General features: G+C 42.9%; 2 protein-coding genes across 4 annotated transcripts; one reads left to right on the top strand and one right to left on the bottom strand.

Annotated features, from left to right (window-relative positions):
• Window positions 1–18,370: 18,370 nt before the first annotated feature.
• LATS2 (large tumor suppressor kinase 2) lies at window positions 18,371–91,324 on the bottom strand. 3 transcript variants are annotated; one of them, XM_036106626.2, is made up of 8 exons: window positions 91,191–91,324; window positions 78,267–78,818; window positions 31,466–31,598; window positions 28,670–30,081; window positions 26,698–27,280; window positions 25,451–25,633; window positions 23,592–23,698; window positions 18,371–20,732 (listed from the first exon to the last, which is right to left on the bottom strand). In XM_036106626.2, exons 2-8 carry the CDS (start codon window positions 78,606–78,608, stop codon window positions 20,238–20,240), a joined length of 3,255 nt encoding a protein of 1,084 aa, XP_035962519.1. In that variant the 5' UTR covers window positions 78,609–78,818; window positions 91,191–91,324; the 3' UTR covers window positions 18,371–20,237. The 3 variants fall into 3 exon arrangements, with proteins under 3 accessions (XP_035962519.1, XP_077926712.1, XP_077926713.1); XM_078070586.1 differs by lacking the exon at window positions 91,191–91,324 and having other exon boundaries at window positions 78,226–78,394; XM_078070587.1 differs by lacking the exons at window positions 31,466–31,598; window positions 91,191–91,324 and having other exon boundaries at window positions 78,267–78,394.
• LOC144381536 (uncharacterized) lies at window positions 85,631–96,896 on the top strand. The gene is made up of 5 exons (XM_078070018.1): window positions 85,631–85,770; window positions 89,365–89,422; window positions 90,362–91,734; window positions 95,869–95,964; window positions 96,373–96,896. Exons 1-4 carry the CDS (start codon window positions 85,631–85,633, stop codon window positions 95,921–95,923), a joined length of 1,626 nt encoding a protein of 541 aa, XP_077926144.1. The 3' UTR covers window positions 95,924–95,964; window positions 96,373–96,896.
• The last annotated feature ends 42,832 nt before the right edge of the window (window positions 96,897–139,728 follow it).

Raw genomic sequence — 139,728 nt, 5'->3', positions numbered from 1 at the left:
CCCAGTTGTAAGATATATAAGTCTTAGGGATATAATGTATAGCATGGTGATTATAGTTAATACTATATCGCATATTTGAAAGTTATTAAGACAATAGATCTTAAAAGTTCTCATCATAAGGAAAAAAGTTTGTAACTATGTGTGGTGATGGATATTAACTAAGCTTATTGTGATAATCATTTCCCAATATATACATATATCAAATCATTATGTTGTATATCTAAAATGAATACAATATATAAATGCCAGTTATATATATGCATATATGTCAATTATATCTCAAAAAACATCAATGGCTTTCTTATATACCAGAAATGAACAAGCATAATTTGAAACTTGTAATTTGAACTTAAAAACATATGGCCATTTACAATAGAAGTACAAAACTATGAAATACTTAAGTATAAATCTAACAAAACATATACAAGATCTACAGAGGAAAACTACAAAACTCTGATGAAAAGTAACAAAGAAGTTAATACAGGGAAAGATATTCCATATTCATGAATAGGACAATGTAGTCAAGGTGTCAGTTCTTCCCAACTTAATCTATAGATACTACACAATCCAAATCAAAATCCCAGCAAGTCATTTTATAGATATCAATAAGTTGATTCTAAAGTTTATATGGAGAGGCAAAAGACCCAGAGGAGCCAGCTCAATACTGAAGGGGAAGAACAAAGTCGGAGGACTGACACTACCTGGTTTCAAGACTTACTATAAAGCTACAGTAATCAAAGCAGTATGATACTGGCACAAGAATGGACAAGTAGATCAATGTAACAAGATAGAGACTTCGGAAATAAATCCACATAAATATCGCCCACCAACTGATACTTGACAAAGATGAATGGAGCAAAGATAGTCTTTTCAACAAATGGTGCTGGAACAATTGGACATCCTCATACCAAAAAAAAATCTAGACACCTTACACTCTTCACAAAAAAATATTTTGCAAAAAAATCATGAACCTAAATATAAAACATGAAATTAGGGAAGTCCTAGACTTCCCTAGACAAGAGAAAACCTAGATGAACTTGGGTATGACAATGACATTTTATTTACTTTTTAAAAACATTTTCTTGGAAATTTTCATTATTATAGCTTAAATTTCTTTTTAAAAAATAACTTTCCAGGGGCACCTGGATGGCTCAGGTGATTAAGCGTCTGACTCTTGATCTCAGCTCAGGGCTTGATCTCAGGGTCGTGAGTTCAAGCCCTGCGTTGGGCTCCACCCTGGGCGTGGAGCCTCCTTTAAAAAATAACAACAACAACAACAACAAAATAACTTTACGTAAGTTAAAATTCTCATTTTCACAAATACTAGCACGAAATGAAATAGTAACAGCAGAACATAAACCATGATTAATGAGGAAGTTGAATGTTTTATTATTAAACTATCTTCCTACAAGGCTGTTGCTTCATTGTATAAAAACAGCACCAGTAAAGGGCAGTATATTGCAAAATTAAAGACAGTATTACTCTTTATCTGACACTGTACAACTCACAAGCCTTTCTTCACTGCCAGGATTTCCAATGGGAAGATCATTTGTGCATTTCCACCCCAATCCAGGGCTAGATGTAAGCAAGTTACAATATTCCCTATGGCTTAGGATCACAATGTTATTCTTGAATTATGTCATTTTTATAACTAGTTTTTAACCACAGATAATTTCAGGATTCTGAATATTATAGCTGGAGCCTAGCCTAAAAATCATAGGGTGTTGCAAAAAAGATGCATATCGAGTTTATCGGCAATCATTAGAAAGTTAAGGGGTGTTTTCTTCCATTAGCATTGTCGTAAGTAGTTTCTTTTTCCACTGGTATTGTTAAATGTTGGTATTTTAAATCCTCTATGCGCCACTAATTTAAGACAACTATACTAGATTAAGTTGCTTCGTACTAGTTTATTTAGGGGTTCCATTTTCACTCCTAATAGATTTTATGTATTTTTCATATGCTTTTTCACTCATTAATTCACCCAGTTCCGAAGGATTACTGAGTGTTATCTCGATCAGCCAACCATTTTCATAACAAGATTTGTTGACAAGTCCTGGATTTTCTGCAAGAGCTTTATTAATTTCAGTTACTTCTGACAGAGGAGAATAGAGTTCACTAACAGCTTCTACACTTTCCAAAGCACCAAACTAATCTTGTTTGTTCAATTTTGTCCCAACTTCAGGCAGACTACAGTAAACAACATCTCCCAAAGCTTCCTGTGCAAAGTTGCTGATTCCCACTGGTCCAATAGCATTTTCTGTTGTTACCCAATCATGTTTGTCTGTGAATTTAGGCAGGGAGAGCAGAGTGGAGCCTGTGCACGGCTTCCCGATGGTGCCAGAGCCTCAGTGCCTGGGGCACAGCCCCCATGCTCCACTGCACTGCTCCTAGCAGCATGGGCCCATGTTTGCAGAGGTGTGGGGGTCACCGTCTGGCAATGACATTTTAGATAGAACACTGAAGGCATGATACATGAAAGAAAGAATTGGTTAGCTGAACTTTGTTAAAATTAAAAATTTCTTCACTGTGAAAGACAATGAGATTCTCTCAAGAGAATGAGACAATAAACCACAGACAGGGAGAAATTATTCGCAAAAGACACATCTGATAAAGGGCTGTTATTCAGAATATACAAAGAACTCTTAAATTTCAACAATAATAAAACAAGCAATCTGATTGAAAAACAGGCAAACGATCTGAAAAGAAGATATACAGATGGCCAGTAGGCATAGGGAAAGAGGCTCAACATTATATGTCATCAGCGAATTGCTAATTAAAACAACAGTGAGACACCATACAACACACCTATTAGAATGGCCAAAATCCCAAACACTTACAACAGCAAATGCTGGTGGGAATGTGGAGCAACAGGAATCCGTTCATTGCTGGTGGGAATGCAAAATGGTACAGCCACTTTGGAAAACAATTTGGTGGTTTCTTACAAAACTAAACATACTCCCACCATAAGATTCAGCAATTGTGCTCCTTGGAATTTACCCAGCATTGAAAAGTACAGCAGTCCACCCTCATCTGTGGTTTCAGCTATCCACCATCAACCATGGTCTTGAAGCAGATGATCCTCTTTCTGACATATTGTCAGAAGGTCAGCGGTAGCCTAACTCGATATCAGAATGCCTGCGTCATTCACCTCACTTTGTCTCATTACATAGGCATTTTATCATCTCACACCATCACAAGGAGGGTGAATATGGTACACAAAGATATTTTGAGAAAGAGACCATATTCACATAACTTTTATTACAGGGTATTGTTATAATTGTTGTATTTTATTATTAGTTATTATTGTTAATTTCTTACAATGCCACATTGATAAATTAAAAATGATCATAGGTATGGATGTACAGGAAAGAACATAGTGTATCTAGGACTCAGTACACTACTGTGGTTTCAGTCATCCACTGGGGATCTTGGAGCACGTTCCCCATGGATAAGGGAAGACTACTCTATGTCCACACAAGAATCTGCACATGGGTGTTTAAAAGTTTTATTCATAATTGCCCACACTTGGAGGCAACCCAAAATGTCCTTCAGTAGGTGAATAGATAAACTATGGTACATTCAGACGATGGAATATTATTCAGCGCCAAAAAGGAATGAGCCATGAAAAGCCCTGGAGGAAACTTAAATGCATACTGGTAAGGGAAAGAAGCTAATCTTGAAAGACTGCATAGTGTATGATTCCAACTACATGACATTCTGGAAAAGACAAAACTGTGGAGACAGTAAAAAAAAAAAAAATCAGTGGTTGCCAGAGGTTGTGGGGAGGGAGGATGAATCGGTGAGGTGAAGGATTCTTAGGGCATGAAACTACTCTATATACTACAATAGTGGATACTTGTCATAATACCTTTGTCAAAACCCATAGAATGTACAACACCAAGTCGAATCTTAATGTAAACTATGGACTTTGAATGATACTGATGTGTCAGTGTGGATTCATCGATTGTAACAAATGGACTCTGGTGGCGGATGTTGATAATGTGGGAGGCTATACATGTGTAGAGGAGGGGTATATGGGAAACCTCTGTACTTTCCATTCCATTTTGCTGTGAACCTAAAGCTGCTCTAAAAAATAAACCTATTAATTAAAAAAATCTCTTTCCTGTCATTTTAGCGGTGTTGGGGGAGAGAGAAAATGTAGATACATCCAGACATCTTAGATGTCTAAATCAATATAATACATTGAAATAGAGAAGTGTGTTGAAGCCTATGGTTGGTGAAGAACACTAAGAAGAAGCTGGTTTCTTTTGGTCCTGAGGAAATAATTAGTGCTCTTGGTGCAAACTGAAAGCAAAGGAATAGGTACTGAGTAAAAAGGGTCAAATGGTTTATTTACGAAGCATAAATATCCTGGCAGTGCCAGATGCTGAGTAATGGGGAACCATTTTTAGGTAGACTTCAAGCAGTAAGTAGGCTTTCTCATACTGCAAAAGAGTCCTGACCCAGGAGGGAGAACATGGCCAATGTATAAGCAACAGAGGCAGAGATCTCAAGGTAGAGAAAGAAAGAGGCACACGTTATGAGCCCATCTCTGCTGGGTCCCAAGTCCACAGAATGCCTGCATTTGGGTGTATAACCGCCAGCCGGAAGTGCAGCCTTCCTGCAAATACAGAAAGACTTCAGAGTCAGAAATAAAATACCCCCCACCCCCCAAGTGGAGCTCCTAGTCGGCTGCCAGTGCTTGATACTTTAAACGAGAATGGCTAGCAAAAGGATAGATGCATAGTTCAATTAAATATAACGGAGAGTCCAGAAATAAATCTTTAAATTTATGGTCAGTTAATTTTTGGCAAGACACAATCCAATGGGAAAAGAATAGTTAGTCTTTTCAACAAATTGTCCATATTCACAAGCACACTAATGAAATCATACCCCTTCATCTTGCCACACACAAAGATAAACTAAAAATAAATTATAGAGCTAAGTGTGAGGGCTAAATTTAAAATTTTTTAAAGAAAATATAGGAGTAAATTTTCATGACTTTGGGTCAGGCAAAGCCTTCTTAGATATGACACCAAAAGGAAAAACAACAAAATGATAAATAAATTGGACTTCATCAAAGTTAAAACATGTAGGGGCATCAAAGAATACCTTTAAAAAAGTGAAAAGACGACACACTCCCAAGAATGGAAGATATTTGCAAACCATATTTTTGATAAGGCACTTGTATCTAGAATATATAAACAACTCTTACAACTCAATAATAAAAAAATAAATAATCCAATTTTAACATGGGCAAAATATTTGAAGAGACATTTCTCCAAAGAAGATATAAAGATGGCCAATAACCACATGAAAAGAGGCTAACATTATTAGTTCTTAGGGAAATGTAAATTAAAACCACAATGATACCACTTCACACCTACTAGGATGGTTATAATAAAAAAGATGGATAGTAACAAGCATTGATGAGGATGTAGAGAAATTGGGGCCCTCATATATTGTTGGTGGGAATGCAAAAATGATGCAGTTGCTTTGGAAAACAGTCTGGCAGTTCCTCCAGAGGTTAAATATAGAGTTATCATTTGAACCAGCAAGTCCACTACTGGGCATATACCCAAGAGAAATGAAATCATGCGTCCAAACAAAAACTTGTTCATGAATGCTTATAGCAGTATTATTCATAATAGCCCCAAAGTAGAAATAACGCAAATGTTCATCAACTGATGGATAAACAGGATAAGTAAAATGGGGTAAATCTACACAAAATTACTTGACAATAAAAAGGAATGATATACTGACACATGCTACAACATGGATGAACCTTTAAAACATTATGCTAAGTAAAAGAAGCCAATCACCAAAAGCTGTATATTGTATGACTATATGAAATGTCCAGAAGAGGCAAACCCATAGAGATAAGAACGAGATTAGTGATTGCCTCAGGTGGGCAACTGGGAGGGGATTAAAAAAATGGAAGTGATCACCAAAGGGAACAGAGTTTGTCTTGGGGTGAAAATTAAAATGTTCTAAAATTGTGGTGATGTTTGGGGGTACGTGGGTGGCTCAGTCGGTTAAGTGTCTGTCTTCAGCTCAGGTCATGATCCCGGGGTCCTGGGATCAAGCCCCAAATCGGGCTCCCTGCTCAGTGGGGAGTCTGCTTCTCCCTCTCCCCCTGCTCGTGCTCTCTCTCTCTCTCTTGCTCATTCTTTATCAAATAAATAAATAAAATCTTTAAAAAAATAATATCCTAAAAACTGTTTAATTTTACACTTTAAATGGGTGAATTTTATGAATTTGTGTGAATTATGTTTCATTAAATCTACTTTATTTTTTTTTTAAATTTTTTATTGTTATGTTAATCCCCATACATTACATCATTAGTTTTAGATATAGTGTTCCATGATTCATTGTTTGTGCACAACACCCAGTGCTCCATGCAGAACGTGCCCTCCTCAATACCCATCACCAGGCTAACCCATCCTCCCACCCCCCTCCCCTCTAGAACCCTCAGTTTGTTTTTCAGAGTCCATCGTCTCTCATGGTTCTTCTCCCCCTCCGATTTCCCCCCCTTCATTCTTCCCCTCCTGCTACATTCTTCTTCTTCTTTTTTTCTTTCTTAACATATATTGCATTATTTGTTTCAGAGGTACAGATCTGAGATTCAACAGTCTTGCACAATTCACAGCGCTTACCAGAACACATACCCTCCCCAGTGTCCATCACCCAGTCACCCCATCCCTCCCACCCCACCCCCCACTCCAGCATCCCTCCGTTTGTTTCCTGAGATTAAGAATTCCTCATATCAGTGAGGTCATATGATACATGTCTTTCTCTGTTTGACTTATTTCGCTCAGCATAATACCCTCCAGTTCCATCCATGTCGTTGCAAATGGCAAGATCTCATTCCTTTTGATGGCTGCATAATATTCCATTGTATATATATACCACCTCTTCTTTATCCATTCATCTGTTGATGGACATCTTGGCTCTTTCCACAGTTTGGCTATTGTGGACATTGCTGCTATAAACATCGGGGTGCACGTACCCTTTCGGGTCCCTACTTTTGTATCTTTGGGGTAAATACCCAGGAGTGCAATTGCTGGATCATATGGTAGCTCTATTTTCAACTTTTTGAGGAACCTCCATACTGTTTTCCAGAGTGGCTGCACCAGCTTGCATTCCCACCAACAGTGTAGGAGGGTTCCCCTTTCTCCACATCCCCGCCAACATCTGTCATTTCCTGACTTGTTAATTTTAGCCATTCTGACTGGTGTGAGGTGGTATCTCATTGAGGTTTTGATTTGGATTTCCCTGGTGCCCAGCGATATTGAACACTTTTTCATGTGTCTGTTGGCCGTTTGGATGTCTTCTTTGGAAAAATGTCTGTTCATGTCTTCTGCCCATTTCTTGATTGGATTCTTTGTTCTTTTGGTGTTGAGTTTGATGAGTTCTTTATAGATTTTGGATACTAGCCCTTTATCTGATATGTCATTTGCAAATATATTCTCCCATTCTGTCAGTTGTCTTTTGGTTTTGTTGACTGTTTCCTTTGCTTTGCAAAAGCTTTTTATCTTGATGAAGTCCCAATAGTTCATTTTTGCCCTTGCTTCCCTTGCCTTTGGCGATGTTTCTAGGAAGAAGTTGCTGCGGCTGAGGTCGAAGAGGTTGCTGCCTGTGTTCTCCTCTAGGATGTTGATGGACTCCTGTCTCACATTGAGGTCTTTCAACCATTTGGAGTCTATTTTTGTGTGTGGTGTAAGGAAATGGTCCAGTTTCATTCTTCTGCATGTGGCTGTCCAATTTTCCCAACACCATTTGTTGAAGAGACTGTCTTTTTTCCATTGGACATTCTTTCCTGCTTTGTCAAAGATTAGTTGACCATAGAGTTGAGGGTCCATTTCTGGGCTCTCTATTCTGTTCCATTGATCTATGTGTCTGTTTTTGTGCCAGTACCATACTGTCTTGATGATGACAGCTTTGTAGTAGAGCTGGAAGTCCGGAATTGTGATGCCGCCAGCTTTGCTTTTCTTTTTCAACATTCCTCTGGCTACGCGGGGTCTTTTCTGGTTCCATACAAATTTTAGGATTATTTGTTCCATTTCTTTGAAGAAAGTGGATGGTATTTTGATGGGGATTGCATTGAATGTGTAGATTGCTCTAGGTAGGATTGACATCTTCACAATATTTGTTCTTCCAATCCATGAGCATGGAACGTTTTTCCATTTCTTTGTGTCTTCCTCAATTTCTTTCATGAGTATTTTATAGTTTTCTGAGTACAGATCCTTTGCCTCTTTGGTTAGATTTATTCCTAGGTATCTTATGGTTTTGGGTGCAGTTGTAAATGGGATCGACTCCTTAATTTCTCTTTCTTCTGACTTGTTGTTGGTGTATAGGAATGCCACTGACTTCTGTGCATTGATTTTATATCCTGCCACTTTACTGAATTCCTGTATGAGTTCTAGCAGTTTTGGGGTGGAGTCTTTGGGATTTTCCACATAAAGTATCATATCATCTGCAAAGAGTGAGAGTTTGACTTCTTCTTTGCCAATTTGGATGCCTTTGATTTCTTTTTTGTTGTCTGATTGCTGTGGCTAGGACTTCCAATACTATGTTGAATAGCAGTGGTGATAGTGGACATCCCTGCCGCGTTCCTGACCTTAGGGGGAAAGCTCTCAGTTTTTCCCCATTGAGAATGATATTCGCTGTAGGTTTTTCATAGATGGCTTTTATGATATTGAGGTATGTACCCTCTATCCCTATACTCTGAAGAGTTTTGATCAAGAAAGGATGCTGTACTTTGTCAAATGCTTTTTCTGCATCTATTGAGAGGATCATATGATTCTTGTTCTTTCTTTTGTTAATGTATTGTATCACGTTGATTGATTTGCGGATGTTGAACCAACCTTGCAGCCCAGGGATAAATCCGACTTGGTCGTGGTGAATAATCCTTTTAATGTACTGTTGGATCCTATTGGCTAGTATTTTGGTGAGAATTTTTGCATCCATGTTCATCAGGGATATTGGTCTGTAATTCTCCTTTTTGATGGGGTCTTTGTCTGGTTTTGGGATCAAGGTAATGCTGGCCTCATAAAATGAGTTTGGAAGTTTTCCTTCCATTTCTATTTTTTGGAACAGTTTCAGAAGGATAGGTATTAATTCTTCTTGAAATGTTTGGTAGAATTCCCCTGGGAAGCCATCTGGCCCTGGGCTTTTGTGTTTTGGGAGATTTTTGATGACTGCTTCTATTTCCTTAGTGGTTATAGGTCTGTTCAGGTTTTCTATTTCTTCCTGGTTCAGTTTCATTAAATCTACTTTAAAAAAAGATTTTACTTTTAAGTAATCTCTATATCCAACTTGGGGTTTGAACTCACAGCCCTGTGATCAAGAGTCTCATGCTCCACCAACTGAGGAAGCCAGGCGCCCCTAAAGCTACTTAAAAAAAAAAAAAAAAGATGGTCAAATTTGAGGAAAGCTTCCAACATGAAAGAGAAAGAAGAAAAAAAGAAACAAGTAGCAAGAGTGATAGCAAAATGCACCCAGAGACAATTTGGAAAAAAAACAGAATAACCTCAAAATAATAAGACGGCTAATAAACACAAATACTGAAGACAAAACAAGAAGAGATTGGTTACAGAATAAGAATGGGCTCTTGGGAATTAAAGATATTGCTTGGGGAGCCTCCCTCTCCCTCCTCCTGCTGGTCCCCCTGCTTATGCTCTCTCTCTCTCTCTCTGACAAATACATAAATAATATCTTAAAAAAAAAAGATACTGCTTGCTAGCCCCCTAAGAGTCAATGAAATCTTCCAGAAAGTGGAATAAAAAAGACATGGATCATAGTATATAACTTAAGAATATAAACTTAAGAAAATTGGAGGAGCAATTGAGGAGATCCAACATATAGGAGTTACAGAACAGAGAGAATAAAAGGTCAAAGTAATGCAAGAAAATTTCCCAGAACTGAAGGCCACAAGCCTCTAGGTTGAAAGCTACAATGTGTTCAGGATAATACATGAAAAACAATGTATATCAAGGAACATAATCATGAAATGTAGAACACTGGGCATGTAGAGATGATCCTAAATGCTTAGAGAGAAAGAAAAAAAAAAAGGCCACTCATACAGGACTGAGAATGGGAACAGCGTTAGACTTCTGACAGTAATACTAGAAGCAGGGAAACAAAGGACTAATGTCTTCCAAATGCATGTGAATTCTCATCCTAGAATTTTATGCCTACCCATATTTTCAATCAAGTAGAAAAGGGACATTTTCAGACAAACAAGGACTCCAAATTGTTTCTAGGTACAAATCAAGAAAAAGGAAGATACAGCTTTCGGCAAAAATGGGATCCAACACAGGAAAGTGACAGAGAATTCCCATGATGAGCTGTTTGTCAGGTTTGGAGGGCGGCCAGTCCAGACTGGGAGGAGGTGGACAAAGCATTTTTGCTCCTGGAAAACAGTCTGGCATTTGACAGATCCACTGCAGCAATTGGAAGGGAAGGAGGGAAGGACGGGAAGAAGGAAGGGAACGAGGGAGGGAGGAGGAAAGGATGGATGGACAGACAAAAACACCTGTAGGCTCAAAGAAAACAATGCAGGGCGCCTGGGTGGCTCAGTTGGTTAAGCAACTGCCTTCGGCTCAGGTCATGATCCTTGAGTCCCGGGATCGAGTCCCACATCAGGCTCCCTGCTCAGCGAGGAGCCTGCTTCTCCCTCTGACCCTCCCCACTCTCATGTACTCTCTCTCATTCTCGCTCTCTCAAATAAATAAATAAATCTTTAAAAAAAAAAAAAAAAAAAGAAAACAATGCAAATGAAAAAGTGAGGCAGTTAGTAAGTCTAAGAGGAAAAAAATTATATAAAAAGAGAAACATAATCACAATATAGTATTTGGCTCAAAGAGTACTTAGCATAGTCTCAGTAATATTTATAGTGACAATTGATTTAACAAGAAATTGTGGTAGAACTCTATTTGGAAACAGAGGTCGGGAAGGGGACTGTAAGAGAATGACCATAATATGCTATTGATACAAAATATTTGAAATAAGTAAGTCAAGAAATATCATTAGAAGCTTATTACTAACGATGGAAATACTAGAAGAAATAATGTAGAAAGACATGAAAGTTGGTTGTGTTTGGGGAGCAGGAAATGGCAAGAGATGGACAGAGACTTCTTTTTTTGGTAATATAACTTTCAAAACTATATACATTTATAATGTTTATAAAATTTAAAATTAGCTTTAAATAACAAAGAAAAGACTTTACCAATCATGTAAACCAGTGGTCTTAAAACTTGTTTTGGTTAGAATGCTTTTTTGGGAAATCTTATGCAAAACGAAAGCACAGCTAGCATGTGAGAGAAGCAGAGGGCAGGGCCCTCTTACCCTAGCAGCCTCTGAGACAACTCTCAGAAGTCACTAATTCTTAAGAGTAACTTAAAAGCCAGACTCTCTCTGACCCGTGTAACTAACAAATCTGACAGAAGTTCTAACTTACCCTAAGTTATACAAAGCTGGGCTTAGAATCAAGGCCCCGGATTCCCTGCTCAGGACTCTTTCTCTTATAAGGTCCTGCTTCAAGAATTTAAAAACATAAGGGACAGAGGCATTACCGGAGGCCGGTTCATTTTTATGGGCAGGGAAAATGTGGACACCTTTGTTCATATTGGTGTAGGAGTTAGAGGCCAGTGGAAAGGAATAAATGAGAGTTGAAGCTTTCACAGGAGGTAAGAGGTAATAGGGTCAAAGGAGAAAGAGGGGAAGTTAAGAGGTTGGCATTATTATGCTAAGAGTGGCAACCAGGTATTATCTCAATGCCTAGTTTGATCAATCGATAAGACCTACTCCAAACACAGTTGGATTCTAAAGCCAAGTTTGGGTTCAGCTGGAAGGTGTTTGTTGATTGACTGGCGACGTCTGGCAAGACAGGTGAGAGGTTGCTGTGGTAGACACACTGCATGTCTTCTATTCTTATCTTACTGCTATAAGCTTTTGGAAACATTAGTTCTTTTGGAGACATTAGTCACCAGCCTAAAGAAAAGGAAACTGGTGATTTTAGGAAATACCATGTAGTCAGAGCAGTGAAGCAGGAATAGTCAATGATGCTGCTAGACCAAAGGCAGTTTTGGAGGAACTGTAGATCTTCAGTTGACTCTGCTTCTTGAAGAATAGTGTGGTCTCTCCATTGCCCAAGCATAAATGATGTATAAGAGATGAGGGCTAGCTTATACTTATCTTAAAATTCAGCAAGGGGGGGCCTGGGTGGCTCAGTCAGGCTCAGGTCTTGATCTCAGGGTCATGAGATCGAGCCCCACATCAGGCTCTGCGCTCAGTGTGGAGTCTGCTTGAGATTCTCTCCTTCTCCTTCTCCCTCTCCCCTTCCCCCTGCTTGCACTCTCTCTGTCTCTAAAATAAATAAATAAAATCTTAAAAAAAATTCAGCAAGATGTTTGTCAGTGCAAGAATTACTGCAAAACTAGAGAACTATTCTCTCAGATCTGAGCTATCCAGTGTGGTAGCCATTAATCATGTGTAGCTACTGAGCACGTGAAATGAGGCTGGTGTGACTGAGGACTTGAATTTTGAGTTTTAATTAGTTAGCACTGAAACTGAAATTGAAATCCTCTTCCACTTTCAGATGGAGTAGACGTACTTTTCCCTATTCTTCCCATTAAGTACAACCAAAACTCTTAGACATTATATATAAAACAAAAAGCACTGAAAGGTGGAGAGGAGGAAGCAGAGCAGCTAGGGACATCAGTACCCAAGGAATGACATAGTAGTGAGTTCTCTGGGTTTTCTTTCTGCCTCCGTGTTCCAGACTTGGAGCTAGAAGCCATCAGCCTGGAAATGCCAACAAGCACAGACAAAAAGAGTCCCAACAAAAGCCTGCTCTCTCTAGCTAGAGGAGGAAGAAAGGGGTAGCAAGACAGCTTTTAGACCATAACTGCTCTACTCTAGCCAATTGCCACAGAGAAAACTGTGGCACCACACATTCATCCTAAAATGCCATGCCAGCAAAGGCCAAGTGGGAGCCTAGAATTCTACCCTTGCAGGGCTGAAAGGAGGTTTTTCAACATTTCTGCTGGGGTGATTTTAGAGAACTCCAAGTAGGAAGCTGGGATTTTCATCCCGATTGGCTGGCGATGCCTTTCCCAACTTGGCAGTCTAAGTGGAAAATATGGGGAACCTGGACTTCGGTATCCGATACCTGACAGTAATGAGGCATCCCTCTCTCCCCGTCACTTGGGTGGTGTCAGAGGAGGCCTCGTGCAGAGTCAGGACTGCTCAGTGGTAATGAGGCCACCCCCACATGATGTCAGTTGACACAACTTGGACAGCAGGTACTTCATCCCTGCTCAGCAGTACTAAGGAAACGTCCCTGTCCCTGTGTATCAAAAGAGGCTGAGTGGGGACTTCTACCTGCACCAGGCAATAATGAGGCAGTATGTCCCTCTTCCCTTGCTGGAGCAATGCCAATGTCAGCCAGCTAAAACAGAAGATCCAAAGTCTCAGAAGCAATGCAAAATGTCCAAGTTTCAACTGAGGATCACACCAAGAATCAGGAAGATCTTTAAAAGAAATCAATAGACAACAAAATGCTGAGATATTAGACTTACCTAAGATTTTAAACCATAATAAATGCTTCAAAGAGCAACTGTGCTCTTGAAAAAATGAAGATAGAAAGCTTCAGCAAAGAAGTGGAAGATATAAAAAAGAATCAAATGGAATTTTGTGAACCCCAAAATACAATAACCGAAATACAAAGCTCCATGGGTGGGCTCAAGAGCAGAAGAGAGGGGACAGGGGAAGGAATCTGTGAACTAAAAGAACAATAGAAATTACCCATCCTGAGCAGCACAGAGAAAACGGGTGGAAGTGGTGGGTAGGAGATGAGCAGAGCCTCAGGGATAACAAAAGATGTAATACTTGCATCTTTGGAGTACTGGACAGAGAGGAGAAACAGGGCAGGGATGAAAAAGCACTCAGTGAAAAATAATGGCTGAAAACTTCTCAAATTTGGCAAGAGAAGTGAACGTACATAGTCAAGAATCTGAGTGAACCACAAACAGGGTAAACCTAAAGAAATCCAAGCCAGCATACAGCATAATTAAACTTCTGAAAAGCAATCAAAGAAAACATCTTAAAAGCCGCCAGAGAAAGACAACACCTTGTCTCTAGAGGAAAAATAATTAGAATGACAACAGATTCTCATCAGAGACCATGGAGGCTGGATGGAAGTGGCATAATATTTCTCAAGTGCTGAAAGTATCAATCTAGAATCCTACACCCAAATAGGATTATCCCCCAAACAAATATACCTAAAATATCTTTCAGGGGAAAGGAACACATTCTCAGATGAAGGAAACCTAAGAGAATTTGTCACCAATTGACCTTTCCTAAAAGAATGGATAAAGGGCATCTTTTTTCTTTTTCTTGGGGGGGATTTTTTTTTTTATTAACATATAATGTATTATTTGTTTCAGGGGTACAGGTCTGTGATTCATCAGTCTTACACAATTCACAGCACTCACCATAGCACATCCCTCCCCAATGTCCATCAACCAGCCACCCCATTCCTCCCACCCCCCACCACTCCAGCAACCCTCAGTTTGTTTCCTGAGATTAAGAGTCTCTTATGGTTTGTCTCCCTCTCTGGTTTCATCTTGTTTCATTTTTCCCTCCCTTCCCCTATGATCCTCTGTCTTGTTTCTCAAATTCCACATATTAGTGAGATCATATAACGGTCTTTCTGTGATTGACTTATTTCGCTTAGCGTAATACCCTCTAGTTCCATCCATGTCATTGCAAATGGCAAGATTTGGGGTTTTTTTTGATGGCTGCATAATATTCCATTGTATATATATACACCACATCTTCTTTACCCATTCATCTGTCGATGGACATCTTGGCTCTTTCCATAGTTTGGTTATTGTGGACATTGCTGCTATAAACATCGGGGTGCACATACCCCTTTGGATCCCTACATTTGTATCTTTGGGGTAAATACCCAGGAGTGCAATTGCTGGGTCGTATGGTAGCTCTATTTTCAACTTTTTGAGGAACCTCCATACTGTTTTCCAGAGTGGCTGCACCAGCTTGCATTCCCACCAACAGTGTAGGGGGTTCCCCTTTCTCCACATCCCCGCCAACACCTGTCATTTCCTGACTTGTTAAGTTTAGCCATTCTGACTGGTGTGAGGTGGTATCTCATTGAGGTTTTGATTTGGATTTCCCTGATGCTGAGTGATGTTGAGCACTTTTTCATGTGTCTGTTGGCCATTTGGATGCCTTCTTTGCAGAAATGTCTGCTCATGTCTTCCGCCCATTTCTTGACTGGATTATTTGTTCATTTGCTTTATTCTTTCCATTCTTGTTTCATTTGTTCTTTGGGTGTTGAGTTTAATAAGTTTAAAGGGCATTTTCTAAAAAGATAGGAAAAGATAAAAATCCTAAGAATATCAGGAAGAAAGAATATGGTGAGCAAAACTATCAGTAAATACAGTAGGCTCTCCTTTTCCTCTTGAGTTTTCTAAAGTAATAATGGGAACAAAAATTAGAACACTGTCTGATGTGAGTTGCAAAAGAAAAACAAAAGCTGCCATTCAAGCTAGTTTTCTCCCTTTAACAGTGGGCCATATGTATTTCATCCCAGTGTTCAATAACAATAAAATGTTTCTTCCTTTCTACGATGAATAAGCACATTTTGTCCACTAAGTTTAAGTTTCCACTTTTGGAAATGGAAAATTCTCTTACTAAGGAAAAGTTCTTTACTGATGGAAAAGAATATAATTACTGGTTAATAATACCAGCATAGTACTACTTACAAATATGCACTTTAATAGCAAAGATCTTTTATTATGCTGAATTTTGCCAGGGGAAATAAAATATTAGCTAAGTACTGGGCTTTAAAGTTCATAAGTAGAATCTGGAGGAAGTATTACGAGTTTTTAAACTCCATTTAAAAAATTTGCAACTGAGGGCGCCTGGGTGGCTCAGTCGGTTAAGTGTCTGCCTTCGGCTCAGGTCATGATCCCGGGGTCCTGGGATCGAGCCCCACATCCGGCTCCCTGCTCAGCGGGGAGTCTGCTGCTCCCACTCCCTATGCCCCTCCTCCCTGCCTGTGCTCTCTCTCAAATAAATAAAAATCTTAAAAATTTTTTTTGCAACTGAATAATGGGTCAGAGCATAGGAGGTTCAGAGGAAGCCAGCCATGCTGGCTACTGTTTTTCTCTTTGAGATTTGCATTTAGATTTATCAAGGGACACATAACATGCCAAGTGCGAAGAAGGAAACTTCGAAGGAATGTAGTAAGCATTTGTTTCCTCAACGCACTCCAATCACACCTAGCAATGACCACAGATATGTTGAAGTTAGGCCTGGCTGTGTCCTTGCAACGTTCTGAGCAGAGTATTCACCTCCTATGGAATCTGTCAAAACACTGAAGTGTCTGTTCTCAGTAATCTGTTGTCTGGCCATCGGCCCAGTTAAACAATTCACTTTAGCTGAGCAGGAAGAGAAGTCCAAGAGTAGGAAGTGAATGGAAATCTTTCAGGATTCTCTTAGATACGAACACTCAAATGATGCATAAAATTAGAACCATTACTTTTTAAGGATATGCACATGAATATGAAGCATACACAAAGACGCTCAACCTCTTTCAAAATGAGAGGAATGTCAAAGTACATCAAGATACACACACATGTATTCTAACTTAGTCGATGGACAAAGATCAAAAAGGTTGACAATATACTGCGCAGTTGGCAAAGCAGTAAGTAAATACTCCCATATATTTCTTTGGGGGGTATATATTGGCATAATACCTGTTTTCAGGTCTAAGGTTTGTTTTTACCCTACTTATAAGCTAAGAAGTTAGCCTGTTACTCTATCATGAATCCTCAAATAAGACGAGGGACTCCAGGATCAGGCACGCAGGACTTTATTACTCACAGTACATTAAGCAGCATGAGCATCAGTGTGTTTGCACGAATCTCCTCGCCCCCAAGTCCCACAGGGGAAGCACAGGAGACCCAGAGGGATTCTGCTGAGGTACACTGAGCCTGAGGAATCTACCCCTTTTATAGCAAGCAATAAGCAAGCTTGCTTTTTTTGTCTGGGAGGGAGACATTACTTCACCCCTCAAGGTTGCTCACTGCAAACCCAATCCTGAGAAATAGTCCATGTGAAAAATGGTCAGGGCCTTTGACAGCCACAGAAGAGTTTCTCCCAAGATCTCTGCAGGGCAATTTGGCAATAAAAATTGCAAATACACTTAACTTTTGACCTAGCAATTCCACCTCCAGGAATCTATCCTATATATGCACTTGCACATGCACAGAATGATGACTATAGAGGTTATTTATTCCAGCATTATTTATAATAGAAAAAGATCAGAAACCAAAATGTCCAGTGATATGGGACTTGGCCTGATTATAATACACCTTCGTGATGAAATACCACATAGTATAATAAAGCATGACGAGTGCTTAGATTGCCAAGTGAAGAAAACAGATGCAGAAAGTATTCATAACGTTCTCCCATTTGTGTAAAAGAGGTAAAATGTGCACGTGTATGCATTTTCTTGTGCTGTGTATGCATAAAGTTTCATTTCTCTAAGGACACACAAGAAACTGTGAATAGTGAATTGAATGGCTAGGAAAAGGAGTAGGAGACATTCTATTGTATATCCTTTTACGTGTTTTGATTTTTAAACCATGTGATTTTAACTACTCAAAAGATGAACCAAAAGAAAACAAAGTATTTTCTGGAAATTCCACCAACCATTTTATTTTTATTTATTTATTTTAAAAGATTTTATTTAAAATAAAAGTGAGAGAGAGAGAGAGCATGAGCGGGGTGAGTGGCAGAGGGAGAGGAAGCAAACTCCCCGCTGAGCAGGAAGCCTGATGAGGGGCTCGATCGTGGGACTCCAGGATCATGAGCTGAGCCGAAGGCAGATGCTCAACTGACTGAGCCACCCGGGCGCCCCACATGCGTTAACGCCCCAGAGGTCAGGGTGTTACAGTGGTCCTCTCAGTTTAAGCATCTCACACGGGGGGAATCAGCTCCTGATCAGGATTTATTTTATCACCTACCATACGTATTTGATATCCCACACCTGACGATCGTAGTGAGGTGTATTTTGTCACCGGCTTATGGAAGAGAAGCTAGGTCACAGAACCACACCCTGCCCTGGACTTTCTGTGTATAACTTGAAAACCCATTTTTCCCACACCTGACCCTTTGTCCCTGAGCCAGAACCCTGTCTGGGGAGGCTTCTCTCCCTTCCCTCTCGTGATAGTGCCTTCCATCAGCAGGTGGCAGTCCTGGCTGCATTCGGATCCCTGAGAAACACACTGATACAAGCAGGAAATTACAAATTCCAGGACGACATGACACCAAGGGATTTGGATTCAAACTTTTAATAATAAATTGTGCCAGTAGAAGCTTTTCAAAGGCAATGATATATCAATAAATAATAGTTAAATCGAGTTCCTGAGAAAGAACCTACCACATGAAAGTATGTCAGAGCGCTGTAAATAACGGGGCGTTACTATAAAATAGCAGAAATACTGACAGTCACGATACAAGCACAGCAGACTTCAGAATTTGCCATTCATACAAATGTAAACCAGTACACAAGGAATTGTTTTTTTTTGTTTTTTGTTTTTTTTCTTAGTTTAGACATTGATAAACTTCTAAGTGTTGTTGCCTAGATATATACTAAATAATGGATACATTATGCTAAAAAATTCAAGGAAAAATATGTGGAATAATATAATGAAAAATATGACGCGTCAGATTTTTAAAAAGCAAAAAAGAATTTAACTTTTTACTCAGATATAAATCACTTTAAATAGGAATCATACTAATTTGAAATAAGGAATATTTTGTGTGTTTATCTATGTAGTTATATATACATCTACACCTCTAAGAAACTACGTATGGCTTAATTATTTTTTTATTCCAATGTCACTTTGAATAATCCTTGCTGTTTTACAAAGATTAGAAAAGTGTGTTTTTAAAACCAAGTTAAGACTGATACTTCACAGCACACCAAAAAAAAAAAAAAAGAACAGGAGAGCATTAGATTTCATCATGGGAAGAACACCTCCGCTGTCTGCGCGGACAGCAGGAACGGCGTCGGGCAGACTGCCCGGTGGTGCGGACGCTGGGTTCCACATATCAGCTAGGCCAGCGACAGGGTACCGACGAGCGGGATGGACTGAGTTCCACGAGCAACTTAAATTTTTTGGCATAGCTAAATTAATCCCTTTTGATGTATACGAGTTTAGTATATGACAAATGTTTAAGTTTACCCCCCAAAGAATCCAATCATACCCAAGACACACACACAAAAATCACTTCTCAGTTACACATCTGCATTTCTTTAACAAAACACTAAGGGATACAATCATAGCGAAGAAGTCACCCACACGATACGTTATCAGCAAACTGTCTAGAACATCTCATTTAAAGATACTCAGTAAAAACATATTCACAGAACCTGCTGTGAATGGCAAGATATGGTAATTTTATAATAGAAAAACCCTGCTCATGCAGTACTCTACACACCAGACATCTGAAATCACACCCACATAATCACCTTGCTCACACTTTCTAGTATACTATCATATGCAAAAAGCAAAAAAAAAAAAAAAAGCAGCTTTTAACATTATATCACAATTTTGAAATGTGGGAAAAAATATAAAACAAAAACCATTGTGTGAATAAAATGGTATCAGTAATAACAGAACAGTGTTATCTTTTTTTTTTTTTTTACACATTATTGCACAGAGATTTCTTATCACATGTTCTTCAGTTTTTATGTCTTTTCCTAAACGTGAATAAGTGCTATGGATAAAATACAAATGTAGAAAATAACAGCAGCATGATTTGTCAAAGTTAATCCCTATAATTTAGTAAGAAAAATGGCTATAAACAAAATAAGTGCTCTTTCTAAACTGTACTAAATTTTTAAAAATATGGTCTTAATGCAGTGAAGGTCCTCAAAAGCCAATTCCAATTCAAAGCAATGTTGACACCTGCCCCCCACTCCCATCAACCAGAATCTGCTAGACTTGAGTCCTTTTTTAAAAAGCTTGTTTGTTTGTTTTGGGGGTTTTTGGTGAAGACCAGAAGTTCAAGTGAAGTAACCAACGGACTAACTTGAACAAAGCTGACCTCGACTCTCCATCAGGCCTGTTAGGAAACCGGCTCTGGGCCCCCTGGACCTCTGAAGAAGCAGAGTGTCGGGGATGGCGAGTCACTGTCTACACGTACACTGGCTGGCAACCTTCAGTCTGATCCACCATATCAGAGTTTTCCAAATCAGAGTCCTCAGCCTGTGAAGCATCTGCTCCTGAAGGCTTTGGGCACCTAAAGGGATAGCCATTGTCATCAAAGAACCTTCGGAAAGTGAATTCATAAAATGCGTGCTCAGGGTGTTTGTTATTTGGAGAGGTGAGTGTGTCCCAGGCCTTAGTGCTGTCTTCACTAGCATCGTTCCAAGGGCTTTCTTCATCTACGGGGTCAAAATTTGAGGTGTCCATGGGGTGGCTGATCTTGGGGATGTAGGGGGCCGGCTGCTTCCGGATGTCACTCGAGAAGTCAATGGCCCCAAAGAACGGATGGGCCTTCAGGTCGTCGGCCCCATTCCTCCCCAGCCGGTGGTCGGCAGCGCAGCACAGCTTGGTGATGAGGTCCCGGGCCTCGGGGCTCAGCTTGACCTGGGCTGGAATGTGGAGCGTGTTCTCCCAGTTTATCACCTGAAGAGACAACAGAACCAAAGTTTTCCTTTCTTTTCACATTTTAAGGCCCATTTAGGGCAGTTCTGAGATAGTGTGTGATGACGTGGCTTTTAAATAATTTTTTTTTTTTTTTTTTTATTTATTCATGAGAGTCAGAGAGAGAGAGAGAGAGAGAGAGGCAGAGGCAGAGGGAGAAGCAGGCTCCCTGCCTAGCAGGGAGCCCGATGCGGGACTCGATCCCGGGACCCCGGGATCATGACCTGAGCCGAAGGCAGACGCTTAACCATCTGAGCCACCCAGGCGCCCGGCTTTTAAATAATTTTACTTCCACGACGGGAGAACAGTTAGACTAGATCTAGGAGCAGCAGTTGCAGAGCTGAGCAGCCATCAAAGGCCGGCGCGGTTTAGTAGGGGGCTCACAGCCTGAGGCAGGGGGTAATGAAGCCAAACAGACCAAAAGAGACTATCAGAAATACAGTTTAGCAAAAGAATTGTGTGATTTCCATAAAAATGAAATGGCCGCTCATCTGTGAGTCATTTCTTTAGCTTATGGCAACAGATTTCTATTGAACCATCATGGTTCTCATTCAGTACTTATTATGGCCAAGAGATGGTCAACTGGGGTTTTGTTTAAAAAAAAAAAAAAAGACAACCTCACAGAGAAGAATAAAGGTGATGGACCCTATGGCCTCGGCCTATGTTCGTGACGGTCAACTGCACAGACCAGCCATCGGGATATTCAGTAAATACATTTGTCACGAAAAGCAACTACTATGAAGAGAAAACCTAAGGGACTCTCTATTATTTATACTTAGAATAAAGCAAGGCCAAACTATCAGGCTACAGGCTGGGGTGACAGGGCATTGGTAAGGCATGCAGGCAGGTGGGCATATGGGTGGGAGGGCTGGTTTGAACTTGAGTAGTTGTTTTAGTAAAGCTAAAACTGTAAAAGTCACAGAAGAAAACAAAGGGAAAAATCTTCATGACATTGGATTCGAAAATGATTTCTTGGATACCAAAAGCACAGGCAACACAACAAAAAATATATATAATGGGCTTCATCAAAATTTAAAACTTTTGTGCACCAAAGGACACTATTAACAGAATGGAAAGGTAACCCCCAGAATGGAAGAATATATTTGCAAAACATGTATCGGATCAGAGATTAACATCCAGAATACATTCTACAATTCAACAACAAAAACAACCTGATTAAAAAAGGGCTAAAGACTGGAACAGGCATTCTCCAAAGATGTACAAATGCCCAATAAGCACACGAAGAGAGGCTCAATCACTATCATCAGGAAATACAAATCAAAACCACAATGAGATACCACCTCACACCCACTAGGATGACTTCTATTAAAATAACAACAAGTAAAATAAGTGTTGATGAGCATGTGAAGAAACTGGACCCCTCGTGCATGGATGATGGGAATGAAAAATCATGCAGCCACTGGGGCCAACAGTTTGGTGGTTCCTCAAAAAGTTAAACATAGAATGACCATATGATCTGGCCATCCCACTTCTGGGTATATAACCTCAAAAATGAAAGCAGGAACTCAAACAGATACTTGTATACGTACTCATGTTCACTCCAAAAGGTAGAAAAAGCCCAAGTGACCATCACCAGATGATGGATAAATAAATGTGCTGTACACATACACTGGAATATTCTTCAGCCTTAAAAAGGAAGGACATTCTGACAGGTGCTACAGCATGGATGGACCTCAAAGACATTATGCTAAGTCAAATAAGCCAGTCATGAAAGGACAAATATGGTATTACACTTTCATGAGGGCTCTAGACTAGGCAACTTCACAGAGAAAGTCGGAGAGAGGTTACAGAGTCTGGTGGAGGGAGGAATGGGGAGTTATTGCTTAATGGGTACAGTTTCTGTTTGGGATGATAAAAATATCTGAAAATAGGTAATGGTTACAGTTGTACAACACTGTGAATGCACTCAATGCCACTGAACTGTAAACTTAAAAATGGTTAAAATGGTAAATTTTATCACAATAAAAACATTGGGTTATTATCATGCAGGCAAATTAGAGAATGGTTCAGCAATTCAATTAGGATACAGATAATGTCAAATTCCATTTTTACTGTTACCAGAGTGAATGAAAACTAAGCCTTCATTTAGAGTTTTTCTAAATAAGGGATTATTAATTTAGGGTCTAACATGGACTCTGGGACATATGAGTACTTCATAGAATTGTTAGTAAACACCTATGTTGGTGGTTAAGTGCACTGTTCAAAGAAGTTCCAAAGATTTCATCAGATTCTCTATTCAGTCCTTCTTAAGTAATCAAATCATTTATTTCAGAGAATAATGGCTATCATTCTCTCATTCTAAAACTAATTATTTAGCATTAAATGATTGAGAGTAATTATTTATTTCCAATTGATATTAGAAATATGTACAACTAGCCCGACCACAGAGCTGATAATCTGCAAACAGTAATGTAGATAGTGTATAATGTAGTATAACATCCAAAGAAATAACTGATTTCTTTAGGTCTAGTTCATAAAGTTCTCGGTGTTTTTTGCAAGGTAGGCATGTGGCAGCAGAGACCAGATGTACAGCGCCCCTTTACTGCTTCTCACCGCTCATGGTTCAAGATGGCGGATGGCCAATGGTTCAAGTAAAACTTCAGATATACATATACATCAAAACACAGGTCTAACTTTGTGGGTTTACTTATTAAAATAAAACTTTTTCTATAGGTCATAATAATAATACTTTAAAAATATACAACTGACACTCCGACGCTACTCAGAATGAAAGATCAAATGCCGACCAGAGATTCATGGGTTCATCAGACAACCACGTGTGTTTGCAGCAAGCAGATGCATGGGCTAGTTAATTCCTACCTTCAGCTGGGTTTCTGTGGGAGTAGGGGCCAAAAAGGGTGGCTGCCCCACCAGCATCTCGAAGAGAATCACGCCAACACTCCACCAGTCACAGAGCTGAGTGTATCCTGAAAGACAAAGTCTCACTCAGTTCCAACACAGGCATGTATTCTTCTCAGAGAAGAATTTTATGAAATCCTCAAATGCTAACTGACTGTTAAGGGGGAAAGCATGTTCAAGCAGCATACATGTTACGTAAAAGAAAACCAACCTACATAAAATGCACCTCCTTGCGCGTGTGGCTCAGTATAGAAGGCTGCGTGGGGCACCTGCCAGGCCGGCGCCAGTCGTCGTGTATTCTCTTATTTTCTACATTAGTCTGTGACAAACACAGGATGCTTTTGTAGTAAGACTTTCTAACTTTAAAAGCCTATTGTTACTCTTAGTAACGCTACTAACCAGGATTTTAAGTTCTTAAAGAACACACAAAGACATTGATTAAAATAGGACTAACTGGAAAACAGAAAGCGCTACACCTGTCAGCGAGGACTTCCTGGGGAGACCTGCCGAGTCAGTTTTGGAAGAAGTTGAGGAATATGGAGAAGAGGAGGGGAAAGGGGGCCCTTTGGCAAAGGAAACAACTGTCTAATAAGACACAGTGTGACGTGCTCATGGAGCTCCCAAGACGCAGGAGCTGAAGCAGGGCACCGTGTGGCTTGGTCAGACAGGGCCAGCCTCACCGAGGCGGTGGGACAGGTCCATTTTTCTTCTATTTTCTCCCACTTTTCCTTCAGAGCTCTGCAGCCCAGTCCCAGCCATGCTCCAGTCTTGATGTCACCTGATGCCTGCTAAGCATGAACTGGGCCTTAAGACCCGCCAGCAGTATCTGCTCTCTCTGTTCTCCCCTCACCCCACCTCCTCCCAAGCTGGCCTGGCACTGGAGGCCGAAGGGTAACTCCAACCCCTCGTTCTGGGACTGTGGCACATGTCAGGGTGCTGGAGACACCTCCCACCTCCCACTGGGAGAGGAAGGAGAGAATGACACCTTTCCAGGGCAGCGAGGCCGATATTCGAAACCACCTCTCAAGGTAGTTACTGTTAGGCCTGTGGCTCTGAGCGGTTAAGTGATTTGCCTTGGATTTCCACAGCTAACAAAGGAAAGTGACTTGATCAGACTTGAAAGACTTGAAACAGCATATGTGAAAAGACAGACCACCAATCTCTGGATTTACTGCACTGTTGCTATGAGCCCCACACTCACTGTAAGGTTTCTCTTGTAGTCAAATGCGTATTTGAGAGAACATCCGCACAGACCAATTTTACTGAACACTTTTAATTTTATGCATACCACTGTCCCCACATCTCACCTTCCAGCACTTCTGGACTAACAGGGGAGAACGGGAGGGAAATAATATTTGTATTCTGTCATACTTCCTAACCAGCTGGATATGCTGCAAGCAGCTAGGAGCCTGAACATGTATGGCTTAGGCAGACTGACGAGTGTCCCTGTGCCCTCAGAGTTGTTTCTGTCAAAACCAGTTGTGGCGAGATTCTCTTGGGTTCTACACAGAAAGCTCACACCCTATGCCCAATCTAGCCCAGCCAAAGGAGGAGCTAGTGAGACAGGTCTAATGGTGTGTGTGTGTCCTCTTTCACCCCAGAAGCAAGGGCAGCTGCAAAACAGATGAGAGATATGCTGGAGGCTTGTTTGTTAGGGAAATAATTTCCTCTCGGGCTTCCACGAGTACAAAAATACAATGAGAACATTCAGAGTCTTGGAAAGCTGGAGCTGGAGAGACTCTGAGGGGTCATCTGGCCCCAAAGGTTTGAAGTCAAGATGGCCGCCAGCTGCGCAGCTGGCTGTGGCCGGAAGCACGCACCTTTTCGGAGGAGCACTTCCGGCGCGATGTAATTTGGGGTCCCAACCAGGGAGTGTGCCAGACACCTCTGGTGCTGCTTCCTGGCTCTCTGCTCCAGGGTCTTCAGCCTGTCTCCACATCGACAATTAGACACGTCGTCCCACAGGTCGCTGGGCTCCATGCTGTCCTGTCTGATGTGGCTCCCTTTCACCCAGGAATCAGGGGCAGGGAAAGAAGAGAATAAAAACAAAGTGTATTTCCACTATTCAACGATGCAACAAATCCACAACTTCAAAGGGGAAAGTAATTCAGTTCAGCTCCTGACATGTTATGAGAAAGAATCCTTCCCAACTGCTCTGTAGGGGTGGCCCATGATTCCTGGGTCTGAGACTCAAGTCATGAGGTAACACAAACACTAAGAATGATGGATAAAGCAATGACAGGAGCTGGGAGCGGTGTGGGGTGACAGTGTGATGCACAGGGAAAAAAGCTCAGGTAACTGTGGGGGTATCAGGCATAGCACTCTGGCCAAAGTCTACTACCTGTTTGACAAGACATGTTTCAAGATCAACATGGAAAAGCATGAGAGGATTTAAAAAATATAAACAAAAGTGACTCTAATGCCAGAAAATGGGAATGGATTAAATGATTTAGGGTTAGTTTTGAGTTAAAAAATAGAAGCATGAGGCTCAGTCAATAGAACGTGCAACTTTTGATCTCGGGGTTGTGAGTTCAAGCCCCACAATGGGTGTAGAGATCACTTAAAAAAAAAAAAAATCTTAAAAAAAAAAAAAGAAGCCTGAGCCATGGTATTAAAATAACAATGTCAAGAAACTGAGTCACAAGTAACATAATGGCCAGCAAAACTATAGACGATGGAGTTAACCTGTACCTGTACTTACAGATACCTATAGATTCACATTAGCTAGAAGAGAGGACACTTGGGAGGTTGTGAGACTTATTTTTTAAGGCTCATTTTATAAGGGCAGAGTGATGGTTCCCAACCAAAGTCCCATGACACCCCATAGCCTATTGTCCTAAAAATACTATAGTAAAACTTGAATCCATTAATTTAAAAAAAAAACCTTTTTTTTTTTCACACATCATAGTACTGTTTCAGGGAGAAAAGGATGTCATGCCAAATTATAAAATAATGGAAAACAGATAATTTCAAAATGATCCAGAGCCACCTGGATGGGAAGGAGCTGCCTTAGATGGTTCAGCTCTGTCTAGATGTAGAAGGTGGCCATGGCATGTCTATACAATACCTTTCTGGTAGTATTTGGAATTGTGAGTCCACCTGAACCCAGTGCAGAGGCCAAAGTCTGTCAGTTTGATGTGACCATCAAGATCTATCAAAATGTTGTCTGGCTTGATGTCTCGGTGGATGAAGCCCATCTTGTGGACACTCTCAATGGCCAGAGTCAACTCTGCGATGTAGAACCGGGCCAGGTGCTCAGGGAAGACCTCCATCCGGATCAGCAGGCTCATCATGTCGCCCCCTGGGATGTAGTCCATCACAAAGTACAGGCTGTCCTTGTCTTGGAAGGAGTAGTAGAGTTTGACCACCCACTCGTTGTCCGCCTCGGCCAGGATGTCCCTTTCGGCCTTGACGTGGGCCACCTGATTTCGGTTCAGGACATCCTTCTTCCTCAGGGTCTTCATGGCATATAGGGCATGAGTGTCCACCTTACAAGCAAGGCACACTTCTCCAAAGGCACCAATCCCCAGGGTTTTGATTTTCACAAACATGGACTTGTCCATTTTGGCCCTCTTCAGCCTGTTGTAATTAGATTCCTTCTGGTAGAGGATCTTCCTCATCTGTTCCTGCTCAGCTTCACAGAGTCCAGCCTGTGGAGAAGGAAAACAAGGAAGTCACGTTAGAGGAGCCCGTGGTAGGAAATAGGTGGGGCGGGAGACGTAAGGGTCCTAACTTAATTTATAGAAATAAGAACACTGAATGGGTCCAGTATACTATAAGCAATACAACAACTGGTTTTGTTCTTTATATGTTTATGTAGACACAAATCTGGAATCTAAAGGGAAGGCAAAACAGGTGACTTTAGGCTCTAAAGGGAACCTCTATAAATAAAAATCTGTAAAAAAAAAAAAAAGGGGGGGGGAACCACAAAGTTCCTAGAACTCTAAGAACAATCTAATAATTTAATAGCTCAGGGAAAATGGGAACAAAGAAAAGTCAATGAAAATGGGAGAGCACAGATTTGGTTTTTAGAATTTGAAATGACTGGCTTTGTGTGATTTAAATTTACTGTAACATTTTATTTTATTTTATTTTTTATTTTTTTATTTTTTTAAAGATTTTATTTATTTATTTGAGAGAGAGAATGAGAGAGAGAGCACATGAGAGGGGGGAGGGTCAGAGGGAGAAGCAGACTCCCTGCTGAGCAGGGAGCCCGATGTGGGACTCGATCCCAGGACTCCAGGATCATGACCTGAGCCGAAGGCAGTCGCTTAACCAACTGAGCCACCCAGGCGCCCCTACTGTAACATTTTAATTTAAATCATTTCATGAATTACCTTCTCTAGCAGATTAGTATCAACTAATGTACATTTAAAATATTATTTGCTGGGGCGCCTAGGTGGCTCAGTTGGTTAAGTATCTGCCTTCAGCTCAGGTCATGATCCCAGGGTCCTGGGATTGAGCCCCGCATCAGGCTTCTTGCTCGGAGGGGAGGCTGCTTGTCCCTCTCCCTCTAGCTTCTGCCCCTCCCACTGCTTGTGCTTGTTCTGTCTCTCTTGCAAATAAATAAATAAGATCTTTAAAAAATATGTATATATTATTTGCTAATTATAAACTTAAAGGATAAACAGATCATTCCCAGATATATTTTTCTTTATAAATACCACAATTTCAATTTATAAAACCTCAAACTTTGTTTCTACTCTTTCAAAATGTTTAAACACCAGTCAGTAAAACTTGAAAAATTTTGTTAACAAATAAGGACACACCATAAAAATCGATCTGGTAATCTGACTGTTGGCTGCATCCTGCTCTGTGCTCACTGCTCCCCTCAGAGTCAGGGAGAAGGGGCAAGGGAGCCTGAAACATCTGTCACTTCTCCAAGGTGTTTGCCCTATAACCGCACCATCGTCCTGTGAGACGAATCATTTGTAATAAAGGTGCATAAAGCAGAAACAAAAAAGGAATTCTGCCGTAATTCCCACTACCAATTTAGGAAAGAGCCAGGGCCAAATGATAAGAATATAATGAGAAATTACTTTTGCCATTTCCTGTTCCAGCTGCAACCTCCGGTTGACCTTCTGCTGGTAGGTTTTTATGACGTTTTCCACATGCTGCTCCATGAAGAACTTAAAAGCATACGGCGAGTAGCTCTTGATGCGAGATTCCCTCTTCTCTTCATCTCTGCTGTTTTTCCGAACAGGAACAGGAGAGGTCTGAATCTGCTTTTTATCCTTCCCCACTTTCTCCCCTTTGGCATTTTTGTGGCTCTTGTCATTCCTCTCGGCAGGCTCGGCAGCCTGGCCGCCTCGGAGGCTCTGCTCCATGCCCACACACAGGCTGTCCACGTCGTACTGCTCTGACTTACTCCGGAGCAACAAGTGCTTGGGGTACGGTGGGGGCGGGCACCTCAGGTCTGGGCTGCCATAGTCCACATCCAGCGGGTACGCACTGGCGCCCCCCAGGGGCAGAGGGTGCTCGTCCTTGGAGTCCAGACTCTCCACCCCGGGGGTGGGCGCTGGCACCCAGGCCGGGTGGGAGGGCCCCACAGCCGTCTGCGGCTCGGGCCGCATCACTCTCACGCTCTTCACTGGGTGCAGGATGTGGGCGGCCGTCACAGCCGTGATGGTGTTGGGGGAGGGCATGGAAGGCTCCGTCTTGCTGGGCACTCCTGCCCGGATGGGCACGGCCACTGGCTGCTGGTGGTTGTTGAAGGAGTTGGTTCTGCTGGGGACGGGGCCTTCGGGCAGGAACGCCACGTGCTGGCGGGGTGGTGCCTCCAGGCCCGGCTTCTGAAGAGAGTCACGGCGGGACAGGGTAGAGGACTGCCACTGCTGGACAGGAGGGCTGCTCAGGTCATACAGGTCCACATTGAGGCTGTTTCTGGAGGGTGTGATCAGACTCTGCGGGGGGCTGTCGCTCGTGAACACCTGGCCCCGGGAGCCCATCATGTGCATCTGGTGGGCCTGTTTGTGGTGTGGGTGGGGCACATACAGCCCTGTCGCCGCTCCCGTGGGCGGAAACGCGTGGCCGGCCCCCGGCTGCACGGCTGGGCCCTTGGCAGCAAGGTTTGCATATGCTCCTGCCTCCTTGTTTTGGAAGGAGGGGCTGCGCTGGATGCCATAGCCCAGTGGCTCCCCAGGCACCAGCAGGTGTGGCCTGTAGTGGGAGCCTTGCAGTGGGAGGGCTTGGCCCCCAGGGCCGCCCACCGGGAAGTTCAACCCTGCGGCCTCCATGTTTGCAGCATAGCCTTTGGGCTGGTGCTGATGGCTGCCAGGCACGCCGTGAGTGCCTCCGGCGAAAAGAAAGTCCATGTACTGACGAGGCACCTCCTCCAGCGTGTTGCTGCCCTCGTAGGCGGCTCCACTCATCTGATGGTAGGGGGGGAAAGGGTCGCCCGTTCCTTCAAAGCTTGGCCTCCGTGGCACAGGGGCTGGTGCGATGCCCTTTCCTGCAGAGGAAAGAACGAGGACGCGGCATTAGAGGGGAACCTGCTCAGTTGGCTCTGGCCCCTCTCGCTGGCGGTGTCCTCGGGGCTGACACTGCTGCACAGGCTCTTCAATGACCCAAGGCCCTGTGGAAGGCCCTCTGACACGGGTGACCTTCTGGGTCAAAGGCTCTGCCCCACCCGAGGCCCCTCACAGGGATACCCGGCACAGCCAAGAACCTCTACAGACATCATCCAGTGCAGAAGCACAGCCAAACAAGGACTGTTTTCCTGGGCTAAGAAGATGCATCAGCGAGTACACGTCAAAGGCAAACATAGAAGGAAGTCCTTACAGACACGGGCCTGCGTTTCCCTGTGGAGCTGTGCTCCAGGACAGACCCTGGGACTCTACGCATCTGGACATGGAGAGCCAGCAGGCAGTCATTTAAGGATCTTCCATCAACAAGAAAACAAGAGCCTGTGTCTTCTTAACAACAAAGATACAACTTCTCACTCAATAGGTGAAGTGGGTTTTACAAAGATCTTTCACAAAATAAGGAAAGCTCTTTTTGCTAAAATACCTGAAGTCTCTTATCATGCCCAGGGACCTCAGGTAGCAAACACTGTCCCATCTGCTCCATCCTCAGAGAGAAACATTCAATAGCCAGCGAGGCAGAGCATGTGGTGCTGGTGCCTCTGGCCCTTCCCAGGGGACACCGAGGGGCTGTCCTAGCGCCAGTGCCATGGCCTCCAGCCCGGAGAGGTGCCTGTCAGCCTGCTCTGCGGCAACAGTGTGAGAAAATGTGCGTTTTAAAGTCAATGAAAGGGGCGCCTGGGTGGCTCAGTCGTTAAGCATCTGCCTTCGGCTCAAGTCATGATCCCAGGGTCCTGGGATCAAGTCCCATGTTGGGCTCCCTGCTCCTCGGGAGGCCTGCTTCTCCCTCTCCCACTCCCCCTGCTTGTGTTCCTGCTCTCCCTATCTCTCTGTCAAATAAATAAATAAAATCTTTAAAAAAAAAAAAAGTCAATGAAATAAACCTCCCTTTTCAAAGACTCCCTCACAGGCCCAAGAGAGTAAAAAGAACATTTTAGATCTCACTCTGCTGGGTTGCCTAACTTTAATATCCAGTGAATTCTTCAATCTTCATAGAACAAAACATGTATATAACTGCCACCCCCTGGAAAGTACCACAGGTTATTTCAGGACCCAGGTAAGTCCCGTGATCTGCCACCTGCCGCCTCCCCTCACAGGGCCCAAATGCAGAGCAGGGCAGGCCCACCTCACTGGTAAGAGCAGTGAGGCAAACGGCCAAGAGGTAACGTGCTGACTGGGGCCACACTGGACCTCCCTTGCTGCAAATGGAGTTGTGTTTGTCGACCACCCACAGTGCTGCAGGTCTGAGCTCACCTGGCGAGGTCTGCTTAATGACTCGCACAATCTGTTCGTTCCTCGGGTCCAGGTAGCCCATCTTGCTGATGTACTCCAGAGCGGCTTCGATACTCCGGCTGCCGGTCTGCTTCAGAGCCCTGCCTGCCATCTCCTGGGAGGAAAGTACACGGATGCTTCAGTGGGCGGTATCAATGCCTGTCATCCTAAAACAAAGCCACACTTGCGTTCCCGCCCTGCTCAGGACCGTGTGACATCCGCCCCTCTGTGCCTGCTGGGGTCCTGCAACAAGTGCTGCAGACGAGTCTCAGAATGAGCAGAGCTGGCCCCATGTCCTCAGGTGCCTCACGACAAAAGCCTCACACACACTAGACCGTAGGCTATTTAGGGTATGTCACAAACACACTGGAATTCTGATGGTGGACCTGAAAGAATCTTAAGTTGTGCTTCTCTGTAGAAGACTTCTGTGATTGTACTGATAGATTCTGCTTTGTGGGTAAACCTAAAACTAGAACAGCTTAATGTGAAGAATGGTTGAAGTCAGAGACCTTAGCTTTAACCCCAGCTGACCCCTAGGCTAATTGGGAGAAGGAGAAGGTGTGGCCTGCCCACCCCGGGCCCCGCCGGAGGGAAGGGTTGCCAGAGTCATTTATAAAGAGCTTGCTGAATGCCCTGTGCTGGCTATGGTAGCTGGGAACTTGCACTTGGGCTCCTGATCTAGTGGGAGAAAGAGAAGCCAGGTCCCAAAGGAGCCCCTGGAGCAGTGCCCAGCACAGGACAAGCCCCCTAAAATGGCCGCTGGGATGAACAAGAGACAGAAGCTGGGGACCACCATGGGAGACACAGTGGACAAGGGTCAGCGATGAGGGACGAGAGTCAGAGGAGACGGATTCCCCCTGCTGAGGGAGGGGGCACCAGGCACCGTTGGTGGAAGAGATGGAGGCACGGCTGGCTGCCCAAGGACGGACAGAATTTGGGTAGATGGAGAGCCCAGGAGAGAAAAGGCATTCTTGGCAGGGGGAACAGTCAGAGCAGAGGCCAGGGGTGCAGAGAATGGGCGGAGTGGCAGGCAGCCAGCAGGGGCACGAGAGACAGCAGAGACAGAGCCACAGGCTGGGGCCAGACACTGCCTGGTTCTGGAGGCTTTCCAACAGGGCACATGGGGCAGTGAGAAGACCAGTTTGGGGCAGAGAGACGGTAAGCAGAGCTGGAGGCAGTCTCAGGCCGGGGAGATCAAACAGGCCAGAGCAGACGGCAGACCGGAAGGGCCAAGGTGCCTGTTGGTTGGCTCAGCAGAGCTGTGGGCAAACGGGAAGGATGGCAGAGGCCGGCCTCCTGGAGACAAGGACAGAACAGGCAGAGGCAGCAAATGGGGACTCTGTGGAAGGGGACACTGAGCACTGTGAGGGGGAGAGGGGCAGGCAAGCGGGGAGGAAGCGACAAAATGCAGAAGGGGTGGTGGCAGGAGCCGAGAGGGGGGCCGAGGGCATAAGGGGTAGGAAAGCATGGCAACGGAAATCCTGTGGCTCAGACAGGAGAGAACAGGGGTGAGGGTGCAGGAAGACCCCAGGATGATGAGAAGGAATCTCGGGGCTGTTCTGGGCAGAAAGACAGTGGCTGTGCTAGCCAAGGGGCCACTCTGGAAAATCCGTACTCGTCCCAGACACTGAGAAGGCACCGAGCTCCCTGGCTTCCCCAACCAAGCGCTTTTCCAGACTAACTCAGAACTGACTGCTGTGCTGCCGCCGGCCCTGCGACAGGGCATCACACACCCATGATCTTCATGAGACAAATCTGTCCGTCCATATGTCTGTCTCCTCCTCTGGGACTGGGAGAACCTGATGGGGCCTGAATTCCACGTCACTTGTGGCTGTATCACCCACCTAACGTAGCAACTGGAACAACTTCAGTGCTTAATATCCCTCTGATTATATAATGCTAAAATCCAGTTTTCCATTCCTGGCCGTATCCCCGCCTTATGGCAGGACAAAGCACACTGGCTGCAACCCGTGCCTATATTCTTGGTGATGCCAGGAGACATGGCAAGACAGTGCGGGGAGGGCAGGGGGTAGGGACCAATGGCCCGAGCTGGGGGGGTGGGGACGTGCTGGGTGCAGGAGGCTGCGTGGGGGCAGGAGGCAGCTTAGCAGGCAGACAGAGAATGGCGGTAAGAACAGAGCTGTGTTTTGAAAGCAGAGCTTGGACGGACAGAAAGGGCAAGTGCATCAAATCCGGTGGGGCCACTGAGAGAGAGGTGCAGAAGTGAACACGGCGATGCCTCACCTGCAGACGGGAGGTAATCCTTCAAGCTCCCTACTTCACGGCTATGTTATGCGATGAGGTCATGTCTGCAGAGAACTCTCAACAGCTCAGAGAAAAACACGGTATAAGGCCGCATCTTATCAGGATCACCCTGGAGCAAAATATGTGCCCGTGGGAGCTGACCCTAACCACAGCAGTCTGCTCTGTCTGAAACGTGACCACCAGCTCCTGTCTCCTCCAGGGGGGACTGCCAGGCATGCTCACTCCTTCAGCACCTGCCGAACAGCAGCAAAGTGCTGACTCGCGGACCAAGTCGAAACAAATACATTCTCAAACTCTCCCTGTTTACTGGCACCCACGACTTCAAGATTTATACGTTTACTGTGCTTTGAATCTAGGAACTTAACCAAGAAAAATCAACAGGAGACCACAAATAATGACTGTGTTCACAGTGATGCTTCAAATCATAAAACCTAACCAATGCTAACGAGGCAACTTGTTTATTAAAAACCGTCAAATAATCCAGGCCTTGGGATGCCTGGGTGGCTCAGTCGTTAAGCGTCTGCCTTCGGCTCAGGTCATGATCCCAGGGTCCTGGGATCGAGCCCCGCATGGGGTTCCCTGCTCGGCAGGAAGCCTGCTTCTCCCTCTCCTGCTCCCCCCTGCTTGTGTTCCCTCTCTGGCTGTCTCTTTCTCTGTCAAATAAATAAATTCTTTAAAAAAAAAAAATCCAGATCAGTCAAGTCTTGCCCTTGTTTGTTCCTCACCCTCATTTGGCAAATCAGTAGTTTCTACACATTAACCCTCGGAAGATGCTACTATACACACACGTGTAGCTAGGTTTTCCAGCTGAAGGAAATCCAGGATCATTTCTAAATCCACCGGGAATAAGCACCCTGCCTCTCATCCAGCCTCACCATCTGCTGTGGACTGTGAACAGACCCAAGCAGACGTCAATCCCCCAGCACAACCTGCTTCCTGCACAGTTGCTCGTGCGACCTCTCTGAAGCTCCACACGACTCCGGCTGTCAGACACCAAGCCGGCAGCTTGGAGTGTCACCACGGGAAGTGGCTCAGAACCTGCCTGGGGAGAGGTGCAGAGAGAGGAAGGACGGCAGCCGCTGCCTCCAGCATCCCCACAAGGTGTCCAGGCGCTGGGCTTGGCTGCCTGGTAGGAGAAGGCATGGGCCTCTCCCCGAAGGTCAGACGCCCCTCCTGGCGCTGGTCAGGGGTGATGGTGGGGCCAAGGGTGCCATTACACACAGTATTTCTAATGTACCCAAGAATGCCCAAATTCTGCCCCAGAGCTTAGGCACTTTTCCTGGATGGTATGTGCTCAGATGCTGGCATATTTATGTGTATCCTGCACGGGCTAGTACACACCAGCCCCCCATGCCCCTTTCTCCGGGAGCACACACCCATGTCCCGTCTGCCTCTGGACTGTCTCTTCCTCTTACCCATCCCTGTGCCACCCCTGCACCGCCCCCCCCTCACATATGCTCCTCTGTACCTTGTACTCCTATTACTGATCTGTCCCAGGGCATTTAAAGTCTCCCCTACTAGTCTAGGCGCCCAATAAGCACAGGGGCAATATCTCGCTAATTTTGATTTCCTTAGTACCTTCAGTAATAAATATCTTTGGAATCAAACTAAAAAGGCCTATAATAGAGAAAAGGAAAACAAAGCAAAAACTGAGGGAGAAAAGGGGTGACCTAATAAGGCCAAAGTTAAAGTGACGTGCCCCCCCCCCCCCCCCACACACAAGGACCACCTCATTCACAGGAGCTGTGAAAACAAAGGGATCCTCTTCCAACCATTACTAGGACCTGACTGACATGTCACTTCTTCCCACATAGCTTTTTTTCCGTGAATACCTTCCATGGAAATGCTCTGTGGGAAGCCTTGCCCTCCAAGGCAGATCTGGGAGGAATCTGGGCTCTAAGAGCCCCTTGGCTGGTGGGCCACCTGTCCCTCCCACCCTCCTTTGTTGCACGACAGGGCTTGCATGGAGTTCAAGGGAAACAATGAGGGGATGAACCATGCCCTGGGCGGGCAGAGGTGCCCCCACCCAGGAGCAGCTGCAACGGCCGCTTGAGTGAACAGGGGCCCCCAGTGCCCAGACCAGTCAGGGCAGCCAGACCTCAGCAACCACCCCCGGACCCCAACTGGGTCTGTCTGTCCCACGGCCCCTTCCACCCCACTCCCTGTCTATCTGTCTCGTCTCAAATCTCCATTTCACAAAACTGCTTACCAATTTCCAATGGACTAATGACTGATCAGCCCTTTATCAAATTCATAATGAAAATTACTGGGAGAAAAAAAAAACACCCCAAGATGCAACTAACAACAGCTAAAAGTACCTATCACAGGGATTTGCACTTGACAGAAGGGTGACTTTCTACCCGAAATTCGAACCTGAGAGGCTCAGAGTTGTGGACATGGCAAAACAGTGGCGGCTCACAGCTCACAGCGTGGAAGCAAAAATGAGCAGGAGCTGATATGATCGAAAGCTAATCGTGAATCCAATCTTCTTCACTGTAAAATTTCAATGGAAACTACTTGGTTTTGACGAAAATAAAAGTAAAAACGGAAACTACCATAAATTATCTAAATTTCTTATGAAACCGAACATGGGAACTGACAAATAATGACCTTAAGCCAGTCCCAGAAAGTCACTGAAGCTTCATTTCCCACACTCTCCCCAACTTGTAGGGACTTGTCCCGCCACCTGGGGCCCAGAGGAGCCCAGACTCCTGTCTGCTAGGCTCTCCACAGACCCCACACGGTACACCACATGGCGCAGCTGGCTCAGCTCCAAGGTACTTCATTTCCCTCCTACTAGGGAAGGCTGGAGGGTGACAGAGACCAAATGGACGACTATGACCCGGAAAAGAGATCCTACCAAAGGCCCTGGAAACACTTCAGGGTTCATCCCACAGCCTCCCAGTCAGCAGCAAGGAGCAAAAGCTCATGGGCAATTGGGTGGCACCTCTCCTGGACAAGCTGCCAGGGGGATGACAGACAGAAGCCACATCCCTGCGCTCGCTAGTGACCGCCATGGGCCGCACACCACATGCCCAGCACGAGCAGAGTGCGGCAAGGGTGCCCACAGCCACGTCAGGACATGGGAGGATGGGAAGGGGGCTGGTGCCCTCTGGCTGAGCGAAAAGCCCGTGCACAGGCAAAAAGACAAGTGCAGTCAGGGGGATGGCAAGAGGCCAGCGCCAGGAGATGGAAGGGGATGAAGCTAAAGCCCGGCATCGGGCCCTAGAGCCAAGCTGAGGAGTTGGGTCACTCATCTTCCTTTCTCAAGCACGCACCATCATTTAAAAGTCCTGATCTAGAAGTGGGCATGGCCAATCCAAGCATAAAACCTGCTCCAGAACAGGCAGCAGGATGGCAGAGCAGTACAGAGCCTCGACGTGGAGCATGGAGCCAGGCGGCCTGGCTTCACACCTGCCCCGTCACGTAGCTGTGTACCCTAAGCCAATTATTTACCTACTTTGAGCATTTGTTTCCCTCCCTGTGAAATAAGGCTAAGAGGGCCGCTCCACAGACGAAAAGAGATGATGACATATTTCAAAACAGCACCATGTAAGGGTCTGCTCTCACAGTTCACAGAGGTATTTTAAGTGTCTCTGGTGACAAACGTAGATTATATTTGTAGATTTGATACAGATTCAGTATTTAGTCTTTCTAATACTTTTTGCTTTATTTTTCTTACCATAATTAGAAAGAGAACGGTCATGAGTTCCTTTTACCAAGTCTCAACAGACACCTCCAAGCTCTTCCGGTTCACCCAGGGCTGCCCCATAAATATGACTCCCTTCCGTGGGTGCTAGGACGGCCGTGCCCTAAAGCAAGCACGTGGCCCCAGCTGAAGGGGAAGGACAGTCAGGTATCCGCTCCAGTGTCTGACACTAGAAAGAGCTGGGTGAGTGGCGGAATGACTGAATGGGACTCTGCCGGGAGATCCACAAAGGAGGAGAGGGCTGCCTGCCCAGCAAGCGAGGCGGGGAGGCGGCCAGGAGGTGCTCTGGGCAGGCTGCCTCCCGCTGGGTGGGAAGATGGAGATAAAGCACAAACAAGGGCTGTACCCAACCACGGGCTGAAGGGAACGTAAAGCACAAACGCTGACCACAAAAATCAAACTATTTCCCCGAGTTTTACTCTAGTACCTAATTTGCATACCTGGGAGAGCCTCCTCTTTAGAAGTTGACAAAATCTTAAAGCTGTCCGACCATGTGTCTCTTCTATTGTTTACCATTTACTAATTATTAGCAGTCTAAAACCAAGCAATACAGCGGGTTAACAAGACTTTGTTAACTTTATGCCACCTATCAACATGCACCAAGAAAATACTACACACAACTCATTCTCCTAAAGCCCTCCAGAAAGCTTCAGTTAGGATTGCTTAGCATCTCATACCAAAGTTTTGCTTCTCCACTGGGGACTCAGACACCACGTCTATAAGCCAGCCTTCTCTTCCAGACAGCCCTCCGTGCTGGGGTTGAAGCCACTGTACGAGGCATGCTAGATTTGGTACAAGCTGCCTCCAGGGTTCAAACTCACTTCCTTGGTGATTGCTCCGTGCCACCTAGTGCAATGACTCGCCCTGTGCAAACCCGACCTCCGTCTTCCAGTCCTCCCACTCAGTAAACAACATGCCATTCTCCCAGCCTTGGAAGCATCTTGACTTTGAGATTTCCTTCACATCCCACATCCGATCTAAAAGCATTTTTTCCTCAGCTTTACCTAGACTACAGTGGTAGAAGATTCTGGATGCTCTGAAGGCAAGAGCATTCCACCTTAGGTATCTCTCCCAAGAGATTTCTCCTTTTACATTTTATCAATAAACTGTTGAGAACTTAAAACTGGTTCTAGCCAAAATAAATTCTGGAAAATGGGATTTCCCCCTATCTCGTCTGATATGAAAGGGCCTGCAGTGAAGCAGTTTAACAAAATGGCCAACTGGGTGACGTGTGGGGCATGTAGCCAAACTGCCCTCCCGCTGCCCTGGCAGAATCTTGGGCTGCTCCACACCCCAATTCCAGAGTGTCCTCTGGGACCAGCCAAGCCTCCACTGCAGGTCCATTCCACCTAACATTCCCTCCGCCTAGTCCAGATTCTGCCCCTCAGTGAGCCTCCTACCCAGCAGCCCTGTCCAGCGACCAGCTCTTCAGCTGCTGCAGGGCCCCCAAAGCCCTGCCCTGCCAGCCCTGCCAGCCCTGCCGCCGACACACGGCAGAAAGCCCACCGAACAGCATGAGGAGGACCAGCAATCAGTTGTGCTGCTCCTCGGCCCCAGGTGCGTGGGCTCTCGCTGCCAACTCTGCCCCAGCCTGGGGAAAAGGCCGTGGTCTGGCCAGGGATGTGCCCCACCTGCCTTTACTCTCCTGACCTGGTCACCCTCAAACGGGTGCATTTTCTCCACCACTCACAGGTCCTACAGGGCAGAGCTGTAGCAAACCTAGTCATGCGCCTACGATTTCTGACTCATAACTCACAGGAAGACAAAAGCTGGGTTCACACACTCTGCACAGCTCGATTACTTTATGGGCATCGATGCAGGACTGAGAGTAATTGAAATTCAGTGAAGAGTTATTATGTATGAAGGAAGGAATTTCCTACGGAGGTCCTTCCCCCAACCCCTTCCTGGTAAGGAAGCATTTTTCAAATGTTAGCAAAGCCATATCGCAACATTTTAATGTTCCAATTATGAATTTTGGCTAAAAAACTAGAAATGTAGAACTCAGGCCTTGTTGGGCCTATGTGGGCCTGTGTCTCTGTCCTCAGTACACACACTACCAATTTAAGTTCAAAGTGAAAATGGAGGAGAAGAGTCTCTGGCCATCCCTTGCTGAAGACCCCATCTCTGGCCAAGATCCCCTGGCCACTTGAGCACTGCTGTCCTGGGACTCAAATACTCCCCTTTCCCCCCCAGATCAACGGGCACTTCCTCAGCCTGTCAAGGAAAAGGAAGACAGCACAGCCAGCTTTGAAACTGGGCGGTAGTCCTCTTCTTCACCTCAAAAAGGAATCTGATCCAGAAGCACTTTGATTTCCTGAGCATGGAGGAGAGAAATGAGCAGTGGGGTATGTGTGAAGGGCGGTTGCAGTGAGCGGCAGCCCCGAGAGGAAAGGTGCCCGGGTGCCCATGAGGCTCCGGCCGCTCCCCGGAGCGCAGGAGGCCTCGCCGCGAAGCGCACATACTGTCACAGCGCTGCTTCTGCACTGCGCTCCCTCAACCAAATGCTTCCAGGAGTTCTTTGGGAAACCAAGTGGAACACAGTGTTTCAGTGCATCCGGCCGCCAGTTTGTCAAGCCTTAGTCAGAAACACAGGCCTCGGGCGGAATGGATGTGAATCACCAGCCAGCCCGGCAGACCCGGCCTCCTACCGTTCTTTGCGCGGCACGTAGTTCCCAAAGAGAATGAAGAGCACTCTACGTGGGCTTGTAAGAGCTTCCTCGTGTGCGTGCTCCAACGATGGCTGGACAAACAGAAGCAGCTCTGACTTTTAAATGTGTGTACAAGAAAAGAAAATTAATTACTACTGCACATTAGAGGCTCATAGAAACTTCAACCCCTCGTGGTGGCCTCTTAAAGGTTTGCGGGACGAAGCCACTGCACCTACGCCTTATTTACACAGCAAGCGGCTCAGCACTTTTGAGGGAAAAAAAAAATTTCTCTCTCTTTTTTTTTAAGATTATATTTATTTATGTGACAGAGAGAGACATAGTGAGAAAGGGAACACAAGCAGGGGGAGTGGGAGAGGGAGAAGCAGGCTTCCCGCGGAGCAGGGAGCCTGACGCGGGGCTCGATCCCAGGACCCTGGGATCATGACCTGAGCCGAAGGCAGACGCTTAATGACTGAGCCACCCAGGCGCCCCAGAAAAAAAAAAAAAAAAAAATTCTTAAAGTAACCTGTAGGTAAGGGAATGAAGAATAAATCTGGCCTAAAATTAAACATGAAAGATTTTCAACCTTGCCAATAATCAAAGAAACACTAATAAAATAGTACTTTATAATTACTATTAGCACTGGAATAAACCACTATAAAGATAAATGGGTTGGTGAAATTCTTCAACAGTCCCAGATTTTTGGTGGCAATATAAACCATCATACTCCTTTAAGATGAATGTTTGTTATTAAGTATCAGTAGTTATAAAATTTGCTTGTACCCTGATTAAATAATTTTACTTCTTGAATTTTATTCTCAGGCTATTTTTCTTTTTTTAAGTAATCTCCACCATCAACGTGGGGCTTGAACTCATGGCCCCAAGAGATCAAGAGTCTCATGCTCTACTGACTGAGCCAGCCAGGTGTCCCTTTCAGGCTAATTTAAAATAATATTTTAAAAATATTTTAAAAATCAATTTGTACCAAGAAGTATCAGAATAAGATATAATAAATCAGCCCTTTAAATAGAAGGGGGTGGGACGGGAGCTGGAAGGAGCTTAAATACCCAATGATAGAATGATTATGTTAATTATAGTTAATGTATTGCCCAGAACATACTAATACAGCCATAAAAATACTTTCTATGGCCACAATCCTTTTACTTGCCAAATATTTACTGAGCACCTCCTACCGTTCTCAATACTGAATATGCAGGGCGCCTGGGTGGCTCAGTTGTTGAGCGTCTGCCTTCGGCTCAGGTCATGATCCCAGGGTTCTGGGATTGAGCCCCGCATCCAGCTCCCTGCTCCATGGGAAGCCTGCTTCTCCCTCTCCCACTCCCCCTGCTTGTGTTCCCTCTCTCGCTATATCTCTGTCAAATAAATAAATAAAATCTTTTAAAAAAAAATACTGAATATGCAGCAGTGAACAAAACATGCAACTTTCAAAAGTGTAAACAACATGCAAAAATGCTTATGTACAAAATGTTATGTGTCTTAGTATCTTAACTATGTATAAATTAATTTTTTGTCTGTGAACAAGGGCTTAATTAGAACATGAGAAAAAGAGTCTGACTTAATTTTATGTTGAAATACCCATGATTTCTTTTTGTTAAAGACAGTAACAAAGTAAGAGTATTTATTGATGCACACGCCATATTCCATTAGAATAAAACTACCTGTATTATCTAGCTACATCATTGTGGGCAGATGACAAAAATTCTTCAGATTACTGTTGAGTCCAATGAGAGAGAAGGATTTCACAAGGTAATCCCTCTAAAATACCATGATATTGAGGGATATTTGCTAAAATGCTAAAGATTTTTACTTTTGCTACTGTCGAGGTAGGTGAAGAGAGGTATGCACACTCCATGGAAACTTAATATAGCAAAATTCCCTCTTAGCTTTTATACATACGTATGGTTTCAGGGGTCCCCGATCCTCTCTTTCTATTCGTGTGTGCCTGTGTCTAAAAATGAGCACCAACAACTCCTCCGTCCCCGTACACACAGGCTGCGGCCCCCGGAGGAAGGTGGAGGCTATTGCTCCTCCCCTTCAGTCACAGTCGGCCGGGGACCGGCTCCAGTGGTATGAACCACAAGTGGAACTATGCCAGTTGTGCGCCTTGCCTCGCCTTCAAGAGACCTGGCTGCTTCCATCCTTACTCTCTGGCTCTCTGTGTGGCTAGAGAGAGACCCAGCCAGCCTCAGCAGCTCCAGCCCACCCCGCTGCAGTTCCGGCATGTGGGTGATGCCATCTTGGATGCTCAACCCCGAGCTGAGCTCCCAGTGGAATGAACCACAAGGAACCCCAGCAGACGCCACATGGAGCAGAAGAACTGTCCAGGAGAGTCCAGCCAACCCAGATGATCCTCATAAATAATAAAATTATTGTTATTTTTCAGCCACCAAAAGTTCTGGGATGGTTTGTTACACAACAGGTAATTGACAATTATAACAGTGTATAATCTGAAAAAGTATGTTCACCTATTTATTTTATCTTAAACTTTGTATTTAGTTATCATAATTTGGCTGCATATTCAGCAGTAAGTACTACCTTTTTATGTGGTCTTACAACTCTGTAGGTCCTCAAATAAATATCTGGTTGGGTTAATATTTGGCTACAAAATTATTATTATATCTCTAAATGTTTTTGTTCTCTTAAAGGAGTACCAAATTCTTGGCTATGACTTGTTACAATAACTTAGGTCCAATCTCTTTTTGAGAAAAATAAACTATTTTTTTCAGTAATGAAAGTAATAGAAAAATAAATATACAAAACCATTTTAAAGTGCTTCAGGAAAGAATGGGTGAATCTTTTTTTTTTTTCCTTAAGGGAGAACTCCTGGGTCCCAACCATATGTGTGCATAGGCATGCACTTGTGTGTGCACACAGTCCACAGTCTGGGCTTAGGAAACCAGCACTGCACTGGGCTTCCCAGTCCCAGCCTCCAACCTGCAGGCACCCCTGTGCTCTGGCAGGAAGCCCTTTGGCTCCAGCAGCACCAGGGAACAATCCAGCAGCATCCTGATCCAAGGAGTGAGAGCCAAAGCCCAACAGAGATTGAGCAAGAGCTTCACAAGGCAGAATCTGCTCTGGCCCCTTCCAGAGCACCTCCCCCACCCAACAAGACATCCCTGTTTTTAAGAAGGACAGCAGGTACTCTAAAATTTGGCTGGTACAATTCAGCAAAAAAAAAATAAGCATACACACCAAAGCACAGGGGAGTTATCATGTGCCTCACTTTTACCAAGTCTCTAAAACAACCTCTACTGCTGTAGGAAACAATGAAGGAAATCCAGATCATCACTTCCAGTGTTCTGAGTGCTTAGGGAAGCAGGAAGCCTTTGGCAGACAGCACCGAAATGGTGCAATCCACAGGAAGCAATGATGCTGGCCCCACCGAAGACAGAATTCTAGGGAAACTTCTGGTAACCATCAGCCAGAGGGTTTGACTTCTCAAGGTCCATGTTTTCCCAGCACAAAAGAAAACCTATCACTAAGAGCACACACTTTTTTAAAGAATGAGCTGAAGGATGCCAGGTGGAGGGCAGGGCTGAGTGCAGGTAGAAGATAGATCAACAAACTTTCTGGTAGAGAGGACAAGATCATATACAGAGAAAACTTAGAAAGAACATAACCTGACCTTGACAGTGGATAATTGAACAGATGCTAAGAGACCCAAAGCCAGCTTTCTCGGCTCCCTCTGTTGGGGAGAGCTCAGGCTGGCCAGGATGGCACCAACCTCAGGCTTTCTCCTGTGGCTTTCTCTTCCTTTCAAGATAGGTTCAGAGGTCAGGACAAGAGTCCAGAAGGAAGGGCTTGCCAAAGCTTGGGAGTTCATCTGCAAACTCAACTCTGAACTTGTACTGTTGTCTGACAGGGACAGAGGTAAGATAAATACTAAAGATAAGGTAAGACAAAAGGCCACCTGCCATTTGTCTTCAGCTGCCTAGAAGAGCATTACCCAATGGTAAGAATTATGACAGGAGGTAATTTTGAGTTTTAATTCACACTATTTTCTTTCTTTTTTAAAGATTTTATTTATTTGACAGAGAGAGACACAGCGAGAGAGGGAACACAAGCACGGGAAGTGGGAGAGGGAGAAGCAGGCTTCCTGCGGAGCAGGGAGCCCGATGCGGGGCTTGATCCCAGGACTCTGGGATCATGACCTGAGCCGAAGGCAGACGCTTAACGACTGAGCCACCCAGGCACCCCTTAATTCACACTCTTGATGGGAATTCTACCTTTAGAGGAAAAAGGTCTCCATAAAGGAAAAGATTCAATGTCTGCCTCAACCCATGATGCCTGAGAAGGAGAAATCATAGCAAGACAGATGATGGGGCCAGTGGTCTGTGAGCAAGGCATAGAGATGTCACTAGTGAGCAAAAGAAAACTGTGCCCGAGATGTGCATGTTTTTTTTTTCTTTTTAAGATTTTATTTATTTATTTGACAGAGAGAGAGAGATAGCGAGAGAGGGAACACAAGCAGGAGGAGTGAAAGAGGGAGAAGCAGGCTTCCTGCTGAGCAGGGAGCCCGACGGGGGCTCGATCCCAGGACCCTTGGACCATGACCTGAGCCGAAGGCAAGCGCTTAACGACTGAGCCACCCAGGCGCCCTATTGTGCGTGTTTTTATCAAAGATACCGGTACCCATCCCTGGTCTCCAACACCCACCCCATCCTTGAAAAGGCCAAGTGGATGACCGGTTCAACTCTACAAAAAACCGTCTGGCACCAAAGCTTATGTGCTGTGATGGGACTGAGTTTATGAAAGACCAGCCTGTGCCAGGACAGGGCATCAAGCTGGCCAAAAGATAAACCAGAGTCCTCGAAGCTGAAGCATGAACAGCTTAAACATGATTCTGGACAAACAGATTTCTCTGACTGGGCTCCAAGCCAATGCTGGCTCTTGAAATTAAGTCCACCAAATATATGTGGGAAGACTGGCTGCTCTTCACTTCCAGACAAATGCTGCCTGTCAAGGTCTGCCCTTGTCTATGACCCGCTTACCTGAACACAGCACATGGGCCTGCTTCAGGAGCCCATGCTTTTGTCATAGAACTTGAAGCTTGTTTTCTTTGCTTTTTAAATGAGTAACTGTTTTTGTTTTACTGTGTCTTCTGGGCCCTCTGTGCTGCCTCTGTCTCACTTTGTTGGGGATGGTCAGCCCATATGCATCAAGGGGAGGGGGCGTTTGGATGCAGTGTACACAGAGCCCTCTTCCCTGGGGTTATTTTTTTTAATGTTATCAAGTAAATGGGAATATCTAGAAAGCTATAGGCTCATCAAAGAAGACAGCAATCTGCTACTTCTACAAGTACTCTTGAAAGATATCATGTAATATACTAATTACAGTATAATTTATTAAAACATATAAATATCTTAGTTATGAAACATGGTAGTGAAAACTGAAACTCCCTAGTTAAGTTTTTATGTATTTTTCAGAAACAATTACAGTATAACTTTGAAATAGATACATATCGGAGAGTTAACTTTTAATTCACATCTCCAAGGACTTGGAAGCTCTGTAACAATTTTCATTTTCCAACAATGCTTTATTTTTATTTATTTTTATTTTTATTTTAAGTAGACTTCACAACCAATGTGGGGCTTGAACTCACGACCCTGAGATTAAGAACTGCATGCTCTACTGACTGAGCCAGCCAGGCGCTCCTCCATTAGTGCTTTAAAATCCACTCATTTTGTTTCAAACTTGGCTGTGACTACCAGTTATAATTTTTCTTAATTCTATGTTGCTGACAGTGAAATCTCAGGACAAGCATTGCCAAATAGTGGTATAAATTTTATGTTAAAAAATATATATATCTGTTTGGCAAGAATGTGGAGGAAAGGGAACCCTCATGCACTGTTGGTGGGAATGTAAATTGATATAGCCACTGTGGAAAACAGTATGGACCTTCCTCAAAAAATTAAAAATAAGAATACCATATGACCCAGCAATTCCACTTCTGGGTATTTATCCAAAGGAAATAAAAATACTAACTCAAAAAGATGTTTGTCCAGCATTATTTACAGTAGCCAAGACATGGAAGCAATCTCACTTACATGTAGAATCTTAGAAAAAAACAAAACGAAATAAAACCCCCAAAAGCAAGCTCATAAGTACAGAAAACTGATTGGCAGTTGTCAGAGGTGAAGGGTAGGGAGTGGGCAAAGTGGGTAAAGGGGTCAAAAGGTACAAACTTCCAGTTATAAAATAAATAAGTCCTGGGCATGTAATGCATAGCATGGTGACTGCAGTTAATAATACTGTATTGCATATTTGAAAGCTGGTAGAGGGTAGATCCTAAAAGTTCTCATCAAGAAAAAAATTTTGTAACTATGTATGGTGATAGACGTTAACTAGATTTATTATTTTTTTTATAAAGATTTTATCCATTCATTTGAGAGACAGAGAGAGCACACAAGCAGGGGGAGAGGCAAAGGGAGAGGGAGAAGCAGGGTCCCCACAGAGCCAGCCGGGAGCCTGATGTGGGGCTTGATCCCAGGACCTGGAGATTATGACCTGAGCCGAAGGCAGACGCCTAACCATCTGAGTCACCCAGGCGCCCCAGATATTAACTAGATTTAATGTGACAATCATTTTGCAATATTGAATCATTATGTTATATACCCTAAATTAATACGTTATATGTCAATCATACCTCAATTTTTTAAAAAATCTGTGTACAACATTTTAATATATTTTTTAAAGATTTTATTTATTTATTTATTTGAGAGAGAGAGAGAGCGCGCGCACCTGCATGGGTGTGTAGGGGGGAGGACGGGCAGAGGGAGAGGGAGAAGCAGACTCCCTGCTGAGCAGGGAGCCCGATGTGGCACTCGATCCCAGGACCCTGAGATCATGACCCAAGGTGGACACTTAGCGGACTGAACCGCCCAGGGGCCCCAATATTTTAATATTTTTAGTATTAAATAGAATGCTACATTTAAATTCTTCTTTGTTTTAAAGATTGTATTCATTTATTTGACAGAGAACTAGAGAGCACAAGCAGGGGAAGTGGTAGGCAGAGAGAGAAGCAGGGAGCCTGATGTGGGACTCGATGCCAGGACCCCGGGATCATGACCTGAGCCAAAGGCAGATGCTCAACCGACTGAGCCACCCAGGTACCCTGCATTTAAATTCTTGTTGTGCCCAACAGGGCAAGGATAGCTTTTGCCAAGTTCAGATGACAAACACGTTTCTCAGTCCCCAGTTTTTCCCAGGAAGGAAGAATTCATCTATGACATTTCTTAGAGCACCAAGGAGTGAACCCAGGCCTCTGGAGAGCCATCGCTGCGGGCTGCGGTGCCACGAAGCTCTCTCCTACTCAGGGGACAAGGCGCAGGCCAGGCCCAGCACAGCAGTCCGGGGCAGCCACGGCCAGAGGACACAGAGGAGCGGGTGTGGGCGCAGATGGGTGTGCGAGAGAGGGAGAGAGGGACTAATTGGTTGTGGTAGAAAAAGGGGGCCAAAACCGATGTAATTCTACATTTGGGGGAAGACTTAAAAAAGTGTCTTCCTCTAAAATTACAAAAAGGATCAAGAACACATGGCTCCAGCGCTCTCCATGCCAGTAACTGTCACCAACAACTCTCAGTGCCTTCAATCCTGCCAGGCTAATTGTCTCACAAAACTTCGTAACTGGAGAAGAGCAATCCTATTAGTGAGGAGACACAACTAACTATGCAGTGAAGGAACAACCCCAGACACGAACACAACGTCAGCTCCGTGCGGCAGGATCAGGGGTGAATTTTATATTCTTCACACACTCCCTACACTTTCCAAATCTGCTATAATAAGTTTGTATTGTTTCTGTATTCGGAAAATAAAGTCTTTATAGAAATGCATCACCACCACCCTCTTATACATACACATGAACACCCCACTCTGGTAATGCCTGAATGCAGGTGCCCCTTCTCTCCTCCTGGCCTTCCTGACCCAGCTGGAATCCCCTCCCCCAAGACCCACCCACACACCGCCGCCCTCCTTGACCTCTGTCCCCTCCCCTAAGCTGTACCCCGGCACGTGGGCTGCACTCGCAATGGTTTGCCACTCTGAAACACAACACAGAAATCTGTCACATGGCATCATGTCCTAGGACCTTTGCTCACGCTGCTTCCAACGCTGGAATGTCAGGCCCACTCCCAGCTCCTGCTTGACAAATACCTACACACTTCTGCAGACTCAGCTCGAGCCCTCATCTCTACCACGACACCCACCCTGATGCCCCTCTCTTCACCCTCCAACAACCACCCAGGAGAACTGACTTCTCAGTCTTCTTGTATCACAGTGCCTGGTACACACTACCATGGAACTGGTATCACTGAGTTTTACTTACTGTTTTATATACTGCCTGCTCCTACTGGACTGTGGCCACATTTACTGAAAGCCCACTACTCAGTCATTTATTCAAGAAATATATCTACTGAGGGCCCACCATGTACCAGGCACCATTCTAGGCCCTGGGGAGACAGAGATAAACAAAACTGAGGGAAATCACAAATTACAAGTGCTACGTGGAAAAACGTCAAATAAGGGTGATAGGGAGTGTGTGTGTCAGGGATACGGGGTTGCTATTTTCTAAAGGGTGGTGTTTGAAGGCCTTTCTATTATGGGAATATGTGAACAAAGATCTGAAGGAAGGGCGGGAGTGAAGCCGAAGGTTTCTGCAGGAAGTGGGAACAGCGACTACAAAGGCCCTGAGGCAGGTAAGAGCATGTTCAAGAAAGATCAGGCTCAGTGTGGCTGGAACGGAGCAGGCAGACCAGGACGGCGGAGACTCGCAGGCTGCGATGCTACTTGGACTACGGCCGCAGGAAACAGTACATTTTACACGAAAACTCCGTATGCACATGCCTAACCGAGCCAACTGATTCAACACCAGCTGTAACCATAAAAATCCTAGGAGAGTTCAGGCAGTAATGTCTTCCATCCCTCCTCTACTCCCTGGCTTTGAAACGCTGGACATGATCCTGCAGATTCATTTCAGGATGAAAACGGGCGACAAACCACTGGGTGGGAACTCAGCGCATAGGCCATGATAAGGACTCTGGCTTTCACCCTGAGTGAGACCAGGAGCCACACAAGAGCCCAAGATCTGCCTTCTGCTTTAAAAGGATTGCTCAGGCTACTGTGTGAGAATGTACTGTAACGGTGTGAGGGGAGGTCAGGTAGCACGACAGACCTGCCTGACTCCACAAGCTCTGTGGCGGGCCACGGTGGGCGGGGGCTCTCCTGGGACTCCTGCCGGGCTCTCAGCTCCAGCAGGGCCTCTGCACCAGCTCCTGCCGCTCCAGACCACAGCTCTTGCGGGGGAGGGGTGTATCTCCTCAATGTGGGGCAGCCTCATGGGTACCGTTGGGAGAAAGACTCAAGACTGAGACAGAAATGCGCCAGGAACTGTGCACATGGTCTCCAATCCTCAGAAGAACTCCAAAATGCCAGTATTCATGTTTTATGAAAATCAGGAGATTGAGGCTCGGAATGAGTAATCATATTGCGAGTTCATGCCATCGGTGGTTCAAACCCAAACAGTCAAAAGAAGTCCAATGTCATTAGTAATCCGAGAACTGCATTTTCTTTTTTAGAGAGAGAGCGAGCGAGCATACCAGTGGGGGTGGGGGGAGAGGGAGAGAGAATCTCAAGCAGATCACGTGCCCAGCACAGAGCCCAATGCGGGGCTCGATCTCACAACCCTGAGATCATGACCTGAGCCAAAATCAAGAGTCAGACACTTAACCGACTGAGCCACCCACGTGCCCCCAGAACTGCATTTTTAATTTAAGTTCAATTTAGTTAACATAGTGTATTATTAGTGTCAGGGGTAGAATTTAGTGTTTCTTCAGTTGCCTATAACACCCAGTGCTCATCACATCACGTGCCCTCCTTAATACCCATCACCTGGTTACCCCATCCTCCTACCCCCTTCCCCTCCAGCATGAGTTGTTTGTGGGGAGGCAGCCCTCAGTTTGTTCCCTACAATTAAAGAGTCTCTTATGGTTTGCCTCCCTCCAGAACTGCATTTTTAAAAACTATTTCACACCTCTTAGGTTGACATATTTAAAAGGTCTGACACCACCAGTTACTGGCAAGGACAGGGAGACCAGCCCTGATAAACCAAGGAAAGGAGTGTGAAATAGTATAACCACAGAGGAGAATACTTTGACAATATCTAGGAAAGTTCAAGATGCTCAAATCCCATGACCCTGAAATCCTACTTCTAGGTATACAGTCTAGGGAAATCTCCATGTTCACAAGAGGACATACAGAAGAATGCTCGCTGCACTTCTTTGGTAAAAGAAAACTGGAAACACTCTGAATGTCTATCAACAGGATAATGGATAGATAGGTGATGATATAATTACACAATGCAATACAACTGAACAATTAAAATGAATTAGAGCCTCTTCTATCAACAAGGATAAATCTCAAAAACATGTTGCATGAAAAAGTAAGTTGCAAAATCATACTGTACAGAGTTTTTTTTAATTTGTAAAACAGTACTGTACATTGGTTATCGTATGCATGGGAATGAGAAGATGAATTCAGGATAACAGTGGCTGGGGAGGGAAGGGAGAGATCAAGGCTGGAAGAGCCCAGAGAAGCCCCACTACATACATAATACAGTGTTTCTGTAAAAGTCTCTGAAACAGCACCACAATTCCTGACTTCAAGTTATATTAAAGCTGTAGTCATTAAAACAGTATGGTGCATAGGCACAAAAATAGACACATAGATCAATGGAACAGAATAGAGAACTCAAAAATAAACCCACAATTATATGATCAATTAACCTTCCACAACGCAGGAAGAACTATACAATGGGAAAAACTCTCTTCACCAAAGGTGTTGGGAAAACTGGACAGCTACATGCAAAAGAATGAAACTGGACCACTTTCTGTAAGAAATACACAAAAATAAATTCAAAATGGATTAAAGACCTAAAAACCATAAAAATCCTAGGAGAGTTCAGGCAGTAATGTCTCTGACATCAACCATAGCAACATTTTTCTAGATACGTCTCCTAAGGCAAGGGAAACAACAACAAAACTAAAAGGCAAACTACTGAATGGGAGAAGATATTTACAAGTGGCATATCTGATAAACAGTTAGTGTCCAAAATATATAAAGTACTTACAAAACTCAACACTGAAAAAACAAATAATCCAATTAGAAAATAGGCAGAAGGTATAAACAGACATTTCTCCACAGAAGACATACAAATAGCCAACAGACACATGAAAAGATGCTCATCATCACTTACCATCAGGAAATGCCAATCAAAACTATAATGAGCTACCACCTCACACCTGTCAGCGTGGCTAAAATCAACAACACAAGAAACAGCAGGTGTTGGCAAAGACGTGGAGAAAAAGGAACCCTCGTGCACTGTTGGTGGGAATGCAGATTGCTATAGCTTCTGTGGAAAACAGTATGGAGGTTCCTCAAAAACATTAAAAGTAGAACTACCCTGTGATCCAGTAACCGCACTACTGGGTATTTACCCAAAGAATATTAAAAAACTAACTCAAAGGGATACATGCACCCCTATGGTTTGTTTTTTAAGATTTTATTTATTTATTTGACAGAGAGAGAGACAGCGAGAGAGGGAACACAAGCAGGGGGAGCGGGAGAGGGAGAAGCAGGCTTCCTGCGGAGCAGGGAGCCCGATGCGGGGCTCGATCCCAGGACCCTGGGATCATGACCTGAGCCGAAGGCAGACGCTCAATGGACTGAGCCACCCAGGTGCCCCCATGCACCCCTATGTTTATAGCAGCATTATTTACAATAGCCAAATTATGGAAGCAGCCCAAGTGTCCATCAATGGATAAATGGATAAAGAAGAGGTGGTGTGTGTGTGTGTGTATATATATATACACATACATACATATATATACATACATACACACACAATGGAATATTATTAAACTATAAAAAAATGAAATTTGCCATTTGCAACGACATGGACAGAGCTAGAGGGTATTATGCTAATCGAAATCAGTCAAAGAAAGACAAACACCATATGATTTCACTCATATGTGGAATTTAAGAAACAAAACAAAGAAGCAAAGGGAAAACAGAGAGAGACAAATCAAGAAACAGACTCTTAATTATAGAGAACAGAATGATGGTCACCAGAGAGAGAGGTGGGTGAAATAGGTGATGGGGATTAAGAAGGGCATGTTCATGATGTGCACCAGGTGTTGTATGGAAGTGATGAATTGTATATTGTACACCTGAAACTAATAACACACTGTATGTTAACTAAATGGAATTAAAATAAAAACTTAAAAAAAGTCTCTGAAACAAATGTGGGGAAATGTTCTCTTATTCTCCTTTTATAAATGTTTGAAAGATTACATCATCATCAATCATCACCGAAATACTCAACAATAAAACCAAGACCCAGCTTCTCTTTGTCCCACGGCCTTACTTCACAATCCTGCCTCCTTATCCTGTATGCTCTCAGGGCCAAAAACTGAGTCATATTCATGTTTGTATCCATTGTGCTCAGCAAACAGGGACTGCTCAATGTTTGGTTAAGTAATGAACAAATGAGTAAGTGTGCAAAAGCACAGCTCTTTCATGCCTTGGTTTCCCTACCACCTTGCAAACTCTTGGGAGGCAGGAACAAGCACCATCTCACATCTGATTCAGTGCCCCGGAAACCTTTTCACAGTGTCAAATAACCCGTTCTTCCTTTGCTCCTGTCTCCTCACCCTCTCCTCTCAGGCAACTATCTGAAAATCCCTCTGGCAAATTGGTTCAAATTTGCTGTTGACAACTGGCCCAGCAAACCATGTGTAAGAATGAAATCGTTGATTAAAAGTATATCCACCTGAGTGTTGCTTACAGGGTGAAATATTACAAATGAATGGAGTGTCCCCAAATAAATTAATGTCTATCATCCATTTAGTGAAATACAACACTGTTTTTTTTAAAGTGCTAGAGAGTAAAATTTTATGACATAGGAAAATGTTTATAATACACTGTTAAGTAAAAACAAACAAACAACAAAAAATGGATAACAAAAATATATATATAGGACTTCAGCTTCTAATTGATGCATTAGCCACCACTCTCGTTACTCTGCTTAGTTTTCCATCATACTCTTAAGTGACAATCACAGTGAAGAAGAAGGGATTTCAGTTCAGAACCCAATGGAGGGGCAGCCATGGACTCCACATACACCCAAGTGCATGATGTGAGCTCACAGGGCAGGGAAGGGCGGAAAAGAGGGTGCTCCACGCAGTGCACCCGAGTCCTTGGGTCCCCACTCTGTGCAGGAGACCCTGGACCAGAAGCACCCAAATCAGAGACTACAGCACAGCAAGGGGCAGATAGGAAGCACCAGAATAAAGCGGGGAGACTGAGCCAGACATGCTGAATTGACTGCGGCCCATCGTCCTCCCCCGTCCTTAAGAACAGACCTCCCAGAGCCACTGGCCATCTCGCCACTTGAGGGTCTCCCCTGGAAAAACCCAAGGGCTCCTGAGACAAGCCTCCAGAAACAGACATTTGTGGGACTGGCTCTCCGCCTGACCACCCTATAGTGAAGCCCCCATCAATAGGCCCCACCTCAGCATTTTAGTGCATCGCTCCCAAATCACTAGATACTTGAGAACGTCTCCCAAAAGTCAACACCAATCAAACAGTACCTACAACATGACCCTGTTCTTGTAAAATTTTTAAAAATCAGAGCATATACCAACATTAATGGTTAATGGTGGCTACCTCGTAGTGGTGGCAGCATGATTTTCCAGAAATGCATGCCAAATACCTTATTAACAGCCCCCATGACCCTTCCTACTTCCTCTCACTTCTTCTTTGGCTACTCTTCTGAAATATCTGTCTTCCTTCAAAGACTGAAACTGACTTCTAAAGATGGTGCACATGTGTCAACTTCTGGTTGAAAGAATCTGCACAACCTCCCCACATCCTTTCCACCCCTCCATGGGTCTCAGACACTCACCAAATGTGCACTCTGACCCTGCTGCAAGCCACGAGGCTGTAGGTAATGCTTCTCGTCTCAGGGAGGATGGTGCTTTTAACTGGTCACTGTACCCACAAGTGGCAGAGAGCCGATAAACAAAAAGTCAGAAAATGCACAACTCCTCAAGTGCATTAACATTTTCTCTGAGAAACGGCTATCCTGCATGGCAAGTGTCTCTATGTGAAAGACGATTAAACTATTCTGAGTACATGCTACTGCTAGGAGGCTCTGCCCGAGGCTAGACATTTCAAAATCTGGTGTGCTTCTTTCTGGACTGGACAATCTGGGGGCAAAATACCAGCTGGCTAGTGTAGAGTTAACAGCCTTCCAAAAATGATAGATTGTTGCCTTTATTAACATTTGCCAAAAGCTTCAGCACTTCCACTAGGAAATTTTCTAATTAAATTTTCTTTCTTTTCCTTCTTCCTCCCTTCCCTCCTTTCTTTTTTAAAGATTTTATTTTTAAGTAATCGGCACATCCAAGGTGGGGCTCAAACTCACAACGCTGAAATTTTAAGAGTTGCATGCTGTACCGACTGAGCCAGCCTGGCACCCCTCTAGTCAAATTTTCTACCTACCAGCGTTCCCCCCTTTCAATGCCTAGGAAACGCCATTTATGCCACCGGGCACAGCCCACAACTGTAAGATGTTGGTAGATTTTTGAAGGGAGTGGGCAGCATGAGAGGACAGTGCTAGCAAAGAGCACGTGCCGTGCCAGGCCCTTTACTTAAATCATTTCGTATCCATCCCACAACCACCCTGGGAAAAAGAGCATTACCAGCCATGCTTCCAAGATGGAAAAACTGCGACAGGAACAGATTAGCAATCTACCCAAAGTGACAAAGATAACACAGATGGAGTGGTGTTAAGGAGAGGAGAAGCTTGTTTCTATTACAAAGCAACTATTTAAGGTATAGAGATTTTGTTCATGTCAATGTCTTCATGATCTCGGCTAGAATATTTCATTCATTCAAACCGTTATTAAATCACCAAACCAGTAAGGGGCCCGGTTCTAGGTATTGGGGATGCAGCAGTGACAGAGCAAAGGCCTCTGCTCATGGGAGTTCCTATACCTAAAAATTCTCATTGCTTGCTCATTTAGGCCAGGTCAGCCAACCAGCTGTAGCGACAGGTAAAGGGGGGCTTTCAGGGGTTATGAGTAACTACTCACTAGAGTTAGGGAAGCTTGAGGTTAGTCCCAGTAGGACCAGCTGTCCTGGCTTGATGCCTGAGTAATCCGCTCATCCTCAGGATGTGAGCAATGTGCTTGAGCCAAGACTTAATATCATACTTTATAAAAGCAAAAATCAGTGTGTTAACTCCAAAATGCATGGGAAGAGTCGAATTTTCTGTAGACAAGACCTAAAACAGGCAGGAAAGGTAAAGATAAGGTTGTTTGAAAAGCTACACTCAAAAAGACCATAAATGATATAAAGTCCTGACCTTTGTTTCAAGGCCCTGTAACAGAGTTCCATTTTAATGGTTCACCTTTCACATTGATATTGGCGTGCTCTCTTTTTATTCTCTGAAATGTCCTTTTCCTTGTCCTCCCATTAAATTTGTATAGCTCATTTAAAAATGAAATAAGGAAGCAGATTTAAAAGGCTAAATAATTTAGGGGGAAAAACAGATAAAAGGGAATTATTCTAAAAAACAAGAACAGGACAATATGAGGTCTGTGACACCAGTCCCCACTCCCTGGATGGGAAGGCATGGCGCTAGGGAATCCAGCAGCTTCCCTTCTTACTAGTTCTCTCAAAGATGAGAGCAAACCACAGAGGACAATTAGCAATTCAACCATCTATCCTCTCAGGTCAAATGATCATCTGAAACAAATTCCAAAATTGAGACACACCAGCCAAAGAAAGTAATAACGCAGTCAGGTTAAACAAACCAAAAAAGCCAATTTGCCCTGCTGTATGGTTTGGCTTAACTCAATACTGAAGTATGAATAAAGCATAACCTTTGCTAAGGCACTGCTATGAAGGAAGTATTTTTGGATGAAAAGTATATGCTTGATGTGTATTAGAAAATTATATGCCAGGAGGGTTCTACAATCACTTTCAGATAGCACAGAAATGCCGAGGCGGTGCGTTGAAGCAGCGCCCCTCGCGACAACGCATGCCTCAGCCACCAAGTCAGAAAGGCACTGACCATCAGCCCATCCACGAACACAAGTTCTGCTGATTTCACTGAACTGGACAAATCTGTTTCTGCGGCCAGCATGGCTGCTATCAGCCTTGAAGTCCAATTTGAGCAACAAAAATAAACATCAAAGGGCCAAGGGAAGAATGAATATGATACTTAAAAAAAAAAAAAGTTCAGAGCCTCAACCACATGAACACTCCTTTCTCAGAAATTCACAAATAACACCTAACGTTCTTTATCCAGCTGGGAAATCTAAGCTATTCTAAGATCTTGTCTGTTGTAGGACAATTTAGTTTGGAAAAAAGGTATTGAAAATGTATTTGTTGGCTGGCTGTAAACTCAGGTCTATTATGTTCACTATAGTACCCTTGGGGTCCTAACACAGTGCCTGGCACACAGTAGGCATGCCACAATGTGTGCCGAGTCAGCGATACTAGGAATTTCTTTTGAGTTTCCAATGCATGGTGTTCTAAGTAAAACTGTATAACCCTCTTGGTCCAGTAACATTTAGATTACTGTGAAAGGACCTATACCACACTTGGGCAAGAACGGCTTAGTAACACATTTCTTTACTCTTCTTCCATGATCAACTCCCTCACTCCGAGGAGTTCAGACTCAGCTGCTGGCAGGAAAAGTCCAGATCAGCCATAGAAATAAAGGGACAGCCAGCTAGAGGACCAACAGGGCAGGCAAGAAGCTGCTGCTTGTGTTGGGCGGGGTTTCACTTTGTGCTGGTTTGTTGTAATGATCAGGATCCTCGCCCTGGAAGAAGCCCCGTGTTTCAGACACAGCGAGGACCAGGACTCTGGCAGAGATGAAATATGTCACTCTCTAGTGCACAATTTCCACACTTAATTAAAGACATCTAACAGTACTGCACGGTAATCCATACTATACACATTAACTCAACTAAAATCCAAATAAAACTTACTCTTAAATTTCTGTAAGAAGAAGACAAGCAAAATATCTTTGGCTTCATTAATGCCCAACTTTAAAAATTCTCCTAGGTAGGTGTTATAAACAGAATTCAGGGGATTGTCAAGAATTAGTTTTCAGAATGCCGGCTGGCTCAGTCGGTAGAGCATGCAACTCTTAACCTCAGGGTTGTTGGTTCAAGCCCCATGTTGGGTGTCGAGATTAGCTATAAATAATAACTTTTTTTGTTTTTGTTTTTTAAAGATTATGTATTTATTTATTTTTGAGGGCGGGGAGGGAGAAAGAGAGAGAGCATGAGCAGGGGGAGGAGCCGAGGGAGAAGCAGACTTCCCGCCTAGCAGAGAGCTCCATGCAGGACCGGATCCCAGGACCCTGGGATCATGACCCGAGCCAAAGGCAGACGCTTAACCAACTGAGCCACCCAGGTGCCCCCTAAAAATAAAATCTTTTAAAAAAAAATCAATTTTCTATAATCAGCAGTTTCCCTTTATATACCAGTTCATTCCTTTAAAAATGCCCAGGAAAAAAGATACCTTTCTTCACATTTCACCCTTATCCTACAATCAGGAAATATCAGAACTCTGCCATAAATACTAAGATACTAAGTGCAACCTCTCTTGTGACCTTGAGTAAAAACAAGTGTTTCTCCACACCAACATCAAGTGACTGGTTTGTGTATTTCACAGTTGAGAAATTAGCCAGATAGCGTCTTGCTTATAAAACCCTACAGAAAACCTGAAGTAACCCTCTACCATGGGCAGGGTCCAAGACTGCCTACATTGTTTCCTGTTAAATCCAACTCCTTGAAATGAGGGACACCAGGACAAAGGACAACACCATGCCCAACCCTTGGCCATACACGTGTTCTCAGACAGAAGACTAATTAGGGCACCAAATTACTCATGAGAAAAAACACATCCCACAGAATATGGCAAAACTGGAAACAAATTCATCCTCATTGTTAGTGCTTCTTTCTCTCTCAGACTTCTAAGGAATCCCAAGCATCGTGGTAGGAGGTGACAAACCATTAGAAAAACCCTCAGCAGAGTGCCTGGCACCTGAACAGCAGCTAGCTGATGAAGTGAGGCACTGAGTCTGTCCCCCATCAGTCTCCCATGCAGTAAAAATTACCGTTCTACGGAGCCCCATGTTATTGTCGCTTTGTTTATACTGTGACTCACAATTTCATAAGAGCAACTTACCCTTATTTACATGTGATGTGATTCTCTGCGTTGTTATTCACAGACCACAAAGTGCTTGTTTGATCCATTCAAGGATCTCACCTTGCAGTATGAAAGACACTTGACTAAAAATGCTGGGGCGCTGTCAGCAACCACCCACCTCCCACCGAAAGGATCATTCATTTCTTCATATTAGTAACGTGAGACTTTTGAAAATGCCATCCCTTCAATTAGGTGCCACGATCCTTTTTACGTCATCTCAATTCCCAGCTGCCCCGTGGAAGTGGAAGTTGTCAGCTGGTCCGCTCCTACTCTTCAGGGTCAGTTTCATTTCCGCAGAGAGCGTCCGCTAGTTGGTTAGCGGCTCTGCAGCCTCACAGGTCCCAAAGGTCTGTAAAACCTAAGACATCTCCTCAGGCATGTGTCAGATACTTAGAATTCAATGAGAGAGTAAAGATTTATTTGAGAAATACTGTTTATGGAGATAAACGAAGGCAAGTTTCTTCCTGATTTGGAACAGGTGGCCCTATCTAGAGCACTTGGTAAGGGTGGGGTCTGCAATGAGGCTGAAGGGACTTACTTCTAGGAGGGGATACGGTGCTGACACAGAAAACCCAAACTGTGTCACAGGATCCCCGACGCTGGGCCCCGGTCACGCCCACACCCAGCACACTCCTGTGTACCGGCCTCTGACAGGGCTCAGGGGCGCCTTCCACAGCACCCCCGAAACCAGCTATGTCACAAAGCAGCAAGAGATGAAAGCTCCTCTCAACCTTCTGAGTTCCACAAACTGAAATAACAAAAATCCGTACTTTCGCCCCCAAGTGAGAAGAGCTAATTTCGTTTGTGATGCTAAAGTGACTGGGGTAAAGGGTAGTGAGCCCAAGGGGAAACTGGAAGATAACAGCTGAGAAGACTAGCCCAGTGGGTTCTCACACTTGCTGAGCTTTTTATTTATTTATTTATTTTTAAAGATTTTATTTATTTATTTGACAGAGAGACAGCCAGAGAGAGAACACAAGCAGGGTAAGTGGGAGAGAGAGAAGCAGGCTTCCGGCTGAGCAGAGAGCCCGATGCAGGGCTCGATCCCAGGACCCTGGGATCATGACCTGAGCCAAAGGGAGACGCTTAACGACTGAGCCACCCAGGCGCCCCCTAAGTTGGTTGAACTTTTAGTGAGGACAGTTATAAGCAAGCGGTCTGGGCAGAGCATGTCCAAAGCAACAGCACTGCAGGGAGCTGCCCCAGGCAATGGCGTGACTGAAGATGTCCTTGCCGCCGCCACCACTGACTAGCACCGTCCACGCGGTCACTTCCAATTTTCTCACAGCCACATTTAAAACAGATAAAAGTGGAACTGATGTTCACATATGTTCTTTAACACAATAAATCTTTTCAGCATGTAACCAATATTAAAAAGATGGAGATATTTCACATTCTCTTTTTCGCATGAGGTCTTCCAAATCGGGTGTCTACTATAGACGCACATATCTCAACTCTGATAAGCCACATCTCTGGGGCTCCACAGCCATGAGTGACAAGATATACACAGCAGTAAAACCACCATCACAACAAAGATACAGATATCTTCATCACTCCTCAAATTTTCTGAGTGCTCCTTTCTGGTACTCCCTCCTTCCACCCCCACCCTAGTTAACCACTGATCTACCTTCTGTCACTACAAATTAGTTTATATTCTCTAAAATATTATAAAAAGAAAATCCTATATGATCCTACTTTGTGTTTAGCATCTTTCATGCAGTATGATTTTGTCCATGCTGTTGTTTCCATAAGTGGTCCCACAGGTTTCTTTTAATTGAATAGTATTCCATTGTACGGACATGCCAGGATTTATTTATCCATTCACCTGCTGATGGACATTTGGGCTGTTTATAGTCTTTGGCTATTGCAAATAAACCTGCTATGAACCTTTATGCACAAGTCTTTTTGTAGACACAGGTTTTCATTTCTCTTCAAGAAATAATTATGAGAGGAATGACCGAGATGTATGGCTGGTATATGTTTAAGAAACTTTTTTACATTTCCACCAGAAGTATAAAAAAATCCTAGTTGCTATACATTCTCACCAACACTTGGTGTTATCAGACTTTAAAATTTTATCCTTTCTAATATAGTGGTATCTCATTGTGGTTTTTCACTTGCATTTCCCTGATGTCTAATAATGTTGAGTATTTTTACATGGGCTTATTAGCCATTCTTGTATATTCTTTTGTGAAGTGTCTGCTCAAATCTTTGCCCTTTTAAAAAAAAAATCTTTTTAAAGTTGAGACAGAGAGAGAGAGATGGAGAAAGAGAGCACAGAGGGAGAGGGAGAAGCAGACACCCCGCTGAGCAGAGAGCCCAGTGTGGGGCCTGATCCCAGGACCCTGAGATCATGACCTGAGCCAAAAGCAGACGCTTAACCGACTGACTCACCCAGGTACCCCTGATCTTTGCCCATTTTTAAAGGCCTGTCATTTTATTACTGAATTGTAAGGATTCTTTATATATTCCAGAGATAAGTCTGTTGCCCAATGTATGTCTTTGGAATATTTTTTATCACATGGATTGATTTTTTGTTGTTTTAATTATGTCTTTTAAAGAGCAAAGATTTTTAATTTCAGAAAAGTCGTATTTATTCAAATATTATTATTAAAGTCAAATTTTTCTTTTATGATCCATGATTTTTATATTAGATCTAAGAAATCGCTGCCTTTTTCAGATTGCAAAGATCTTCTCCTACATTCTCTTTTAAAAGTTTTTATAGTCTGTATTTAGGTCTATAATCCGTTTTGATTTAATTATTGTGAATGGTGTAAGAGTGCTGATTTTTGTCCATTTGGATATTCATTTATCCCAGGACCATTTCCTGAAAACACAAAAAACCCCTTTCCTTCCTTCCCTCTGTATCCTTGTTGAAAATGAGTTGACTAAATAAATGCTCATTTCTGGACTCTGAATTCTTTATTTTTTTTAAATAAGATTTCATTTATTTATTTGACAGAGTGAGAGAGAGAGAGAGAAGGAGCACAAGTAGGCAGAGCAGTAGGCAAAAGAAGAGGGAGAAGCACGCTCGCCACTGAGCAGGGAGCCCAATGTAGGGCTTGATCCCAGGACCCTGGGATCATGACCCAAGATGAAGGCAGACGCTTAGCCGACTGAGCCACCCAGGCACCCCTTGGCTCTGAATTCTGTTTCACTCATCTGTGTATCTATCCTCATGAGAGTACCACACTGTCTTGATTATTGTATAGCTCCAGAATCTATTATAAAGTTTTAACTAGTATGAGTCTTGAAATTACATAGTTTAAGTATTCTACCTATGTTTTTTTTAATATAGCCTTTGCTATTCCAGGTCCTTTGCAGAACATATGGATTTAGACTCAGTTTGTCAAAAAGGCCTGCTGTGGCTTTCTCAGAATTGTGATGAATCTACAGATAAGTTTGGGGAGAACTGCCATATTAACAATATTAAGTCTTCCAATCCATGAACATGGTATATGACTCCATTTATTTTGATCTTCTTTAACTCATTCAGTACTGTTGTGTGTTTTACAGGTCTTGAACATATTCATATTTTGTTAAATTTATCCCTAAGTATTTCATATTTCTAAACGCTACTATAAATGAAATCACTTTATTTTTTAAGTAGGCTCCATGCCCAGCGTGCAGCCCAACATGAGGGTTTAAATTCACAACCCTGAGATTAAGGCCTGAGCTGAGATCAAGAGTTGGACACTTAACTGACTGAGCCACCCAGGTGCCCCATGAAATCACATTTTAAATTTCAATTTCCCAGTGTTAATTGCTAGAATACAGAAAACTATTGATTTTTGCATATTGATCTTGTCTCCTGTGACCATGCTAAATTATTATGTAGGAAATTATTAGTTCTGGTAGCTTTTTAATAGATTCCTTAGGATTTCCTACAAAAGAATCGTGTCAAATGTAAATAAAGACAGTTTTACTTATTTTCCAATCTGTGTACTTTTATTTCTTTTACCCTCCTTAAGGCACTGCCCAGGACCTCCACAGAAGATGAAAAGTGGATATCCATGCTTTATTACCGATCTTCGAGGCAATGTATTCAGCGTTTCACCATTAAATGTGATGCTAGCTATAGATTTTACATAGGTGTCCTTCAGCAATTTGAGTTCTCTTTTATACCCAGTTTTGTTATGAATGGCTGTTGGATTTTGAAAAGTGCTTTTTTTGTATCTATGGAGATGGCTTTACTCATGGCCTTACTCTTCGTTTTGTTGACATGGTGAATTAACATTAATTTTCTTTTTTTTTTTTAACTTTTTTTTTTTTTTTAAAGATTTTATTTATTTATTTGAGAGAGAGAGAATGAGAGACAGAGAGCAGGAGAGGGAGGAGGGTCAGAGGGAGAAGCAGACTCCCTGCCGAGCAGGGAGCCTGATGCAGGACTCGATCCTGGGACTCCAGGATCATGACCTGAGCCGAAGGCAGTCGCTTAACCAACTGAGCCACCCAGGCGCCCGAATTACATTAATTTTCTAATGTTAAACCAAAAACCAACCCTGCATGTCTGGGATAAATCTCATTTGGTCCTAATATATTTTCACTGAATGGCATTTGCTAATACTTTGGTTAGGATGTTTGCCTTTATATAGCATTTACAAAAGATACTGGAATATTGGTCAGTTTTCTTATAATGGCTTTCTCAAGTCTTAATATCAGAGCAACACTGGTCTCATGAAATTACCTGCGAATTACTACCTACTCCTTTATTTTGTGAAAGAGTTTGGCTAGCATTACTATTACTTCTTCCTTAACTGTTTAATAGAATGCACCAGTGAAGCATGTGAGCCTATAGCTTTCTTTGTAGGAAGGATTTTTATTATGAACTGAATAGATATTGAGCTATTCAGATTTTTCTATTTCTTAGTGTTAATTTTGGTAGTTTTTTGTCTTCCAACAAATTTATCTATCCATTTCATCTAAGTCACATTTATTGGATCATAAATTTATTGTTTATATATTCCCTTACAATCTTTTTAATGTCTTAGGACCCATAGTAGTATCCATTCATTCCTGAAATTGGTCATTTGTTTCCTCTGTGCTTTTTTCTTTCTTTTTAAAGATTTTAGTTATTTATTTGAGAGAGCGAGCATGTGTGCAAGCACATGAGTGGGGGGAAGGGGGAGCAGAAGGAGAAGGATAAGCAGACTCCGTGCTGAGTACAGAGCCTGACATGGGGCTTGATCCCACAACCCTAAGATCATGGTCTGAGCCAAAATCAAGAGTCGGATGCTCAACCGACTGGGCCACATAGGTGCCCCCTTTTTCTTTCTTATTTACTTTTTTGGGTAAGTTTGGCTAGAAGTTTATCAATCTTACTGATCTTTTCGAAGAACCAGGTTTTGGCTTCATTGACTTTCTCTATTGTTTGTTCTTACAGTTTGTTCTCTTTATTGTTTCCTTTCTTTGACTTACCTTGGGTTTAATTTATTGTTCTTTTTTCTAGCTTCCCAAAGGAGAGGCTTAGATGATTAATTTTAGACTTCTTTTCTAAATATACACTTAAAACTATGAATTTCCCTCTAAGTACTGCTTTAGCAAAATCTCACAAATTTTTATTATTCAGAACCAGTATTTTATAATTTCCTTTGTGATTTCTTTTCTGAGTCATGACTTGTTTAGAAGTGAGTTGTTTAACATCTACATATTTGGGGCTTTCAAAGATTTTAACTTTTTTCTAATTTAATTTCATTGTGGTCAGAGAACATATTCTGTAAGATTTCAATCTTTGAGAAGCTATTGAGACCTCTGTCTTAACAAATGGTCTATCTCCGTGAACATTCTATGTAAACTAGAAAAGAACGTATATTCTACATGTATTGAGTGTGATGTTTATAGATGTCAATTAGTTAAAGTGGGTAATAATGCTGTTCAATTCTCCTATATTCTTCCTGATTTATTTTTGTCTACCTATCCCATCAATTATTGAGAGGTGGGTTAAAATCTCCACATAATGATCATGGATTTGCAGATTTCTCCTTTAGTTCTTGCTCCATCTACTTCACTTCATATAATTTGAAGCTTGTGTTTAAATGCATACTCACTACCACATCTTCCTGATATATAGGCCCTTTATTATAAAGTGGTCCTCTTTGTCTCAAGTAATACTCATCCTGAAGGGTACTATCTGATATTAATATTGCCACTGCATCTATTTTATGTTTATACCTTGCATGGCTTATCTTTTCCCAGACTTTTGTTTGCAGTCTATTTGTGTCCTTGTATTTAAGAAGTGTGTCTTATAGACAGGATATAGTTGAATCTTGCTTTTTTTATTCAGTATGACAACCTCTGCCTTTTGAGTGAAGTGCTTAATCCCTTTAAGTGAATGTAATTATTAATATGGTTTTATTTAAGCCTGCCATTCCTAATTATCTCGTCTGTTTGTTCCTTTGTCCCTGCTTCCTGGCCTCCTTTCATGTTAATCAAAGTTTTCTTTGTATTCCATTTTATTTATTTTTTTAAAAGATTTTATTTATTTATTTGAGAGGGAGAGAGAACAAGCGAGAGCACAAGAGCAGGGCGGGGGAGAAGCAGACTCCCCGATGAGCAGGGAGCCCAATGCGGGGCTCCATGTGGGGCTCGATCCCAGGACTGGGACCATGACCTGAGCCGAAGGCAGCCGCCCAACCGACTGAGCCACCCAGGCACCCCTGTATTCCATTTTAATTCCTTAATTGGCTCTCTAGCTTTAGCTCTTTGAATTCTATTTTAGTGACTGCTCTATAAACTGCAATATAGATTTTTAATTTATCATAATCTACTTAAGTGTTAATTTTTAATTACATCAGAAGAAACACAGAAACCTTGCAATAATACAATTCCATTTAACCCCTTATCCATAGTGTCCTATGCTGTTACATCGTATGTGTAATAAACCCATTATTACAGTGTAAATTTTGTTTTAAGTACTGACATATCTTTTAAAGAAATTAGGAGAAAGGAACAAATTAGTCTTTTATACTTGTTGATATTTACCATTCCTAGTGCTCTTCATTCCTTCCTGTATATTCTGTATTTCTTTTACTGCAAATGGTGACAAATTTTCTCGGATTTTTGTTTCCCTGGAAATGTCTTCACTTCCATTTCTGAAGGACAGTTCTGCTACATACAGAATTCTCAGTGGATAGATTTTCTTTTTCCTTCAGCACTCTGGTAAATGAGAAAGAGTCCAGCCAGAAGCAACCAGGCATTAAGAGGAAGGATCTCAGGTCTCAGACATCTCTGAATCCTCAGTGCTTAGCACAGTGCATAACGCCTCCTAGATGCTCAATAAACATGCACTCAAAGAAGGACTGCAAACATTATTTGGGTTTACTTCTGGTTCTGCCAGCCATTTACTACTACCGAACGTTACTCAACTTCTAGGCAAAACTAACTTGCATGAAACAATCAAAGAACAAGGCTCCTGGAGTAATTTCACTTTTAAAAAAATCTAACATAAGGAAAGCAGTAGAGATGTCTTCCAAAATTTATGAATAAACATGTGCTCTGCAGCATTATTTATAATAGTAAAAAACTTGAAACAATTTCATTGTCCAAAATTAGGGAAATTATTAAATTCTGGCAGACTCCCATGATGGCATGTAAATGTTTTAGGTTACTATTTTTACTGATATGAAGACATGCTTTGTATATAAATGTTGAGGGAAAAATATTCAGGATACAAAACAAGAAAAAGCCAGATCTGAATTTTTGATTCTTAGTTCCACTACTTAGTAGGCACATTATTTACCTTGTGCCAGTAAACCTGTAGCCAGTTTTTTCATCTGTAAATGTTGACAAAAACAGAATCTTCCTTGCAGGCTTGTTGAGAGGATTGATATTCACATAGTAATTGCTCAGAAATATTAATTTCATTAATAAGTAGTTCCACAATATTAACCATGTAGTCATAAAAATTACACTAAATTTAAAATGTTTATTTTGTTGAATGTGATAATAGTATTGTGATTATGTTTTTATTCTGTTGTGCTTTTTATTTTTTTCTGTCTTTCACAGATATGTTTAAATATAGGAGTATATGAGTGATAAGTGAAATGATGCCTGGTATTTGTTTTGAAAATATTCTAGATGTTATATTTGAATTAAATGTTTATTCTAAAAATTACTGCAGAGATAGATGCTATTGTACTTTCTTTTTTAAGATTTCATTTACTTAGGGGCGCCTGGGTGACTCAATCGTTGGGCATCTGCCTTCTGCTCAGGTCATGATCCCGGGGTCCTGGGATCGAGCCCCATGTTGGGCTCCCTGTGTTCCCTCTCTTGCTGTCTCTTTCTGGCAAATAAATAAATAAAATGGAACACAAGCAGGGGGAGTGGGAGAGGGAGAAGCAGGCTTCCTTCCAAGCAGGGAGCCCGACGTGGGGCTCGATCCCAGGACCCCGGGATCATGACCCGAGCTGAAGGCAGACGCCCAACGACCGAGTTACCCAGGTGCCCTGATGCTACTGTACTTTTAAATTTTTTCCAAAATAAAAAGTTAATCAAAACAACCATAAAAGGAAATATAATATGGTCAAATAGCAATGATTATCCCTGGACAGTGGGTTGATGGGTCAATTCTACTATATGGAAATATCTTACTTTTATAAATGGTAGGGTGATGGCTATATCTGTTTCTTTCTCTTTCAAGTTTCATGGGTGAAACTGAGAGGCTTGTAGCTTTGGGTCTGCCCCTCACTTGCTGTATAGTCTTAAACTGACCACATCACCTCTCTGGGTCTCAGTTAATTTAACTGTGTGACAAGCCATGTGGGCTAGATAATCCCTAAGACCCTGTGTAGACCTACCATGGCTCTCTGGATGGTACTGATAAAAATGGGAATTCAGAAAAGGGAGAACCCCACATGTGCTGGAATGAATAGATGGAAAAGGCCACAAAGATGAATCATGGAAGAAGTGGGACTTGAGTGGGCAGAGCATGGCTGGGCTGGCGGAGAGTGCATTCCAGGTAGGGTAAACAGCATGAGTAAAGCCAGTGTGGGAGAAAGTCACCCAGCTTGGTGGCAGCTGGTGTGTAAAGAGGCAAACACAGCTGGAGCAAGCAGGATGGGCTGGTAATGAGAGAAATAATCAAGTTTGGTAAGTGGAGATCAGATGGTAGGAAAAGGAGGGGAGTGGCTACCAAGGGAGTGGCTGATTGTCACCTTTTAGGAAAGGTTCACCGGCAGAAATACTGGGTCAGGGGGACTACTTAGAAGAATCCAGGTATAGAGCAGAGTGTTAGCACTGAAAAGACATAGATGTGAAAGCTATGCAGGAGAAAAAATAGGTACTGGGGAAAGTACGCATTAATATAATGACTAAAGTAGAGATTACAGTCAAAGACAAGTCACTTTACATTCTTTCTGGTCTGCAACACAACCCATGGGGTAGGAGTAATTGTTATCCCCAGGGTATAGATGAAAGATCATGAGGCTCAGAAAGGTAGGCTGTTAGCCCATGGTGACAGCCAGTATGACATGTGGTTATCCTCTGGTTCCTTAACGAAATCTACTGACTTACTGATATCCTTTCCTCCTCACTAACAGAAGCCCCGGTTCTGTCAGGGACAGCCATATGCCCAACTGAAGTACACATTTCCAAGGCTGCTTTATAACCTCTTGTGATCAGGTGACTAGGTTCTGGCCAGTGAGGTATGGAGGAAAGCTCTTTAAGGAAGAGCCAGAGCTAGAACAGCACTTTTGCTGCCATATTCCTGCTTCTTGTACAAACTGTTGACTCTGGGGGAGGTGCCACCTGGTGCACCTGGAAATGGAAGCCTCTTATTAAGGAGAACAGAACTGAAAGAGAGTAGGAGCCTGGGGCCTTGATGACACTGAAGAACCACCATGTTGGCCATATCCTGCCAACTTCCAGCCTTCTTTTGTTAGGCCACTTATGGATATTAAGCTCTGTAGCTGCGAATCTATCACCAGCAGCTTAATTCAATTCCCAAATCATAATCAAGAGCAAGCTTAGTCAGAATTGAAATGCAGTCTGTCTAACAGCTGGAGATATCTGTTGAGCATTCACTATTTATCCAGGACTATGCTAGATGGTTAGGGTAAGGGTGAGGGCATGGGAGAATGGTACAAAGGGAAGAGAAATTTCCTATGGTTTCCCATAACTCCAGGAAAAACAGCAAGTACACTTATGAAAATTCAAATTGTCACACTGAAAAATAAGTCAATTATATAAAATCACAAATTTGAAAAATATAATTATGAAAAACATCTCCTTTCCAAATATACTTACTAAAGAAAAGAAAGAGGAAATACAAATCAAAACCACAATGAGGGGGCGCCTGGGTGGCTCAGTTGGTTAAGCGTCTGCCTTCGGCTCAGGTCATGATCCCAGGGTCCTGGGATGGAGCCCCACATCGGGCTCCCTGCTCAGTGGGGAGCCCGCTTCTCCCTCTCTCTCTCTGCCCTTCCCCCTGCTTGTGCTCTCTCTCTCTCTGTCAAATAAATAAAATCTAAAAAAAAAAAAAAGAAAAAAGAAAAAACCACAATGAGATACCACTTCACACCAGTCAGAATGGCTAAAATTAACAAGTCAGGAAACAAAAGATGTTGGCGAGGATTCGGAGAAAGGGGAACCCTCTTACACTGCTGCTGGGAATGCAAGCTGGTGCAGCCACTCTGGGAAACAGTGTGGAGGTTCCTCAAAAAGTTAAAAATAGAGCTATCCTACAACCCAGCAATACACTACTAGATATTTACCCAAGGGATACAAACATAGTGATTCAAAGCAGCACAAGCACCCCCATGTTTATAGCAGCAAAGTCCACAACAGCAAACTATGGAAAGAGCCTAGATGTCCATCAACAGATGAATGGATAAAGAAGATGTGGTATATATATATATACAATGGAATATTATGCAACCATCAAAAAAATGAAATCTTACCATTTGCAATGATGTGGATAGAACTAGAAGGTATTATGCTAAGTGAAATAAGTCTATCAGAGAAAGACAATTATCATCTGATTTCACTCATGTAGAATTTAAGAAACAAAACAGAGGATCATAGGGGAAGGGAGGGAAAGATAAAATAAGATGAAATCAGAGATGGAGACAAACCATAGACTTTTAACTATAGGAAACAAACTGAGGGTTGCTAGAGGGCTGGTGGATGGGGGGATGTGGTAACAGGGTGATGGACATTAAGGAGGGCATGCGATGTGATGAGCACTAGGTGTTATATGCAACTGATGAATCACTGAACTCTACCTCTGAAACTAATAATACACTATATGTTCATTAATTGAATTTAAATAAAATAATTTAAAAAAAAGACAATAAAGAAATCCAAGATGAATAAAACATAGTATATAAAAATTGCATGATGAACACATTTTGCATTAAACTTGAGAACTATGAACTTCTGGTAACTGAATTTTAACACCAAAATAAGCAGCAGCTGGGTAGTGACTATGTTAATAGAGGTGGCTTTTTTGTTGTTAAGTCTGAAATTTATAATAACTGTATTAAAAGTAGCTTAAAAGAAATTGTTGCTAAAGGACATAAAAGGTAGGGGCACCTGGGTGGCTCAGTTGGTTCACTGTCTGCCTTTGGCTCAGGTCATGATCCCCAAATTCCAGGATCAGCCTCACACCGGACTCCCTGCTCAGCGGGGAGCCTGCTTCTCCCTTGGCCCCCGCCGCTCCCACTGCTTGTCTCTCTCTCAAATAAATAAATAAAATTAAATAAAAAAATAAAGGACATAAAAAAACTCAATTTCCTTGTTGGGTTATTTCACTTCTCTGTACATCCATAAATGGGTTGGCAATGACAGAAACAGTGTAAGGAGCCCCAAAACAGACTGCAGGCCAACACAAGGCTCAGATCTTAGAGCCACTTCCCAGGGCCGACTCCATCAAGTTCAATGCAGAGCTGAGGTTCCAGGCAGTAATGAATGACTCTCAACCCTGGCTGCACCTTAGTCACATCTGAGACCCATCAGGAAGGGCTCCTACCCAGGGCCCACTCCTCACCAAATGAATTCAATCTCTGGTGCTGTGGCTTGGGTGGCAGTATTTTTTCAACACTTCCCAGGTTGGAAAACCACTGGGTGCAAGAAAAGGAGGACCAAATAATGATTCCAAACCTTCTATAGCACTTATAATATCTGCCTATGCAGCACTTTTAAGGGGAAAAGCACTATGCTATAGAATATATTAAAATGCTCATTAATCACCTGCTAGGGTTGCATGATCCATCGAACGGCCACAACCATATATATATAACAGCAAATAATCATTTAGGTAGAAAACTGCTCAGTGTGAATAATAGGTATTAGGTAAACAACATTTGTGATCTCCAATATTTTCCACATTATGACACATACAGAAAATATTAATAGTTGTACTGCTTGTTTGGATTAAGGGAAAAGGTTGTTCAAAGAGGACGCGAGGACCCAGCTTCCTGAGGGCAGCCAGAACGAACACCTCAGCAAACTCGTAGCCTGTCATATCTAAACACCAGCCAGGGCGCTCTGCTCTGCACACAAAACATTCTGGGGAACAAAGCAAGCTGAATGTCCAGAGAGTGCCGCTCCTGGGGTTGTTAGGGCTTGTCCTCCCCAGAAGGCAGGCCTTGCCTACCTGTCTGCCAACTACTTTCTTGCAAATCCTCTAGGACTGCAAAATCCTGTGTTGGCCAGGAGTTGTACCATGCACAAATGTAAATCACTCAGGGAGGAGAGAAAAGATGTTCCTCAAAAGATGCATTTTGGTCTTGATGTACTAGATTTTGCATTGCATTTTAAGAGGAAAATGGATCCAATCTCAGACACTTAGAGCCCCCCTCAAAAAAAGTTTTCTGCTACTTAAAACTGAAGAACTATCCCACTTTATTACCACATACTTATTGCCACAATTAAGAATACAAAACAAACTATTAAACTGACAAACAGATGTGTTGTTTCGTAGTAGCAGTATTCATTGTTGGAGTCATTCATTGTTGAAAATATAAAGGCAATTTAAAAATTTTCTAAAGAAACTTGGCAAATAAAAACTGTAAAAATGCTCTTATCATTTGTCCTAGTAATTCCATTTCTAAAATTCATTCGAAGTGAATCAGTGCTATCCATAAAGATTTACGTAGAAGGATGTTCATCACAGTGTTTAATTAAAGAAGGAAGCCATCAGACTGAGGTGATTCTAAGACCTTATGCCCATGTAAGCAAACCAAACCTAAGTCTGTAATGCCTGAAGGCTAAAAAAATCAAAACCTAAGGACAACCAATCATAAACAGCCACCTAGGCTTTCCCAAATAAGGTAACTGCTTAAGCTGTGGACAATCGAATAATTTTCTTGCTTTGCTTCTGCCTCTGCTCTCTGAAAGTCTTTCCCTGAGCGACTGTCAGTGGAGTGCTCCTAACCACTTCTGGTTTGCCGCCACCAACTGGAATCATTTTTGCTCAGATAAACTTTAAAATATGCTTCAGTTTACCTCTTAACACCAGTTATGCATAATAAATTATAGTACTATTTGAACAATGGAATACAACACAGGCGTTAAAAATGAAAATGTTTATAGCAAAACGTTTACCCCTTCATTCATACATCAGATGTTTTTGAGAGTTTGCAGTTTTAGGTACTAGAGTATGATGACCAGAACAAAGCCACTGCCTAATGAGGATTAACTCTAAAGAGAGAAATGGATATTACATGAAATACACAACTAAACATTTAGTAACAAGTTCTCATAAATGCTATGAAAGGAAATTTCTGTAATGAGAGAGAATAAAACAGAGGGATCTGGTTTAGACTAGGGGGTCAGAAAATGCTTTTCTGAATCCAGGACAGCAAGACAAGCCTTCAAAGAGGAGTAGGCATTATCCAGGAAGAAGGGGCCAGTGTTGAGAGGTCTGAGGAAAGGCAGTAAAGCCGGCTGGGTCAGACACCAACTGCTGGAAAAGGGGTGCCACCTGAGGCTGTGGGATGGGCCTTGCCCACAGGTCAGGAGCTTCATCCCAAGTGCAGTGGAAAGCTTTCCAGAAGGAAATGACAGGATTTTTCCTTTTTAGAATGATCCCTCAGAGGGTTCTGTGCAGGGAACAGATGAGGAGAGGGGCCAGGAGGAGTGGCAATGTCAGCACGTTTCTATATTTTCCAAACTTACACAATGAACACTATTTCTTTAATAACTAGGGGGGAGCTTGTGTGGGGTGGGGTGGGAGAAGGGTATGACACAAGGGTATGATGTGCTTGTGTCTTGTCAAACTAATTTTAAATATCCTACTTTAACAAAGTATAAGATTTATCTTTTGGCAAGGCCAGATTTAATTTGAAAAGCTAAAAAAAAAAAAAAGTGGTGGTGGAAGGGGGAAGATAAGGAACTGCTACACCCAAAAGCCATTGTAATACAATTTCCTGTTACATTACTGGCATTCCTAAACTTAAGTGTTTCTTTTTTCTTTTCCTCTTATGAATATTTCAGGGCAGTAGCCGGTGTTTGGTGTTCGGTAATACTGAAAATTCGTTCCCTTTCCAGACAAGGGAGGAGGAGGAAATGTACTTGTTATCTAAACCTTTTCTACTTTTTTTCATTAGCAAAATACCTGTATTACAGAGAACTAATCCCGAGGCAGGATCTTGACACCAGGCTAAAGGAACAGCACTTCAGCGTTAACATTTCTGTAGGTCCCCATCTAGAGCTTTCCCGATGATGCCTACTGTTTGTTTAACACCTGTTAACCCGCTGCAAACATACAAAGAGGCCGAGGGGTGTTTGTGTCTCTCTCTTCCAACTTCCGACAAACCAGCGATGGCTTGGGCGCGGACCGGCACAGGGAACCTCCGCCGCAAAGTTTTCCAGGGGCACGCACAGCGCGTGCGCAAATCCCCACCGCGCAGGCCGCCGGCGAGCCGCGCACGAAGCCCCGCGCACACCAGGACGCGCCGGGACGCAGCCCCCAGAGGCCTGCGTACCACACGGCAGGTGCGACGACAGCATGACCACCTGTCCGCACAAGGCTAGGCATCAAGCATCCAATGCCCTAGAAATACAGAACTATGGAAGTCTGAATAGGAACAGTTCAAAAACAGGTGGAAGAATCAAGACCCTGCAGTAAGAAAGAATCTGAGTCGAACCCTAACAGGTGCCCGAATCCACGCTGGGGAAGATGGATGCCGACATTACCAGCCAACAGAATAATATGTTGAGGAAGCCCCCAGAACAAGCGAAGTGGAGGTGCGAGCAGGAGGAGGCCACGCCCCGCATCTGGGGCAGGTGCACAGGGGAGGAGTGGGTGGGGTGCCCCTGGAGAGGACCAGAAGGGGCCTGTGGCGAGGGACCTGACGACTGGAAGCGTTGAGAAAGTGCCGCCCGCCCCTGGACGTGGGAGAGGACCAAGTCACGGAGAAGAAAATCCCACCAGGACGGGCCAGCAACACACACGGTGCAAGTTAAAGACAGAGCTCTGCATGGCCACATTAAAGGGAGCACTGAAGTCTTTCCTCTCAAGTGTGTGTAACAAGTATGTCTAACCAACCCTTGCTGAAGATACAAGGTCAGTAAGAGCCGGGGGGTCGGGGGTCGGGTGCAGAGGAGAGCTCGAGTCACCTGCCTGACCACCCAAGCCATAGTTTCCTCTGCAATACTGGGGGAACGACTGGAAACCATCTCAAATGCTTGCTGTGTAGTTTCAATAATGAGGCTACCGACGCGAGTGCTTGTCGGACCGGTACTTGGCACAGGAGCGGCTGCCAACACCAGTGTCTGTCCTTCCTCTGAGACTCACAGGTCCCAGCAGGCCTCACCCCTCTGCAGTGCTATTTCCTTTGGCAAAAGGACCTGGGTTGAGGAATAACTTGCAGAATGGGTTAAGAAACTTGACTTTTCTGTACTTTTTGGCTTGAGAATACAAAGAAATTCACTCCCTTTTCCTATTAACCAGACTACCTCCAATTTATTTGTTGCTATGACCATTATTCTCAGGAAGCCTGCCTCTGAATATACACCCTGACCATCGGCTTTTTTCTTAGGCCAAATTTGGTGTAATAAATCAATTTGTTTACATTTCTTCCTACCCTCATTCCAATAAAGATTTAAGTCATTTAAACATTCACAATAAAGTGAGGAAAAATTGGATTAAGTCAGGATTGGGAAAATTATGCACACATAGAAATTCAGGACTGGAAGAATGTAGCTATGACAGGCCAGAGCCCTAAAGAGTCTTAAGGCTGCCACAGACTTGGCACCTCTCACAGCAGATCAATGAGGGAGGCTCATGAAGGTCAGGATATGGGCTGTCCACAGAGAAAGAGCACATGCTAATTGCTCAAGAAAGCAAAAAACATTTCTTGGTACTCACATCTGAAAGGCAGTTCTCACTTAAGTCTTTCTCTAAGGGACACAAAATGATAAAATGCTTAGCTATTCTGAGGAGTGCAGGAGCTACCGCTGAATAGGATTCTTGCCATCACTAGGCCCCTATGCCAGCCAGCCATCCCTGCACCCTGAGAAGCCCCGAGTATAGTGAGCCTGCCCCAATAGCACCCTTATACCTGTTAACCCACTGCAATTCAGTGAGATGACACAAGTCATATGCTTCCGAGAAGCAGACATGTTACATGTATTAACGTCGCTGCAAAATCAAATTAGTGGGGTGGGTTTTTTTTTTTTAGTATGTTTATTTATTTATTTGACAGAGAGAGGATGAGCAGGGGGCAGCGGGAGAGGGTTCAGGGAGCCCGATGCAGGGCTTGGTCCCAGGACCCCGGGATCATGACCTGAGCAGAAGGCAGACGCTTAACCAACTGAACCACCCACGCACCCCTAATTAGTGGTTTTTAAAACTTTGTCAGGAAGAAAAAGACGGAAAACCTGGTAATATGATCACTTGAAACCATTAAAAGAAAAAGTGAAACTAAGTTATATAAGATAAAAGCTAAATTTAAATTACCTATGTCAGTATGAAGAGTATCCAAATGATAAAAAATATGACACTCATAACCAAACACTTATCTTTCCTATTTCTTTAATCTATATTTAAAGAAAAGCTCCTGCCATAAGGAATATTAATCCACTGGCCTTTTTTTTCCTGTAGAAATTTTCATAAGTTTTTAATAACTTATGTGCAAAAATATTTTAGATACTGCATCATTTGACATATACACTATATCATTACACAGAAAATACTTAGTCTTTTACTTTTCCTGGAAATTTACATTAAAAATATTTTAATTAAAAATATACCCCGGTGGGGGCTGGAGCGCCTGGGTGGCTCAGTCAGTTAAGCATCTGACTCTTGGTTTCAGCTCAGGTCATGATCTCAGTGTTGTGAGACTGAGCCCTGAGTTGGCTTCACGCTCAGTGGGGAGTCTGCTGGAAAATCTCTCCCTCAACCTCTGCCCCTCCCCTCCGCACTCTCTTGTGTGTGCACACTCTTTCTAAAAATAAATAAATCTTAAAAAAATACACACACACAGGGGTGCCCGGCTGGCTCAGTCAGAAGGGCATGCGACTCTTGATCTCAGGGTGTTGAGTTCAAGCCCCACGTTGGGTATAGAGATTACTTAAATTAAAAAAAAAAAGGTTAAAAAAATATACCCATCCATGCTAGTTACATGGGTGTGATTCACTGGGTGAAATTCACTGAGCTGTACACTTAGGAATCATGTACTTTTCTTATGTAAATTTTATTTTAATAAAAAGTTTAAAAGAAAACACTCAAGTAAATATTTTCAGTAAGTCTCAGGTCAAATAAAGTGGGAAAAAATGTATGCACATGTATATGCAATGGATAAAATAGTGCATATAAAAGTGTGTATCACCAGGAAGACCTTGAGAAAACATGGAGTTTACTGCCATTCTGATTAATATCAGGGTCAAAAATGACAAAGTACAAGAGAATAAAACTGAACCTAAATTAAAAGGCAATACAGGAGGAGACAAAGGAAAATGAAAAGCTGCAACACTAGGTACTCTCTGTACCAATTATACTGGATCTGATAATCTGCTTTATTGAAGAAACACACAACTCTAGAGGTACTATTGATTGTTTCCACTCACATTATTCAGATTCTCATAATGATGTTCTGACCAGGATTCTCTGAAAGCAAATGCACCCTGTATATAGACCAAAAACAGTCCGAATTGGAGGGTCAGGGTGAAGGCAGAGCTGTTTTACTTTATAGAGTAACACTATACACCAAAGTGATTATTTCAGAACCATTAAATATGACAAATGGAGTCCTTTCTGCTAGCAATTAACATAAATTAAATGTTGGTGGGAACTTCATTGGTGTCATGATCCTTAATTTTACTGTATTTGTATTTTACTGTCTTGGATACAGCACCAGCTTCATTATTTCTTGCACTGTAATTACCACTAATGGATTTTGCCATAATGAGATCCCACCTGTATTCTGGATTATTTGCTTCACTTGTTTCTTTTTATCACAGCTGAAACACAACTGCAAAGAACACCCTGCTCTGATTACCTCTTTTGTTTGCAAGTGATTTATAGAAGATTTTAGGCTTTGCTGTTGGGTTTCAAGTCTCTGCAGTCTTACTCTAGTATTTCCCCAGGACTGCTCCTTCCTACTTTCAAAACCATCAAGTTTTGTTTGTCAAGGGATAGCACTTGGCAGCATATTTAACTTCATATTTTCACAATGAGAAAGGTCATGCCTCTGCTGTCAGCTTCCACTGCTAAAACACTCTGCACCACATTATTCATGATCCTGTGTTTTATAAAAGCAACTTTCAACACAACAATGCTTGCTTCACACAAGTTAATCCCAATATATCCCAAAGTGTCAAGGAAGTGCCCTGCAAAATAGCACGATTAGTTTCACAAACATGTCATCTGAGAAAAATAAATTCTCTAGTTAAATTCTATGGTAAGCAACTACAACAAGAAGGTTGAGATAGCTTTTGGAAATAAAAGAGGGCATTGTTAGCCTTTTCCTGTGACTGTGAGGCCAGGAGTAGGTAATTAGGTTATTTCTAAGAAACTACAAGTGCTCAAGCCATCTAGATGTGCTTTGAGCATGAAATCTTACTAATTTTCCAAGGCAGCAAAAATACCTACCTTATTTCCATTTTCATGCAACTGAGACTTTTAAGATGACAGATGGTAACAAAGCATTAGCTTTCAGAAGTTCTTTTATAAGGCAATTACATTTTTACAGTTAGATTTTACTAAATACATTTTTACATGGTTGGACACTAGTTCCATTTTACATGGTCCTGCCCCTCAACCTGGGTTTTACGTGGCTATGTGAATCAACACAGGATCATAAATGTATAGCTAGAAGTTGTGTATTTATGTATCATTGTTGCCACCTCCATTAATGTGTCCCTTATTCTCAAGCAACGGAGAAGTCAGACTATGTTGCCACCACTTTGATGACTTCTCAAGCTTGATCATTTCCTTAACATAGTCTCCTATAACGGTATACATACTGTTTTTTAAAATAGGAGAAAGCAGAGTCTAAGGAAGAGCCAAATAATGTTAATCAACCTTTCCCTTAACTAAGTAAAATGAATGCACAAGCCAGAAACAAGGGAAGTCAGTACCTTCCCCATGACAGCTCAGAATAAGCCCAAATAAACCCCAAAGAAAGGACTAAGTGTGAAAGCCCTTCTCAACGTCACAAGGACAGAACAGAATTTCAGTAGAGTTCAGACACTTCTGGATCTTGCCTGAAAAGGAAAAGCGGACAAAAAGACCCTTCTGGAGAGAGGGTGGAAAACAATGCGATGGCACATTGGAAGGGCCTCGGGTTTTGACCTAGAAACACTTCTCTCAGCCTTCAAGTGGCAAGCACAGGATGTTTGGCTTCTCAGCTGTGCTCGGATGGACTACTTACTGTAACTGCCACCGCAGGAGCCTCGGGGAGGTTACACCCACCTGGTCACATCCCGCATTCACCAGTTCCTGCAGCATCTGTCGGTTCACTTCGGCAGCTGCGGAAGTGCCGGACTCATTAGCAAAAGGCAACAGGGAGTATCTGATTTCTCTCAAAGCTTTCTGATAAGGTCCGAACTTTGGGGTAGCTCTCATCTGCTGTTGCTGCCTGGCAGCATCCTTGCCCCCCAGGACTTTGGTGGCCAGGGAAACATCGCTGTTTGGTCCCACAGGCAGCCCCTGAGCGGAAGACTTGGCCGGCTGCTTTAAGCCCTCTCGAATCTCCTGCAGTCGCTGGCGGCTATTTCCAGAGTAAGTTGTGGCAGGAAAAGTCTTTGGCCTCATTGTTAGTCCAGTTTCCTTTTACCATAAATACAATCTTCTTAAAGTGTTTTATTATTTAAAAAAAAAAAAACAAACTGTCAACAGTATCAGTTAGTTGTAAACATACTTTCAAAACAATTTCCTTTTGAAAATCTTCTTTCCTTCAATTTTTGTAGTTCCTATAGAGAACCTAAAATTTTCCAGAGTCTTCATTTTGAAGATCATCGCTATCTGAAAAAGAAAATGGAAAGAACATATTCATTTGTGGTTTTCACATACTGCTAACAAGAGTTTTCAGAAATGGACAATGATCTTGAAAATATTCCACTTGGAAGGATTAAGAAAGAACACATCACCTCTCAGAAATGATAAAAATACCGTTCAACTCTGGTTGGTGCACATGACATCTAGGGCTGTCCCAAGATGTTTCCTGTAATATGTAATCTGCAATAAAGTAAATCTCTACAAGCTCATACTGACTTAGAAATATTTGACTCAGGCAAGAAGAGAGAGTAGTATTAACAATTGATAGCTCATTTAAAGTAATTCATTATAATATAATTTCATTTTGAAATTTACAGCTTGAGTATTTAAGGATTAAACTTTCTACATGAGGTCTTGGATTTCTGGCTTGTTCCTAATAACCACTCAACTCATAACCCACACCTTTGTCTCTTATCTCCGTGATTTTACTAACTCTCCCCCACCCCAGCTCTGAACCTGTGGTCCTTCCATGTCTTTGGAAATTACTCCTTATAAAGCCCTCCCAAACTTCCTGGAAGATACCACAAAACTCATCACATTAAAGGTGTCCTATATTGCAACTGAAAGCAGTTCTAACACAATGTGCTGTAAGACTTTGAAGGTAACTACTCCCTGGTTTTTTTACAAAGTAGTGAAGTTCTTATCAGCATTGTGACCTAAATACCTTTCTTGCAGAAACTGATACTTACATGGAAGGGGACTGGTAAAAGTATATGGGTGATTTCTTTCAGAGTCACTATGACCATACTAACAAGTGGCTATATCAATAAGTTATTCATACAGATCACCTACTACTTCAGCATGGAAACGGCTTGTACATATGGAACTAGAGATCAGGGGCGCCGGGGTGGCTCAGTCGTTAAGCGTCTACCTTTGGCTCAGGTCATGATCCCAGGGTCCTGGGATCGAGCCCCACATCGGGCTCTCTGCTCAGCAGGAAGCCTGCTTCTCCCTCTCCCGCTCCCCCTGCTTGTGTTCCCTCTCTCTCTGTGTCTCTCTCTGGCAAATAAATAAATAAAATCTTAAAAAAAAAAAAAAGGACTAGAGATCACAAAGCCATTTTCTGATAGTGAATTATACCTACCCCAGGCCTAATTCACTGACCACTCTGTTGTTCTTGCATTCCGAAAACAAAATGGAGTCCAACCCAATACTGCCCTTAGCAGCCAGCTCTCCTGGAAGCAGGATCTAGCTCAAGTCACTTGCTGACTGGGTGACCTTGGACAAGTCCTTTAACTTCCCTCACCCTCCCTGGGTGAAACAGATGACACCACTTGGTGAGAGGGCAGTGGTGAGCACTGAGCAAGACCATGCATGGAACTGGCTCAGTAGCACTTGGAACATAGAAGTCTTTGGTAAACGACGCTTTCTACTACTCGTGTTACTATTATTTGTGTAATTAGCTGTCATCACCAGAGCACAGATGCCCACTGGTGGCAAAAGCAAAGGCCTGCCGCACAGCCTCTGGGCTCACACCTGAAGCTCTAGTGGTCCCTCTCCCCGTCCCTCCTCTTCTGCCCTCACTCATTTCACTCCTTTTAACCCACAGAAGTCTAAGAGCAAACTGTAAAGGAAAAGCATTTTGCATTTTAATGAACAAAGAAAAATCAATTCAAAAAAGAGCAGTCTTTAAAAGGACAGGGCAAAGGGCTCTGGACTTTTTGTTTCAGTAAGGAATTTTAGAACTGTAAAATGGAAATCTGCTTCACAGACTTTGTCTTGCAGAAAGAAAAATGATTGCTAATATTTATCCAGTATCTACTATGTGCCAGGCTCTAAGAGTTCTATGTGAATTTACTTATATAGATCTATTTCATAATCATATAGGACCATAAATCTGAAGAAATGACATTAAAATTACTATTCTTAGAGGTGGGGAGATGGAAGGTCTTAAAAGGTTCTAACTATTGTTCTCAATGAAACTGAGGGAAGATTCTATTTAGAAAGTAAGAATCAGACTAAATACATTTTTCAACATGAAATCTATATTTTAATGCACAACATCTAAAGTAAAGTCACCGAAATGACTGTTTTAAGACATTGCAGACAGTGAACAATTAGATCCAAGAATTGCTGAGATTTCCCTGGGGCCTGGACCAGAGTGTTGGCAGGGGGCCAGAAGCCCAGAGCTCTGCTTAATTGGTGTAAAATGGGCATATTGCAACCACACTCATTTTCAGTGACTTCGTGGTCTAAGCATCTGTTTTGAAATACCTAACTTTCTAAAACCATGAATTCCCATTCCAGCAAAAATAGAGAGATTCTCAAGGAGCTGCGAAGCACGTATGGAGAATCCTGATTGACTCTCGCTATGTCTGAGAAAAGGCAGGAGAATTGTATCTTTTCCTGTGGGAATTTACACAAATCACTTTATTTCCAATCTCTAGGGTCTTTTTTCCCTTTTTTTGAAAACTGAAACACACAAGACATAAATTATCCTATTTTCACAATAAATAATCAGGGAGGGTTTCTTTGCAGTCAAAATGTATTCACCCTTCCTCTACCATCTACTCATCTATGCCCCATCCACCCACCTATCCACCTTGCAAGCATTCATCAAGAGCCTACTAAGTCTTAGGCACCGCTAGTACAAACAAAAACAAATTCTGGCCTTCAGCAAGGTGAGGGTGAGGTAGCCAAATAAACAGCTTCAAAGGAAAAGAGATGCCCAAGAGGAGGGGGGAAATCATCTAACAAATGGGAGATTAAAGGAGAAAGCCAGAAAAAGCTGTGAAGTAGAGATAACTGAATCTGAGTGTAGGGAACAATGGAATTCCAGCCAACTGGAAGGGCATATGCGAAGGAGAGGAACAGGCCCCATCCCTCACATTCACATCTGTGTGGCAAAGGCTTTTCCTGGAGAGTTACGGAGGGATGAGACTGTGGAAGGTGTACAGGGCTCCATCTGGAAGGACCTTCAAGGCCATGTTAATTGTCTGGACTCCTTGCAGACAAAGTGAAAGTCATTCTCTGCAGTGAAGCTAAGGAGTGACGTGGCCAAAAGTGCCCTTTGAAGAGTTGAGTCTGGAAGCCAACTGAAAGGTGGACTGGAAGGGACAATCGCAACACACCAGGTAGATGAGGAAAGCCTGGGTGAGGTGCAGCAGTCCCAGGGAGGGAGGAGAGAGAGATCAGAAGCTGGTTACACCTTGGCCAGACGTCTGGGCTTAGTCTGGCCTTAGAAACATCAATGACTGGCACCAGCATGAGGGACATTCACCTAGCTAGGGAGCTGTCTGCTCAGCCATAGAGAGAGAGAGCAGTAGGTAAGTGAGTGGAGAGCTCATATCCCTCCCAACTGGCATGACTTAGAAGAGTAGTCTCATTTTACCATCAAGTGACATTAGCAGATTTAAGAGAAGGTACAAAGCTGCTTTGTACTCAGCTAAGAAAGGGTAAGGGCCACAGGAGACAGTCCACACTGAAGAAAAAAGAACTGTGAGAATGCCAAACCCCAGATGTGGGGATGTCCTCTCTGCCCAGCCACACCAGCAGAGAGAAGCGGAGCCAGGCACAGGTGAAAGAGGCCCTGGTGGGTTGAGGCTTGAAAGCCCTCTGGAATTTACTCTAAAAACACAAAGTTGCTGAAAGCTGGGGAAGAAGTCAGTCTTTTGGGGGGACGGGGGGAGGAATGTTTTTATTTAAGTTGAACATATATTTCTTAAGGTGCACAAATCATAAGATCAATGAATGTTCACAAAGAACACACCCTTATAAATAGCATCTAGATCGAGGAGTGTGTCATTACAACCCAGAAGCCCCAGCCCCCCACAGACCAATGCCCCAGGGGAAATCGCCTTCACCAAGGATTAGTCTGACTGGTTTTTGAACTTTATATCCATGGAATGACATGGTCTGTACTCTTCATGTCTGGCTTATTTTGGTCGACACTGTTTGGTTATTCATACAGTGGTATGTACCAGGAGTTTGCTATTCTTCACTGCTGAGTAATATTCCATTGTATGAATATACTTGTTTATCCATTCTGCCACCGAAGGACATTTGGGTTATTTCCAGTTCAGGGCTTTTGCAAATTGTGCTGCCTTTCTTATGGCTTCTGGAGGCCCTGTGACTCCAGCCCCAGAGCTAGGAGGAGTTGAGGAGTGAGTGGTCTGCTCTAAGACACTGCTTCTACCACCACATCAACACTTTCTGTGTAGTTATCGGCAGAGCCCTAGTGGTTCGTGTGGTACCTTTGTGGGACTATAAAAAGGTACCCCTTCCTCAAGTAAATTGTTTGTTACTATATTATTGTACAACATGGGCAACTCCTGCCCTGGGGAGCTTTCCAGAGCTCTGTGGACAGTGGCCTGGCCCTCTCTGAAAACCTACCGATGCCACATGTCACAATCTGTCACACAGGCACGCACACACATATAATATACACCCCCCAGGTGAGGGGGGCAGATAAAGTCTAAATCACAAGGAGGGAGGGAACTGGACCTCTGAGGCAAGTGACAGAGGAGTGATCATGTGTACTCTCCAGAACAGGTGCATAACATGCACGCCATGTGGCTTTATCCGGGGAGGTGACTCTCTACTGCTGTACAGGTATTCCGTGAGTGGCCCAGGGTCTCCCCGTAGGCTACACATGCCCTCATATAAGCGAGCATTTGTATGATGTGAGGCATGCCCTTTTACGTAAGGCCCTTGAACAGCGCACAACCTGAACACCCATACAAGATGGCTCTGTTACTAGGTTCTAGAAAAACAGAAAATAATGACCAGCCTCTAACTTCAAGGGAATTCACAGTTTAAGATGGGAGACAGACAAGAAGATCGATTACTTAGATAATGTGACAATAAAAGTCTACCGAAAATATTATGGGGATCTGAAACAGAATATTAGCTGGAGAACAGAGAGAAATGAGTGGATTTAACAGCTTAAGAAATAGAACCCATAAGGGTTGGTGATGTTCACTAGAGGACTAAAGGTTTGAAAGGGGAGGCCAAATTTCTGGTTTAGAAACCAGAGCTGATGGTAGCACCAGTCTCTGAGCTAGGACAACCACCTGGACAATGAGCATCAAGAAAGAAGCCTTGGTGGGGATGGAGGAGGGCACTTATCAGGAAGTAAGGACAGGTCTGGGGGAGGCTGTTTCAGAAGACGGCCGTTTCAGTGCAAAGGAAAAAGCAGCTGGAGCTGGCTTCCACCCCCAGATCTGGCACTTAGTTCCATGTGATCTGGGCAAGCACTTTACCTCTCTGAGCTTCAGTTTCCTACTGGGTAACAAGCCTTTCTCTGTCTACTTGACAGGGCTGCTCTGAAGATCACAGGTGAAACTGCATGTGAGATCATTCTCATCTGTAACACACAACACACTGGCCAATTATTAGAATTACTAAGAAGTTCAGGACTCAGAATCAGTTAGACAAAAAAGGCTTTAATCAAGTCAAGAGACAAGACCAGGGCAAAGTCCAGACTGGCTTAGTGGAAAAGGTACCAAACTGAATGTAGAAATGTAGGTATTTCATGCTCACTCCAAGTGACTCCTCTTTAAATGACTATTTGATAGCAATGCTTGAAAAGTTAAAGAATCTTCCTTTTTAAAAAAGAAAAGCACGAAGAGAGAAAAACTTCAGTGATTAGACTTAATGTGTGAAACGTGTGCCTGCAGCCAGGCCTGGGAGCAGTACCTGAACCTCAGGAAGCTGACTGCTTCCCAACCAGCCAGCATCAGGTTCAACCTGGATGGTCCCGGGCAACTTATTCTTCCTTACCTCTGGAACTGAGCAAGACTATTCTCTCTGCTAGGAACAAATACCACTCCCAGTCTGGTTCACTTATGCCTCCTACAATTCTCAGCTGAAAAACCCCTTCGCAGAAGGACCTCCCTGCCCACCCAACCCCAGAGACCCTGGTGTTCACTCACAGCCCCGTCCCGGAGTATAACGAATGACTGATGTGCCTGCTTTCGTCTTGAATCACCTCAACTGTAAGGTCCGTGGGGCAGGAGCCTGCCTGTCAGACACACACATAGGCCCAAGAAGCATCTGTTGAATGAACATAGGAAGTCACCTAGCTCTGGGTCCGTCCCCTCCATCCTACACCGGTGACAAATTCTGCCACTGGTCTAAGGGCGGCGTGGGAGAGCGCCTGGCACAAGGCTGAGCACACGGAAGGCACTCAATAAACAGCAGTGCTTTTCCTCTGAAGTGTAAGATGTGGGCCCAGGTGAAATGTTCCCCAGTGGAGTTCACACATAACTATCATATAAAGTTGCATAACACAGTATATTATTCAGTCAGAAAAAGGAACGAAACTTTGACACAGGCTACAACATGGATGGACCTTGAAAATGTTCTGCTAAGTGAAGTAAGTCAGACACAAAAGGACAAATACTTCACAATTCTGCTTCCATGAGGCGCCTGGAATATGCCACTTGAGAGAGACAAAGCAGAATGGAGATGACCAGGGGCCAGGGGTACGGGGAGCTATTATTTAGTGCGTACAGTGTCTTTTTGGATGATGAAAAAGCTTGCAGTATAGATGGCAGCGATGATTGCAGTAACAATGTGAATGTACTTAATGCAACTGAATTATACACTTAGGAAAGGTTAAAATGATAAATACTATGTATTTTTTACACTCATACAAAAACGGGGGAAAATCGTCTAACTATTCACATTTCGCTAACTAGCGTTTGAAGAATGGTTCCCTTGCTACACACAGTGACACATGCAGAGACCGAACCTCAGGACAGGGCGCTGCCAGGAGGGCAAAGTCCCCTCACAGAGCGCAGTTTAACCTGCCAGGTGCCACATTCGCCCTCCCAAGCATGCCGTCACCCCCACCGCCAGGAGGCCGAAAAACACACAACAGCGAGCAGCTTCCAAAGAGCCGCGCTCCTGAGATACTTGGGGTTTTAAGCACTCATGTGTCCCACAAACATTCCAGTTATAAAGCCGGCCAGCACAGGTGAGCAAGACATTTGTGTTGATGTCTGTATGGATGCATGAGCCGAGAAATACCAAGTGGATAAACCCTTAAACAGAATCCGGACCAGAGGTCTCGGTTTCTTTTCTTTTTGTTTCCCCTCAACAATTTATGATGAAAATTTTCAAACATATACAGAAGTTGAAAGAGTGATTCATTCACACCCCATAAACCCACCGCTGGGGAAGTTCCTCTGCGTGGCGGGAGTAGGAGGTCACCACACACTCTTCTCATGTTCTTCCCATCTTCCACCATCACCTTGACAGAAAGCACTGGTCCTGGGACCACCACAGGTATTGCCCTGTCTCTGTAAGCGAATCTGTACCACAGCACCTCGGGGCAAACTGTGCTCCTGCCTGAACAGTCTGGAAAGCATGAAACTTTCCCTCAGTCTCATAAAGAATTAAAGTATTTTCTCAGCTTGAGACCTTGTATTTTAGGTTTTAGTTTGAAGACAGTTGATTTCATGGCCAAATTATGAACTTATGAAAGAATTTTTCATGAGAATACTCACCAAAGATTGCAGCTAGAAATGGGCTACTCTGACATACTACTGTATCATTTTAATAAGTTCTTTCATCAAGAATTTTCTAAATATGACCCTAAGGCCTCATGAATGTGGATTTTAAAAAAGAGGGTATCAAGCAAAGTAAATCTAATTTTGGAAATTCATTTGGCATCATCAATCAATTTAAATATACTTTAAAAGAAACTAGACACCAGAATTTCAAAACTATTTCACAACTCACAAAACAAAAATACCTCATTTTCAAACCTGGAACTGAGACAACTACTTAGAATAGGTGGCTCATGTAAAAATGTGAGAGCAATATTTGAAGCATCCCTTAATTTGGCCCTCTCAAACCCAATTCCAATCCTGGAAAGTGCTATCAGATGTTCATGAGCTTTCATTCTAATTTCTGTTAGTGCTTCATGAACCCACACTGGATGCTAAACACACATCAAGCACCAACCACAGAATCAACCAAACCCATGTCTCCTGAGACCCACACTAATGACAAACACCGACATTTTTTAAAACAGTATTTCTTGGACCTAAAATTCCAGTTATCATTAAAATCATATCCTTACTATAATTAACTAGCAAAGTTGAAACTAAGTCAGGCAGACAGGGCAGGCCTCCAGCCAGATGCCAAATGTCAGAATCACAAACTACCATGCTGATGTACCTCTCCAGTACTGTCCAGGCTGGGAAACCACACAACAGTGGCTCCCCCTCATAATGAAGGTCTTTGAGGAAATCAATTATTACAGTCCTCTGGGGATCCAGGAAAATTCTCCAATAAATAGTGCAATCACAAGGTTGTAGTGGGTTTAGAAGTGCCATATGCCAATACTTTGCTGGGTATTATGAGGTCTCAGCCAAGTAGAACAGGGTCTCACCTCTAAATAAGCTTACAATCTAGAGGAAAAACAAACCATCACATTCTTTATTAGCTCTGCACCTGGTATCTGTGGGATATATATGTATGCATTACGAACAAAGGCATAAAAAATGGAGCCACAGAAGTCTGTACTCTAGATGACCACACAGAATGATCAGGTTATAGACAGATTTATCATCCATTATCTGCAGCATTCCTAACAGCAAGCAACTATACAGGATGGGTCTCCGTATCTTCAACTCCATACCCCAGTAAGGGTTTTCAGTCTTTAAGAAAGCGCTGCTTCCTTTCCCTCCAAATTTCAGACATACGCCAGCTAAGGAATCAGAACACCCATCCCATTTGAGAGTCCTGCTATGGACAGAGATACTACTGTGACTGTCCAAAGAATCCCAGTACAAGTGCCTATCTGGAGAAAATCTACCAGAGAAAGGATTGTTTCACCAAAACTGGAAAGGCTAAAAGGCTATGATTTGATGAAGGAAGTGTGAAGCTATTCTTAGAGTCTGGAACTTCCTGTGAAAAGGCTCAAACATAGAAGAGAAAAATGAATAGGCAGATAATGTTGGGGAGGGAGCAGGTAAACTGTCTGGGTACATTTAATGAGAACATAGGAGACTTCTGAGGTAGGATGATGTTAATTAGGAATGAAACCTGCTGGTTCTTAGCATTCCTAATCAGGAAAACTGCTTGGAGGCAGGGAGGCCAATACTCCAGAGGCCCACTCCATTCAAGAGCCAACTTACATTCATAAAATCTTTACCATCCTTGCTAATTTAGAGGTTATAGAATCTACGTTACACCACAATAGAGCAATGCTGGTTAACAATAAATATAAACCACTGCTACAAACCATGAGATTTTTCACTTGTCCTCCAGAAAAATTCCTATGAATGTCAAAGATTAGCACATGGGCAAAAAGTATTTAATTAACTTAAGAAACCATTTGTTACAATTAGGTTGACATGGCCTAGATGTTAAGCAATACAAGGTTTTCATATAGTGAATGGTAAACATTAAGTAATGTCAATTCTAATTTTAGTATCACAACCATTATCTTTATTTCCAACACTACCTTGTTTGAATAATACTTCAAAAATGAAATTATAGATCAAATAACATTAGCTTTAAAAATACTGAGAGAACAGCTGACTTAGTGAAACTGGTGGCCCAAACACCAGGACCCATTCACAGGTGCTCTGTGTAATAAAGCCCTGGTTCATACAGCATCACCCACGCAACATATAATGGGAATGGTGACCCCCGGACTTGTGCCAGAGGCCCAGTTCTCTCCAGAGGAATTACTAAGCAATAGGCTTTTGTAAAAAAGAAGGAGATTCAGAGAATTTTTTGAGCTGGAAGTCCGTCACTTTAGGGATTATCAAGCCCAACCCCTTCATTCGACTGATCAGGATATTGTGCTCCTTTTTAAAGCAGATTTACAGTCAAGACAAAGTAAAAGCACTGAGTTATCTTCTCTATTTCTTCAAGTCATTTTTTAAAAGTCAGTAGGGAACACTGTTTAGAAGTTTCACATTATAACCATGAAATGAAATATAAAAGCAACTTTTCAAAAACTGTGTTGGTCTGGTTTATCTAATACAAAGCAGAACACCCCCGCCCCCTCCAAAAGCTTTCCCAAATCCTTCCTATGTGTTTATGATGAATTTATCAGCTTCAACACCTGCCCCCCCCAATCCCCACCCCAACAGAGTGGGATTTAGAAGCCTAGGGCTGGCTATTTACAACACAGCATTTAAAATAACAAGGCATCTTATTGTAAAAACATTCCCCTCCCACTAAAGGAAAGTCCCTCCCATCAACCCTGTGATTTGCTAAGGAAAGAAATATGTACAGTTCCAATTTACACTTAGGTCAGAACTATTTCCAACTAGAAGGAGAGACTAGTAGAATCCTTTCCAGTTCTAAAATTCCATGATTCTAGTCATTCAACTTAATACTTTTGCATGAGGTCTTCTGTTCAGATGCCATTTTAAATTGCTTTACATTTTGAGATTTATTAAATGTTTAGCAATTTTAATTTCAAAGGAATGCTGCTGTACTCATTAAACAGTGTTCTATATACCTGGATAATGAGACCAAATTTTATGAGAGGCTGAATAACATAGTGTCTTGTTAATTATAATTTAAAACAGACTTTCTTAAACAGTCTCTGCATTCTTATTTTGGAAGATCGTTCTGTTACTACCTTATTACGAAAGGAAAGAGTAAAAATAGGAAATAGTAAAAGCTAAAGGAAAAAGTAAAAGATACAAGTCAGCTTAGTCTCTTGATTTAGCACTCAAAAATGGTGATCCTTCATGGAGGGATTTATCCTGAGATTCAACTAACTATATGGAGCAAGATCTACTTAGTACAAATTTCCTAAAAATAAGTCACGAGTTGCTTTCTCCATTATTAAAGGAAGGCTCCTCATCTACTAATTTAAACAGAACACCTGTAAAAAGACAATACACATTTTGTGACTTTCCACTCAAATTTCAGTATATTTAAGTTTCTTAGTAAAATGTGGGCCAACTTACCTTTTAAAATGTAACATATTTGCCGAATACTTTGGGAAGAGAGCTGTTTGGCCACTGGATTTTTATCTGCCAAATGTATAGTCCCTGGCTTAAGAGTACTGTTAAACAATTTTTTAAAAGTCTAGATTACTATTAAGAGCACGCTCACTTATATCCTCCATACGTGTGAAAATGTAAAAGTTCTTGTTTAAGATTTTGTCATAATAAAACTACAAATAAAGTATACTTTCACGGTTATGATTGCAAGAAAAAAAAAAAAAACTTCTCATTCGAAGGGCTCAGAACATACAGCCAGCCAGCAGCCTAGGACACCCGGGCCCCGGTGCCGTCAGGTGTTTCACCTTCTGGGAGGGGTCTACCTTCCCCGCCTTCCCCTGGGGTACCGGGGACTCGGAATCAAAGGACGACAGGTTTGCTCCAGGCTTGCACTCCCGCCCAACCCCGCGAGCCAGACTTCACCCCGAGAGAGATGCTCTTCCTGAAGTTCCGAAGGCAGGCTTGCGGAGAGGTGACTGGCAAAACGCGAATAAACTCAGAATCCGCATCGCCGGAGTCCGGCAGGGGAACTAACTGCACGTGAGGTTGCATCAGAAAAGACAAGCTCCAGAAAGTCGGCTAAACTAGGACGCAGGAAAGGCGTATTATGCAACGGCCGCCGCTCTCACGGCCGCGAAGGCGTCCCTGAAGCTCGGGCTGCGACCCGCGAGGACCGGGAGGCAAACTTGGAGAGGTCGGAGCGAGCGCCAGCCCGGCACCACCGGGGGCTCTGCGGGCTGCACCGTCCGTGGCAGGCGGGTCGGGGGACGACCGCACGGCCAGCGGGGGCACGACACCGCGGCCTGTGGAGGGACGACCGCACCGCCCGGGGCGGACGACGGCGCGGCCTCTGTGGACCGCGGTGCAGCGGGCGCGGGATCCCGACGCTGTCGGGCCCCCCAGCCGGCACGGCGCCCGGCCGGGTCTCGGGGTAAAAGCCCAGCTCCCCAGGACCGTGGAGGCGGGGTACCCCTGGCGCGGACGGCCTCTCGGGACGCCCCGCTCGCCGCCCCGGGCCGGGCCGCTCCAGCCCCGCCGGGAGCCCGGCCGCGGCCGCCCGGCGCACAACAAAGCGGCGCAGCCCCGCCGGCCGGGCGCTCGCTCCCAACTTCCCCGGCTCGGCTGACTCCGGACGGCCCGCGACGACGCGCGGCCAGCGGAGGCGGCTCCGGGCCCGGGCCGGGCGGGGGCCGTGGGGGCAGGGCGCAGGGCTCCGCTCGGGACAAACTTCCTCGGCCGCCCCGCTCCCCGCCCCTCGGCCGGGCCGCCCCGCCGAGTCGGGCGCCCCTCCCGGAGCCGCGGCCCGCAGCGGCCCGAGGGTGGGCGCGGGGCGCCCCGGGGCCCCGCCGGCCCGCGGAAACTTCCAGCCGCCCCGCCTTGGCCCCTGGCCACACGCCCCCCGCCCCTGCCCCTTCACCTCCTGGGGCGCGGTCTACACCCTCCGGGGCGTCCTCGTCCGTGGCTCCGGGGCCTCGCGCGCCGGGGGACCGGGCGCCAGTGGCTGGAGCGGCTGCTGGCCCCACGGGTACGGGGGAGCCCCGGGCGGCGGCGGCGCGGGCGGCGGCTGCTCCATCTTCCCGGGGCGCTCACGCCGAGGTTCCAGCGCGCAGACCCAAGTGGGACATTCGCTACATTGTTGGCATTCCACGGGCGTCACGTGACCCCGCCTCCCGCGTCACTCTCGGCCGCATACCAGCCCGGGCGGGGCGCCTGCGGCCCTGGCTGCTCGGCGGCCGGCCCGCTCCGCCCCGCCGCCGCTTCCTGCCTCCCGGTCGCGGCCGCCAGCGCCCGCCGCCACCTGCCCGCGGCCTCCCCGCCGACTCTTGCGGACCTTTTTGCCACTTTGTCACCCACCCCCAGCTCCAGTATTGCCGCTTCGACTGCACTGGTATAAAAGTTGGTAACTCTGTCGTTAAAGCCACTGTTTTCTTAAGCGTCTCACACCAGCCCTGGCGAAGAAAGTAAGTTAACAGGCCTGAAGGAGCCACCAAGTTACCAAATAGGTGTCAGCTGTTAAAAGTAAGGGCAGAAGAGGACAGCTTAGTCCATGGAATCAAGTAATAAAGGACGTTCAAATGTATATCCAAAATTAGTTTTAATTTAATCAAACCCCAGTGCTGTGGAAATTTTGTTTATGAGAAATGTTTCATGACGTGCAGAACTAGACAGAAATGTATACCAACAAGTGAGTCTGAGTTTTGCATTTCCATTTGTGGTCTGTGGGTGTGGTACAAGGGCATATGCAGGGATTGTGCAGAGATGTGAGTTGAATAGCCTGGAAGCAATCCTTAATCTACTTCTGGACTCTCCTGACATCATACTTCCTACCACCTACAGTCTGTGGCAGGTGATGGTGAGGGCTAATATTGTTTTAAAAGCCAGTCCTATTTCCTTTTTAACTAATAAGTTCTTGTGAAGTTCTTAAATTTTAATGTGAAAAGAAATGGTAATGAAGGTCATTATCTCTGGACTTTTTAACAACCTTACAAGTCCCTGGTCTGCCATCCTGTCCACTTTCGTCTAATTCCCACCCAGGCTTTCAGCCCTGCCTCCGCCTTAGCTCTCACAAGGAATGAAACTTCCTAGATCGCTCTCCTGTTTTCTCTACTCTTTGAGCTCTGGTAATTAAACCAATTATTGTGCGGCTTAGAGTTCAATTTCATTTTTCAATCTTATCCTGTGCTCTACCCAGGCATCTTGGACGGTATAAGTCCCCAGTGGGTATTCTGTAATTGAGTCCGTCTTGCACTCACCTGTGTACCTTTTCACTCATACACTGACCTCACTCTCTCCTCCCCAGCCCCAGGCCGGTAGGGCTGGCTGCGATTCTTCTTTGTGTGTGTTTAAAGGTCCTGCCCTTGCTGTCTTCGAAGATGTAAACATAATTAAAGAAAACATTTTTTTTGTCAAGGAAATGTTGCAAATAAAAGGAATTTAGTGACTTAAAAATTTTGTATAAACCCCAATAAAATTTTGTAATTATACTGACCATTAAAGCATTGTTTGCAATAGTGAAAAATCAAGACTAACCTACAATATCCAGCAATAGGGAATAATAGGAAAATAAAAGGTAGATATTCAAGTGACAAAAAAGCTAAGTGAATGAACTAGCTCTATACTTTTCATAGGATAAATGATAGAATTCGAATTGTAGAGTGGAAAAAAAGCAAGGTGCAGAACTGTATATACACTATGATACCATATTCATCAATAAAATGCCACAGAACCTATACTAATCAATACTTTTATAAGTATAGACATGGAGACTGCAAGAAGATGCACCAAATTCATGATGGCTGTTGCCTATGTAGAAGGAAGGAGGGAAATTAAACTGAGAAAAGTAGAATGAGGACTTCAACTTTACCTCCAATATGTTATTTCTTTTATTTAAAAAGTGATGCAAAACTGTCAAAATCTTAAAATTTGTTGATTCTGGGTGAATAGGTTTAATCATGTGTGCTGTGTTATTCTTTGTGCCTTTAAAAAAACATTTTTTTAAAGTTTTCAAATATCTATATATGAAACAAATTGGAAACAAGTAAACTTCTAAATAGAAGCTTGCTTGGAGGGGTGCCTGGATGTCTCAGTCAGCTAAGCGTCTGCCTTCAGCTCATGTCATGATCCCAGCGTCCTGGGATCAAGTCCCACATAGGGCTTTCTGCTCAGTGGGGAGCCTGCTTCTCTGTCTTCCTCTGTCTGCCACTTCCCCTGATTGTGCACACGCACACTCTCTGTCAAATAAATAAATAAAATCTTTAAAAAAAAAAAAGCTTGCTTGGACAAATTGACACACCTATGCAGGAGAATATTATGATTAATGGTCGTGTTTATTGTTATTCTGGATATGTGTTTATTGATACGGAGTCATTCATTCCTTAGGGTTTTTTGTTTTTTTGTTTTTTGAGTACTGCCATGAGTCATGGGCTAAACCAGGCACTGGGGATACCATGGAGAGCAAAACCACATGATTTATCCCCTGCTGGAGCTGACAGTCTTGTAGATGTGTTCGAAAAAAAGCAAGTGGTATCCAATTTTGTAAAATAATATAAGTATATATATTTATATTAAAATATGTATACAAAAATATATATTTTATACCATATAATATAGAATTTTTAAAAATATACAGATATGGGGGGGCGCCTGGGTGGCTCAGTTGGTTAAGCAGCTGACTTTGGCTCAGGTAATGATCTCAGGGTCCTGGGATCCAGCCCTGCCTCTGGTTCCACACTCAGCAGGGAGTCTGCTTGTCTCTCTGCCCTTCCCCCTGCTCTCTCTCTCTCTCAAAAAAAAATCTTTAAGTCCAGAAAAGTATGCAGCCAAATGCTGAAAGTTGTAGTTTCTGGATGTAGTCATTCTGGGTGATTTTTTGTTTTATTTCTTTATTATTTTTTATATGTACTTGATTTTTTTATGAAGATTTTAATTTTAATTCCAGTGTAGTTAACATCAGTGTTACATTAATTTCAGGTGTAAAATATAGTGGTTCATCAATTCTATACATTACTCAGTGCTCATCATGATAAGTGTACTCTTAATCCCCTTCACCTATTTCACCCTTCTGGGTGATTTTTGTCTCATAGTTCTTAATACTTTTAAATAGAATAATTAACAAAAATTGTGTTTAATAAGTACATCCACACAATGCATCAGCTGAGAAGAGGAGAAAAGAGAGAGAGAACACAAGTCCAGCTGAGCATAAAGCCTACAGCAGTGGCAAAGCTACAATGTATAAATTAATTAACATAGTATGTATGTGTATATATATATAAATATATATGTCTTTACTCTATACCAGCTGCTGCCCTAAACCTGTGTATTCTCATTTAATGCTCTAGACAACCATGTTATTAACCCCATTTTTCTGGAAGAGGACCCTAAAACACAGAGAGCCCCAGTAACCAAGAGCTGGGATTCAAACCTTGATAGATCTGACTCCAAAGCTTGAAATCACGGACCTCAAGAATCACGATTATAATGCACTTATAAATAAGGAAACTGAAATCAAATAATGGGCTTTGTGCAGTGAGGAAGAGGGGAATTCAAAGATGTGTCTCCAGCACGAGCCAGAGCAGAGAGAGGCTGTGGATCCACTCCCTGGCCAGTCCCCTGCAGTTATGAGGCCAGGATGTTTTAGGGGTTCTCACTGAGGCCCCTGAGGAATATGCCCTAAGACTACCTACCTGCCTCCCACCCCTCCCCAAGCTTCCAATGCAAAAAACCTGATTATGGCTCAGCCTCTTTATGCCTTAGTGCCCGAAAAGCAGGCTCTAGTCTTAAAAGCCCTAAAAAAACTAGATGAGCTACACTGATTTAATTTGTTTTATACCCATGTCTTTTGTTTCCTTGATTAGATCATAAATTCCACAAGAATAGGAACCATATTCTTCCCCCGAGACTACATATAAAGAACTTACCTGCTAATTCAAATATACTGAATGCACTTTAATATCTCAAATATCAAAATTTAATACCACCTTTTCCTTGAAACCAATGACTCTGGGCTCGCCAAAGAGATCTACTCGTTCATTGTTGTTCGGAGTTTTCGGTTCTGCAAACTTGTAGCAACTTCTAGAGAAAGGAAAAAAAAATGAAAAGAAAAAAAATCCAGAGAAAGGGTTAATAATATCAGCTCTATTAGTTGGGGGCTCTGTTCCAATGATGAGCTCTTTTTCTAACCTTTTTTTGGTAATTGTGATAAAATATACATAATATAAAATTTATCATTTTAACTAGTTTTAAGTGTACAGTTCAGTGCCATTAAGTACGTTCACAATGTTGTACAACCATCACCACCACCCATCTCCAGAACTTTATCATCCCAAACTAAGACTCTTACCCATTAAACAAATCCCATTCCTCCTCCCCTTCTTGTTTGTTTGGGGGCTTTTTTGAGGGATTTCTTTGCAGTTAGTTTTGCCTCTGTTAGGTAATCAACTCCTTTTTTTTTCCTCTGCTATCAAGATTCCAGTCTCTAGTCAAATACCATACCTTACTAATTTTCTGCTTTCAATCTACTGTTGTGTAAGAAAGATTACTCAGCTTATCAAAATTGTATGTAAAGTAAGAGCTAATAGAACTTCTCATTCCTAAAGGTCTTTCCTCTGCAAGGAAGAACTAGGACTTCGTGATGGCTATTTCAACTGTTAAAAGGCCTTTCGCTTCTTCAGTTTCTGGATATTTCCCAAAGGGTATATATTGTAGAAAGTCAGACTTAGAGACAAGTAGATTATTATTGTTTTTAAGAGAGTAATAGATTACTAGATAGCAGATGAATGACCAGAAATGTTTTATATTTTGTAATTTTTAAAATGCCTGTATTTAATAAGAACCTATTTAATAGATTCCACCTCTAGGTTTCTCTCCAATTTTTTTCAATTTTGGTAAAATACACCTAACTTACAATTTACCATCTTAACCATTTTTAAGTGTACAAACTCTTATGTTTCACAATAATGAAAATGTTTCTGATACCAGAGGAGAAAATCCCCAGTATTAAGTTTTCATTCTTAAACATGTTTTCTAATATTAAATTCATGAGAGAAAAATTTTCTCTGATTTTGGTTTATTTTGTTATTTATTTCCATTTTGGAAAACAGGACCTTGTGGAAAACTCGGTAAAACTCTCTGGGGCATGTTTAGGAGAAGGTCCAGGGTCCCAGCAAGGCTTCCACGGTGGCCACCTGGACAGTCTCTGCAGACCTGCCTTTCCAGCCCTCCAACACCACGGAGCACAGCTTCATTCTCCGCATAGCCACTCTGCTTCTCAGATGAGTAATAAAGTATGTGATTGCATAAGTCAGAATTGCTCAAGAGTTTAAGAAGATTTGTTCCCAGAAGACCTCAAAGAAACACTGTCAAGATAAAAATCACATTCTGCATTTAGAGAATTCTTATGTTGACACTTTACATTATTAAGAGACGAATTGCTAAAACAAATTTTCTTTTCTTACCACATCCTCCGTTAGCTTACTTTTTATGCTGAGTGAGCTATGACAGCAACACCAGCTATTTACTTATTTCTCATTACGTTTATAGTTGGCTGCAATTTCTGTTTTATTTGCAGACTTGAGCAGCATGTTGTTATGTCTGTAACTGAAATAAAAATCCCACTGAAAAGGTCTATATGCTCCTATATGTTCTAAAACCTTCCATTCAAATTTTTAATTTATTTTTAAAGATTTTATTTATTTACTTGTCAGAGAGCGAGAGAGAGAGTGAGAGTGAGAGAGAGAGAGAGAGAAGAAGGGAGCACACACAAGCAGGGGGAGCGGCAGGCAGAGTGAGAAGCAGGCTCCCCACTGAGCAAGGAGACTGATGCAGGGCTCAAACCCAGGACCCTGGGATCATGATCTGAGCCAAAGGCAGATGCTTAACCTACTGAGCCACCCAAGTGTCCCTCAAATTTTTAATTTCATCTTTTGCAGTAAACATTGGTAATACTTGCTTTAGGAAAAACTAAAAGTCTAAGGCTCAAACTCTCCTCTCCACAAAATTAATTTCAATAGCGAAATTTACATTTTCAAAGGGAAACATCTGAGCTCATCTAAATTGACAATAAATATTTAATTGCGTAATTGTAAAAGAAACATTTTCATGGTCTATTTTTAACGTTAAAATTAACTACTAAATGTTTTATCGAACAGTGCTTTTAAGACTATGTATTTTGTTTTGATAATCAGATCTAAAAAAAAAACAATTGAGTGTGTTATAGTCAGATGCTTGATAAATGGCTTTTGATAATAAAAACTCTGATGAGATGATGATAAGGTAATTTCATATGCAGAAGTGGAAGGGGGCCAGTGACAGACAGGCTGCCAAATTTCAAAGAGCAAAGGGAAATCTGTAAAAGTCAGGAAGCAGTCATGCAGATTGTATTTGATAGCTGGCAACTCCAGAACAAAAAGAGTTTCTTGGTTTGGGGTTGAAACTTGAAAAATGTCCCAGAGCTAATACCCCTCAGAAAGAGGTGAGAGAAAGAACTAAAGTTTGAGGTAAAGATACTTGGAAGGGGAGAAGGGCAGGAGCAAAGTCATGGGAAAGCCTGGTATTTCAGGCATGTGGAGAATGGACAGAATGGAGAGAGTAGGGAGAATGTTAGAGAAATAAGACGGTGAAGTAAACAGAGAAGTTGGGAAGACCAGATGGTATCTCTCTGTGCTTACCTACTGTCAAATTAATACTCGAGGAGGAGAGAGGAGCTGAAAGAATATTGGGGAGATATCACAGAGGGTGAAAGAAAGCTAAACTGAGCTCAGGCAGAGAGAGGAGATGAGAGGACAACGCTCTGGTGGAAAGCATCACAGTGGCCAGCGTTCACACAACAAAAGAACGGAACAAGGTTTTTGTCTACACTGAAAGGTGACCTCAAAGAAAAACAAGATCTTGAGTTTGCCTACCTTTTCTCCCTGGTATTTTACATACACAGGAATTTGAGTGTGTTCATGGGTAAGAAAGTTATAATTTGCATTTGAAAGTCGCACATATTCATTTCCAGACTTCCAACCAATACTAGACATTTTCATATGTGTGGTTTGACAACCTTTCAAAGTCAAAGTGGTCTAAATGGAACACATATTCACTCAAATATTTATCGTGCATTTACAATATGCTAGTCTTGTCACCCTCTTCAGCAGTACCTAATTTGTTCAACACATTGGGCGCCCAGATGTGCTAGGTACACAGGGACAAAATACTGAACACAGGCATTCTCATGGAGCTTACAAGTCTAGTGGGAGAGGTAAATAATAATGAGGTAATGCTACAAACATGGAAATTTGGGATTGTGGCTAGTACTATAAAGTAGACACAACTATCCATTGAGATTTTATAAAAGAGGGGATGTGATCTGGCCTAAAAAATCAGGAAGCACTTTAGCTGAGATGTAAAAGATGCAAAGAAATTAACAAGATGGACAGGAAAAGCATTCTAACAGAGAGAACTACCTGTGCAAAGGCCCTGTGGGGGAAGGAACATAAGGCACCACTTTAAATGCTAAGAGACTATTGTTATTGGCATGCAAAAGTAGGGGGTGGGAGATAAAAGGTGAGGATAGACAGGTGGGCAGGGGTCAGGCTACATAGGGCCTTGTGTGTCACTTTAAGATCTTAGTCTTTATACTCAGAACAATGGGAAGTCATGAAACGGACATGATGGAATGACATGACCTGATGTGTTTCCAAAAGATCATTCTGGGGGCTGAGTGAAGGATGAGTGGGAGCTGAGAGGAAGGAGGCAAAGGCTAGTCGAGTAATGAAGTGATACAGCTCAGGCTATGATGATAGCTTTGGACGAGGAAGAGAGTAGATGAAATGGAGAAATAACAATGGGATCAGCTGTATGGCCCAAGGGAGAAGCAAGTGGCTGTGAGGTTTCTAACTTCTCAAACTGGTGGGTGATAGTGCCTTCCATTGCACTGAGATCCTGCATTTGGTTTTGGAGCTATCTTTTGGGGTGGAGTGGAGTGAATGGAGGTGTTATGAAGACAGTTGTAGACACCCATTTGTAGCTCAGAAGAAATCTGATCAGGAGATCCAACCTTGTGAGTTGCCTGCATATACTGCAGGTGGCCACCAAAGCTGAAGGTGTAGAGGAATTTGCCCACAGGGACAGTGTAGAGGGAGAGGGGGAGGGGACTTGAATGTTGAGGAAATGCAACATTCCATGGTGAGTAGAGCAGGGTGAGCCTGCACAGGAAACAGACAAGCTGCCAGAGAGCTGGAAGTCAATGTGGTTTCCAGTCAATGTGGTTTCACAGAAACAAAGGGAAGAGTGTTTCAGGGCAGGAGAGATCAACAAAGATGCATGCTCCTAAAAAGTCAGGTTAAATGAGAACTGAAAAATGTCCCTTGGATTTAAAGACCTGGCAGTCAATGGAACCTCAGCGGAGAGCTCTCTCTTGGGAGGCTGAAGAGAGGAGACGTTAGGCGGGAAACATTTGTGATGAGTAAGGTGGCAAAGAAACAAGGAAATGAAAGTAGCTGGAGGACAATGAGGGTTCAAGGGGAGAACTTGTTTTAAATGGGAGAATTCTGCTGCTGTAATAAGTTACCACACAATTAGTGACTTGCAGAAGCACATATTTGTTACCTTACCACCTTGTAGGTCTGCAGCACAGGTGAAGAATGGGATAGGAGACCCCGGCATCACCGTTCCCTTTCATTTTTAGACCATTATGGTGGCCTAAATGGGCTCCCCTCCTTTCAGTTTCATCTTTTTCCCATCCATTCTTCACAGCCTGAAGCCACATCAGTTGTCCTAATGTGCAGCCTACTCAAAAACCTCCAGGAGCTCCCCACTGCCTACCGAACAAAGCCTAGACTCTTTGATAGTTGACAAGCCCTCCATGATGAAGTGAAAAAACGTATTTCCAGGCTTCTTTTGCATTCTTCGACTCCGTGTGTGCATGTATGCAGGTGTGTGTACCCTAGACCTCCATGCTAACAAAATGGCTGTTTCCTGCTTGGACTCTGTCTCCACGTCCTGCTCATGCTTTGCCAGGCTTGGCGGTCTACTCCCCACTTTTTCTCCTGGTCGAAATCCTACTCCCATGTGGTAGGTAGCAGAATGCCACTTCCCCACCAAGATATCCATGCCTTAATGTCTGGGGCCTGTGAATGTTACTCCACATGGCAGAATGGACATTGCAGTTGTGATTAAAGTTACAGACATTGAGATGGGGAGATTATTTTGTATTATTCAAGTGGGGCCCGCTGTAATTAAAAGGGTCCTTAAAGTGGAAGAGAACAGAAGGGAAGGTTGGATGCTATAACATGGGAGGGATTTGACCTGCAACTGGGTTTAGGATACAGAGGAACGGCCACGATCCAAGGAATGCAGTGGCTTCTAGAAGCTTTGTAAAGCCCTCGATTTATAGCCAGCAAGAAAACAGGAACCTCAGTCCTACAACCACAAAGAACTGAGTTCTGCTAACAACCCAAATGGACAGGAAATAGACTCCCCCTCCTAGAATCTCCAGGAAAGAATTCAACCCCGATGACATCTTGGTGTTAGCCACACTCTTTCTCCTTCACTAGACACTTTCTAATTCACTGTCTCCAAGAAGCTGTCCTTGACTGTCTAAGTCAGAAGTAACCACTTTCCTTTCTTTGAACTCCCTGCAGCACTGTGTGGGACTTCTCTCCTGATGGGAAATGGTCTGGCATCCTGGTTATTTGCAAACTTGTCCTAATTCTCCTGTTAGACTTCTAGCTCCTTGAGGTGAGTGAGCACTCAGGATTTAGGTGCATATCGTAGCCACCACAGTACTTAGCCCCTTGCCTAGTAAACAGAAGCTGCTCAACAATTGTTTTTGATTTCTTTTGTTTTGTTTTTACATAATAAAAGAACAAATGGAAATCCCTATAAAGATGGCAGACATAAAATAACCATAATAAGTATGCCCTTTCCCTTCTTTTTTCCCTCATGTTAGATATAATTATCTGAACTTTGAAATTAGAGGCCATTCCTTTACTATCATCGGTAGCCCCAAACCATTTGAATATTTACCATTAACAGAAAATATTATTCCCATCACACAATTAATTTCAGTTAGTTATATTTCATGCCTTTCCTCAGAAGCAGACCTTGGAACTTCAAGGAGTTGATAATAAGTGAGAATGGATAAAGAGACATGTTTACCTGTAAATGGCTGCAGATAACCAAGGTATTATTTTTTTAATATTGCTGATAATAATCAGTTTACATTCACACCAAACAGGATTTGGTTAACTTATAAAGGACTAAGTCCGCATTTTAATGTTTCTTTTCCAGGATGGAATTATGAGGGAGGGAAGAGTACAATAGTGAATATAAATTATATTTAGACTTAGAAAGAGAAAAATGAATTTCAAAAAAAAAGTTCCCCCAGATCAAGGGACACATTCATGCCCATCTATACCGAATGAATACCATGATGATAATAGCAAGGCAGACAGAACATTTATAGACTACTAAAAATCCCAAGATATGAAGCTACAGTGTTCAAATAATCACTGTAAAAGCATAAAGCAAGATTCAGATATTAGAGATGATTGCTCCCTTGACAATGGATGCATGAATTTCACAGATCCCAGAACTAGACATCTAAGAAGTCAAGAGGAAAGGAAAATATTTTCTGACCAGTGGAAGCTACACTAAAAAATCACAACTCAGAGCTAAACTAACAGATTAATTTTACATTGAGAGATCAGGATGATGGATTTTGGGGGCGCCTGGGTGGCTCAGTCGTTAAGCGGCTGCCTTCAGCTCAGGTCATGATCCCAGGGTTCTGGGATTGAGCCCCGCATCAGGCTTTCTGCTCGGCGGAAAGCCTGCTTCTCCCTCTCCTACTCCCCCTGCTTGTGTTCCCTCTCTCGCTATGTCTCCCTCTGTCAAATAAATATATAAAATCTTTAAAAAAAAAAAAAGAATGATGGATTTTGTTTTGACCAGGCTCTTGCTGGTTTTTAAGCATGATATCCCCCACCCCCAGTATGCCTTTATTTAGCAGATAGTATACTATATATTTTTCAAAATGAATATGCGTTGAAGATCTCTGTAGCAAACATGCAACAACTCAAATACTGAACGTAGTTAGCTACTGAAATCTAGAGAAATTTTAGATAAAATCTGACTAGGACGGGGAAGAAGTGGCAGGAAAACAGAGGAAGAAGCCAAGTACAATTGGAGCAGAAGCTCAGATAACATGCACTCAGGAGACAAAGCAGGGGGAGAGAGAAGGGCTGAGCTCCCAGCAGGAAAATAATCAAGGAACACTGGTGCTCCAGCGACAGACAGGGCTGTTGGATTGTGGTTACCCACCCCATTACTGTAGAATTGTTCTTGGCCGATTTCTCAGTTTTCCTCTCCAGATTAAGTTTTAATTACTAAATGCACTAGAAATACTGCCTGAGCCCAAGTCCTTTTTTTTTTTCTTTTAAGATTCTTTTTATTTCTGTGACAGAAAGAAAGAGAGTGAGAGAGAGGGCACAAGCAGGAGGAGTGGGAGAAGGAGAAGCAGGCTCCCCGCTGAGCAAAGAGCCCGATGTGGGGCTCAATCCCAGGACCCTGGGATTATGACCTGAGCCAAACGCAGACGCTTAACTGCTTAACCAACTGAGCCACACAGTCCTTTTTATTAGTGATCCCTAAAAGGAGGTCAAAAGTAAGAGAGGAGGTTCTTTGAAGTCCTCATGGAAGGTAACCAATGCTGTATCGCTATGTCCCCAAGACAGTGCCGGTCCCACGTGTGGTCACCATGTCTGAGCCCATTCCGATGCTGCATTTCCTCCATAACTAATAACCACTGAGTATTTGCATTTTAAAGGGAACCCAGGAGATGTAAAGCCTTTAAGATTCAAAGGACTGAATCTCTTTAGGTGGAATTTCAAGAATTAGAAATACTTTGTCATTCATTCATTTATCACACGTATATCGAATTCCAGGCACAGTGCTGGGCATTGAGATCATAATGGTGGTGAGCAAACTCAGACAGAACCCTGTCATCATAGAAATTACTGCTCCGAGAAGGAGGAGGTGGCCCTAAATCAAAAACAAATGCATGATTAGAAACAGTAGTAAGTGTCATATAATCTAATTCCTCTAACCTGTTGGGCACAGGAGGCAGTCAGGGATGCTCTTCCTGAAGGAAGACATCTGAGAGCTAAAGGGTGAGTGGAAGGTAACCAGGCAAAGGGTAGGGATGGGGTGGGAGCAGCATCCCTGGCCTGGGTACTGGAGAATTTCTATATGGGGGAGGGAGTGCTGTGCTAACGAGTGTCCTTTGAAGATGGTAGCCAGTCTACTCTTGCTGGAAGGACCCTCATTTTTTTCACCAAACAAACCCCCTCTTGGTGATGCTAATAGGAGTGATTTAGGGACCACAAAAGTTTACTTGGAGGGGCTGAAGGAGATGTTGGTGACCTGAGTCCCTTTCACGTCCCCCTTCAGTCTCACCATGAGGTAGAGGGAACTGCCAGGGCAACCTCTTTATCAGGCCCACAAAATCGTTCTAATTTTAACATCTTTTAAAATCAAAAGAAAAATATGAATGTAATGCCAATTATCAATTATATTTGCCTTTATACACATATACAAGGAAGGGGTCCTTGAAGGCAATGGTCACCCCACAGCCAGGGGAAGTGTCCGAGGCAGGAGGGCACAAGGGCGGGGAGTTGAAAGGAAAGGTTTAGAGGGCAGGCAGGGCCAGACTTCTGGGAAGGGTAAGGATGCAGTTCTTTATCTACCTCAGAACAGCAGGCAGTCACTGAGAAGGTCTACGCTGAGGACTGACGTGATTGTAAAAAGATCGCTCTGGCCACTGTGTGGAGAGCAGATGGTGGGGCTGGTCAGGAAGGAGCTTAAGCAGTCACAGGCCTCACAGAGGTGAGAGATGAGGGCGCTTCCTCAGAGCAGGGCGAGAGGGGTTTGCTGAGGCTGCCTAACAAATACCACAAACTGGGGGGGCTTCAACAGGAATGTATTGTCTCATGGTCGGGGAGGGTAGAAATCGGAGATCAAGATGTCAATAGAACAGGTTCCTAGTGAGGGCTGTGCGGGAGAATCTGTTCCAGGCCTCTCTGCGAGCTCCTGGTAGCTTCAGGTGTTCCCTGGCTTGTTGGTGGTCATTTTCTTCCTGTGTCTTCCCATGGTCTTCCTCTGTATGTGTCTGTGTTCAGATTTCCCCTTTTTATAAGGACATGTAATCATACTGGATTAGGGCCCAACCTGACCACCTCACTTCAACCTGATCACCAGTACAAAGACTCTATCTCTGAATAAGGTCACATCCTGATACTGGGGTTTAGGACTCCAACATATGAATTTTGGAGGGACACAGCTCAACCCATAACGAAGAGTCAGCAAACCATGGCCCATGGGCCAAATCTAGGCCACTACCTGGTTTTATGTGGGCCCTGAGCTAAGAATGGTGTTTATATTTTTAAATAGGGGGAAAAGTCAGAAAAATAATAATATTTCATGATTCATGACTATTTTATGAATCTATAGTTCGATGTCCATGAATAAAGCTTTATGAGAACACAACCACACTCATTCATTTACGTATTATCTATAGCTGCTTTTGCCCTACACTAGACTTGAGTAGTTGTGACAGATACCATATGGCCTGTAAAGCCTAAATATTTGCTATCTGGCTTATTACAGGAAAAGGTTGCCAACTGTCACCCCAGAGCCACAGCAGTGGGCATGGAAAAATTGGATGGGTACGGGGGCTGCTGAGGAGGCAAGATCAACAAAATTTGGCTTACATAGGGAATTTGGTTACATAGGGAATGACAAAGAGGGGGATGTCAGCTACTCCTGCTTTTCGGGTACCTCCCCCAGATATTGCCATAGAACTCAGGATATGCAAACACCACAGATCAACCAGGGTCAGTAAAATGACCCTGTGTTTGGACCTCTATAAGAAATAAAGAACACTGGGGCCTGTGGGGGGACGCATACCTCATCTAAAAGTTCACAAAGTCAATTTTTGTGAATACACAATGCTGGTGAAACAGAACACATCAGGAAACCAAGTTCAGGCTGACTTACTGGTTCACAACTCCCACTCGGCTTATAAGGTTGATGCGCAGAGTCCAGTTGGGCTTATAGGGAGAAAGGAGGAGCCTCACATCCGTTAAATCCCAGAGTTGCCTGTCTACCTCTGGGTCTAACCAACATCACATGCATCCCACCTTTTTTCTTTCCTGAAGGAAGCTCCTTTTCACCATCCGCTCTGAGCTCCTTTTTTCCCCCGGGCCCACCTCTCCCTCCCTCCCTTCAGCCTGATTCAGCCTTACTTCACCCCAGCCTGTGTGAAGCCAAAGGAGAGAGGACTAAGCCCGCCTCACCTGTGAAGAGCTCTCCTCTTGTAGGGGAGACAAAAATGGAGGCGGTTTCATCTCTGGGTGAGATGAGCACACCAGGCAGGTGCAGGTGTGTGAGGAAGACTGGTCCTCACTAGGACCAAGGCAACAAGACTCTGAACAAAGGCCTAGACAGGTGGACCAGGATGCCATTCAGAGTAAATGGGTTATTCCCAACAGCCTCCCTGCCCCTCTGCCTACCTGGTAGCATCTCCCTCCCCTCCGAGATGGGACCCAGGCTGGACACAGACAGACTCCCTGGGGTAACTGATGCCCATGGGCAGCTCTGCCACCCCAGGGATAGTCCACCACCCAGAACCCACTCCCGGGCTTCTCTCTGAGTCTTGTCTCCTGGATGCACTTCTGAAGCTCCCGGAAAAGAAAGGTATGAATGAATTACTAAGTGAAGGGGGGGAAGGAAGGAGAGACCTTACCCTGCTACTGTCAACTGCACTATGACGGGATTATTTTAGTCTTAGCTCATCCTCAGCACCCTAGAACAAGGCTGGCACCTAGGAGGTGATCCATTAATGTGATAGAACGATTGAAAGTAACTACTTTCTAATGGTGTGATTTCAGGTGCCCAGAAAGGTTGTGTGTATGTTGCAGATCTGTTTATTTTCCACATGGTTTTGATCCCTAGTACTTTTTCCCACTTGTTGCTCTGAAAGCTTCTATCACTCTGATTTAAAAGAGCTCCCCATCCTGCCACTTCCTCCACAAAACTTTTCCTGATCCTGGATTACAAGCCTATAACCTCTGGTCTGGGAGGCAGCTGAGTGCGCTGGAAAGAGCCAGTCTTTGGAGCCAACATATCTGGTTAGTTGTGAGATCTTGACCAATTTCATCAAAACTTTTCAGAGCCTTGGTTTCCTCATTTCTAAAGCAGGGATTCGTATCCTTCTCACAGTGTCATAGGATCAAGTAACACAATGTATGTGAAGGCCCTGGCATATGGTAGACGGTTGTTGAATAAATAAAATTTTTATCCAAGGAAAAATTTTGAGGAGCTGGAGCTTACCAAATCTCAAAAGAGTGAAAAGAACATCCTAGATGGAAGGATAAAGCCAACAATCTTTCGGCGAGTTTTCAGCCTAATGAATCAAATTATTAACATCAAATTGAGGGAGGGAAATGCATTTCTACAGAAGGTAATAGCACCATATGCTACCAATTATAGCCCATAGCTGTGCTTTCTTAGAAATCATGAACAGAAAATATAAATAGGGCATTTATGATGATTTTTAAGTAAGGCACAGTTGTGACCAACATCCTGTAGATACAGAATTGTTTTTTCATAAAACTATCTATATTAAACTCCACATGCTGTACATGCTGAAAAAAAAAAAAAAAACAAAGAATTTGGGGACTTTGAATGGAATTTCCCTAACCTTAGGAAGGAACGCCACAAGTCGAATATCATAACTGGCAGCTGTGGGATTAATTCTAAGCCTTTTTAAGGCCTGACAAGCATTTTGTTTGGCAAGGGTAGAGCAATGTGTTATGGTGGATCTCTAAAACTCGGGGTTCTGATTCAGGGATAACCCTAGTTTTCCTTTAGTGCTGTTAGACAAAGAGAAAAAACATAGGATTTACAGGTTAGACTGGAAATACAAAGAAGATGACTTTGAACTTGTCGATATCCCATAATCTTATGTCTCCACTTCACCGTTTTTTTTGGTTTGCTTTTATGTTCCTCACAAAGTTAGCTGAACTGATCAAAGTCAAACCCTATCCTTTGCTAACACACGCACGCACACACATGCACGCAAACACTGGCCCCGTCTCAGCTGGAAACAAGAGGTCAGACGGTCTGCTCACCACAGCACGCTCTGTGAGGCCACACCCTGTTTGGTCAGTTCACACGCCCAGCAGAATGTGTCACTGAAAAACTCTGAATGTCAGGAAATTGAGACTATGGGTAAAGAGAGATGGTCAAATGATTTCAATTCCTTCCTCAAGAGAAGCAATTCCTGACACCATGAGGAATGCTCAGAGGAATTTGCTCTTTCACTTCCAGGAAACCGTTCTCCTATCTACTGGGCATTATCTCAAGCACCAAATGGGCTGACCGAGGACAAACATCAATACAAGGGGCTCAGCCCTGAAAATTCCCTGGCAGTGCTGGACATTAATTTAAGATGCAGTCACTACATGTAAGTTCTACAAAAAAGCACAACTGGCAAGACGTGGATGTATGGGGTTTCGTTTGTGTGCAAAACAAATACTTCTCTGCTGAGCTGCAAATGAACTTCATATTTGCAGTTGCCTTCATTGCTCCGCTGCTAAATGCTAAACATAAACCTGGGCGGCGCATGTTACAATATTCTTTCAAATGCCTGGGATCCCATGATAGCGTAATGTTTAGTTTCTGTAGGTGTGCTATTTAGTAAAGTTGGATAGGACTGGATGTCAGCCAATAACATCCATTGAGCACTTCTGTGCCAAGGACTGTGAAGAGAAGGAACAGAAAAGACTGATGGAGAGAGCCCCACATACAAGAGAAATAATGACGGCAGCAACAGAGCAGTAAGAAGTTCAAAGTAATATGCCAACAGAGCAAGGGCTTGAGTGCTCAGAGGGTATCAAACCAAAAGTCAGGGCTCAGTTGTAGTCTGAAGTTCAGATGAGTGCAGCTATGGAAAGCAAAAACGGGGCCCAGAAGGGGCAACTCTGGGGGGCAGCCTGTGTGGTCTAAACTTGGTGGAAACATAATTTTTAAATAGTACCCAAAAATAAGGCTCAGAGAGCTATATAGTTTCACCTTCAAAATCTAGAAGGCAGAATTAGATATTTTTTCTTATTGTATTTTAAAATAAAACAATCTACTTCTGTTGAACTGCTAAGTTATTCTCATGTAAAAAAAAACAAAGAAAAATTGGCTTGTGTGACGCTACACAGTTTGCTGACATTTGGTTTGAAGGCAATTTGTTTTTAAACTTGTGGTACTTGATAGCGATGAGACAAAATGTAGAAACAAGTGGAATATTAATTTAAAAACTTGGGTTCAACCATGTATGCGTGGCCCCCCCCTTTTTTGTGGAAGTGGCCTAATTGAGTGACAAGTTAATGAAATTTAACATTCTCAGCAACCAAAATATTCACTAAGTCAATATATACAAATGACACTGCCTAATCACAGGTTTTTGTGAAAGTAAAGGGGCATCTTTCATCATGGCTTCTCGAACACAGACCTGAGTTTGGCAAAGCACCAAGGTGGTGAAAACCTGGAGGGGATCCTGGGCCAGGATAAAGAAAGCTCTGTTCACTTGTAATTCACAGACTGGGATGGAAACCCTCAAACAATATTTTCTATAGGTATAGTCTGGGGAGCTTGTTTAAAAAGTTCACTCCTTACCCAGACATTCTGAGTCCAAAAGTCCATCAAAAGTGAGGACTCTAGGAGTGTTCATTTTGGTTTTTATTATGGAAATTTTAAAGTATTTACAAAAATAAAGAGATTAGTATAATGAACCCTCACACATCCATCACCCAGCTTTAACACATGGCACCTCTTGTTTATCTTCTTGTATCTCCCCTCCATATTATTCTGAAGTAAATCCCAGACATCATTTTTTTCTATAAATATTTCAAATCTTATCTTTAAAAGATAAGGGCACTTAAAAAAACAAACAAACAATAAAAGGCACCCAAATTAGAAAGGAAGAAATAAAATTATCTTCATTTACAGATGACATATCCTAAAAATACATATCAATAAAACTATTAGTCCTAATAGATTAGTTCAGCAAAGTAAAAGGATGCATGAGCAATATAAAAAAATCAATTTTATTTCTGTACACTAGCAATGAATAATATGAAAATGAAATTAAGAAAAAAATCCATCTATAATAGAATCAAAAAGAAGAAAATATTTAGGAATAAATTTAACCAAGAAGCACAAGACTTGTATACTGAAAACTACAAAATATTGTTGAAAGAAATTAAAGAAGACCTAAATAAATGGAAATATGTCTGTGTTCATGGATTGGACAATTTAATACTGTTAAAATTTATCAACAGATTTAATGTGATACTGATCAAAATTCCAAATGTTTTTTCACAGAAATGAACAAGCTGACCCTAAATTTCAATGGATCAGAATAGATAAAACAATCCTCAAAAGAAAAAACAAATTTGGAAGACTCACACTTCCCAATTTCAAAACCTACTACAAAGCTACAGAATCAAAGAGGTATGATACTGGCATAAAATAGCCATAAAATAAATAGAATTAAGATTCCAGAAACAAACCCATACTTCTATGGTCAATTGATTTTTGATAAGGTTGTCCAGGCAATTCAATGGAGGAAAAATCGTCTTTTCAACAAATGGTGCTGGGACAACTGGATATCCACAGGTAAATCTCTACCTCACACCATTATGCAAAATTTAACTCAAAATGGATCGACAACCTAAATGTAAGAGTTAAAATGATAAAACGCTAAGAAGAAAACATAGGTGTAAACCTTCATGACCTTGGATTTGGTAACCTTTCTTAGATATGACACCAAAAGCACAACCAACAAAAGAAAAAAATTGATAAATTGGACTTTATCAATATTAAAAGTGGAGCGCCTGGGTGGCTCAGTCAGTTAAGTGTCTGCTTTCGGCTCAGGTCAGGATCCCAGGGTCCTGGGATTGAGCCCCACATTGGGCTCTCTGCTCAGTGGGAGCCTGCTTCTCCCTCTCCCCGCCTTTCCCCTTGCTTGTACTCTCTCTCTGTCAAATAAATAAATAAAATCTTTAAAAAAATTAAAAGCTTTTGTACATAAAACAATAGTATCAAGAGACTGAAGATAGGGCGCCTGGGTGGCTCAGTCAGTTAAGCGTCTGCCTTCGACTCCGGTTGTGATCTCAGAGTCCTGGGATGGAGCCCCACGTCAGGTTCCCTGCTCAGATGGGGAGTCTGCTTCTCCCCTTCCCTCTGCCCCTTCCCCCTGCTGGTGTGCTCTCTCTCTATCAAATAAATAAATAAAATTAAAAAAAAAAAAAGAGGGGCGCCTGATTGGCTCAGGCCTTCGGCTCAGGTCATGATCCCAGGGTCCTGGGATTGAGCCCCACATCGGGCTCTCTGCTCGGCGGGAAGCCAGCTTCTCCCTTTCCCACTCCCCCGGCATGTGTTCCCTCTCTCACTGTCTCTCTCTGTGTCAAATAAATAAATAAATCTTAAAAAAAAAAAAGTGAAAAGATAATTCACAATTCAAAAAAAGTGAAAAGAATGGAAGAAAATAATCATAAATCATATACTAATAAAAGGATATACTTAATAATACATCTAGAATATATAAAGAACTCTTATAACTCAACAATAAAGAGACAACCCAATTAAAACACAAGCAAAGGATCCAAATAGATATGTGCCCCCAAAATATATATAAATAGCCAGGAAGCACATGAAAAGATGCTCAACATCATTAGTCATTAGGGAAATGTAAATCAAAACCATAATGAGATACTAATTGCCAATCACTAGGATGACTATAATAAAAAAAGACATAATGTTGGCTAAGGTGTGGAGTCCTCATACATTGTTGGTGAGAATGTAAAATGGTATAGTTACTGTGGAAAGCAGTTTGATAGTTCTTTAAAACATGAAACATTGAGTTACCATGACCCAGCAACTACACTTCTGGGTATATACCTAAGAGAAGTAGAAACAATGCTTACACTAAAACTTGTACATAGGGACATCTGCGTGACTCAGTCAGGTTGAGCCTCCACACTTGGTTTCTCTCACAGGTTGTGGGACTGAGCCCCACATATGACTTCCCGCTCAGCAGGGAGTCTGCTTAAGATTCTGTCCCTCTGCCCCTCCCCCACTCAAATAAATAAATCTTTTTTTTTTTTTAAAGATTTTATTTATTTATTTGACAGAGACAGAGATAGCAAGAGCAGGAACACAAGCAGTGGGAGTGGGAGAGGGAGAGCAGGCTTCCCGCCGAGGAGGGAGCCCGATGTGGGACTCGATCCCAGGACCCTGGGATCATGACCTGAGCCGAAGGCAGATCCTTAACAAATGAGCCACCCAGGCGTCCCCAAATAAATAAATCTTTAAGAAAAACTTGTACATAAATGTTCACAGCAGCATTATTCATAATAGCCAAAAAGTGGAAACAGTATGTGTCCATCAACTGATGAAAGGATAAACCAAATGTGATATATCCATTCAATGGAATATTATTTGACCATAACAAGGAATGAATGCAGTCCTTATACATGTTACTACATAGATAAACCTTAAAAACATGCTAGTGGAAAAACCCAGTCACAAAAGTCTATATATTGTGTGATCAATTGATATGAAATGCCCATAACAGGCAAATCCATAGGGACAGTAGATTACTGGTTGTTAGGAAACAAGAGAAAGAAGGGAAGGGCAAGTGACAACTAATGAGTATGGGGTTTCTTTCTGGGGTAATGAAAGCATTCTGGAATTGCATAATGGTGATCATTGTACAACCTTGTGAAAATGCTGAAACCACTGAATTCTACCCTATAAAATGGTAAATTTTGTTGTATGTGAGTTATACCTCAATTAAAAGAAAATATAACCACGGGACGCCTGGGTGGCTCGGTCGGTTGGGCATCTGCCTTCGGCTCGGGTCATGATCCCAGGGTCTGGGAATGAATCCCACATCGGGGTCCCTGCTCAGCAGGGAGTCTGCTTCTCTCTCTCCCTCTGCTCCTCCCCCCCGCTAGTGCACGCTCTCTCTGTCTCTCTCTGACAAATAAATAAATAAAATCTGTAAAAAAAAATATAACCATGATGTGATTTTCACACCTAAAGAAGTTAACAATAATCCCTTAAAATCACCAAATAGGATCAATGTTCAAATTTCTAGTTTTCTCTTTAAAAATATGGCTTTTGCCCTCTGTTTGAATTAGGATTAAAGTCTATACACTGCAGTAGGCTAATATGCCTCAGTCCCTTTTAAGCCACCCCCTGTTTTTCTTTTTGTCTTCTTTTCCCCCTTGCAATATATTTACTGAAGAAACCAGGTTAGATGTCCAGCAGAGCTTCCCACCATCTCAATTTTGCTGCTTGCATTCCTGGTGCATTTTAACATTTTCCTATATCCCTTTTACATCATGTAAATTGGTGGTAGGACCAAGCTGCTTGATCAGGTTCAGATTTTATTTTTTGGCAAGATGAACGTAATATACTCCCATAGTTAGCCACCTAGTATCAACTTAGTATGGTTGTTTCTCCTGTGTTGCATTAGGAAACGTTGATGCTCGATACCTAATCCACTACTGCATTAGGGGACGGCACAGTGGCGATATTCTATCATTCTGTCTTCATTTATCAGTTGGAATTCTTTTATAAAGAGAAACCTCCTTGCAACAACTATTTGGTTCTCCTGAGGTTAGGTTCTAACAGGAGAGGGAGAATAAATATTTGATTTTCCCCTTTATTTTGTCAGTTTCCAAAGGGATAAATTGTTTCTCTAGCATTCTGTGAAAGTTACCCAGGAGTGTTTGGTTTGTTTTTGGTATCATTTGAACATACCAGGATATGTTTTGATCCATTGACATGTTTATTCTCACATTGTCTCATTTCAACCAGTGCATGCTGATTCACATTACCTCCTGAGTCCTTTTGAATAGCTTCTTTCTCTTCCTGTATGACAAGATGTTCCAGGTTCACCTTGCACATTCAGGGAAGTTCCTTTTAAACAAGTCTTCTTGGTGGTTCTCCTAAGGGAGATCTAAGGACCACAGTTTAAAATACACAGACCTAGAGGCACCTGGGTGGCTCCGTCAGTTAAGCATCTGACTCTTGATTTCAGCTGGGGTTATGATCTCAGGGTTGTGAGATCGAGCCCTGCATTGGGCTCTGCACAAGGCATGGAGCCTGCTTAAGATTCCCTCTCTCCATTTCCCTCTGCCCCACCCTGCCCTCTCTCTCTCCCTCCCTCTAAAAAAATAAATAAATAAAAATAAAATAAAATAACAGACCTAAGTAGTTTGTCCAGCTTCAGCCCATGTTACTTATTCTTAACAAGATCATTTATGTTTTATCTAATGACATGCTTGTCTGGGTTAATTAAAGGGGGTCATGTTAGTAGTGGATGTTAGTAGTTAGTTAGTGGTATCAGTGAATACCATAGAATTATAGGGATGAAAGTTCTCATATTTATCTCTCTTTTTCTGGGGGGAAATAGATCCAAACTGGGCATCAGCAACCCACCACACCTATGCCAGAGGAGATGGCATAGGAGATGGTGACGATGATGCTGATGATGTCAACAGTAAAAGGTACCTGTTATTCTGAGCCTGCTATGTGCCCATCGCCATGCAAAGGGCTTTAGAAACATGATTTCCCTTAAATCTTCACATTGGCCCTTTCACATCACCCCATTTTGCAGACAAGGAAACTGAAGCTGATGTAGTCTTTGTTTGCCTCTTTGCAGACACGTGTCCCAAAGCAGCCTTCAGTCCCTTCAAGGCCAGTGTGGGGGGAGGCCCCCACAGTGCTCCCAGCCATGTTGGAACCCCTAGCCCCATAGTTAGGCTGACCTTGGTGTTAGAAAGAGATGTTTGATATCAAAGAGTTTGAAGTGAGGATCCTCTGAGATCATTACATTTCGGGGGGGAAGGTTTACTTTAGTGTAGTTAACATACCGTGTTAGATTAGTTTCAGGTGTACAACTCTGTGCATCACCCCGTGTTCATCATGATAAGTGTACCCTTTAATCCCCATCGCCTATTACGTCCCCCATCCCTTTGGTAAACATCAGTTTATTCTCTATAGTTAAGAGTCTGTTTTTTGGTTTGTCTCTTTTTTATTTTGTTCATATGTTTTGTTTTTTTTTTTTTAAGATTTTATTTATTTATTTGAGAGAGAAAGAGGAGCAGAGGGGGAGGGAGAGGGATAAGCAGACTCCGCACTGAGCACAAAACCTGTTGTGGGACTCGATCCCAGGACCCCAAGATCATGACTTGAGCTGAAACTAAGAGCCTGACGCTCAACCGAATGAGCCACCCAGGTGCCCTCATAGGTTTTGTTTCTTAAAGGAATTTAAGAATGAATGAATGAATGAATGAAATCATATGGTATTTGTTTTTTTCCGACTGGCTTATTTTGCTTAGCCTTATACTCTCTAGCTCCAAACATGTTGCAAATGGCAAGATTTCATTCTTTTTAATGACTGAATAATATTCATATATATATATATATATATATATATATATATCACATTTTCTTTGTCCATTTATCTATCAGTAGACACTTGGGCTGCTTCCATATCTTGGCTATTGTAAATAATGCTACAGTAAACATAGGGGTGCATACATCATTTCAAATTAGTGTTTTCAGGGTTTTTTTTAGGTAAATACCCAATAGTGGAATTACTGGATCATAAGGTAATTCTATTTTTAATTTTTTGAGGATACTTCATACTGTCTTCCACAGTGGCTGCACCAGTTTGCATTCCCACAACAGTGCACAGAGTTCCTTTTTCTCCACATCCTCACCAACGCTTCTTGTTTCTTGTTTTTTGTTTTTTTTAAAGATTTATTTATTTTGAGAGAGAGAGAGAGAGTGCAGAGAGGTGAGGGGCAGAGGGAGAGGGAGAGAAAGAATTATGAGCAGATTTGCTGCTGAGCATGGAGCCCGATGCAGGGCTCAGTCTCACCACCCTGAGTTCATGACCTGAGCTGAAATCAAGAATCAGACACTTAACTGACTGAGCCACCCACACACCCCTATTTCTTGTGTTGTTCATTTTAGCCATTCTGACAGGTGTGAGGTGATATCTCATTGTAGTTTTGATTTGTATTTCTCAGATGATGAGTGATGAGCATCTTTTCATGTGTCTGTTAGCCATCTGGATGTTTTCTTTGGAAAAATGTTCATGTCTTCTTGCCCATTTTTAAATTGGATTTTTTTTTCTGGTGTTCCATTCTTTATATATCTTAGATACCCACTTTTTATCAGATATGTCATTTGCTAACATCTTCTCCCATTCAGTAGGTTATCTTTTAGTTTTGTTGATTGTTTCCTTTGCTGTGCAGAAGTTTTTTATTTTGATGTAGTCCCAATAGTTTATTTTTGCTTTTGCTTCCTTTGCCTCAGGAGACATTGTCTAGAAAAATATTGCCACAGTCGATGTCAAAGACAACTCCTGTGTTCTCTTCTAAGATTTTTGTGGTTTTAGATCTTTAATCCCTTTTGAATTTATTTTTGGGTATGGTATAAGAAAGTGGTCCAGTTTCATTCTTTTGCATGTGGCTGTCCAGTTTTCCCAACACCATTTGTTGAAGACACTGTCTTTTTGCATTGATTAATTGACTATATAATTGTGGGTTTATTTCTGACTCTATTCTGTTCTATTGATCTATGTGTCTATTTTTGTGCCAGTGACATACTGTTTTCATTACCCAGCTTTGTGGTAGATCTTGAGCTCTGGGATTGTGATACCTCCAGTTTGGTTCTTCTTTTTCAAAATTGCTTTGGCAATTCAGGGTCTTCTGTGGTTCCACACAAATTTTAGGATAATTTGTTCTAGTTCTGTTTTCTTTTTTTTTAAAGATTTTACACATTTGTCAGAGAGAGAGAGAGAGAGAGCATAAGCAGGGGGAGCGGCAGAGGGAGAAGCAGGCTTCCCGCTGAGCAGGGAGCCTGATGCGCCGCTCGATCCCAGGACCCTGGGATCATGACCTGAGCTGAAGGCAGATGCTTAACCGACTGAGCCACCAGGCATCCCAGTTTGTTCTAGTTCTGTGTAAAATGCTGTTGGCATTTTGATAGAGATTGTATCAGATGTGTAGAATGCTTTGGGTAGTATGGACATTTGTTCTTCTGCTCTGTGAGCATGGAATATCTTTCCATTTGTTTGTGCCGTCTTCAATTTCTTTCATCCGTGTTTTATAGTTTTCAGAGGACAGGTCTTTTACCTCCTTGGCTAGGTTTATTCCTAGGTATCTAATTATTTTTGGTGCAATTGTAAATGGGACTGTTTTCTTAATTTCTCTTTCTGCTACTTCATTATTCGTGTATAGAGAGATGTCATCACATTTTAAAACAGAAGTTGGTTGGCTCAAATAACTCTTCTGTGGGTAGGAAGTATGGGAAGGTATTTTGAGGCCCAGGTACAGCCCTGCTTCCATTTCCTCAGCCTGCATCACAAGAAGAGGAGTCAGAGCCTCGGTTTTCCTGAAAGATGACAACATTCCCTGACGTCTGACTACTACCGAGGAGAGGCACCCCCACGGTTTTTAAAACTCCTTCAGTATCTGTGGTCATTACTGATTTTTACCTGCCCTTTGTAAGAAAGTACATTCGTTATAAAAAGCATCTTAGCAAATCAAACTTCGCTAAAACAGCTAAATAGTAATACGACTCAAGCTGACAGCGCCTTTCCCCATGTATGTATGCAGACGCTACGTTCATGTTGTTGAACTGAATGTGCTTCCCACAGAAATTAAATATTAAAGACAGGAAAGCAAGATGCAGTGGGTGATATCAAGGAGGCAGGGAAGAAACCCTCCACCTCTGCAAAAATCATTCCAAGAAATAGTGAACATGGGCTAAAAAGTATATAGGATACTCTTAACTAAAATCAAGTTTATGGGGTGCCTGGGTGGCTCAGCATCCAACTCTTGGTTTCTGCTCAGGTCATGATCTCAGGGTCCTGGGATGGAGCCCTGGTTCCCCTCTCCCTTTCCCTCTGCTCAAGCACTTTCTCTCTCTCTCTCTCAAACAAACAAATAAATCTTACCAAAAAATAAAATAAAATCAATCTAGGCTCAGGACATACGGGCAAATGGCAGCCAGCTGGCAGAAAGAGCTCAGAGGGCTTAAGGAATCAGGAAGTACAAGAGGAATGTTTTCAAAGTGGAAACTGCGTTTTTCTGTTTTGCTTACCTATATTTTCTGATTTTTCTCTCAGGAGCTAATGTTGCCTCTGTGATCAGAGAACAACAGCAATAAACTCCTCTTGGGAAAACTGAAAAGGACGTGCCAAAGGAGCTGAGGGTTCAGGCTGAAGGGGCCTGCAGCCATGTCCAGGTCCCAGAGTTGGCAACTGTAGGCTCAATCCTCTTCATCCTCTGCCTTCTTAGTACATTCAAGGAGTTGAGGTGACCAAAAAAGGTTGGGGAACTGGAAACCTACTTGAGTAGGACTTTCTTTGTTTAGTGATCAACATTGTGGTTGTGAGTTTTTAAAAAAATACTGCTGCCAGGCCCTTCCCCCAGAGGCCCTGCTTCAGGGGGTCTGGGGTGGGGCCCAGATGTTATTTGGAAACTGCCCAGGTGAGAATTATTGTTTGATGGGGATGGAGTTTCTGTTTGGGAAGATGAAGTTCTGGAGATGGACAGTGGTTGTGGTTGTACAACTTTGTCAATGTACTCAATTGCCACTGTCTTGTACACCTACAAGGAGTGGACTGGTAAAGGCTGTGTTATGTATATTTTACCACAATAAACACCCCCACACACACACCTCCCGTGATCACTCCCTGCAGCCAGTGTGAGGACCAGGGTCGAGACTCGGGCTCACCCTGGGTCAAGCCCCAGGTAAATTCCTTACAGGACTTTTCTCATCCGATCCTCAGGGCAACCCTATAGGCCGCTGCTCTGAGCAACTCCATTTCATAGGAAAAGGAGGCTCAGAGGCCTTAAGTGGCCTAAAGTCTCACAGTTAGTAAGTGGCCAGATCCAAATCCACGTTTACAATTTACTAAGCGGACTACAATCTCACTGCCATTAAAACTAACCAGAGGGTGACAATCAGCAGGGACCTTTCATCTCAAGTGACTTTAATAAAGTTAACAAGGACCTTTCTCCCCTCCTCCTCCTCCTCTTCCTCCTTCTCCCTCTTCTCCTTTTTATTAAACACACTGTATTCATCCTGAGCTTGGAACAGCTTCCAGTTGAGTTTTACAGCTGGCAAAGCAGGAGCCACTTATCATGCCTTTCTGTACCGTGGGCCAAGGTTGAGCTTCACTGAAAACTATGCAATATATTTGCAATAAATCTACTTTTGTTTTGGTGCCACTGCAAATACTGAGGCTCACACCAAAAGTGAGGAATTTGAAGATTATTATTTTTAATAGCCAAGGCTATCACCGTAACGACGAGATACTAGCAAATCGCCCAGGCCCAGATGGGAGGACGGTGGAACATGGAGGGAGGGAACAGAGAGGAACTGAGGCAGATGCCTCCTCTTCTGGTCTGGGTTCTTGAGCAAGTGTTGTTTTCCATCAGCCTGCACTTTGCCATCCCCCTCCTTCCAGCTCCCTGGAATTCAGAGTGATCGTTGAATCTGGCTGGCAGAGCCCCGGGCTTGGGGGAGGTTCCAACGCTTACATGTTTCAGAAATGAATTTCAGCGGAACAGCTATCTCTCAGTCTGGCTAAGCAGGGCTTTTGCATCTTTTTTTTTTAGAAATGAACTTCTTAGTCTGGGGAGCCGGTGGATCCCTTCTCAGAATATTTTCTTTTCTCTTCTTTTTTTTTAAGATTTTATTTACCTATTTGACAGAGAGAGACACAGCGAGAGAGGGAACACAAGCAGGGGGAGTGGGAGAGGGAGAAGCAGGCTTCCTGCGGAGCAGGGAGCCCGATGCGGGGCTCGATCCCAGGACCCTGGGATCATGACCTGAGCCAAAGGCAGACGCTCAACGACTGAGCCACCCAGGTGCCCCTCAGAATATTTTCTAATGCATGAAATAAAATACATATGATTACAAAGGAAACCAATTTTATTGAAATATGATTATCAAATACTTTAAAAATCTGATGATATAGTAACACATGTGTTTCTCTACCCATGCATTAAGATCCGATGGCAGATCTAACAACTTCCATAGTGAAGAAGTAGTAATGACCATAAATGGTATTTCAAGAATAACTACAATTGTCATGTGATAGGAAAAATCTGTAATTTCTACTGAAGACAAAGACACAGGTTCTGCTAATACTACTGAGAATGCTGCGTACATTCATAAAGGAAGGAAATGCTAAATTTCAGTTAGAAGTTAGAGAAAATAAAGATATAACTTTTCCTTATCCAAGTTCACAAACCCCTTAGCTCTACCCACAGACTTTTTGGGATCTCTGAACCTCAGGTTCAGAACCCTAGACTAGTATCCCCTACACGAAGTATCCCCCACAGGAAGCCTGATAAAAGGCTTGACGTAGCATTAAATGTTAGCAGTGATCACAATATACATCACATCATTAGGTTTCCTTCTAATGGACCTAACCAAGGGGGATACTTCCACAGCCACCTGTGCAGGTGCTTCTTCCTGTTACAAGGCGAGCCCACCGCTCCTGGACTCCCATTCTTCTCTCCGCCCTAACTTTTTATCATGAGAATTTTCAAACGTACAGAAAAGTTAAGAGAATTGTACAGTGACCCCCAATATACCACTATCTGCATCAGTAGTTCCTAAATTTTAGCATACGTCAGAATCACCTCAAAGGCTTGTTAAAATACGCACGGCTGGGCCTCACTCCCATAGTTTCTGATTCAGTGGGTCCGGCCTGAAAAATGTTCATTTCAAACAAGTTTCTAGGTGATGTTGAGGCTGCCAGTTCCCACGCATCACTTTGAGAACTGCACACCCTGGTTCTACTATGTTTGTGTTATCACACGTCTATCCACTTATCCATCCAATTTTTTCTTAAGAGAGAGAGAGAGAGAGAGAACAGGGGAGAGGGGCAGAGGGAGAGGGAGAGAGAATCTTAAGCAGGCTCCACGCCCAGCATGGAGCCCACTGTGGGGCTCAATCCCACAATCCTGAGAGCATGACCTGAGCCGAAATCAAGAGTTGAATGCTTAACCAACTGAGCCACCCAGGCGCCCTAGATCCTTCCAATTTTCGGATTCATTTCAAAGTAAGTTGCAGGTGCCTGGGTGATAGACATTGGGGAGGGTATGTGCTATGGTGAGCGCTGTGAATTGTGTAAGACCGTTGAATCACAGACCTGTACCTCTGAAACAAATAATACATTATATGTTAAAAAAAAAAAAAAAAAAAAGATAGCAGGAAGGGAAGAATGAAGGGGGGAAATCGGAGGGGGAGACGAACCATGAGAGACTACGGACTCTGAAAAACAAACTGAGGGTTCTAGAGGGGAGGGGGGTGGGGGGATAGGTTAGCCTTGTGATGGGTATTAAGGAGGGCACGTTCTGCATGGAGCACTGGGTGTTATACGCAAACAATGAATCATGGAACAGTACATCAAAAACTAATGATGTAATGTATGGTGATTAACATAACATAAAAAAAAAAAAGTAAGTTGCAGTAATCAGTACATGTTATCCCTGAACACTTTGAAGATGCATATCAACTAGACTCCAGTATTTGTACATGGACTTTTTTTTTAAAGTTACGTCCAGTGTGGGGCTTGAACCCATGACCCCAAGATCAAGTCACATGCGTGGAGCCATGTCTGAGCCAACCAGACACCCCCTCATGGATTTTTTTTTTTAAAGTAAAATTTACATACAGTGAAATGTGAACTGTGCAGTCTTTTTCTTCCTCAAGTTTATTGAAATAGAATTTACATATAGTAACATTTGCTCTTTATAGTATATAGTTCTATGGGTTTGACAGATACCTACAGTTAGGCACCCCAATCATGATACAGAACACTTTCCTTGATATAAAATGTCTCTTCACGCCCCTACATGGTACACACCTTTCCCAACCTCCAGCCCCTGGCAGCCACTGATCTGTTTTCTACCTAATAGTTTTGCCTTTTTCAGAGTGTCATAGAAATGGCATCACAAAACATGACACCTTTTCAGTCTGACTTCTTCACTTAGCATGCTACACTTGAGATTCAACCATATTATTAGTAATTCCTTTTATTTCTGAGCAGTACTTTACTGCTGACAACTTGCTGTTGGCTGGACAGTCTCAGAATTAAATTTGAAGTTGATTGGCACACACAATTGCACTGAAGTATTTGGAAGTAAATTCCAGATATCTAAAAACCTGCCTTCATGAGGACATTGTGCACTGGATGTCAGCTTTTATAATGATCTACACTTCACCTTCCCTGGGCCTTACTAATGTTTTCTACTCTATAACCCATGATTTCCTTAAAGTGACTTAATGAATTCTGGCGCTTTATTCCCTCCCTTGGTCTTCTCCTAGAAACTCTTAGGACAAGAGTCCCCCAAGATTCCATGGGCAGCCAGCAGTGTTGGGTGCATGAAATTTGGATCCCCCCCGCCCACACACATAATTATAACATTACCCTACTCTTAGGCCAATTTCTCCTTCAGGCCAGTACAACCTTCTTTTTCTTCTTCTTTCTTTTTCTTTTTTAAAATATTTTATTTATTCATTTGAGAGAGAGGGAGAAAGAGAGCACTAGCAGGGTGGGGAGGGGGAGAGAGAGAAGCAGACTTCCCGCTGAGCTTGATCCCAGGACCCTGAGATCATGACCTGAGCTGAAGGCAGATGCTTAACCAACTAAACCACCCAGGTGCCCCTCTTCTTTTTTCTTTAAAGGCTCTATTTTTTTAAAAAGCAGTTTTAGGGTCACAGTAAAATTGAGAGAAAGGTGCAGAGATGTCCCATATACCCCCTACCCTATGCAGGCACAGTCTTCCCCACTATCACCATCCCCACCAGAATGATACATTTGCTACAGTTGCTGAACCTACACTGACACATCATAATCCCCCAAAGTCCACAGCTTCCATCATGGCTCACTCTTGGTGCTGTACGTTCTATGGGTCTAGATAAATGTATAATGACTGGCATCCACCATTCCAGTATTATACAGCATAGTTTCACTGCCCTAAGAATCCCCTGTGCTTTGCTTATTCATCCTTCCCACCTCCACCAACCCCTGGCAATCCCTGATCATTTTACTGTCTCCATGGTTTTGCCTTTTCCAGAATGTCATATAGTTGGAATCACAGTATGTAGCCTCTTCAGATTGGCTTTTTTCACTTAGTAATATGCATTTAAGTTTCCTCCATGGGTTTTCAGGGTCTGATAGCTCTTTTTTTTTTTTTTTTTTTTTTAAGTACTGAATAACATTCTGATGTCTGGATGTATCAGTGTTTGTTTACCCATTCACCTACTGAGAGACATCTTGGTTGCTTCTGAGTTTTGGCAATTATAAGTAAAACTGCTATAACTATCCACATGTAGGTTTTTGTGCGGATATAGGTTTTCAACTCCTTTGGATAAACACCAAGAAGTGCAGTTGCTGAAGCTGATGGCAAGAGTATGTTTAATTTAGAGAAACTGCCACGTTATCTTCCAAAGTGGCAGGACTATTTGCATTCCCACCAGCAGTGAACGAGAATTCCTGTTGCTCCACATCCTTGTCAGTATTTGGTGTTGTCAGTGTTCTGGACTTGGACCATTTTAATAGGTGCATAGTGGTATCTCATTGTTGCATTTCCCTGATGACGTATGTTGTGGAGCATCTTTTCATATGCTTATTTGCCAACTCTATATCTTCTTTGGTAAGGGGTCTGTTAAGGTCTTTGACCCCTTTTTTAATAGGATTGTTTGTTTTCTTATTGCTGACATTCTTCTTTTTAACTTGGGAATTTTAATTCAAGTATTTTGTTGAAAATGTCTCTAGAATAGCACTATCCAAAAAAAATATATAGCAAATCATACAAATATTTTCTAGTTAACCACATTAGGAAAAGGAAAAAAGGGAAATTAATTTTAACAATATATTTTATTTAACCCAAATTATTATTTTAACATGTCATCAATATTAAACATTTATTAATGAGATATTTACTTTCTGTATTTTGTACTAAGTCTTTAAAATTTGGTGTGTATTTTAACTTGCAGCACAACTATAATAAAATCCAGACTAGCTACATTTTGAATGTTCAGAAGTCACATGTGGCTAGTGGTTACTATATTAGACATTGTAAGTGTAGAAGTAACCATTAACCAGGATCCCCATGACTGAGAGGAAAAAGTTGAGCTGTGGATGACAATAATAGTAATAATAATATTTTAGAGCAGGTTTTGGTTTGCAGAGATTTCCCCAGACATTATCTCATTCAGTCCTTGTAGCAACCCTGAGAGATCATTATTTTCACCATCATCGCTTTGCAATGAGAAAATTAAGGCTCTGAGAGGTGAGAATGTCTTTTCCAACAGTGCTCTGGGGGTAGGAGGGAGTAGGTGAGACAGCCCGCTTTTTCTCCCCTGAGACATCTCATCCTCATTCAACCTCCCATTAAGCAGACCCTACAATCTGGGTGTCACTGAGGAACATGAAAGCAAGTGAGGTTACTTCTTCAATCATTCTGGATAATAACACCCCAAGAGGGAATGTTCACATTAAAATGATAAAAGGCCAGTAGCTCTCAAAGTTCAATGCTCTTAAGAGTTTCCTATATGAGCTTACTTTAAATGAAGATTCCTGGTCCCCAAACCCTGACATTCTTATTCGGTAAGGCAAGAATCTACATTTTTATCAAGAGCCCCAGGATCCTGAGAGAGGTAGTCATCTATGGCTCATGAGTTTCCATACATGGCCTGCAAGAATGTGCAGGACCTTGAAATAAGAGTCCTGCTTAAGAATTGACATTCATGGGGCGCCTGGGTGGCTCAGTTGTTAAGCATCTGCCTTCAGCTCAGGTCATGATCCCAGGGCCCTGGGATCGAGCCCCACATCGGGCTCCCTGCTCTGCCGGAAGCCTGCTTCTCCCTCTCCCACTCCCCCTGCTTGTGTTCCCTCTCTCGCTGTATCTCTCTCTGTCACATAAATAAAATCTTTAAAAAAAAAAAATTGACATTCATTTCAGAAAGTTGTTTGACCTCAGGCAACTCAAGAATCCCAGAAAAGCGGTATGTTCACAAAGTAGAATACTGGAGTTATGAAACATTCTATAGAAGATTCAACGATATGTTATTTGTTATGCATTGCATTAAAAAAAGTTATTAGATTTGTGCATTTTTTTCTGTAGGATGTTATATGTCGATGAAAAGTTTTATAGAAAAGATTATCAAATAAATGTTACAGCATCATGCCTTATCTGCATGTATTTATTTATGTGTATTTATATGTAAATGCGTATCCACAGAAAATGAATGAAAAACACTAGAATATTCGCAGTGCTTACTGCTACCTGACAGCTTCATGGATAATTCTTAAAATTTCTTCTTTCACCTTGATTTTTTCCCTGAATTTTGTGCAATTAACATGTGCTATGTTTGCAAAAAAAATAATGAACAATTTAAAGCAATACCTTATAAAAAGCAGTCTTGAAAGATAAGCCCAACGAATAGTCACTTCATCCTATAAATGAAGTCTTAGGAAAAGATTATTTTTGTTAGCTTTTTAAAAAACTCCATGTTTTCTCACTGGGTGTATAAATGCATACCATTCATTCTCCATATACTTGCGCCATTACTGTAAAATTGAAAACATTAGCTGTCAGGTCCTCTTCTAGGCTGGGAGCTCCTTAAAGGAGTTTTGGTCCACTGGGCACTGACAAGGTGCCAGGCACTTTGCATCTCGATGCCACTGAACCTGTTGAAGGTGATGAAGGTGCCACCACTCCAAGTTGCAGGGACCGGGGCAGGGCGGGGAACCGCCTCCAGCTCATGTGACATCAAAGCCCAGGGATGCACGGGAGGGCCCCAAGCAACTCTGAAACCTAAGAGGTGGTATAAAACAACACTCGTTGCTTTAATAAGTAAGTGGATCTGCACCCAACCCAAGGTTTTTCTCTGTTGAAGATGGATAGCGTCAATGTGCACGGATTGACAATTTCAAGGGAGCCATCCGAGTATGTGAATGTATTTACACATATATATTTTTATATTTACAATACATATATTTTCTAGAAAGTGAAAGCCTTTTTAAAGGACCCCCCCACCCAGGGGCGCCTGGGTGGCTCAGCCGTTCAGCGTCTGCTTTCGGCTCAGGTCATGGTCCCGGGGTCCTGGGATCGAGCCCCGCATCGGGCTCCCTGCTCAGCGGGAAGCCTGCTTCTCCCTCTCCCACTCCCCCTGCTCGTGTTCCCTCTCTCACTGTGTCTCTCTCTGTCAAATAAATAAATAAAATCTTTAAAAATAAATAAATAAAATAAAAAATAAAGACCCCCCTCCAAAAAAAAGTGTTTTAGGGCAACGTGTCTGGCTTCTGGCAAGTGCCAATACAGCCTTCCGTTGGGCAGGCTTTCCTTTGCTGAGGGTCCCGTCTGGCTGCCTCACTGGATGGTTCCTGGTATACTGGGAAGACCGCAGGTGGGCTAGATTGGAGTCTGGCTTGTGTGGTGTTGGGCCACTTTGTCACCTAGTGACACCTTGGTAAAGCATTCACAAGTGAAGCTACCAGGAGTCGCCCTCAGCCGAGCGCCCTGGAGGGACACGGGCAGGACACTGTCCTCTGCATCCCTCTCAGGCCCCCGAGCTTCCTCGTCTGAAAAAAAAAGAAGAAGAAGAAGAAGAAGTGGGAAGAACAGTGGTATTTACTTCACAAGGTTTTTGCGAGCCTTACCTGAAATCATTCATGTGAAGGGCCGAGGTAACACCGGCCGGGAGGAGGCCCAAGTCCTGTTGTAGTTAACGCTGCGGCTGCTGCTGCTGGAACTGTGTTATCAGTGGATGAATGAATAAAACGGAGGGAATGTTTGAACAAAGGACTTTGCCAGAAGATCTCAGCCCTGTGGTTCTCCAGCTACCAGCTTTTAAGAGAGCAGGGAGGGGAAAGCGTGAGGGCCTTGTGAGCCCACACCCTCCGGGCTCATGCCATGCATTTCCCAGCCCACGTCTCCTCTCAGTGGCTCCCCACAAAACCCGGTGGGCTGATTTTGCAAAGCCTACCAGCAGGTTCTAGCATCCACTCCCATTTTAGCTTTCTCCTCTCCCTATCTATTTTGTGTCACCCCCCACTTGCTGGGCAGGATTCGCCTGTAGGCCAGGATCAAAGATTATGGGAAAGGGGTCTTGATGTTCACAAGGGGCCCTACGCTCCATCTGGCAGGCAGTGTGGAAAAGTCAGTGGTGTGCGAATGGCAAACAGAGCTGGGGAGAAGAGGAAAAGGAACCCCCACGATCCTCCCACAGCGAGGGGAGCAGGCGAAGCGCACGTGAACCTCGCAAGGCCACAGAAGCTGAAGGACTGGAATTACCTCAGGATAAAACAAACATAAAGAGAACAGGAAAGAATTGTGCAAAAGTGACTAAGCTATGTCAGTCACGGCATAATTGCCAGAAAAATTCTAGGCTTTCTGATTAAAAAAAAAGAAAAGCAACTATTCCTCCCATTCTGCACAGAGGGAGGTTGCATTTCATTTAACAACAGGATACAAAAATAAACTTTAAAGAAGAAAAAAAAAAGACACTCTAGAAGCATGAATGAGGTCAAACCCCACTTCCAAGGGAAGCCCTTCCTCGCTGCAGAGTGGGGAGATGGTGGAGGTTAAGATGGATTTCCCATCATGGGAGAGGAGGGGCCTTCTGGGAGGTGACCGGCTCCTCTTGGCTTAGTCAAGAGGCCTTTTGTCCCAAGAAAGCTGGGCCAATCCCTTAATGCAGGAAAGTTTCAGTGGTGGAGAATTAAAGCGAATAAAAGAGCATCTTACAGAAAGATGTGCTCTGTTGGCATGAGCCAGAATTGTATTGTGACTGAGATATTCTTAAGCAGCTTTAGACATTAGTGAAATCATTAACCTGAAAGAAAACGTATCTAAGAGGTCACGTTTCCAGGGAAGTATCCTCCCTTCACACACAGGTTTCCACACATTTCTGACATTTAAATTTCAGAAATTCGTTTTTTCTTGTTTTTTTTTTTTTAAGATTTTATTTATTTATTTGACAGAGAGACAGATAGCGAGAGCAGGAACACAAGCAGGGGGAGTGGGAGAGGGAGAAGCAGGCTTCCTGCTGAGCAGGGAGCCCGATGCGGGGCCCGATCCCAGGACCCTGGGATCATGACCTGAGCCGAAGGCAGACGCTTAACGACTGAGCCACCCAGGTGCCCCGTTTTTCTTGTTTTAAGGTAATACTTCTGCTATAGGTTGAATTGTGCCCCCACAAAAAAAGATATGATGAAATCCTAACCCCCGGCACCTCAGAATATGACCTTATCTGGAAACAGGGTCTTTATAGAGGTTATTGGGTTACAATGAGGTCATGAGGGTGGGGGGCAGCTAATCCACTATGACTCGTGTTCCTATAAAAAGGGGAGATTTGGACACAGACGTGCACCAAGGAGAACGCCACGTGAAGCTGAAGGTGGAGATCGGGTTCATGCATCTACAAGCCAAGGAACGCCAAAGACTGCCAGCAAACCACCCGAAGCCTGGGGAGACGCCTGGCACAGATTCTCCCTCGCAGTCTTTAGAAGGAACCAACCTTGCCAGTCTTGATCTTGGACTTCCAGCCTCTACACCTGGAGACACTGGTGGTCTGTGAGGGTGATGCTTTGTTCTTGCAGCCCTAGGAAACCAATACAACTTCGTTCAATTTTGTTGTTGTAATGATAATATTTGCTCATTGTAAAACATTTCAGAAAATGAGAAAAAGTACAAGGGAGAAAAACTAACGTGACCAGGGCTCCTATCACGGGAGATTTTTTCCTGTCTGCATGCAGCAACTCCTCACGGAGATAGCCAGGTGCGGGGCTACACCCCAAGGAAGGCGTAAGGCAAGACCTGTGCTCCAAGAGCCAGCAACAAGCAGAGAAGTCAATCGATAAACATGCAGCAAAAAGCCAGGGGGTGGTCAATGCTGTGTGGAAAAATAAAATAGGAGTGGGAGTAGATGACTGGATAAGGCAGTAACATTTTGGCTTGGGAGTTCAGGAAAGGTTTCTCTGAAGAAATGGCATTTGAGGGAGGAAACTGGAAGGAAAGGAGAGGATGAGCCATGTGAATTTTTGAGAGAAAAGTATCAAGTGTGAAGATTTCTTTGGCGTGTTCAAGAAACAGTGAGAAGCTCCTGTCCTGGAAAGAAAGGAGGGGAGGTCAGTGAGGTAGGTGGGGTCACATTTTATTCTATTTGTGATGGGAAGTCACTGGAGGGTGAGGAAGGGACGGAGGGGTCCTGGCTGCCAAGGTTCCCCCTGGCTGCTGGGGGAGAACAGGCTGGGGAGTAAAGGGGATCCCTGGGAGACACAGCAGGAGGTGCTACTTAGGCAGAGCAGGCAAGAGACCCCCACAGTGTTGCAACCGCACCCTGCGCGTGATCATGAGTTTAAGACTGGGGGCACCTGTATCCCTTAATATTCAGTAAACAAATAGTCTTCTGGAAGAGTATCTTTTTAATTATCTTTTTTAAAAACAAAAATTTTGGTTCCTACTATATATGCAGGATTATGTTATGTGGTTTATTTGGTTTGGGTTTTGACTGGTATGACTTTTTTGGTGAGCCCATGCTTGCTTCTGATGATCTTGCCTTTCCTTTTCCTTTTCTCTTTCTTTCTTTCTCTCTCCTTCTTTTTCTTTCTTCTTTCTTTCTTTCTTCTTTCTCTTTCTTTCTTTCTCTCGCTCTCTCCCTTCCTTCCTTCCTTCCTTCCTTTCTTCCTTTCTTCCTTCTATCCTTCTTTTTTACTTTATCTTGTTTATTAGTCAAATGTAAGTGAAGTACCTAACTCTTGGGTGCGTAGCTTGGTGCAGGTTTACCTATGTGTCCACCCGTGTAGCCACCGTCCCAAGCCAAGATGGTAAACACTTCCAGCACCCCCCACCCCGCCCAGCTTCTGTGTCTTGATTTGTTTAGATTTAGGAATAGAGAACAAATATGTCTCATGTCAGTCAATACAGACCTACAAAATTATTTTCAGTTTTTGTATGGTATTCCATTTTATTTAATGGATGTTTCATCATTTCCATAACTACTGGTATATTTACATTCTTTCCAATTTTTAAGGTTTTATAAATCACCCTGTAATGGCCATTCTCACAAATACATCTTATCTCATTTGTCTAACTATTCCTTCTAGGAGGTAGGATTGCTGAATCAAAGAAATAGACACGTTTTAAAAGTTGGCTACATACTGGCTAATGACCATTCAGAAAAGTCCTACTGCTTGACCCTCTCAACAGCCTGACATGCCTGTGCCCACTTCCCCACTGAGGTCCAGAGATCCAGCTTCACCAGCGTTGTTTTCACTGGTAGTTTTTTTTTATTTGACAGAGAGATAGAGCCAGAAAGCACAAGAGAGGTGGGGGGGGGCGGCGAGACGGAGAAGGAGAAGCAGACTCCCCACTGAGCAGGGAGCCTGACACAGGGCTCCATCCCAGGACCTGACCTGACCTGACCTGAACCGAAGGCAAATGTTTAACCGACTGAGCCACCCAGGTGCCCCTTCACTGGTATTTTATTTTATTTTATTTTATTTATTTATTTTTTAAAGATTTTATTTATTTATTTGAGAGAGAAAGCATGAGAGGGGGGAGGGTCAGAGGGAGAAGCAGACTCCCTGCCGAGCAGGGAGCCCGATGCGGGGCTCCATCCAGGGACTCCAGGATCATGACCTGAGCCGAAGGCAGTCGCTTAACCAACTGAGCCACCCAGGCACCCACCTTCGCTGGTATTTTAGAAAGGAGGTTTGAGAGCCCTTTAGAGAGAGCATTTCAAGGAGACTGTTAGACAGATGAAGGGAGAGAAACCACCACCTGTGCTGGTGGTGGGGCTCTTCGGATGGGGACCCCAGGCTGAAGGAGCCACAGTGATAGCATATCGTTTGTGTGCCGTGCACAGAGTGCCTTTCTACAGACACTTGCTGAAGTGGGCAACACTATGGTTACTATTGTCGTTCCTGCTATTATTATCCTCATAGACAAATGAGAAAAAATTAAAAAGGGTGAGAGAATCAGAGTTTACCAATTGTCTCAAATGCAATACTCAGCCGTTTACAGAGTCAGGACTTAAACCCAGATAGTCTGACTCACGCCCCAGGGCTTTTTCCAGTTAAGCTGAGGGCATTTATTCACTTTTTGTTTCCTCCTGCCTTCTTTGATCTGTGACATATTAGGTTCTAGGGTGAGTGGGTGTGAATGAGCCTGGAATATCTTCCCGTGCTAAGCAGGAAGAACTGACTTAATTTCTCCGGTTAAGTAAAAAAAGTCCAGGATGGAATTGAAAGCTCCCGTCGACCAGAGAAAGGACAGTTTGAGCAACAAGGAATTTCACTGCATTGGATGGAAACACTTTAAAACTGTCTACATTTACGAATTCAAAAGGGTACTAAAAACAGCAATGGTAACACCCTCGTTGGTCACCTTCAGAGAATGCTAGGGACCCACATTTTATTTTCAAGACTGGAGAATAAAAGGAAAGAATTAAGTATTTATTTCTGCCATTCCAGTACGAACTATAGTACTGGGTAACCAGAAAGGGATAAGGGGAGACTTCTATTTACAAAGTATTGCAGCTAATAAATGAAGAAAACAAGGTAGAGTATCAGCACTGTATGACCCTTTTACGGGCTCTAGTCAAGAAGCGTCAATGGCTGATAAACACACAAAAAGACAGATAAACAGACATTGCGTGTGAAAGTACACACCACCACCTGTGAAGTCTTCTTGCCAAAAATGTAAAGCTTAAATCTGATCCCACATCTAAATCTAACCACCGATTTTTGGGAAATATAGGGGACAGGGAAAACTTGCTGAGTGACATTACATGGGGCTGCAGTGAGAAACGCTACCTGCTTTCTTCATCAAAAATTTGCAAAGAGAAAAAGAGCTGGAAGGGGACTTTATGGATTAAAAGAGAAACAAGTTGGTGAATTTCATGTTGTACAAATTATACCTCAATCAAGCTGCTCTAAAAAACGAATTAAGAAGTATATCAGCCAGGAGACATATAGCTCTTATTTGGATCCTAATTAGAAGAAGAAGAAATTGTACAAAAAAATTAAAGTTCTGCGAGACAATCGGGAATTTGAACACTGACTATTTATTTGATAATATTAAGAAATTAATGCTTAAAACGATTTCAGGTGTAATATTGGTATTATGGTTATATTTTAAAAGAAGAATCTTATCTCTTAGTGATACATACTGAAACATTTATGGATGAAATGATATTATTTTGGGGATTTGCTTCAATATAATCAGGGATGGGGAAAGTAGGTGGGGTATAAATGAAACGAGATCTGCTCCTAGATGGTAATTGTGGAATTTGGATGCGATACATGGACAGTCATCGTACTATTCTGTGGTTTGCGTATTTGAATATTTCATGATAAAAACTTTTTTTAAAAGTATGTATTTAAGTATGCAAGTATGTAAAAGAACACTTACCCAACTTTGTTTAAAATGTTTTTTTTTTTTTAAAGATTTTATTTATTTATTTGACAGAGAGAGAGAGCATGGGCAGAAGGAGAGAGAGTAGCAGGCTTCCCGCTGAGCAGAGAGCCCAACCTTGGGATCACGACCTGAGCTGAAGGCAGAAGCTTAACCGACTGAGCCACGCAAGCGCCCCGTTTAAAATGTTTTAAAAAATTAGAGAAACCAAAATGCAGGAAAGTTAATATTCTTGGTGCATCCCTGGGATGGAATACTGTGCTTCCATTACAAATGGAGATGTTCACAATATGTTATACATGATAAAAGCAGTTAATAAAGATAGTTTTAAATTTTTTTATCATTTTATTTTTTTTCATCATGGTAAGTGTGCTCTTTAGTCCCCATACTCTTAATTTCCCCATCCGCCCCATCCCCTCTGGTAACCATCAGTTTGTTCTCTATAGTTAAGAGTCTGTTTCTTGGTTTGCCCCCCTCTCTCCTTTTTTCCTCCTTTTCTCTTTTCTTTTGTTTCTTAAATTCCACATGAATGTGATCATATGGTATGATCAGTCTTTCTCTGACTGACTTATTTCGCTTAGCATAATACTCTCTAGCTCCATCCATGTCATTGTAAATGGCAAGATTTCATTCTTTTATATGGCTGAGTAATATTCCATTGTATATATATATACCACCTCTTCTTTATCCATTCATCATCTTTTAACCAGTCCCTTTTGATGGACATTTAGGTTTTTATGATTTTTCAGTATTACAAAAAATCCTGTGGGGACTCTGGGTGGTTCAGTCAGTTAAGCATTCGACTCTTGATTTCATTTCAGGTCATGATCTCAGGGTCGTGTGATCAAGCCCCATGTCAGGCTCTGCACTGAGCATGAAGCCTGCTTAAGATTCTCTCTGTCTCTCTCCCTCTACCCACCCCCATTCTCTCTGTCTCTAAAACAAAACAAAACAACAACAACAAAAAAACCCAACACTGTAAAACATCTTTATGCATTCATTTTTACCTTGTTTTGTAAGTGTTTCTGTAGGATAAATTCCTGGGAATGGGACTCCTGTGCATGCAACCCCATGTTATCGTAGAAAGTGTCTGTGTGATTGTTGGGTCTGTATAGAGGCAGTATTCTGACATATAAACCCATTCTTATTAGTTCCTTTTATCCCACATTACCTTCCATCATTAAATCCAGACTATGAGATATGCTTACTGCCTTTGAGAGGGCTGCAACTCAAAGTTAAGAAACGAATTATCAAAATAGACTTTTGAGGCTCATGACAGAGACAGAAGCTTTGAGAGAAAATACTTTCTGGGTTACCAAAACCTAGTATGAGCGCCAAACTTTCAAAGTTTATGCCATAAACCACTGATTCGGGAAAATTTCGTGATGACATAAAGCAAGTTGTTCTACCCAAGACGAGATTAAAGGTCACTGGGGTGAAGATGAACTTCAGAGAGATGAAGATAAGAGCCATGGAGACACACTTTGTTGGTGTCTCTGAAAAGCAGCCTCGCTCAGCCTGGATGAAAGCTAATAACAGCCCTGGAAAAAACTGAGGGGATCCCACAGCCCACGGAGGCCATAAGGCCCTCTGTGGAGCCCCAGGTTCCAGGCCCCCAAGACGCCCGAGAGTTGTAGAGTGGCCTGGCTGGGTGAGGCTCCTGAGTAGATGGCCTGAGGACAGCCTCATGCCATCTTGCACACCACAGCGCAGGAAAGGATTGTGGAGGTGGCTGAGAGAAGGGCCTTACCATAGCGACAAGGAGGACTCCAAAAACATGGACACTTGACCAAAGACCATGTGGGACCAGGGCCATCTGTGCTAAGGGCTAGGAAGAGAACAGTGAACAAGACTTATGCAGGCCTTCCCCTCACAGAACTTGTAGACTTCCATGGATGACACCAAATAGCGGGACAATTATTACATGGGAATATAATGTAATATATTGGAATATACAGATTCCTAGAGTAAATGGTATCTACACTGAGACTTAAAAACGGAATAAAAATCTGCTGGGTACAAAGTGAGTAGGATGGTCTTCAAGCAGAATGAACATAGTGCACAGGCTCAGAGACAGGAGATGGAATATTTAGGAGCCTGGCTAGAGAGGTAAGTTATGACTGGTAGGTAGGAGCCAGTTACAAAGAACTTAGAAAACCACATTAATCGATTTGTATTTTGTCCTGAAGGCCCTGGGGAGCCATTGGGAGATTACCTACCTATTTCTATCATCTATTTTTTTGAAGTTCCCTGTTTTATTAATTAACTAAATCTACAGCTAATTTGCTAATGAAAACTGTGAGATATAAAGTAATTATAAAATGTTGGGAACTGACAGCACCATGAGTTATTTTTTATAGCAAGAACTTCACATCAGGGGCACCTCGGTGGCTCAGTCGTTAAGCGTCTGCCTTTGGCTCAGGTCATGATCCTGGGGTCCTGGGATCGAGCCCCACATCAGGCTCCCTGCTCAGTGGGAAGCCTGCTTCTCCCTCTCCCACTCCCCCTGCTTGTGTTCCTGTTCTCACTGTCTCTCTCTCTGTCAAATAAATAAATAAAATCTTAAAAAAAAAAAAAAGAGAGAGAGAGAGAACTTCACATCATTTAAACTAAAACCCCCAGACCAATCAACTATTTAGGATATGATAATAATAATGTCATTGAGAGTTTAAGATGACTAAGAGGCACAGAATGGTTTGTAGCAGGGAGTGCTGTGATTAGTTTTATGTATTAAAAGAGCACTTGGGGGTGCCTGGGTGGTTCAGTCAGTTAAGCATCTGCCTTTGGCTCAGGTCATGATCTCAGGGTCCTGGGATCGAGTCCTGAGTCGGGTTCCCTGCTCAGCAGGGGGTCTGCTTCTCCCTCTACCCCTCCCCCCGCTTGTGATCTCTCTCACACACTCTCTCTCTCAATTAAATAAAATCTTCATTAAAAAAAATAAACAGAACACTTGGGCTGCTGTGTGGAGAATGGAATGTAGGGGTCCAGCCTGGAAACAGGGAGACCAGGCAGGAAGGCCAGAGACCCAAACCAGGCTCGAAACTAGAGTGACCCTAGAGCCTTGTTACCCAGGCCCTGGTTTGCCTAGAACCTCCCCAAGTTTATGACTGTTGTCCTCTCTTGCCATCTATTGGGGTGCCTTTCACTCTCAAACACAGCCCAGTTTGGAGGCTCCAATAGTGGCAGTGGAGGTGGAGAGAAACCAGCTGGGATTTGAGAGCTCTTTGGGACATAGAACTTATTGAGCTTGGTGATGGGTCAGATGTAGGGGTGAGGCAGAATGAGTCCCAGGGCTGTGGCATGAGAAGTGGGTGGAGAGACACAGTGCTTTTCAGGATATAAGGAGCACCTTGTACAGTGCTGGCTCCAAATCTCTCAGGTTTGCTACTTCAGCAGCCTTCCCACCTAGAGGGATTAGTAGGGGTTGGCTTTGGAAGGGAAGGGAGAGTTTTCCAGCAGAAAGAGCAAGTACAACAGTTCAGAGGCAGAAGGCAAAATGTCACCTTTAGGGACAAGTGCAAATATTTTGTTTTACCGGGGAAGCAGGTGTCTTGGTGTGAAGGAGAGAGGATGGGATGGTCACGCTCTAGGGCATGGATTTTAGCAAGGCTCTGGATGTGCAGCCTGAGACTTGCCTGTGGCTCATTGTGGCTCTGTGTTAGGTTCTCATACTGGATCGTGATTGGAGGGATCATGTACAATATCTTTAAAAAAAACTTCAGAGGAGGGCTTCCCATATCTCTTTTCTCCTTTTCTTTAGTAGGTAAACATCAACAACCAGAACCTTCACCAAAGATAGATGGCAGAGCTGTCCCACAAGCCTGGACCACTACATCTGTACTATTATGTGAAAAAGAAAGAAACTTCTATATTATTTAGGGCTTTGTTTTTTTAAATCTTTTCATTAGAGCAATCTAACCTGTGTACTAAGAAATAGTAGGTGTTAATAAACTCGTTTAGAACGTTAAATAGAAGTCCCTGCTTTTTACTGATATGCTACCCTTAAATAATTCTAATCTCTTCTGTTCCCAAAGTCCTGGGCCCTCAGTTCAAAGCCTGGACTTTTACTAAACAGTCCAGGGGATGAGTTCCCCACTGAGGGCTCAGGGAAACCAGGGAACAGAACTGAGATGGAGGCCAGAATCAATCAAATGGGGACCACAGGGTTGGGATGAGCCAGGTTGCCCTTCTAAGTGTCTGTGGATTTGCTGAGCCACATTAGGGGAGGCATTGTGGAAAACTGCTCAAGTTTGGGCCTCCCTGTTAAACTCAAGAGACAAATAATTATTTAGTAATGAATGGTGAATGGGCCTCAGGAGGCTCAGGAGAAAAGCACAGATGCCCACCTCCATGTAGGACTTGCAGGGGTATGTCCCTTCTACGATGAAGGCCTCAGGGGACTGAGAGGTTTCTTAAGGGCCCCAACTAGGCACGCTCTATTTACTAGGCACCAACTGGGTGCCAGGCAATGGGTCAGGTAGGAAGAAGTACAATGCTGAATAAAACAATGCCCCTACCATCAAAAAGCTAACACTGCAGCTGGAAAACAGAAAAACCAAGAACTATAATGTGATCCCAAGGAAACTCCGTATCTGTGGACAGCCCTTTCACTCCTCCTGATCTGGGAAAGCATCCTAGGAATCCCATTCTTGCCTGGAGTGCTACCTACTGGGCTTGTGTGGGACTCAAGGATGAGATCACTGCTCCACTCTGTAAAGAAAAACCCACTTTTAGAGATAGTGCAGCCCACCCTTCAAATTCAAAGAAACACTGCACACAGCCAATACCGTTAGATGTGTTGACTCTGACTTCAGATACTTGGGTAAACAAACCCGTGCTCAAGTGGAAACTAACCCTACAATCTTTCCCTGCCCTTCTAATTCATCAAAGCATCAATTCTCAGAGTCTGAGGGTCTCACAAATGTCTTCTAATGGATCTATCCCACGGTTTTGTTTACTTTGTTTATCAGAAGAACCTCCAATGGTAAGTTTTTATCCTTCATAGGCCACCTTTAAGGCAGGTCAACTTTTCAATTCATTTTGGCTTATGGAATTTTTTCCTTTTTCAGATGGTGGCCAACCAGTTCAAAAGGCTAGGGTTCTGAGGGTGGGGTGCAATTTGTATGGGTCACACCCAAGAGCAGCCTACCTTACTAACGCTATGCTTCCATCCTCGGCCCCTCCAGCCATCAAGGTAAAAGATATGAAATGCATTAAAAGACCATTTTTTCCCTTGGCTTGTAATGGATAACTAAGAAGTGTAAAAAGAAGGAGGATGCCTATAGAATTTCATACATATATGTGCATAAAATGTATACATAGAAATAAATACATATATATAAAACGTGTATTTATATATATAGTCTGGCTATAGTTAGAACAATGCCAGCCTCATAATATGAGTTGGGAAGTGTTCTGTTTGCCGGAAAAAATTGTGTAGAGTTGGCCTTATTTCTTCCTTAAATGGATGGAAGAATGCACCAGTGAAACCATCTAGATCATGTAGACATGGAGTTTACTATATGTGATAAAACATCCCTTCTCTTTTAAGAGGTCTTTATAACCTCCCCAGTGAGTATTCATCAGCTTACTTAAACATTGACTGAGTTAGAAGTGCTGTGTGCTTTGGGCACACAATGAAGATCTCCAAACCAATAGAACCCAGCTGAAGTGACATGTGCTTAACTTCTGAGTCACCTTAAAAAGCTCTTTGGTCTTCAGATTATTTGTTTTATGGGATGTTTTTGTTATGTAGTCATATAAATGACATGCAGATTGCTGAAAACAGCTACAATTTGACACTCTATGATAGTTTAAAACCAGATGCCTGATCAAAAAGCACACGAAAAGATGCTCAACATAGATAATCATTAGGGAAATGCAAACCAAAACCACAATAAGATATCACTTCACATCCATTCAGATGGCCACTATTAAAAAAACAAAACAGCAACAAAAACAGAAAAGCCTGAGGGGCAGGCTTCAGACTTAGCATATGTCTAATGGCCTACAGAGCTGCTCTAAAGGAACATAGGCTCTAGACACCATCTTGGTACTTTTCTTCTGCCTTGCTCCAGCTTTCTGGTGTCTCTCACAAAAGAGATTATACTTTCACCTGGAGCCCCAATTTTGTAATTGCCACCCAGAGGAAACCTCTATATCTTCTGGCTCTGGTGGCCAGTGGGGCTTATGATTGTGTTAACTACAGGACTGTATGTATTTGTACACATTTAAAAGCTGATGACTGAGGGTCTGGCTTCCAATCAGCCTGAATCTAGGTGCTGAGATCTTCCCCTTTGGGATATTGACAAGTCTGGGCACATATGTAACTATAGGGAGCTACTAAAAATATAATAGACTGCTTGGACAAACACAAAGGTTTGAGAGACAACCAAGAGCTGGGGCAGGGTTGAACACAAGGTTTATCTCCTACACACAAGGGTACTCCTTCAAGACTGGGAGAGAAGTCTCAACCGCATAAAAATCAATAGACAGTCAAGCAAAATGAAAAAATAGAGGAATATGTGCCAAATGAAAAAACAAGATAAAACTTAAGGAGGAAAAAAAACCTTAATGGAACAGAGATAATTTACCTGATGAAGACTTCAGAGTTATGGTCATAAAGATGCTCACCAAACTAGGGAGAATAATGGATGAAAACAGTGAGAACTGCAACAAAGAGATGAAAATATATAAGAAAGTGCCAAAGAGAAGTCACAGAGCTGAAGAACACAATAACTGAAATGAAAAGTACACTAGAGGGGTTCAACAGCAGACTAGATGAAGCAGAAGAAAGATCAGTGAACTCAAAGACAAGGCAGTGAAACTCACCTGATCAGAGTAGCAAATAGAAAAAAGGATGAAAAAAAAGTGAAGATAGCTCAAGGAACTTATGGGACAACATCAAACAGACTACATTTGTATTACAGGGCTCCCAAAAGAAGAAGAGGTAGAAAAGTGGGAAGAAATCTTATCTGAAGAAATAGTAGCTGAAAACTTCCCTAACCTAGGGGAGGAAACAGACATCCAGAATGAGGAAGCCTGAAGAATACAACAAAAGAATCCAAAGAGACCCACACCAAGACACATTATAATTAAAATGTCAAAAATTAGAAAAAGGGTATTTACCTCAAAGATACAAATGTAGTGATCTAAAGGGGTACGTGCACCCCGATGTTTATAGCAGCAATGTCCACAATAGCCAAACTATGGAAAGAGCCAAGATGTCCATCAACAGATGAATGGATAAAGAAGATGTGGTATAGGGCGCCTGGGTGGCTCAGTTGGTTAAGCAACTGCCTTCGGCTCAGGTCATGATCCTGGAGTCCCGGGATCGAGTCCCGCATCGGGCTCCCTGCTCGGCAGGGAGTCTGCTTCTCCCTCTGACCCTCCTCCCTCTCATGCTCTCTGTCTCTCATTCTCTCTCTCTCAAATAAATAAATAAAATCTTTAAAAAAAAAAAAAAGAAGATGTGGTATATATATACAATGGAATATTATGCAGCCATCAAAAGGAATGAAATCTTAAAAAAAAAAAAAAGGAATGAAATCTTGCCATTTGCAATGACGTGGATGGAACTGGAGGGTATTATGCTAAGTGAAATAAGTCAATCAGAGAAAGACATGTATCATATGACCTCACTGATATGAGGAATTCTTAATCTCAGGAAACAAACTGAGGGTTGCTGGAGTGGTGGGGGGTGGGAGGGATGGGGTGGCTGGGTGATAGACATTGGGGAGGGTATGTGCTATGGTGAGCGCTGTGAATTGTGTAAGACTGTTGAATCACAGACCTGTACCTCTGAAACAAATAATACTTTGTATGTTAAAAAAAAAAAAAAAAAGAAGGTAGTAGGAAGGGAGAAATGAAAGGGGGGAAATCGGAGGGGGG

Source organism: Halichoerus grypus, chromosome 4 (genome assembly GCF_964656455.1).
Source record: "Halichoerus grypus chromosome 4, mHalGry1.hap1.1, whole genome shotgun sequence".
NCBI classification, from domain to species: Eukaryota; Metazoa; Chordata; class Mammalia; order Carnivora; family Phocidae; genus Halichoerus; species Halichoerus grypus.
This window is presented reverse-complemented; position numbering and strand designations above follow the sequence as displayed.

Bases quoted from the DNA above. Each gene is read 5' to 3' on its own strand.
- LOC144381536 (XM_078070018.1), top strand. From the start codon at position 85,631: ATGCCGTCACCCCCACCGCCAGGAGGCCGAAAAACACACAACAGCGAG. The intron at 85,771-89,364 runs GTGAGCAAGACA...TTTCTTAAACAG, and splicing joins TATAAAGCCGGCCAGCACAG to TCTCTGCATTCTTATTTTGG. The intron at 89,423-90,361 runs GTAAAAATAGGA...CGGCTAAACTAG, and splicing joins CCTTATTACGAAAGGAAAGA to GACGCAGGAAAGGCGTATTA.
- LATS2 (XM_036106626.2), bottom strand. From the start codon at position 78,608: ATGAGGCCAAAGACTTTTCCTGCCACAACTTACTCTGGAAATAGCCGC. The intron at 30,082-31,465 runs GTGAGCTCAGAC...TTTCCTCTGCAG, and splicing joins CATTAAGCAGACCTCGCCAG to GAAAGGGCATCGCACCAGCC. The intron at 23,699-25,450 runs GTGCGTGCTTCC...TTTGTCTTTCAG, and splicing joins GGAAGTGCTCCTCCGAAAAG to GATACACTCAGCTCTGTGAC.